At 38.3% G+C, this 144,179-nt stretch overlaps 1 protein-coding gene and 2 long non-coding RNA genes across 6 annotated transcripts; 1 reads left to right on the top strand and 2 right to left on the bottom strand.

The window, feature by feature from the left end:
- Positions 1–13,446: 13,446 nt before the first annotated feature.
- On the top strand, positions 13,447–20,591 carry LOC135290423 (uncharacterized). Its single transcript, XR_010353193.1, has 2 exons — positions 13,447–14,891; positions 16,980–20,591. It is a non-coding gene; the product is annotated as an uncharacterized LOC135290423 (long non-coding RNA).
- Positions 20,592–25,522: 4,931 nt separating this feature from the next.
- Positions 25,523–32,902, bottom strand: LOC135290424 (uncharacterized). Its single transcript, XR_010353194.1, has 3 exons — positions 32,086–32,902; positions 31,388–31,639; positions 25,523–25,651 (listed from the first exon to the last, which is right to left on the bottom strand). It is a non-coding gene; the product is annotated as an uncharacterized LOC135290424 (long non-coding RNA).
- Positions 32,903–43,875: 10,973 nt separating this feature from the next.
- Positions 43,876–116,285, bottom strand: LOC135289238 (transducin-like enhancer protein 1). Of its 4 annotated transcripts, none has more exons than XM_064402678.1 (20): positions 114,976–116,283; positions 114,290–114,390; positions 112,666–112,729; positions 112,527–112,571; positions 94,283–94,345; positions 93,362–93,466; positions 74,123–74,327; positions 73,363–73,379; positions 65,401–65,517; positions 62,253–62,306; positions 60,512–60,664; positions 59,544–59,688; positions 58,657–58,847; positions 57,142–57,218; positions 49,449–49,698; positions 47,546–47,793; positions 45,688–45,835; positions 45,146–45,296; positions 44,659–44,735; positions 43,876–44,499 (listed from the first exon to the last, which is right to left on the bottom strand). In XM_064402678.1, exons 1-20 carry the CDS (start codon positions 114,997–114,999, stop codon positions 44,392–44,394), a joined length of 2,343 nt encoding a protein of 780 aa, XP_064258748.1. In that variant the 5' UTR covers positions 115,000–116,283; the 3' UTR covers positions 43,876–44,391. The 4 variants fall into 4 exon arrangements, with proteins under 4 accessions (XP_064258748.1, XP_064258749.1, XP_064258750.1 ...); XM_064402679.1 differs by having other exon boundaries at positions 93,392–93,466; positions 114,976–116,282; XM_064402680.1 differs by lacking the exon at positions 62,253–62,306 and having other exon boundaries at positions 114,976–116,285.
- Between the last annotated feature and the right edge of the window lie 27,894 nt (positions 116,286–144,179).

The raw sequence follows: 144,179 nt of genomic DNA on the forward strand, positions 1-144,179 counted from the left end.
TGACAGAGGCTTGATGAAATACATTGCATTCATGGGACAGAGAAGAAAGAGAGAAACAAGGGTGTAGAAGTGATTTGAGTACGATTTATGAGCACAACAAGAAACATTATTTGGACCTAGCAGAGCTGGCAAAGAGCTCAAGTCTCGTGGCCTGAAAGAAGCTAAAAGTTAGATCCAGTGGAAAAGCTACTGAATTGGTTTCTCCAAATGCAACCAGTGTTTCAAAGGGATTAAGTATTTTAATTCTTCCACTGCTATACCCTAAACCATCAACATAAGCAACATTCCCCCCCCCCAAAAAAAATAAACAAAAAAAAACCAAAACAAAACAAAACAAAACAAAAAACAAAAAAAAAAAAACCAAAAAAAAAAAAAAAAACAAAGCAACTCAGCATAAAACCAGCCAGAAGGCTGCTGTATGTAGTCCTAAGTGGTTGGTGCATCTCGATTTCCAGTCCAGGCCTTATGTCTAGGCAATTACATCATTCCCAACAGGAGTGACAAGACTGAAATAAGGCCCACCATGACTGCTATTTTTTCCCCTGTGTCTTACTCTAAAAGAGAGTTGGCTACAACAACAGAGAGAGTGGCTGAAGCTTAGACAGGCTGAGTCTGCAGCTATAAAGACAATACATTTCCATCACACAATGAGTGACTTGCTGTGTTGGACATTTCTAAGAGGTTACATATGGGCACAATTGTTGTGCAATCTGGAATGTGACTTTGAATTAAGCAGGAATGTACTTTATTAGGCAAGTAAGAACTGCATACAGCTCATCATCTGTTTCAACTCCCTGAGCTGCAAGTCTGAGATCTCCACTCAGAGACAGACACTCGTGTACCTCTATCCAAAAGACATACAATATTGCACTTGCCTTTGCCTGCTTTTGCCATAACATATATTCAGGCATCTATCAGAGTTCTTCTTAATAGACTGATACAAGGCTACCATCTTTAAAAAATCCAGTAAAGAAGACTTAAACCAACAAGACATTTATCATAAGACAACAAATCCTGTTACTAAGAGGTTGGAGAATTACAGAGAAATCTACAGAGACAAATGGCAATGAGCAAAAAGAATATGTACAGTAAAAATTAGGTTGGAAAATGCTTATGTGAGGAGGGAATGTTATTACAAGAATCAGACTTGAAAGCAGCTTGCCTGCTGATATAGTCAATAAGTATGATAGGAATGACAGAGAAAACAAATACAATCAGTCTAGATTTAAGTGGTTAATAGTAACTCCTGTTAAAAAACAGGCTCCAGTTGGCCTCAGTTGGAGACAAGTAAAAGAAAATAAAGTTTTGGTATTCTAGAGGGATTTGAGCTTAACGGAATTCATTTTTGGCGTGGGAAGAAGTAATATCTATCCTAAACATCAGCCATGTTTTCCACTAATTTTTCTAATACAACTCAAACTCTCAGTGCCTTCCTGAGCTATAATTAAATCCATGCACTAATTTCTTTCTGTGAGAAAACTTTCTTTCTAATGCTTACATGCAAGCCTAGTGTCTCCTGTTGTTCTAATCCTCCAGATCATTCCTGTGCTATATTCCGTCTACCATGCCCTATGTCTGCTGGCTTCCTGAAAGATTTGCCAAGTTTAGTACACTCTGAGGAAGTTATGGCCTCTCCATCTCGCACTCACCAAATTCTTACTTTCCTCTCCTTTTTTCTACTGTTCCAACCTTGTCAAAAACCTATGCATTTTGGTTGGGGTTGTGGTGTTCTAATTTTTATTGTTTTGGTCATTTCAGAAAATACTCCAACATACTTATAAGTCATGCTGCACATTGCAAGCATGAAAATGAGATCTAGAGTGGTCTGAAACCCAACAGTTTGACTGATGGGGCTATTCCTGTTTTAGGTGATCTCAGAGTGTGAAGTCACGTTGATTTACAAACAGAAATCAAAATCAGACCTTGCTCTGCAGACAGGCATTAAACAAACTTCAGTAGGTGGATTTTTGTCAGTATTGTCAGTTTTCCTTAAGCATTTGCTTTTTGCTATTGCATGTCCTTGGCTCCTGCCTAGCAACACGTTACAATACCAGCATTCTATCATAGCCTATCTTTCATTTGGACTCAGGTCAGATTAAGAGCCAGGTCCACATGATCTAGTCTTCTAAGGTCAAATATCACATCACACAAACAAAAAAATAATTTTAAAAAAATTATTGAGATACAGTAGTTATCCTCTCTGTCAAAAACAAAAACCTTTTTCTCTTCACTGTTTCTCTTCCTGTCTTCTGGACCCAAAAGCTAAGAAACTTGGACAATTCAAGAACAAATTTTACAAGTAAGCACTCCTCTCTGTTTTTTGGTAGTTTTAAAAAAAAATTTGGGGGGGGTTTTTGGTTGTTTATTCTTTTTTACAATATCTCTGTTTTATAGAAAACGCTTACAGTCCAACTATGTATTCCAGGATACCAAAAGTACTCATTTTTGCCTTCCTTATATATATAAACCTTTCCTATATATGTAAACCAGCATTTAGACTAGGCATGTTGGCAAGCTTCAAAAAATAATGGAAAAATATTTGTCCATTTTCAATTTAACTAAGAAGAGCATCTCTTTCCTTGCAAGGCCTCATTCTGGTGAACATCAGGGACAGATGATACAGCGTGAATATCCAGAGACAAATTTCCTTAACAATTACATTTTCTTCCCTTGTACACCATCCCAGTGTTATTAAATGTTTGCAGACCATTCACTGCAGGAGACAATGGCACAGCCAATTCAGACTGAAGCCTGGAACAGGGATAAACACTGAAATTCTGGAACTCACCTAACAGCCCAGGCTCTGGAGCCAGGGCCAGAATACAAGCCAAGGCTGAAGCCAAAGACAGGAACCAAACATGCTGCCAAGAGGCAGGACCCAGAGCCAGGATATGATCCAAGGGTTGTGAGTCAGAGCCAAGATACAAGTCAGAGGTCATGAACACATGCCAAGGACTTGGATCAACAACAGGCTTCAACCATTTGACAGCTGAAGAGAAAATACAGACACCACTTTAATGCCCAGCAACTAACTACATGGGATGGCCACACATGTGACTGTGCTGCTGAAAAGCATCAGTCCTCTCTCACCCAACAATTTCTACCAGACTCCAGCTAGCGCTCAGCTCAGGCCAAAGCCAGTAGTCCAGACTTATATAAATTGCAAACTGTTGCACCACAGCTAAGTGATGAGATACAAGCTAATTTCTGAAAGTGGCATCACCGTTTACTTGCCCCCACAGCCCTGAATCAGCTTGATAACATAGCTCATTGCACATATCACATGCATGTGGTGCTGTATCCTTGTGTCTTTGTCAGGGTAAGTGAGAGCATCCATTACTGACTGGAAATGGGATGCCTAGATGACTGGAGATTGGAGCACAGAAAAGTTACAGGTACACAATTACTTTTGAGGATAATTTGATCAAAAAATTTCTTGCTATAAAAACAGATATTCCAATAAATCCAGATAGCAATCTAGTACCTTTTCCAATAATCAGACTGTCATACTCACTCAGACAAAATTTAGGAAAAAAGACAATGTGTAAATACATCCTTGAATGCAGATGTAGCCAAATAGCCACAGCATCATAATTAATTAGCTTTCTCCTATAAAGTCTGAAAAGTCTTAAATGAGAATTAGAAGTTTTAGAAATTGAAGTAGGAGAACAGTGTGAACCACCTTATCACAATCTTTGGTTAACTGGCGGAAAAAAAGGCCAGTAAGTGCAGGCAAGCTGGAGATGTTACAAGAATGGCTTATCTAACCGGTCAGAAAATAAGCCCAAGTGGTGGAGGAATGAACTAAGACAGATAATCAGAGCCCATTGCACTGATGCCTCCAAAGCTTATTCAATTACAATGAGAAGCATTGATATAATAGTGTTGTCTAATTTGCCATGATTAAATACCTGACATTTCCCCAGAATTCACCCTCTCTGTATCAAGTTTGAAGTAAGTTTTAATGAGATACATATATTCCTTTAAAGTAGCCTTCAATTTTTATTTTTCTAGATGCAAAATTTCAGGCTTTGTAGCAAGAAGCAAGTTGTATATTATCAGCATCCAAAACCATCAGGAGCCATGGTCTTCACATTCTTCCATGTTTGCATTAAACATCCTGCTGACCCAGGTGAGGTAAATGACTGCTTATGAAAACAAAGGATGATGTTTTTCACGCCATTTTCTTTACAAATAGTTTTTAAATGCATGAAAAGGTGAAATAAGTTTGTTTTAGAGATTATAATAGTTTCTATAGTAGCTCCGTAGGCAGGAGGATAAGAGGGTTGTGCAAAATATTATTCTTAAATAGGTAAGATAAGGGGAAAAAAATAGAATCATTCGTATTTTGAAATATGTTAGAAAGTAAAATTGACCAGGCTTATAAATCAAATAATGGCTGTTTCTCTTGTCTGCTAAAAAACCCCAAAACATACTTCTCAGATTTCAGAACATTTAAAGCTTTAGACTTTCATGTGGCTCTGCTCACTAGAAAATCAGCGCATACTCTAAGACAAGTTTCCTCAGTGAAAGAAGCTGTGCAAAGAGGTTTCCAGCTAAAATGTGGGGGGTGAGGGGCAGAAGGGAAAGATACATCCATTCTTTAATTTTTCTTCCTTTTTTTTGTGAGACTGTGCTGAGGAGATGGTTGTAATTGTTCTTGTCAAAAAAGCAATACTGCTCAGATACCATTACTGAAGCCCCTTTTCTTTCCTGTCCTTGAAGGTCTATATCTTTCCAGATAAATACTGAAAAATATCTACTCTCAGTAGATATTTTTCAGTATTCAATATTTTGGCAATACCAAAAATGATCAAGCATTTGTTGCTTAGGTATCAAGCATCTCCTGAAGAGTACTGTTAAAACTTTTTTTGCAGACTAAAGAAATATCTACGTGTTGATAGGGACAAGTCCTGTGGAGTGCTAATACACTTTAGAACAGCTAGAAAGGATTTTCCTAGGCCACCCATAAAGTGAAACAGGGTAAAAGTAGCTTTTATCTTGTCATTTAGCCTGAGGTCTAAAAATACTTCATGACAAGGTTATGACACATGTCCTACAAGCAGAAGCTCACTTCTCTACAGGGGAAGTACCTGGCTTTATTAAAGCTGGATGGATTGTTAAAAACACAGATGCCCCTGTAATTTCACAGCTGCCTGGAGGGTTCATGAGGTATCTCTTCATTTAAACATCAGCAAGTGCCTGGAGGCAAAACCATATGGGATGAAAAGGGCTCTCCCAGTAAAGTAATTTCTTACTTGTAAATCCTACTAATTTATGACCCTGTGCTAATTCCTCAAGCTCTTTGAAGAACTATTACATAAATCTTTTTAACTGCATTATCATCTCTTGCACACAAATCATAATTTATTCTAAGGACTTCAAAGGTCATCACTTATCCTGACTGCAGCTCCAGACTGACACAGCAATCCATTACAAACATAGACTTTTACCAACAAAGTTTTTCACTTTAAATTGCCAGATGACTGAAACTATTAAGAGGTCACTTTCAGACAAATAGTCATCATATTTTTATCATCTTTAAAATCCACTGTTAAATTCTGCAGTCTATTAAGACACCAGCCATCTTCCCCATGGCCTCTATTAGTCAAGAATTATTCAGCACCCTCATTATGATATGGAAATGTATATTTGACCTTGATGAGTTCCATCCTCAGTATTATCCCAAACAAACTCTTAGAATGGAGCACACATCAAAGAATAAGCTCCTGTGTTGTAAATATATTCAGAAGAAAGGCACCCTTTTTAATGTATTTCATGCAACATTTCTTTGGTGTTCAAAAAAGATCTTCCTGCTTCATATCTGTTTATATCCCTGGTTTGAATATGCTCTCTGTATCAAAAGGGCAAAATGTCTGTAAAAATATTTTGAGTGTTTATTGTGAAAAGTACAAAATACACCTCCAGAGGAACTGGAAAAATGTAACAATAAAAAAAACCCCAAACAACAACGACCACCAACCAGAAAAACCCAAAATGAAAAAAAATCCCACCCCCCCCAAAAAAAAGCTAAACAAAACAAACAAACAAAAAACCAAAAAAAACCCTTAAACAACAAAAAAACCCCAACAAATTAAAAAGGCTTGAAAGCAAATCAAACAAAGAGGGATTTACCAAATGGAAAAGGCAGCTGTAATGGCTGAACTATTTTTATCAGTATTCTAACAAATAACACCTCCTGTGCTTTAAATATTTAATGTGAAATCCATGGATTTATATAGCTTACAAAATGCCAGAGGCTTATTATCTTTACAGATTGCATGACAGGAATATTCATATAATTTGATTCCACTTTTTAAGACAACAGGAATTCCTCCAGGTGCTAATAGTAGATAACTTGTGTGCTGCTTCAATAATCTACTAATTATATAATCCCTCAGGTAGAACAATGTCATTAATCTGATTAAATTATTTATATTTCTGGAAAGCAAAATCTTATTAGGTCCTTGGCATTTGACTGTGTATATTATGCAGCTGTGTTTGCCGTTTATGGTGTGGAGGAAAAAGATCTATATTTTACCTAACCATCAACATAGTTGGAAAAGGACCAGAATCTCTTACATCCTAACTTACATTGCTGTTCATAAATTCCAGAGCATACCCTTCATTGCACAGGTTGTCCACTTAGAGCAGTATAACACTTCTGAGAATGAAGGTTAGTTGTAGGCATTTATTAACCACCTTGTCTTCTCAAGAGCAAAATAACAACAGGCATGGATGGATTCTCATCCACCCACTACATGGTAAGCACGCTAACACTAGTGAAATTATCAGACACGCTAAGGTAAGAGCAGGATCAACCAACTGCCAAAATTAAAGTGAGGGTTTTAGTTTTCTACTAAACATAGCAGGACCAACAAAAGCCACATATGTTTGCAGAAAGCACAGTCTGATCTCACTTCAGTAGATTTGATTTTAAAACAGGAAGGAGCATAGGGGATTGAGAGCTGGTATTAACTTGTAACTTAGCACATAATAATGATGCTGAAACTAGATTAATTTTGAGTTAGGGAAAACAGAAATTTTGATTAGCTCTTGCAGCAGATAAGATACTGTCTGCAGCAAGCATCATCACATCACATAGGATAGATAATGTGTTTTTTTATAGAGAAACAGAAATTTCCACTGTCATCTCTGTACACCATTGTGCAATATTTCTGACTTCTACTCTGCCATATGCCTCCATTTGAAACTTATCTTCTTAGATTTGCATGACAATTAGACAAGTGTAACCAACACAAATATGTTCCCATAGTAAAGCAATAAAAACAATAGTAGATTTTTGTAATTTAAATATTAATATATTTGGAGATTTTTAAGGATGTAGTTTGTTGTTGCACCTGCTTCAGCTGCTATATCAGGCAACTTACATGTACAATAATTTACTGAATAATATAAAGCCGTCTTAGTAGGTCATTATTCTGCTAACATTTATTTACAGTCAGCATAAATTCACATCCATTTACAGCTACAGACAAGCTTAAATGTTAGCAGTATCCCTTCAAGCAAAAGATTGCTGTGCTGCTTTTATGAAAAACATCAACTCTTGATCATTTGTCTTCTTCCCCTTCTAAACTTGTAGAATATTTAAGTAAAAAATAAACTGTATAGAAAAAGTTGAGAACAGCAGTGTCCCATTTGGTGTCTATTAAAATAAATGATCTAACAGTTCCTACTTGCTTTAAAAATATATGAACTTTTACATTTCAGATTTTGCCAAGAATTCTAGTTTTGATATTGGAAATAATTTATGCAGTACATACTGTATGTAGGCAGCCACTCTAAATATTGTAAAGCATTATTATAAAACATTGCAAGTCCTAACATTACCAAATAAAGTAGAAGGTTTTATTCCTTCATATGAATTACCAAGGATTTCTGCCAGTGCATTACTGTCCATCTATCAGATTTCTGAAAAGGGATTAGAGGAAGCATCTTCACATATTCAGCTGACTCTTCTAGCAAAAAATAGTTTCAGTTTGTGAGTCATCTCACTTTCTGGCAACGATAACCCAAAAAAAAGTGTGATAGCATATTTCACCTCTGTACTACGCAAATCTGGTCCTTCAAAATGTAGGATGTTCATCACAGCGAAAGTGAGAAAGAGTCCTCTTCACCCCTCTATAGCAACTCCTGTAATGTGTCACAGCAAAAAGTCCCATTGCATAAAACACAGTCTTTCTCTCAGTCCAAATTCACTCCTAGTTGATCTGGCACAGTACAACTGAGATTAAATAACCATCAACCATTTGTACCATAAGAAAGTTCAGTGCTCTTTTTATCAACAAGTTTCTGATGAGCGTCTTTTGAACAGACTTTCCCAAGGGAAGGCAGTTTGCATGGCCCAGATCTGAATGACAGCATGCTCTGTTGATTATCACCATGCTGGTAGACTTCCTTAAAATCTCTTAAGTGACATAAATGCCCATTTTTTCAGACACATCCACTTGAGTGATTGCCAGAGGAAATTTACAAGCCATCCTGAAAAATGCTAAAGTGACGAGTCTTCCATCTGCCTTAAATCAGAGGGGTACTGAGCACGTTCCCACAATCAGTTCACTGCTCAATTGGAAAACATTCTCAAGATTTGATGCTTTCTTATGCTTAAGAAAGTCCTCTGCAAAGAATGGGATACGTAGATGCAAGCAGTTTTTTTTGTGACCATCCTCACCATTCCTCAGGCCAAGTACGTCTGATTCATGTTTGCTAGATAGGGCATGCATCTGTTAAATAGCCAAGTTTATAGAGAACAGAAAAAGCATGCAATATCTCAGCTTCAAGTTTAAAGACCTCATTTCCTCCTTCTCTACAGCTACTGTGGTATCACAAGGCATTGTCCAGCATATATAATATTTCTGCAAAATCTACTACTGCATGGAGTGATAGAAATCCAAGTGGGTGGAAAAACAATATTATTCAATGCTGAATGAGCAGTAAAGGCCTGTTAAAAGCTCTCTGCTGAAGGATTTGAATATCTGCTGTAGAAGATACTCTTGTTTTCCTAGGTTCACTAGCCATCAAATCCCAAAGCAATGACTTTTTTCCACCTCTAAGATGTTATATCACACATCAGAAGACAAATGTAGATTCAGGAGGCACTAAAACCAGCATTGGTTCCTATATTTATTAGTGGGAAGGAGAAAATTATAAGAAATTACAGAATCACCTGTAGATAATGCTGCCACATTATTCATACTTCCCAGTGCAAAAAGGTTTTTGGCTTAAGCTATCATGCCTTCTTATCTAATGTGAATAGCTCTCTTTCAGTCTTTTGTAGCAAAGATAATGAACTTCACCAGGAAGATAAGTACAAGAATCCTGTTATTTCAAAAAAAAATTTCAAAGGTTTCACTTACAAAATTAAATTCTCTTTTGCCCTATACAAAGGACCATTTCTGCTTCTCCTCAAAAAAACCACAAACAAACAAACAAACAAAAACAAAAATAAAACTACGCAAAACCAAAAAAAGTAATAGAAATTTTAAAATATTTAATTTATACATAATATCCTTTTCCTTTCACTACAATTTAAATAGGTGTTAAGTTCTCATGCATATGTACTCCATTACTGAAAGTTAAACTGCAAAAAGCAGACCAACAGTTCTTGTCACCTAAATGTAAATAGAAATACTAACAAACCTCCTAATGCACAAAAAACCGAAGGAATACAAGACAGAATATCACAGGACAGGACTAACAGATAATCTCTTTTAACCTGCAGAAACTTCTCTGGGTCCAATACACTACAATGGCTTGCACAGCTGAGAGGTCTCCTGGGATGAGAGATGGGAAGGAGAGATGGGACAGAACGAGGCACCACAATGCCTTGTCAGAACTGGATTTCAGGTGTTAACCTTTAGTGAGAGTTCTTGGACCTTCTGGCTGTCCGTGATGTCAGTTCAGTGGTGCTGACTAGAAAAGTTAGCGTTCAAAAACATCTGCCAGGCCAGAAATACCAACAGTGTTAAATGTCTACTCACAATGGGTATTACAGTTGCATTGTGTGTAGGAGGATAAAGGTTACTATTTTGCTTTTTTTCTATATCACTATGTACTTGACTATGGTTTCATGGTTGCCATTATTTTTTGGCAGATTAAATAATTGTGTGTTTAAATGGAGTATATATAGAGTTGTGAATTTTTAAAAATAACTATTCTTGCAGCCTCAGCAACACATACAAAATTCTTGTTCCTCCTATTCATTAAAAATTACAACCTCAGCCTCAGGTACAAAATCATTCACATTTTAGTCACTGAAAAAAAATCTAAAATCTAATTCTCAGAGTTTAAATATGTTCAGGTAGGTATGGTACCTCCAGCACAATGACATCTGATGTCCTTCATAGGATTTAACAAAAAATATCAGCAAGTGTGAATGAATGTATTAGATGTCTGACTGTCCTTTTTGTCTCTATCATTCTTAAGGCTTGATTTCCATCCAGTAAAACAATGATATCAGCATCACTCAGATTCATTCTTGGCTTTGTGCAGGCTTTTTGATCCATAATGAATATTGTCCCTCTGTCTACTTCATTCTCCTGAATAAACTGGTATGAAATTCAGTAAAACAACAAGTACTGGTAGTCCTAACTAAAGAAAGCTGTCATCTCAGATACCTATAGCCCATCGACTAAGAATCCACTGGGTTATAAACTCAATGACCATTTACAATAAAAATCACTATATCACAGAACTACATAATTCATGTAATTCAGAGACAATGCATCACAATATAAATTTTAAGTGTACTTGTGTGTAATGGGTAAGATAGGGACACTTAATTTAGTTCTAAAAACTCATCTCAAATATATATTTTTATTACTTGGTTTAGTCCTGACATGCTAGCTGAATGCAATGTTTGTTAGGTTTTGGGAAAAGAGGGGCTAGTCAGCCATGTCTACCAAAAGAAAAAGAAAATTCTATAGCAGTAGAAATGTCGACTATGTACATTCTTATTAGTTTTTCTGTGTCTAGCTTTCATGGTTGTATGATCAATTATTTATAAATATTGTAATTTCTTAGAATTCGTTCAGCAACATGTAAATACAATTTCAATGTTACAATTCATTCTTGATGCTTCAGAAGATTCAGCAACACTCTAAGACCCAACCCTTCTTGTGTTGCTCAGAAATATCCACCAGTAAATGTATACAACATAGAATTATTCATGTTAGAAAAACCTTTAAGACTGTCATGTTCAACTATTATGCCAGCACTACCAAGTTCACCACCAAATCATGTTCCTAAGCACCATGTCTATAAGTCTTTTAAATACCTCCAGGGGTGGTGACTCAGCCACCTACCTGGGCGGCCTGTTCCAGGTAGGAACAGGGCTTGACAACCCTTTCTGTGAAGGAATATTTCCTGATATCCAATTTAAAACTTCCCTAGGGCAACTTGGATGCATTATCACTTATCTAGTTGCTTCCTACTTGAGAATAGAGCCTGCCCCCACCTCACTACACCCTCCTTTCAGGTAGTTTTAGAGAGCAATAAGATCTCATGTCAGTCTCATTTTCTCCAGACTCAACAATCCCAGCTCCCTCAGCCACTCCTCACAGGACTTGTGCTCCAGATCATTCGCCAGCTCAGTTGTTCTGCTCTGAACACACTTCACCACCTCAATGTCTTCCTTGTCATGAAAGGCTCTAAACTGGATTCAAGACGTGGTCTCACCACTGCTGGGTACAGAGTGACAAGCCCTTCCCTAGTCCTGCTAACCACATAATTTTTGATACAAACCAGGATGCTGCTGACCTTTTTGGCCACCTGGGCACACACTTAATCATGTTCAACTCTGTCAACAAGCACCCCCGGGTCCTTTTCCCCCAGGCAGCTTTTCAGCCACGCTGCCTGAAATCTGTAGGGCTGCCTGGGGCTGTTGTGACTCCTGCAGGACCCCACTCTTGCCATGTTGAACCTCATAGTCTTGTTCTCAGTCTCAGTCCATAGCCCTCTGCAGGGCCTTCCTACACCGCAGCAGGTCAACACTCCTACCCAACGTAATGTCATCTGCAAGCTGACTGAAGGGGCACTCATCCAGGTTGTTGATAAAGATATTAAACTGAACTGGTTCCAACACTGAACTCTCAGAAACCCCACTGGTAACTGGCCACCAACAGGATGCGGCACCATTCACCAACCTTCTCTGGGCCAGGGGGTTTTTAACTTAGTGAAGAGTGCATTGGTCTAAGCAATGAGCAGCCAGTTTCTCCAGGACAGTGCTGTGGGAAACTGTACCGATGACTTAAATGAAGTCCATGTAGACACATCCACATGAACATGGCTCAGTGAGTGCTCTCACCAGCTCCCTTAGTACCCTCAGGTGTATCTATTCTGGCCCCATAGATTTGGGAGTGTGGGCAAGCAGGTTGCTGACCATTTCCTCCTGGATTGTGGGGCCTTCATTTTACTCCCCATCCCTGTCTTCCAGCTTGGAGGGCTGGGTACCCTAACTGGGCAAAGTAAACATTAGCCTTAGCCTTTTTTGCCTCTTTAGTTGGTGACATGGTGTTGGCATGGTCTTCCTAAATGGCATCCTGTAAAAGCTGATCACCCTGTGCTACGACCAAATACAAAGGTTAGACCTCACCACATGAGTTATTTTCTAGTGCTTCAATTGAAGAGAAGAAGCATAAATAAGAATAGCAAACAAAGCTCAGATAAAAGTGAGGTTTAATTCCCTGACATTACTGTCCCCAGTTGTGCATTATTACCACTTAAAATAGGTGTCATTCATTCTAATTCTAATCCTGCTCAGAATGTGCATATTAGGGACAGGCCTAAATCTTTCTCTAAAAAAATGTAACATGCCATATATCTTTATGTCTAGTATTCATCACATTAATGTACATTATTTTTCAGGAGTATCTGCATTGTTTGGGATCATTTCTGAATGAAGACTGTATGGTAGGTCCAGTTCAGAAATTTCCTTATAAATTTTCTACTCCATAAACCACCAAAAGACATAAAAGTTTTCTTGCCACTTATTAAAACTGATGGCCATTTCTGAACACATCTCGATATCCACCCAAAGAACTAGAGAATGGAGCTCCTAGCCTTAAGCCTCACCCCCCCCTCCCCAAATTCTCACCGAATATACTGATCAAAACTTATTTCCCGGAATGGAAAAATATGACCCTTTTCCCTGCAAATTATTAAAACTTTGAAATTACAGGGTTTTCAGGCAAAGATATGGGAAAAGGAATACTAGTTCTTTGCGTGTCTGTGTAAGCAGACAGGCAATCAGCGCCGCTGCTGGCGCAGCGAGCGGGAGCAGCGATCCCAGGGAAGTCTCTCCCGCTCTTTCAGCGCTTCTGGAGCGGTTCCGGTCGCAGCCGGCAGGGGGCGCTGCTGGCTCCCGGGGGGCCGGGCGGGTGCGGTGATTCCCCCGCGCCGGCAGGGGGCGCTGTGCGCGGCGCGGCCCAGGCCCTCACGCGGCGATGGCAGCTGAGGCGACGGGAGATGAAACTCATGGGGAGCAGCCAGTCTCAGTGCCACTCTGAGACTGTAGCAGGAACCTTAGAGCAATGGGCTGGAACAGCAGAGACAAACAGATCCAAGGCCAGCAAATCAAAGTGTAGCAATAACCCTGCACAGCAACAGGAACAGCAGCCGGGTAGACCCGGGGTTGTGGGTGTGGAACTAAAGTGTAGCGGAAACCTCGGTGCAGCAGCAGGAAAATGTGGGGGCTAGACACGGAGAGAAGTCAAGCTAAGTGTACCAAACAACCCCAGACCAGTGGCAGGAAACAGCAGGGGCAGGGAGGTCCAGTTGGACAGCAATGGACCTTGGTGTCAGCCACTGGCAACTGGCAGCAATGGTGAAGGCGGGCAGGTCCAATTGAGCAGCAGCTGATGTCAGCAGCCGGCAAACAGAAAAAATAAATAGACAGAACCCAGGATCACATCACAGCTCAGCCCCATCAAGACAAGGACAAGCACCTGATCCCCACACCACATGTGGCTGCTCTCCTCTCCCCTCTGACTGTGGAGAGGAGAAAGCCCAGCCCCTGACCCCAGCCAAGTCTTGGTTAGACCCCTACATCTCATGATATTGCTGCACTTCCCAAGAGAAATCCCCCAGCCAGAAAGTTCACTCCCTAGCTAAGAGACTGCTGCAACCATACCCCTTCCTCCCCTCCTCCGCCAGCACCATCTCAGTGGAATTTGAAAATGCCCAGCCATGCTTTTGTCTCTTAATACTGTCCGTTCATCATCTCCAGAACAACAAATAGGAAGAAAAATTGCCTGAGAGAAAGTAAAAAAAGAAAAAGCCTAACACCCAACACAAAGATGATTACTTTTCCTTTCTGTAGGACAGTTTGGAATTTCTACTTCTTGTTTCAGAAAGCGAGAATTTTGACTTTTGGACCAGCTTTACCATCTTATGTCTGAAGCAGACAAATCATTATCATAAGAATATGAACACCACAGAAGAGCATTTTATGTGCACTTCACCTTCCTGTAGTCTCCTGTGGGTCCATGTGGTGTCCTCAACATTAGAATTTTAACATAGTGGTCAGACCACACCCTTGCCATATTCTGCCTTCTAAAGGCTGCCTGAATGGTGAAGCCAGCTAAAATGTGAGTAGGCACTTGATGGAAGGGGGAACTGGGACCTGTTGACCTGTCACCCCGAGTGCAAATGCAGTGGCAGGTTTTGCCCAGGCAAGTTGGCTCAAGCAAAGCCAGCAGCAGCTCAGGCAGCCAGCAATGAGTCTGCCAGCAGCACCATAGTGACCAGGGGGGACCTGCAGAAGATTTGCACAGCTCAGCTCTTGGAAGGAAGAAGAAGAAAATATCAAGCTCATCTGGCTACTGATTTCCCCTTGACAAAAAGAAAGCACCCTTCCTCAAGGCTTTCCACAGGTGCTCACAAAAATCTGATGAAGTCAGTACACTAACCTTGAGAAGGGGTGTTTTTGGCAGCAGTCTCCTCATGCATGGGGTCACCTCGCTGTGAGGCAGACACCCACTTACATACTCTGGTGCCAGTTTATTTTCTGCTGCTCCACTGCTGCTTGCCTATTGTGCATCCAAGAGGGGACAAGACAGCTGCCAACTGGCACTAAGCTGATTTACATCCAGAGGTGGACATGAGTGGGGAGATGAGAAGATTCAGGGCTAACTAGATTAAGTCATAAGATAATTTTGGTGTTTATGATCATATGTCTGTGATGGGCATTACTCAGAGGCACAAGCCATGCCAAAAGGAGAGAGATCAAGATTATTGCAAAGCCCCAAACAATAAAAATAAATCCATGTTTGAGAAGGGAGATGCACACATTTCATCCTTGCCTAGACATGACTCATCAGTACTCCTCACCCCATGTAGCCTGAGGAGCTATCCCAGAGCTTCTCTCCCTCTCCCTCATTTACAAACCATGTTGGCCATGGATTTACAGCTATATTACTTTCCCCGCACACAAACAGGCATATTGTGCATTGAAATTCAAGGACTACTGTTAAATAACTTTTTGTCAGCAAATAGGGATGCAATCGGATTAGCTTTCATTGCCTGACCTTACAGCCACACTACCCACTGCAGCGGCGACAGCTAGCCTCTAAGACTCTGACTTCCCGGCACGCTCCGGCCGCGCCGCCGGCAGTACTGAGGGGGGAAGGGCACTCTCCCCCTGGGAGACTTCCTAGAGAGAGTGCTTAAGGCTGAATGCCTTCAGAAGGGCGAGAACCCCCAGAGCCGTTGGAAGAGGAGCTGGGCTGCGACCCACAGGAGAAAGACCGGACCGCGCCGACAGGGAAAACGGGAGGGTTTATTGAAAGTGCGTCGGGCGCGGACAAAAATGCATGCCCAGCAGGGCCTTATAAACAGAATACACTGACCAACCTAAATTTTTGAGAGGAGGGAATAACGCGTAACAAACATCTCGGATCTCCAGTGGGAATAAACTGAGGGTTGAACCCTGACCTCTGGTCCAATCATTCCATGTCCAAGACAGAAGGTTCTGGATGGAAGGGCATGGACACTGAATAACAGACAGGCAGCCAGGGAGGGATTAGGAGAGATAAAAGTGTAACTGACGGGACAATCAAGAAGAGGGAGAGAGAGAGAGCCCGGGCAAAACCATAAACAGGAATGGGGGGTACAGGAATAAACCAACTTAAAACTAATGCACCCCTACAACCCACCACTTAGAAACATTGCTTCATTTTCATCATAACATCTATGAAATAAGGAATTATTATGACCATTTTATAGAGACACAGAGTTTGCTCACAGTCAGCAGCAGATTCCACAGCCAAAGTCAAAAAACTTAAAATCCCACAACTTAAAAAGTACAGAGTCATCTGTCATCTGTCTCCTTGATTACTCTAATTTTACATGAGAGAATTTCCATGGACAGTCATGTCCCACTGCTTTCTAAACTCAATGACCATTTCCCAGATTTGCAAATAATGGGATAAGAGAAGAAAGACATTATGGGATAGGTTTATCTTTAAGCTTAACAACATACAGATTAATTGCACAATAAAACCTCAAGGGATTATGCAAACAAGTACCACATTGTATACATTAAAGCAGAAAGGAAAACAGCCTAGTACAAAGAAAAAATACTTCAATACTACAGCTATGGTCAAAGAACTACAAATACATTTATTTAGAAGTTTCTACTGGAAACCTTAGTGAGAGATCTTAGTCACACTGGACAGAGCCTCCTAGGAGGAGTCTTCATGCTTCTCTAGCCTTTAAAAGCAACTGTATTACCATTGCTTCAAATTCCCCCACCTCTCACTTGTGCTCTTGACAGTACATGTAGTCCTATAAGACATTTCCCAGATCAGAAGAACAAGATGCCAACTCACTGTATGACTTCCCTCTTAAAAGAGCTAATTTAAGTACTAAGACATCTAGTTTCCAAACAGAATCGTAACCCTGAAGAAGGTATTTCCTAAAGAGAAAGGCGTAAAAATTAACCCAGAAACTTGCTTTTCCAGATATGCAAGACCTAACTTGAAGACTTCCGCTGTTATACCAAATCAAAGGAAAAAAACTTCCTCCTGTTCATTGACAATTAGAAACTGTGTGAAATGAGAAGAAGCTACACACGAGCTACACAATTTCAAAGTGTAAGGTAAGAAAAAGAGTTTCAATGCTCTTTTCCTGCCTTATACTGCATACAGATTTTTTAAGTCCAAATAATTTTCCTTTATTTTTAAGGGGCTAAACTTCTGCTTTGTTTCAATGTACCAAGTACTTTGGAATATTATTAAAAGTTTGCACCATTTTTAATTGTTGCATAGCTATATGACAGAAAAATAATCTTTGACCATTTATAAATTCTTCCTGACCCTGTACTCTACTCTGGTGAGATCCCACCTGAAGTGCTGCATCCAGCTCTGAGATCCCCAGCAAAGGAATGACATGTATCTGTAATGAGTCCAGAGTAGGCCACCATGATGATTAGAGGGATGGAGCATCTCTCCTATGAGAAAAGGCTGAGATATTTGAGATTGTTCAGCCTGGAGAAAAGAAGACTTTAGTGTGACTTAATTGTGGCCTTGCAGTGCCAAGGAAGCTGGACAGGGGCTTTTTGCAAGAGGACAGGATAAGGAGGAATGGCTCCACACTGAAAGTGAGTAGATTTGAATCGGATATTAGGAAAAAATTCTTTACTGTGGGTGGTGAGGCATTGGAACATGTTGTCCAAGAAGCTGGATGCCCAAAGAACTGGATGTCCGATCTAGTGGATGTCTCATCCTGGAAATATTTGAAGCCAGGCTTGATACAGCTTTGAACAACCTTGTCCGGTGGAAGGTGTCTGTACCCATGACAGTGGTGTTGGAACTAGATGACCTTTAAGGTCTCTTCCAAATGAAGATTTTCTGTGATAAAAATAAGTAAATTATTCTGATAGATCTCTCATTTCTACATACTTACTATTGTGCTTGGTTTGTATAATAAGGAGATATTTCATTTAAACTTTGGGTTACAGTGAATAGTGTTGGGTGAACTTAAATGCAGAGAGTTTAGCCTGGATGATCTCTAGTGATTCATGAAGATAAGCTCATTATAACTTCAATAAAGAAACCATATCTCACACAAAGGAACAAAAATCAAAGCAAGATGTAGCTGGAGTGTCAGGGAAAATTGCTGTAAGTATGCAGCATAACTGCATCACATGCTTCAGAGGAAAAAACAGCAAAGAAAAAATACTTTTTTCTATTAAAAAACCCCACTATTTTTAGGATATTTTCAGGGGTTAAGAATTGAAAAAAAAAAGAAAAAAAAAGAGAAAAAGATAGATAGAAAGAAAAGAGATAGAGATAAGTAATCTATTTCAAGCCTAAGTGAAAATTTGGTAAATAGGATAAAGATTAATTATCTCTCTCCCTTTCTCTCTAGCTATTCTTTATGCAGACAATTTTTAACTGTTGGTGATCTGGAACCCAGAAACCTTTTTCTGTGTCTAAATATCTACAGAGAACAGCAGTTTCTGGAAAAATACTTCACAATAGAATAACCTGGAAAGAACAGCAGAAAATATACCATAATCACTGTCCTTTTAGTGGAGCTTCTTATATTGTTCTTGCTGGGAGATGAAAAATATCAGTGTATGAGATTTATTACGGGAAAGGAATCCCTCTTTCTGCGCTTCTCCACTGTTCCAAATGAGCCCCACGTGGTGTAACATACACATCACCATTATAAGCTTCGTTCTTTTGCTGTATGAAAGAGCTTTCTCTGTACTCTTTTCCAGCAGTTATGCACAAACCATGTTTTAACCTCCAAACCCAGCACAGTATAGCTGAGACCTTGCCTTGTGGTTTGCAGACTGCTCACACACCTCTTGTCTCTTTTTTCCCACCATCCTGTCCTTGTTCTGCAGCTGCACGATATTACCACCACATCAAGCACCTTTTACTGTCTGACATGCATGGGCCTTTCACCTTCTTGGAGTCACTAATTCTAGCAAGGTACTTGTTTGTTCAGTGATTCCTCAGGACGTGGCTGACATCTTGCACTTTCTTCTAATTTGACATCAGGCTTTTCATTATTGTAATACCTTCCACATGGAAATCCCATTGATAAAAGTCATTTGAAGACAATGCAGTTTTGCTTTTTCTGTCTCTCTCATTTTTAAATGAAGATTTCCAAATCCCTGCAATTGTCATTTCTTTCACTGGATACTGATGGGGCCACCTTTCAGCACTATTGTGTACAGAACTTCCCACTCAAACCAAAAAAGGACATAATTCTAATAACATGTCATCTGAAGAACAGTTATCTCTTCCTCCCTCAGACTGGCTTCCTCTTCATATTAGGATCTTTTGTGTCCATGACACAGACTTGTCAGTAAAATCTCATTAAGAGGGATGCTCACAAATGAAGTTGTGCTAATACATAGGTCTTGGTCCTTGGGTATTTAGCTTATTTCTTTTCTCATGGGGCAATCCACCTATTCTTACCCTACAGTTTCCTTCTCTTTTTCTGGAGAATAAGAAATTTTTGCTGATTTCAAACATATGCATAGCATTTCTGCCCTAACCTCTTTTAAAACAAGCATTCATCATTTAATCTTGAATCATTAATGCAACATTTTAATTTTTCAGGTAAAAGCAGCCTGACATGCTCAGGTAAAAGTAGCAGACTGAGATGTTGTAACCATAGACCTCAGATGCCCCTAGGAAATTCAACGTGCTTTAGCTAAGCTGTTCTCAATTTCAGGGTTGTGGGTGTTTGGAATTAGCACTTGTCACATTTATCTTATGTTAGAGTTGTTACAAATGCATCACCATGACATTTTAACAAGCTGCCACTATAGATTAGCGCTACCTAGCTTTTACATGGCATTTTAGATGTGAATCTCAAGCACAATACAGAAGATGGTAAGCAATGTTTCTGTCATTAAGCAGACAAATAAGAGTGAGAGACAGTGTGTTTAAGAAGCCTGCAAGAGGCTGCTCAGGAAAGCCATTCCTGACAACTTACATGGGGTCAGTAACATCCTGAGCCAGTATGATCTCTCCCTGCCTGCCAGCAAAACTTCAGAAACAACTTGGAGATATGGGTCCAAAGAGTAGGGTTTTCCATACCATGCTATGGATCTTGAACCCTTGATACTGCAAAAGAGTAAGGGCAAGACACAAGGCACCTTGCAAGACTCCACTTCCATGGGCTGGCCTTCTCCTAAAATGTATTCTCAGTTGCTTTTTCACCAGGTGTGCTTTTTCTGTTCTAGTATGTTCCAGTGCCATATTTTCAGACTCTATTCAGACCAGATCCTACTGCTGAAACCACCAGCAAAAACCTTCCCAATTTATATGTGAAAAGCAAAGAAAGACACTAATCAAAACATGCTTCCATATGAAAATGTCAGTAACCATCTAAAACTGCAATGTATTTCTTTAGCAGATGATTAAAAACAAGCTGGCTCTCAGCCAGCTACTCTACTCTGCTGTGCTGTACCGTACCGTATCTTCCTTCACTAAAGAACACTGAAGCTTTTTTTACTAATCTCTAACATTGATAAAAAGCAAGTTAAGCAGCAGACAGAGAAAAGAAAAAAAAAACATGTTCAAGCACCCTTTTGATAGAATAAAACAAAGGTAGTTTAGAAACCAGGTGGCAAAAATAGCAAACTTATAGTTTTTAAAAGCCAAAAGTTTTTTAAATGCTTATTTTAAAACACCCATGGAAGAAGTCATTGGAATAAAATTCCAACTACATGGCTCAAGAAAGAGAAATCTGTGAAGCAGAGCTAGATATCCAAAGCTGAATTTCTTGGTTACTTGCAGAAGGAAGCAGATGCATAACATGCAGAGGACCATGCTTAAGTGTCTCTGAATCTCTTTATGTCTGACATGTTTTAAGATTACTCAGAAGACATCTCAGAGAGAACTGCAGCATGAACACTGTTTACACCTGTGTGTGCCTCAGCACTACATCTTCTGTCTCAGTGACAACTAAACATTTGCCAATGTTGGCAAAGGAATCGGTGTGACACACCATAAGTTTTCTGCTGCTTATCCTCTCTTAGTGGATCTTTTTCAACACTTTGAAGAGAGGATTCATGCTACTTCAGCTATATGATATGGTTTAAAAGCAACTGGAATGAGAACAAATTGTAATTTGCATACCTTGAGTGCAACACTCAGAATGAAAAGCACTTTCAGACCCACTTTTGAATGTTTGGACTTGCATGGCAACTTCAGGCTTCAAAAGAGGACTTATGTTTGCCATTTAAAATTATTCAAAGTATTATAAAGAAAGGGGCAAGGTGGAGCTAAACTTTCAAGGGACAAAAACAAATTTTTAAAAATAAGTTTCAAAATCATATTTCATGGGGCTTCTAATTTGAAGATTTCATGTCCACACTCTTCTTGTAGATAAATCTGCCTAGTTAACCCATGTTTTCTTGTGACACTTTACTTGTATTCAGCGTGGTTGTATTTCCTCCAGAATCCCCATATTAAAACCTGGTCAGAAATTTTAAGCACTAGGAGAAAGAGGAACCTTAGGACACCAGAAGACTGCAGCATCTGACAACAGAAGGAGTTATATTTTTAACAACATAAATAGATTTTCTATGGAAAAGATAACACAATTCTTGAAAAGAAATCAGATTTTCAAATCTGATAGCAATGCCCTTTTTATTGGTAGAGGGGTAGCAGATAGTCTAACTGAATTTCTGTAGTTAATAATTACAAAAAATAAATTATCTAGTTAGATAGAGATATAGAAATAATACAAACTTCTAAAGGAATTACTTTTCAAATGAGCTAATTAATATTTTTCTTGTACTACAATTTTCAATTTGCTGGCCTCACAAATACTGCACACTGAGAGAAAATAATGAATTTTAATGTCCAAGCAATTCTGTCACAACCTTGATGTTTAGTGTATATACACACAAGGGCATGGATGAAAGGGAATCATTCACTAAATCACACTTATATTTGCAGACGGTATTCAGTGTGTTATATTAAGCAGTAGCTGTAAAAATAGTTAAGATACCTATTGATATTTCTATCTGTGCATTGGTAATTTTATGCATTTGTTCCTTGGTGAAGGGCTTTTTGTTTTGATTTAATAATGTAATTTATTTTTTTCAAAATGAAGAAACTGGCAATAATACCATAGTATTTGGTTAAGAAAGGAACTCTGTGTTGTTTAGAGGAAGAGCTGAAAATAAAAGATAAAGGCAAGAATGTGATATTCGAAACCTTTAATGGTACATAAGGGGGTACTCAAACCACCCCACTCAATTTTTTTTTTTTTTTAAAGGAAAGGAAAACACAACAAAAGTATTTACAAGGACAATGTAGGATTATTTATTTCAACAAACATGGGCATTCATACCCATCTTATTCCCTGAGCTAATATTTGGAAAACACTGTATTCTAGAAGCAGTTTCTAAAGCCCCCTACATCTTAGCAAGACAGAAGAGGGTAAGGGAATTTCAGTCAGTATTATGACCTATATAAAAGAAATACAGTAAGTAAAATTACTAAAATGATACCTCAGGGATTACTACACTGAATAGATGTTAGATGTTTTTGTCTTAGAGGATGATGGTTAAGAAAAAGTGGTTTCAAGCTCACAGTGTAGCATTCATGCTACTCTCTCAGTTACAAGCTTCATTTTGTTTCTGTGCTCTAAATCTTGTCCTATAGATATGCTCAATTTTTCATTCCTAGTTTCTTCTTTGTAATGTCAAGGCTGATTTCCTCCTTCTCAATCTTTTTTTTTACTTATCAGGTTCTTCAGATCTTATTAGAGATCATCAGAAAGACATTCTTTTTCTGCTGAACTGAAAGTTAGAAACATTATTGCATAGAGAAATGACAAATTTACTCTTCAACACAAAATAAAACAAATGAAATTAAAACATAATTATAAGAACTTTGTTTGTCAAAAATAGCTTTTTTTCCCTGTGCTTTCTTTTTTTTAAAAAGCAGTGCTTTCCATTGAAGTCTAGTTTTTCAAAAAATCAAAAATTTTCCATCAATCCTAAAAATTCTCAATGCACAAGAGACTAAAAAAGTTTCAATGCACAAAAGACTAAAAAAATAGGATAACACAAATCCCATAAAAAACCCACATGAATCAAAACTTGCCATCATGAGAACGTAACCATCTAAAAGAGCAAAGTGGCCGGCATCACTCTCCTTTAGTTTCTCCCCACTGCCTGCATAAAGAAACCCAGTCCTCTGCCTAGTGTCTTTATTTTTCTCTGGCTGTCTTCCTATAGCCTTTCTTTTCCAAAGCCATTCAGTCAGTTCCACTTTAAACCTGTTTCACCAAAGCTTGGGGAAGGCTGCAGGGAGTCACATCTGGGGCTCAGTGCCTCCAGAAATGTAGACAGGATAAGCCAAGACTCTTTCATCTTCAAAATTATTTTAAAAACTGTAATTTTTAGATGGAAATGAGGATGGATGGCAACAGTAGGGGCGACCTTTTATTCATATTTTCTCCCTTTTTAAGCCCTTACCCAACCTTGCTTTGTGCCACATGCCTATACTCTCTGGGTAGGCAGTGGCTCAAAACCAATGCAATCACCAAAAGTGGAAGATGTATTTTGGCTTCCTGGCCTCTGGAAAGGTGTGCTCAGCAGGACTCTGGTAATTTCCATGTCCCCTGCTCCTTGGCTATTTTCAGGCAAGGAGTAGGGGGCATGGAAATGTCACATTTTCCTGTTTGCAGAAGAGCAGTTTCTACATCTGGGAACTTCCTCCTGTTCCTTCATCTCCCACTGTAGTGGTAGTCACATATTGAGTACATTAAAAACAATTTTCAGATTAGGAAGAGTCAGTTAATCAAAGTATTTACACAACTCCTGTTGATATGGCACTCTCCTAGCTGGCTTTCAGATGTTACTAAATACAACCTATCAGGTAATTTCTGCATTTATTGTACAAATGAATTTTTAATATGCATTTTCATTATTTTAAAAGCTTATGTATTTCTGGCATAATTTAGCCTCAGTTTTGTCAAATGCACCTAAAATAACATATACAATCCCTAGCACATCCTTGTTCCCCAATTATCACACATTTAATTCACGATAACTGTTCTTGCCTTTTGCTTATGTTATCTTCAAAGAGCAGTAGAGTTGCAATTAGCAAAATCTTGTGAAAGCAGAGCCATACCCATTCAGCTTTGGCAAAACAGAGCTAAAGTTGTACTGATGTGATTCAGCTTCCATTCTGGAAGCTGACAGCTGTGTAAGATGCCTTTCAGCACTGAGAACAAGTATTTCCCCTCCTCACTTGTACTGAGTAACCTGGAGATGTAATTTATGATGAATTCACACACAAAATGGTCAGTGGTTCAGTACAAACCAAACATAAGCAGACACATTTCTAAACCCATCCGTCATGCTGCTTACTCAATCTGTTGATCCATTGAACAAATATATGTTGAAAGATTAGGCGGGAGTTGACTGCCATTCAGTAAAATAAATGTGGACTAGACTAATTTTCTGCCTGACTTGACACTTAAGGATTTGTATTAAAGGAGAGGGGGAGGGAATTCCAGCCACCTCGATTTTTGGAATGAGATTACCCTTCCAAGAACCTCACATGGAGGTCCCTACCAGTGCTCTTTCACATACCGAATCATCTGTTTTTGGAATAAAATTGCTAGGCAAGCAATGAACTGGTACTAAAGGAGCACTAATTCTGCCTATTCAGGTTTTTTTCTTGGCAGAAGAGAAAAAAAGCAGAAGGATGAAGTTGCTTGGTGTACAGTTGTAAGTTAAAAGCACTAGCTGTGCCATCATGGTCTTTGTTATAGTGTTGTTTCACAACAGAATTGCAGAAAACTGAAGATCATTAACTGAGGAAAAGCACTCATGCTGCCTAGGGCCATCCCCTGGCATGCACTAAATCTAGTATTTACTCAGCTTTTCTTTGGTGATAGTCCCTCTAAAAGCAACAGCTTTCCTAGAGGAAGACTCATTGGGTTTTGTCAGAAAAATCCTTCACCAAAAGACATACTGGTTTTTGGAAACTGTGTCCAAAAACTGCTTTAAATAATGATTTGTTGAGATTAGAAGTAGTGCCTAGAGGGAAATAAGCTTGTTTTATAATTCAGATTTCACAGGAGACTTGAGAGATACTGGCATCCCCAGCAAAAAGGGCTACTGAAAGTTTAGGTGGGTGAGCTGACAAGAGCTCTAACAGGCATAAACCACCTCAGGTAATTCATCATCACAAAGCATTACTTTTTGTGAAAAACAAACAAACAACAAAAAAAAGAAATCCAACAAAAGAAGAAAGTTTCTCATATGTTTTCATACAACTCTGAATACAATTATAAATATTTCCAATAGGAATTCAACAGACCTCTGAAGAAATATTGAAAATAAAATAGAAACAGCTGTTTTGTCATGCAGACCGGGCTTTTAGAAACATGGCACAGAAAAATGTGATAAAATTCCAGATTACTGCAGTCAATGACAGCATTTCTACAAGTTTGAATGACTGTATGTTTTCAAAAACTTACCCCAAACCCCCTCCATCTTTCTATTTTGAGCCCAAGGTTTGAATCCCACATGCTTCTGGGAATGCGTCTTACTGTAATGATTCCAGAAACTTGTACCAGGTGTCAGTCTTGGGGTCCTAGGCCTCCTGGTAGCATCTCAGAACCTTCTATCCTGTGATACCTGAAATGCATTTGTAAAGATTTTGGAACAGGTAACAATTTTCTAAGCATCTTGATTCAACCTCTAACTCTTGCTGCATTCTCACACAAGACAAAATTTGCCAGGCTGGATATGAATATCATTACACAACCCCTTATTGTGCAATACTCTCTTGGACCAACACTGGCATGTTCCCTTGAATATTTTGCTACTTCACAAATAAAAATGCCTTGCAAGCATCAGCGCTTGTTTCTCTTGTGTTATAAAAAAGCTACCCCTTCCATTTATTTCTTTTTTTTCCAGTAAAAAAAACCCAAAACCTTACAATGCTTAACCTGGTCTACCACTCCACTTTTCTGTCAGTTTGTTTAATTTACTCTAAAGCAGATCCTATAGTCTTTAGCACGGGATGCCTTTTTGGTTTGCTTGTTTCAACAAGTGGCGCCTAATGAAATGCTGATTCCTACTGGACACTACTTCAATACAGAAAGGAGCATGTCACCAAAATAAGTAAGCCCATTATTCCAGGTACAGCAAACACTGTCCAAACATTACTATGGGTGATTGCATCTCACTGACTCATGTGCAAGCACTAGTCCACTAGTCTCTGAATATTAAAGTTCAAGTTCACTGCAGGGATAGAAGCATCTTAGAAAACAAAGAAGGCTTCACTTAATAATCACCTAATACATATGTAAAAAAACCCAGGCATACTCATTCATCAGTGCTAGTAGTTTGGTATTTTCTTCGGGTCTTTTATTAAGACTGAATTTTTTCCTCCATTAGTAGTAGCTATTAGAGTGTCTTTAAAAATTTAATTCTACCAGAATCAATTCACATAAAAACATTTTATTTAGTTTCTCAGAATTACTTCATCTTTAGCCTACTTTGATTAAACAAGATTAAATAAGATTAAATTTAAATTAAATTATTTAATAAGAACCTCTGTCCCAAATTTTGGGTAGTTCTGGCAAATCTTTGAAATAAGTTAAAAGAGAAATCCAAAACAACAAAAAGGTATAGGAAGATAGAGTCTGGAAGCATGGGCAAAGATATCTATCTTATTTAGGACCAATGATTCTTATTCAATAAACTGATCCAGCCATAGGTAGGAACAAGACAGCAGCATTGGCTGAATACATTAGAAATGAATCCATAATATTCAAATATCTAGATTAATCCCAGACAAAACACAGTGTATTAGCTATCTCTAGATACCCTAAGCCAATAATTCAGTCTTGTACACTGGTGTACTTAAAAAAAAAAAAAAAAGAAAAGGGAAAGAAAAACTAGATGCGAAAAAGAGGGGGGTAAAGAAAAAGATTAGTTGAATAGTTTAAACCCTTCAAAAATAAAATAATCGGGCACTTGAGATTAGTTTGGCAGACCAAGAGTTTTTAACCTAGCTGCTAAAATTATACTAGAAAAGAAAGCTACAATATGGTTCTAATGAATTCATTGGAGACAGTTTGCATTTTAAAGCAAACATAAACTTGACCATCTGGATTAAGTTATTGCAGATTGCTGAGTATTTGTCTTCCTCCAGTCCCACGTATATGACTAGCAACATCATATTTGGCACAGCAGTAATCTGTGATAGGATCCATGGCTATTTTGAATGCCTGCTGGTACCTGCTCCAAAACTGTGTAGTTGAATGGGAATCATCATGACAAATGACAAACAAGGAAAATATAATTTGGTAGCTTCCTTTCCTTCAGACAGCCACTATTATTGCTCTTTCTTTCATGATGTCATAACATATACTCAGCAAGTACCATCTACAGACACCCAAGTCAGTGTATGAGACCATTAGTGTCTAAAATGAGTGTTTTGCACACACATAAATACACACACACACACAAGATTAGCACCTGCCCATAAGATATATTTTATTCATGAGCTCCTAGGAGTGCAAAATATGCCTAGTTCAGAATAACTTCTTTGAATTTATTACTCTTTTTCCATTCTCCTCAAGATAGATGGATGTTCCACTTTTTCTCCCTACTCACCTGAAAGGAGGAACAGACAAGTTATACTTGTTATATTAGGGTTAGCAAACAACAAGGAAGAAACCAACAATTAAAAGTACACAGACAGCACATAAGAAATCCTGAACTAGGAGAAAGTGTTTAACATCTACTGAAGTAGCCCAGTTCTCTGTCAAGCACAAAGTACTTGCTCTTCACAAAGCACAACAAAATTATATACAGCTGATACCCGGGTCAGGCTCATCTCTAAAAACCTTTAAACTTTCTGCCCTGGAGATGAATTTGCCAGCTGCTAAACCGAAGAATTTTACAACCATTTTCTTAAACAAAGATTGAGGTTTCAAACACACTTAAATTAAAATTTGCAAGGATAACAAAATGAAATCCTCTTTGAAAGATGGGAAGTTGAGACTTGGGAGTTTTTTCTCAAAGAGAGAACTCCCACAGTGTATTAAAATACCTGACCCAGCAAAAGGTAAGCAGTGGCAAGAAGAACGTATTTAGTATGTCTTGAGAACACAGAACAGGTCACCCCTGATTTCTGATTGAACTGCAGTGAACCTTGAATCTCCTGAGCAATTTGTTCACCTGTGTGTGCAAGCCACATTATTCACTGTGTTTCATCTTGTAGGGCACATTTTGCATTAGCACCAATATCCTCACAGAGTTTTTGTTCTGTACTTATTACACTGGGAAAATAGTATTTCTGCATCACAGGAACTTCAAGGTACACTTGACAACTAGCAAACATAATCTGTACATCTCAGTGCCATTGTAGAGAGTACATGGTGTCTAACTGGACAAGAACACAATGGATTTTATAATAGCTGAAGCTACAAATAGCTGAATAAGGAGCAGAAAAGAAGGTCTCAGGATCTCCTCTGTTCCATCATGCTGTGTTCTGAACACATGTGCATATCTGACAGCACCTACAAGAGTGCTGAGTACTCCAAACTCTTCTCCATTAAGTATGCCCAGAGGAAGATGACCATGAAAAGAGTGCTATCCTTTTGAATCTACACATTACATTATTATCACTAGCCAAGCTCACTCCAGTGTTCCAAGTTCATTTCAATGTTCCTGTGGCTGCTCAAGTTATACAAAGACCTTTTAGGACAACTTGAGCACAATAAGAGCTTTCTAGTTCTTTTGCACTTCACCTGTAAAAGAATAAGTCCTTCTCCGTAAAGCCAATGCTGCATGCAAGTGCTGCATTTGAAGTTAAGGTAGAGTCATCTCAGCTGCTTCATGGGAGGGTGTGATTTAGATACAGAAAAGTTTTAACAGTTCTCAAGGATGGAAACCACAATGGCACTTTTAAGATAAGAATTCCTTTTTCTTATAACAAAAGGGGGAAAAACACAACATGATTTTACAGCCCACTCAAGACTGAGTCACAACAATGGAGGAGTTAAAATTACCATTTTTTTCCCCTACTCAAGAGAAAGAATGGTCCACAAATCATTTTTCCCATCAAGCTATTTCTGCCGGACAGGACAAGGCATATCTCTTCGGTCTGCACAGTAAATGGAAAAGAGTCAGCAGTCCTTACTCCAACAGCATTTTAAAAAAACAAAACAAAAAAAAAAAAAAGTAAAAAATCCTCCCCAAAAAGCAGAGAAGCCATAATGTGAATATCTAGGCATTGAAACATGTTTTCCATAAAACATTTGGTATGTCTATCCTCAGAGTTAAGCAAAATCTAACTGGACAAATGTTAAGCATCTCAGCTTTGATAAGGAGCTGGCAGGAGGTGAGAAGCCTTTAAGATAAACATCAGCATAAGGATTATGTTTCCTCCTTGGTTTTATTGAAGTAATGAATAGACACTAGGGAGCAAGAACAATATATGGAGATAGGGCCTTACACTAAATAAATGAGGTAGTTTTATGGGACAAATACAAGAGAATTGACTGAAAATTAACTAGATTTTAGCAAAGATAGGCATAGATGTATAATATAGGAGACCTACAGCGGCTGTGAAATGTGTCATCCTGCCCTTGGTGGAGCAAGTAGGTCTACAGAGAAAGGCTTTTTTTCCAGTCAGTTGTTTGGTTTGGTTGTGGTGGTTTTGTTGTGGTTTTTTCCCAACAAATTTCCCACTGGATGCCTGAATTGGTAGTTATGAGACGATCTCCCTCCACCCACAGCAGGAAATCAAGCACATATTGATTGCACAAATGACATTCATTTGTGCTAGCAGAAATGACAAAAAAGCTCCTTCTGCCAGTACAAGCAGATACTACCCACTGTGGCATCCTAAACTGCCAACACCCAGCAGATTGAGATTTAAAACCATTTTTAACTAGTTTCATCTAAAGAGGTTAGTCCTAATTTACCCATTCATGCAGAATAGTATAGCAACCAACACACTCACCACGGGGATTCCTCAGGACTGGATATTTTGCTTATGTGCAACCCCAAGACAAACAAACATCAAGGAGAAAAAAGAGCAGAAGAGTTACAGATGTTAGAGAGGTCCTTCAAATGCCCAATTTGAGACACTGGAAAAAGGAAACGCTTCCTTTTAAAAACTCAAAACTGAAGCAGAAAATAAATCAGTGAAAGTAAGATCAAATTAAATCTGTTCTTCTAGAAGGCAAAAGTTGATTGCTGTGGAATACTCAGACAATTGCTCAGAGCTGAAGCTGCTCTTATTGTTTAATTTCTGTTTTCTTTCATTTTGCTTTTGTAATATGAATTTCTTCACATTGGCAAACTACCTCCCAAGGAGCTGGACAGACAGTCAAATAGCTGGCAATGTTTTCCTTTTGATTTAATGTCTTGCTCAAGGCATATTTTCAGGCTTTGGATGAAAGCATGGGAAATTGCTATTATAAGTCTTTGACTTTTAAAAGCAGTGTAGTTGGGAAGACACTGCTATAGTACATATTGAGAAACGTTTCAAAGCAACATGGCAGAACACTATTCTGTCACTTCACATGAGCATAACAACTCACATAAATATAAAATCTACTTTCAAGGATTTCTATCGTAGCAGACCTAGAAAAGCTACAATGATTTTGAACAATACCAGTGTTTTTCTGTATTATTTGCAAGATTTCAAAAAAATTAAAGAGCAAAGAATTTTCAGTAAGATTACCAAAGGATATTTTTTTTTTATTTTAGGAGGTAAATGCCATACGATGTTCAGCACTTGAGTGACATGGGCCTCTATTACATCAAAAGAGGAGCCTGTAATGTCATACTATAATTATGTTATGCTAAAAAAGGCAGAGCCCTCATCTGGGCATTTGCCCTGATCTGTTTCTTGCTGTATATATCCAGGTTTCAAAGTCTGCAGCTTGACTGATCAAGAGTTAATAATCAACATAGTTGCACTGGGCATTTTCAGTTTTTTTCTGGGTGTTGTGTTCCTGAACAGGAAGGTGAAATTCCTTCAAAGTAAGATGCTTTCCCGGGAACAGAGAGGACCCCTGATGGTACTTACATACAGCTTGTTTTCATTAGAACAGTTGCAAGCAAGCTGTCTCAAGCAAGAATGCTGAAATCTCTGCCAAAAAGCACATTATAGTTTAACCCGGTTGGTAGCCATTGCCTGGTTGGATAAGACCATTTCTCAGGAACTTATCAAGCACACAGATAAACATTTGCTTGGTTATTTGCTCTTCCAGTGCCTTTTTTCCTGAGGGTATTAAGAAAAACTCAGAACAATCAACAGTGTGCTCCAGCTTTGCTGTATTTGGTTCAACACAAATGCGATATTCCACCCGAATGTCTTCAATAAAGTAAAAAGTCTTGGCTTACCTTTTTGATGTTGCACCTTCATTGCTGTTCAAGTGTGCTATTTCTAATGTATCTCCATTTATTCTGTAAATGGAAGTCTTCCCTGCTGGCTGAAAAACCATGTTCTTTTCCAATCCAATCCAATCCACAGTTACCTTCTTTTCCAGTAAACAAGCCCAGATAAAGTCCTTCATCCTGGCTGGAGAATTGCACAGAGCCAGGCTGTGCAATTCCTTCCCCTCAGGTGCTTTGAGTCCACTGCACAGCAGCTTGCTGCAGGGAGGTGAGGGAGATGAGAAGTTCACTATTAAATTAGTGGACACCCCCTACATGGAAGTGGCCATGACCAGCCAAGACTTGGTGTCACCCCACAAACCCCTTTACTCCTGTTTTTTTTTCCTTCACTTGTCCCTGGATTATCTTGGACAAGTCTAGACCCCCAAAAATAATTGATGATGGGGCTATAAATTATTTATTTAGAAATTTTGGGGCTTATCCTCATACACAGTCTTTTGATCCCAGTTTCCTATTGGTGAGACTCTCCTCCCCTGAATTTCTCCCAGCAGTCCTCAAACATTGGCCCCACTCCTGCAGCTCCCGATCCCTCAGCTTCTTGCCCAGCACTCCAACCCCAGTCCTATCTCTAGCAGCACTGGGGCTGCCTGGGCAAAACGGAGGCCAAACTACTGCTACCATTCTGTGTACACACGGTTGCTTACATTTCTCCATGCCCAACGTTACTAGGGGTCCACCAGAACATGGCACCTCTGCTCCTCCAAACCTTTGCTAGCCCTTATTGTGGTAGGGAGTAAAGTGCCTTGACTCCATGATTTCAGAAGGCTGAACAAATGCCTTATTAAGCTATACTATACTATACTATACTACACTAACTCTGTGCTATACTATACTAAAGAAAAAAAGCCGTGACCCTTACAGTCAGTCACAACACAGCTTTGACCTAATTGGTCAATCAATTAAAACACCCCTCACCAGTGTCCAATTAAGAAACGACCTTTTGGGAATCAATCTCCATAACATATTCCACATGTGCTAAACAACAGATGCAGCAAGTGAAGACAAGAATTGTTTTTCCTTGATCTTTCTCACAGCTTCTCAGGAAAATCCTGGGAAGAATTAAGACTCTCTCTGATCAAAGAATATGTGAATACCACTGGTCTCTCCCAGCTTATAGTCCCATTGGTTCAAAAGGGAGGCTTTGCTCTTCATCTTCACTCCCTCTACCCTATTTCAACCTACCCCCACACCATCCAGCATGAAAAGCCTTTAGAAGGGCTGCAGTTATGCTATATGCTTTTCTTTGTGCCTTTTTATAGCAGAAAATTGAATCTTTCACAGAATATAAAAGAAAAATGTTGGGAGAGTTCACAGATAAAAGCTTTTTTGTAAATGGACCAAGCAATTTTGGATTTTTTTTGTCATGGTGTTAGATTCTTCAGAGAAAATGGTGGCGACCTTGGTTTACTCTCAGCTAGAGTATCAGAAAGGTAGGGTGCAGGAGAAAGGATATTATCACAAAGTTCAGGAATACTCAGATACAATTTTTCCATAAAAATTAAACACCCAGTAAATGCTATTGATGAACTTGAAAAAAGTTGTGAATTGTTTCAATGGATAACCATGAATATGATGTTGGATGCAATGAAAATTTGAAAAAAAAAATAGGTAAAAATTTTTGCTGGGGCTAGAAAAAATGACAGTAGCAAAAAAAATAAATGTTCACCACCATATTTCAGTAAATTAGGACCATTTCATGATTCTGCATTTGGAATATTGGAAATTTGAACGGAGATGGTTAAGATGCATTTTCCTAGTGTGGCAAGTGAGAAGCGTTACCCAGGAAAAACATAATTAAAAAATAAAATCAGACTGATTAAAGAACTTGCATTTTGTTTTTCTGATGTGTTATTGGCTGTAATAATGCATTACGAAAAACATGGTCTGACCAAAGTTGGACTGACCAGAACTTACACTGACAACAAACTCCCTTTAAACTAATTAGAGAAAAAGGAAGCAAGCACAGTTTAGTGTGCTGTCTTTTGCTGGAGCTCATCAGCTGTTACAGGATAAAGGGTGCTATTAATGGTTTGCACATCTTTTCCAGTCATTAAGTGTTGGCTGAGAGCTGGTTTGTCAGGAGCTGTTTTTTTTCCCCCTGCCAGTCCTCTTTTAAACCAACCAACGGTCCAGAGCAGCTTTTGGTGCACTCCAAATTCCTCACAGCTCAGTCTGAATTTTAGTTCTTTCCATAGGAAAGCAAGAGCTTGCAGCTTTGAATTTATGGAAAGAAAGCTTCTGCCTTTTATACAGAATGATTAGTTATGTCGTTGCTCTGTGTAGAATAACAGGCTTGGCCTCAGAGTGTGCATGCAGGTAACAGTGCACATAATGCCATCAGCCAGAAGAAATGAAATTCTGAATACTGTATCACCCAATCTAGTCTGTCTGTTTGTTACAAGAGAAGGCAAATTCAGTGATTAGCCAGGGTAGATTTTCTGTGTCATCTAAATGTTCTTTGCTCATCCAATGTATGTATTGAACTATACAAAAAAACCCAGTTTGTTACTAAATTGCAAGATTTATTTTGAGAATGCAATTAATATTTAATACCTTGGAAGATGAACAGCTATTGTAAATACAGAATAAACGCTCAAGCACCACAGCTCTTCTGTTCCTGTATTTGTGTTTTACAAGAAAAGACACACAGCACTAAACTGCATAACTTCCATAAAAGGTGCTCTAACTAATTTAGAAAGTCAATGCCTCAACAAATTAGCATTTCAGACTGACACATGTGTGCATTCATGATCATAAGAATTCAAAACAGCAGTCCAGAGATGCCCACAACATGAAGTTCTCTTGATCCCCTTCAGCTGTGCTTTGAACTATGTGCAATACCTTTTTTACCCTGCTGCCTCTGCCTCAGCTCCATAAGGCAGGCCACTAATTTTTTCTAATCACTGGTGTGAGTGTTCATAAGCCCTGCTAGATCATTTACAACAGTGGACACTAATACAACAGGAAATGAACCTATTGGTTTCAGTTAGATCCCTGGGCAGCTGCCAGTTACCAAGAGATCTCGTCTGAGTTTGAAACAGCAATGGTCTTGATTGCAAAATGATTTTTCTCCCTGCTGCTGCCGCCCTCCTCACACTCACTTCTGATCAATACACCATTCTGATTCACAACCACATCTTCTTCAGGAGGCTTTGAATCAACTAAGTACAATTGCAAGCTCAAAGAAAATACTGGCATTTATTTTTATGTTGCAAAAAAACTAACTCTACATACCCCCCCTCTCTCAGAATTCAGAGGAAAGTTAAATCTTTTATTGAAAGGCCCTATAAAACTGAGGTAAAGTACAAAATTAGAAAGGTAGCTGTAGTAGAAATGACAGAGGGTGAAGCTCATTGTATATCACACCATAAAGAACACATGGGAATTGGTTTAAACATGACAGAAGTGAGCTTCCTAGCAGCAAGGAATTTAATGCTAAAATCTATAAGAAATGTGTATCCCATTACTTTTTACATTTCACAGTTACAGAACATATCAGTTCCTTTTCATTGTAACTGCTCCAAAAACAAAAGTAAAATACAAATAGAATTAAATAGCAAAAAGTTGTTCCTAGCCTGACCAAGACCTAACTGAGCAGAGATACCTATTAATATTTTTGCAATTAGCTTCATAAATTACCTTTCAGCTTTGTCACTAAACCTTTGAATTTGATATGAACTAACATCATTTAAGTACATAAAGGGGTTTTTTTCCCCATCTGTACAACGAAATTTGTGTATAAGGCTCCAAAATGTCCTCTCCCACCTTCCAATGTGATGAGCTGGGGGGCAGCAAAACCTGCTGCTCATACTCAAGCTTCCTGGAACGGGCTGACTACAAGCATAGCTAGAATAATAATTCCTTCCCTCCTTCAACCACACATAATACAGTCTTTATTCAGCAAAGTCGTTTCACGCCATGCCAAAGGTCAGCTTTTGCTGTATTAATAGCTGCTCTGGGAGGATCAGTGTTGTGCTATACTACATTTTTTCCCGGGTCTGGAGATGCAATTTCCTACAATCTGCAGGCAATTTCCCACCAATTTTCTTGGGGAGCTAATAGGCTGTGACAGGAGATGGAGCTAGCTAGCAGCAGGCGGCTTCAGAAAAGACAAATTGCATCTCTGCCACCTAACTGGGCAATCTAGAAAGACAGAGTTTATAGCTTTGTAGTGTTATTGGGCCCCATGCTAACAGTAAATCGTTCAAGCTGCTATCTGAATTTCATATTCTTTTCCTTCTCAATTGTTACCACCACATATCACTTTTTCAGCAAATGACAGTTAAGACATAGATCATGTGTGATTACTATTTTAACTGCCTTTTAACTAGACAAGCCCTGCTAAACGATATCCACATCAGAAACAGAGAAATATACAGTGTCTCTATCAAATAGTGATATTTTGATTATTTTCATACTTGTTAAGGTTCAAAGCAGACACCTATGGAAAGGGATTAATTTGTAAGCTAAATTCAAATGAAACAGACAGAGAAAACGATGGGAACATTAAAATTGAGAACACCTACTGCGGTAATAAAGTCCCACTGATATATAGTAAAAAATGAAAGCAATAAAAAAACCCCAAATATAACTAGTAATTTTTCCCTCTACTCTAGCAGGTTTTGAAACCTAAGAAGTTAACCTGAACAGTCAAATCAGTTCAAAACCATCCATGCAACCATTCACCTTGCAGATTTAAAATTAGTGAGATTAGTAAAGTTCTAAGAATGTATTATCATATCTACTTTGATAGAAATGAAACTGATTTAAAGCTGCTCACCTCACCTAAGATTACAAAAAAACTGAATTACTAAAGAAAATTATTCGAAGGCACATTGCACTAGCAACTATTGCAAGTGGTATCTGTCACTGTACTTCCCCTTATTGTTATAGCTAACCCAGGGGATAAATACTGTAAACACATTTTATTACAGAACCCTGTGTATCTGTATGTTTTCTTCAAAATATAGAAGAACAAATTTCTGAAGGCGTGGAGGTTATTAAAAACAATTAACAACAGCCATGAAATTATTATAATCAGCAAAATTTGCGAGGTTAATATTTCTCCCCTTCCCCCATGCCCAAGAATAAATTAGGTAGAGTAAAAACAATCCCATCTAAATTATTGCTGTCCACTGGGAGACAAAATTAGTACTGAGATGTATAAAATTTTACTATAATTCAACCCTAAGGATTTTTTTAATTACTTAAGTAATGAAAAAATGTAAAATTACAGTGAACAAAGTGTTGAAATATTCTAACATGCATTTTGAAGCTCTCACATTTAAACCACTTGTCATTAATATCCCCTTTTCATATTTGTGGTTTTTAATAAGTTACAGCTAGATAAAATACTGAAGAACCAGGAAGAATTATAAATAGAATACCAGGTCAATAACTTGTACTCAACAAAGAAGAGTATCTACATAAACAAATTTAAAAAGCAATGAAAACCATTCAAAATCCAGAAGTATTTCCTTTAACAGATTCACTGATAAAAATACAAGAGTATCAGGACTTGAAAAGCTTGAATTTGACAAATGAAAATCAATTATTTATCTATACAAGTATATAAACTCCTTGAAATATACATTCAAAAATTCAATTATATCATATATTTGGGAATATTCACTCAACTGCTTTCAGAAATACACATCTCACATATCTAAGTCAGAACAACAGAAAAATTAGAAGCATTATGTATGTATAACTCATTAAAACATCTCTAGAGAGTTAATGTATATCCAGGAGGAAACACAAAGGAGCACAGTAGTAAACTGATTTCTGTATGAAAAAGGAAACTTATTCCAGTTACTAAATTTAATGTGGACACAAAAATTGAATCACTCCGAAGTTTTGTTGCATTCATGGCATGCTATGCAAAAACCAGGCTGACATTAAGGACATTTACATACTTAACAGCAGTGTTTGGCTGATTCATCAAGAATTAGAAAATACTTTGAATTTGCAAAGCCATCAGATTGTATACTTATTTGAAATCTAATTTTAAAAAAATCATGTCCAACTCCAAAAAACCCCCCACAGATGACTATTTTTTAAGAATAAAGGGTATCTTTGTTGGTCAAAACTATGCTACAGCAAACCACAAAATAAGAGTTATTAGCTTATTATAATTGCAGACAGGTTTTAAAGTAAGGGGGTAGTCCACTGTGGATCACTGAAGGAAGTGTGACAAAGACTGTGAAATGAGCAGATGGATTTTATTTTAAACAAATTAGGCTCACTACCAGGAAAGTAACAAGGATTTCTCAGTTTCCAACTGCTGTGGGTTAACTTTCATTTATGACCCCTTCATTCTGCTTGTTAACTTCTTTAAACTGCCATTAAAATCAGTGCTCAAAGGAAAAACAGCATTTATTGTTTGCAGTTACAGGCTATCATCTCCATTTTCTGTGTTAATGACAGAGTATACAAAAGGGATAATGATAACAGTATGTTTGATTGCTTAGTCTCCAGACTATGTGTTATCTTCACCTCAAACTCATTTTTGGCAGAAAACAGGGTTTTGAAACAGGGTTTGAGAGATACCTTTGTGCTGTGAACATAGCAAAGGCAATCCTTGCCAAGCTGTACACAATAGAAATTACTTCCTTGCAGCATCTCTTCTATGAATCAACATAATGTTACAAAATATGGGCAAAACCACATGTGAAATTATAGGACAGGAAAAATCTCATAATTTTATGTTTTACCTCGGAAGCCACCACAGGATTTTTTCTAGGAAGAGTCAACTATGCCAAACCAGGAATTCTATAAACAATAAAAGTATGAATATAGAATAATGCAGTTATCTTATATCTGAGTACTTGCTTTAGTAAGGAAATCATTACAGTGGACCCTGCCCAATATAATTATGCAGCTATCCACTAAAATACTCAATCAGATTTTCCTGTATACTATATATCATTGACAGGCAACTAAATTCTTACTAATGCATAGTAAAACATAGAGCCAGAAAGAACATGGACTGTTGTTCAGGTTCTCAAAGTGAACTGCGAGACCCAGATCTAAGAAACATGAGGGCAAAAACCCCAAACCCCACAAAAACCCTGCTCAGATTTGAAAATGATAACTAACATTTGTACCCACAACAGACATTTTTTGGTATTCAGTTTTCTGAGCAGCACTTTTAGACTCAAGGAAATAGAAATCCAGCTCTCTCAAGAATTAATGTATCATAGAAGCAGTAGGTTCTTTGCATCTTCAACAACATTCTGCCCTCTGAAGACTATTATTCATTCTTCTGATTTCCCTTCATGTTTTCTTGTTGTATTCAATACATACTTTTTAAAGTAATGTCAGAAGAAAAAAGGAAATAAATCAACGGAAAATAGTGAAAAACCACAAACCAAACCAAACAAACCCCAAGCCCACCCATGTGCTTAAAATATGTTCAAAATACATTTTTGCTGATTTAGAAATGTTTCAGTGAGTGTTTGAGCTCTCCTATACAGTTGAGCAGAAATGCTGGGTAAATTTCTCAGAAATGTCAGTAAGATAGGCCCACAGGACAGATTTTTCAAGCACCCAGTTCTTACATGTCTGGTTTCCCTAGCAAAATCTACCACATACCACTAAGCACTTAAACTGCAGTGGGACATTTGGGAGCATGTTACTGAAAATGGGATTATTAAGTGCTTGGAAGCAGATCTTGAGCTACAGAAATAAAAGGTAATGATAAATGTTGAGAACTAGCTGTGAGTTAACTCCCTTTCCTCTTAGGATGAGATGACTAGATGTTTATGGATATCAAAGAAATGTCCACCTCCAGTTCAAACACATAACTTGAGTCTTTGAGTAACTATGTAGAAACATTTTGAACAACTTTAGAGAGAAACAGATGTCAGTGAACTCTCTGACTGAAATCTCATTCTAGGTGAATTGCATAGATTGCATGTCAGATTACACCTAAAATGTATGTGCTTCTATGTTCTCATTTCCCTTGTCCTTCAGTGTGACTAGGCATCCAAAGTGGCTAATGGTGTCTGGTTTGTGTCAGCAGTAGTGTGGCTAGCAGGACTAGGGCCAGGATTTTCCCTGTCCCTGTCACTAGAAAGGGACAGGGACACCTGAAATCCTGTGTTCTGTTTTAGGCCATTCACGACAAGGACATTGAGGTGCGTTCAGAGAAGGTCAAAGAACCCCGTGGAGGGTTTGGAGCACAAGTCTTTTAAGGAATGGCGGAGGAAGCTGGGATTTTTTATACTGGAGAAAAGGCTCGGGGAGACTTCATCACTCTACAAATCCCTGAAATGAGGTTGTAGGAATTGGGTGTCACTTGGCCTCTCCTCTCAGCCACAGGACAAGAGGACACAACTTCAAGCTCAACCAGGGGAACTTCAGGTTGGATCTCACGAAGAATTTTCTCATGGATAAAGCTGTCAAGCATTGGAGCAGGCTGCCCAGGGAGGTGGTAGAGTCATCCATCCCACAGGTGTTCAAGAAATGATTCGATGCAGCACATAATCCTGTGGTTTAGTTTACATGTAATGCTCAGTCAAAGGTTGGACTAGATTATCTTGGAGGACTTTTCTAACTGAAGTGATTCTGTCCATGAATATCCCTGCCATAACTCTCCTGCATTCTGGTGTTTGTCAGGTTCAACTCTGAGTTGCTTCACCTTCCCCATTATGTAATGAATTATGTCTGTCTGGCAGGGCAGAATTAATTGGCTGAAGTCTTACATAGACCTACAGTCTCAAATTCTTTCTGTGTGCTTGTGGTAGGAGAAAAAACCAAAATTCTTCAAAGAGACAGCAGAGTTGGAGTCAGTCCAGATTATCCACTGAAGGGATTTAAGGGGTAAACACTTTATCAGTAGTGCGAAATCAGAAGTCTGTACTCCTCAGTCCAAAAACTTAAAAATCCACCTTTCTTAATTAATAGAATGGTGGAATTTCCCCATCAACTCAAAATTGCACCAATATAATAGAATATATGAAACACTATTTTAACTAGACTACATAGAGCCCATGGGCTCCTAAGTGGGCCGGTCATTTCACAAAATTACAAACAAACAAACAAAAAACCCCATCAAGAATTAAAGACCAAAACCAAAAATCAGTTTGTCAATCTGAGTTAAAGCTACCCGAGTAACTTAGAAGCTTCTGAAACTCTACTTGTAAAAATGTGACCCAAAAATTATGGTCAGTCATTCATACATAGAAGTATGTATGAGACTAGATGACAGATTCTACATTGATGTTTATATTAAAAAATAACACTTGTTATAACAGTCTGTGAAAATGATGTTCAATTAGTGCTCTCTCTTTCCTTTAAAGGAACAAAAGCCTTTGAAATGCCAATTGAGTTAGAAAGAACTAATGTAGATGAAAATTCTCTCTCAAGATACTAGTGGCTCGTGGGCTAACATGGGGAACTCCTATTGCTTGGAATTATAATCAAAAAGAAATTCTGACACACTGACAAATACATTGCATGGAATGATATCATGATTTTCTGCACAACTGATTTATGAAGGGTTATACCAAGTGCACATATACAAAATATACATATTAAAGCTGACAAAGGATTTTGTTCAGTTGAATTGGTATTACCACAAATCCCCTCTTCATCAGTTATTGTTTGCACTGACATCCAAAATGTCTTTTTTAAGGACTGCCTGCTTCTATCCAGAACTTGCATTTGCCAGAGTGGCATTCAGACATCTCTGAATACTGAAGGCCACCCAGCAAACAAAGACTGTCCCAAAAGGGGCTTACCAAAGGAATCTTTTAGGACTTTTAGGATTTAGTATTTAAGTTGACCCTCCCACAAAAAAATTAATTACCTATACAATAGTTACTGCTGCACTTCTCTTCCCCACATAGTTTTCCTAGTGCCTTTTCTGTTACTGCTGGTCTCGGTTAGTCTGTTTCTTCATTCAATAAGTAATTATTTCCACCCGGTACTTTACACAGGGCTATAAGAACTTACAGACTTTTTAAGCTTCATGAGTTTTACATCTTTTAGGTGATTGTGTAGACAGACATGCTAGGAGTTCAGCAATCTATCTTTTCATTAAAAATTACACCTGCAAGTAGAATATGCTTTACTGTCTGACAAATGAAAAGACTCACAATTTTATAAACATTAAGTGAAATCTGAAACAACAAATGGAGAGAATTACTCATCCACAAGTATGGATGATGCATCCAGAAGCTTTCAGACATATTCACTAATTTTCAGACTCAAGGCTTAAAGATATGATGGCGAAAAAAAAAGGAATTAATTTCTTAATTACAATCAAGAAATACATGGTACAAATATGATTAAATTAATACACATAAATTTCTGATTCCATAACTGCTCTGATACACTGTACATTCTAGAAGCCAAGAAAACAAGGTATTTTATGATTTTCCTGACACTATGATTTTGAACCTCCTGACTGACAAGAGTGATCTTACTAGCAAGCCCTATGCCACAACATACAGCAGACCAATTACACTTATGGGATTTTTTTTAATTAATAGAGATGTGTAAGAACACTTGCGTTCTTGGTTTCTCTGATATTGACTTCAAAGAACAGCAAAGGGATACCTGTAAAGTAAAAGCCAAGATGATACCAGTTTGGCAAAAACCCAAAGGGTCCTAACTAAAGCAAATTTGCCAGTGCTGCTAAAGCCAATGCTTACTGCCAGAGCCAGATGTTCAGAGAAATTTCAATACGAAAAGCATAAAAATCAAGTAATCTTGTAAATACTCTTGTTTTAAAACTCTCCCTTTTAAAAATGGCATAGCACTTCCAGCATTTCAATGTAGCAAATATATTGAATTATTTGGAAAGACTGGTGATTCTGCTTTTTGCCCCGCTATGTCTGAAAGCCACATGACCTCCATCTAAACTGGTCTGTCATTTTTATACAGATACAAATTAATAACTAAGCCATCAACAAAGATATATATGGATACATATTGATACTAGCTAATTTTAAATGTCTAGAAGACCAGATTATCCTGAATGGGTAATATTTTACATTCTGAATGGAATGCTAATACATTAAGGCTATTACAGTTTTAGATGTTATAATTTGGTTGCAGTAGAATGGTCATGTAAATTGAAAAGAAAACGTGCGTCCCTTCAGACTAGAAACTTAGATAAAATTTGCCCCCAGATGAAAAATTCCTTATCCAATTAACGCATCTGTCAGTCAAGCTTGTTTCTTCCTAGCTACGTCTTTGAAAGAGCAGGGACATAGACCATCAAGTGCTAGCAAAATGAGAAAGCAGCTCTTCTTCTGTCTGCCAGTTTGTGTAATCTAAATTAATTGTTCAAAGATATCCTTCTGTTCATCTGTACTCTCCATTAGCAACAGAAATTATAACCAAATTACAGAATGTAGGAAATGTATGGCTCTCACCAATGCAACATCAAAGTTTGTTGTTTAGCACACAATGGTAGAACACACTGGACTGAAAAAATAATAGTTAAATAAGGTGAACACATTCTCTCCTCATCCATTGATCTTAAGGACACCAAGAAAACTTGAAGATGCATAGCTTTGGTAACTGGCTGCTTATCATGGCTCTTCACAGATGTCACAGTGATGCGACAATGGAAAGGACTCAAAGATTGCTCAGCATGAATACATAGAGCCTACAGGCCTGCATAACATGGGACACTCAGGAAAATTAATTCTAATTAATTTGTAGAGTGGATTAGCTAAAAATCAAAATATTCCTTTGTCAGTATTCTCACAAGAAATTAAGACGCGAGTTTAACTTAGTTTAGGTTAATTCACTTCACTTGCCACCCTGCAAGTATTTAACATCTTTAAGTAATCCCCTGTAAACTCACACTTTTGGTAATTTAGTTAAATTTACCTGAGTATCTAAGTATAGACAAGACTTTAAAAAAGAAATGGTTGTTAGCTACCACTTCTCTGTAAAACAGGAAGGATGCAATTTATCTAATCACAGACATCCTTATATAAGAAATAAAGGCTCTGATGTACTTAGTTGAAATGTAGTCTTACATGAATTCTGTTCAGCTGGGGAAAAAAAAGGACAGGGAAGTCACCTCCTCTTCTAGAGAAATGACCAAATGAATTATGGTCAGGCACATATTACTGTATCTGCCAAAGAACATATACATGGGACATCAGAATAAACTTAAACTGCACAGCTTTATGAAATGTTCAATTTTTATATTTACACTATAATTAGTACAAAACTGCCTTTAAGTTTTCTGTAGAACAAGACAATATCTACTGGACTTGATATCCTAGTATGTCAATTCAACTACTCTGAAGTATGATAAAGAAATCTAAGAACAGTTATAAAGAATAAGACACCATTTTCAAACTATACATAGTGTTTGCTTTTGCTTCTAAAAAGGTACTTATATCCCCAAAAGGTTTTTAATTTTAAATAAGCAGGGCAAGCAGGGAGGGGGCAAGGGGGAAGACTGGTTGTTGGTACTAAAGCCTTTACTGTAGTAAACTAAATATATTTACAGTTTATACAAATGTTTGACCTTCAACAAAAATACAAAAACATTTCACAAGATGCAAAACCAGGAAACAAGTTCATCTGAGACACTGCTGCTCTACCCAGGACAGAATGCAACTTGAACTGCAAGGAACAGAAAGGTATTTATCCCCCATATTCAGGCAATGAGAAAAAATTGCATGAGGTCACAAAAAGAAAAAATAAAAGGCTCCAACATTCTTCAGTAGACTTGGCTTTTAAAAATTATATCAAAAACCTAGGTTACATTTGTCCATCTTGCCTCTGTGTTCCGTCTGGTCCACGTAGCCATTACTTAGCTGCTGGATGTTGCCTTCTATTTTGAAAAATCGGAGTAGTTTCATGGCAAGGTCTGGAACCTCAACACTTTTGTTCCTTTCAAAAATTCAAAACCTTTCTACTTCTACAAACAATTTTGGCCCAGTTCAACCTCTAAAAGAATATCCCCATCGTATTTTTCAGTAGATAACTTCATAGACTGTAGCCTTTTTGTCTCCAGAGCCAGTGACTATGTACTTATCATCCACAGAGATGTCACAGCTAAGCACTGATGAAGATTCTTTGGACTAGAAGAAAAATAAAAATATATTACATCATTAAAAAAAAGTCTCTTTACCCTCATTTCATCATCTCACTTTAGGTAGATCACATATGTGAAGATATCTGAATCCACTCCTGGAACTCTGCATGTTTTATTTTTTCATTAAAAGCAACATCATCCTCACCTGGAAGATACTGGCTCCATAAGGAGTTCTCCATGCATTAAGAAGGTTATCTTTCCCAGTACTCACAAACCATTTACCTAGAATATAAACCAGAAGGATTACAGAAACATGAAAGAGATATCTGACAAATTTTGGGTTTTCAATTCACATCAATAAAATCTGTTAACTAATTTCCCTTATAAAAGCTCTTACTACGAATCAACATTTAAAATCAATGTGGATGCTCAGCACGTTTGCAGTGCGTTACATACTAGGAAATCCCTAAACTTCAAACAGAAATAGCTTTTTACACATGAATCAATCCTCACAGCAGCCTCTAGACAAACAGATGGCTGTTTGTAGATAAGTCCATTTGAATTCACAAAGCAGACATATTAATGCATTACTTAAGAAACTGAGATGTAATAACTAATGACTATGAAATAACTAATCAGCAAAACATGAATTAAGAGCTCTGACCTCCAGTTCTACGTTCAGGGCAACTTACCACAGTAAGCAAACTTGAGTGACAATACACAGCTCTCATGAAGGTGCAGTTGATACTTGTCTGGTTTATTTACATGTAGCACTTCGACATTGCTGCTCTCCATTCCCACAGCTAGCCATTCACCAGTAGGACAATAACCAAGGGAAAATATCTGAAAATTATACCATATTTACACCTTTTAATTTTTTTCCTATAGATAATTTTTTCTGCAGTTAAAGTTATTTAGGAAAGGGAGAGAGAGAGAGAGATAAGGGCAAATTTATATAGTTCAATAGCAAAACTGCAGTTCAAAATTCAAGTAACTAAAGAACCCCTGTTTTTACATATTAACTTAGAAAAATAATAGGAAAAGAGTAGTGTCAGGCTATAATTTTCTTCTGTAATCTAAGCACATAAAAAAGCTTCTAAATATTTTGTTGGGAGCTGCCAAAAGGAAGAGAGGGAACAATCTGCCAGTTCTGCTGGGCTCAGTCTTACCCTTGATCCTAAGGGTTTCCTTCCCACCCCACATATTGCCACAAGCTGTAGGAAAATCCAGTTACCTGTGATGTGAAGTCATGCTGTTGTAGCTGTCTCCCTTCTCTCAAGTCCCAGGATCTGACAGTGTTATCCAAACCTCCTGTCCAGAGCTTGGTACCATCATTAGAAATGTCAATACAGCTGGCTCCATCTGTGTGGCCCTGGAATTGCCTGATAAAACAAACCAGATTGAATAATGATTTCCTGCCAGAGCTCAAGGTAAACACTGTTGTGGTGTTAGTTTTGGACTCTGTACATGTGTCATCTGTTCTGTATCTGACGATGAGCAAGAATCAGCCCCTCCCTCTCACTGAACATTAAATACCAGTATTAAAAAAACATTTTCCAGGTGTTAGAGAAATGACCTGCATCATGATTAGCTGAATAAAGTCAAATATTTCCTATCAAGTTTTGAAAAAAGAAAACAAAACGACAAAACCCCAGAAACCTGTACCCACTTGTGAGAATATTAAAGCCCAGTAACTACAGTTAAAACCACTAAGGATAATGCAGATAAAATCAAAGTGATCAGAGATTAAAATCTCAAATTTCAGAAACAGCTTCTGTATTTTTCTTTGGCTGCAAGTAAAGAAGATAAATAACAAGCAGATATACTAATAGAAAGGGATCCAGATAGAGATTCAGATAGTTAAACATAAGTATTGCTGAGTCACAAAGTTGCATTCTCTGTGGCAAGAGATTAGAAAAATACAAATGGAGCAGTTTGTTTTATAGCCTTCTCATTAGCAACTCTCAGCTTTCAGCAACCAAAAGGTCTCCTCAAGTTTTTCTTAATCCTTTGGCAAAAGCATTCTGAAGCTCCTGCATTTTTCTTCAGCAATTAGCTTTAGCAAAGTCCTGTGCATCAGTGTGAAAGGTGGAGGGTGGGTGGGGAAAAGACAACTAGCTTGGGAAGGAAGGGTATGAATCACCAAGAGCTGTCACAGAAAGGTCACACGGCATGTTTTGTTTAGTAGCTCTGGTCTCAAAATTCCATATGCTATCAACCAGCAAGATCAGCGTGCAAGTGGTGGGAACACATACAGCAAACATTTAAAAAGCAAGACATTCACAGACGTGACAGATGTTGCAGAGTGCACCTTTACATGGACTAAGCATGCACATGACAAAGTGAAACCTTTATATAACGAAAATTGTATTTATTGACCTAAAGTTCAACAGAAAGTAAAATGTGCATGCACATTAACATGACTCTCTGCATGTAATTTATGTATATACAGAAAGTTTAATTGAAACACAGCAGACTAAGCATACTCTTTAGTTTTTGTGTTCACAACTTTCAAGGTATCATGGCCTTTCCAAAATTAGACTCACTGTTCTCAAAATATTGTAAGCTATCACTGCTTTGGTAAGCCTAAACAAAATTTGTCTTATAGTAAGCCCCTCTGCTTTCCTAAAGAACTGAGAGGATCCATCCTTTCAACCACGTTTGTAAGAATAATTTTACTACTTATCATCGCTAAATAAGGATTTTAAATACTCTTTTTACCTAACAAGGCTTAAGACAAAGGAAAAGAACAAACCTCAAAGCATTCCCTAAGAAGGCATGTTCAGTCTATACCAGTAACAAACCAGCAAGAACACTGCTTGTAAAAACCTGCAGACCAATCCCAAATAATAGAGACCTGCAGAAGCTTTTACACTAACTACAGCAGGTTATGGACAAACCCTGAGAGTACATCTTCCAAGACTAAGTTGAAGCTACCAAAACCAGTTTCTGCCTGACTTGGGTGTAAACCACTCCTCTGAATAAGAGACACTATTTACTTTGCTGTTATAAATCCTATTCAAGGAGGTAAATATTTATGTAGCTGTCCAAAGAGTAACTTCTATTAAAATTTTCTGTAAACAACGACTCACCTGACCAATGTCTGATTGTGCAGATCCCACACTGCAATGTTCCCATCACTGCAGCAGGAAAAGCACACCTTGGAGTCAGGGCTGATAGCCAGAGCATAGCAGGCAGGTGCTGAGGATGTCAGCTCTGCTTTTATACGAGGAGTTGGAGCTGCCAGGTCCCATATGGATAATGTGCTGGCTTCCCCGCCAACTATGAGGGTGCATCCATCGGGCAGCAATTTACAGGAGCGGATGTAGTTATCTCTGTTCTGTACAACACAAATCACCTCAGTTATGTGCCTGCCAGTAATGACCACTAATATAATTCTGACTGCATCAAAGTTTCAAGCAGTTTGGTACTTTTTCCATTACCAAAGTACTGAAGAGGAGCCAGCAGATCTTAAAAGGTTGGAAACACCTACTTCTCATCACTAATTAGAAACTGCAGCTGCAGAAATTAAAACTGCAGACTCCTGTTGTCACAGTCTACTCTGTTTCAAACGTGACAAATGGCAAGTTTTCTAACTCATTACACAAAAACAGAGCCAAAGCAAGCTTGCTTTTCTGCAAATGTACTCCATCAGTGAAGGTCACCAACAATAGAAATATTAAAGCAAATGACCTTTCATTTGGCATTTAACAGCACTATACGAAAATGTCGTTCTAGTCTCATGCACTTCAGATTTCTGAATTTTTCTTTCAAATACTATTTTGCATTCATAGTATTAAAGTTGAAAGATTAAGGATTCCTGTATTGGTCCTGTATTTATGTTGGTCTTTGTTGTTCAACATGATTCTTATTGTACATATTGATCTCTCATTCGTGATATTATTGTTGATTTGAGAGGTACTGTGGGGGAGTTAGAGACAGAAGACATTTCTACAGTTCCTTATTACAACCTTGCTTGACTGGCAACAGTTTTTTTACAAAATTCATGATTAAGATCTATAACTCAAGACAGAAAAAAACGCTGCAAGAATTAGTTAAAGGCATTCCTACTACAATATTTTTTTTAATTTCCAGCAAAGAAGCAGCAAGTAGGGCAGTGAAAATGTTAACTTAATCAGTCATTACTGCTCCCTGACTTAAATGAAGGCTCTTCATCCAGGCAGATATACCTGCCACAGAACAGAATACCTATTCAACTTCATTATTGCTACTCAGAAATTACAAAATGAGAGCAGTAAAGAAAGGATAAAGGGTACAAAACCCCACCACATTTAATTGGATCTATACTGAAGCTAGAATTTTCATTTATAATGTATATTGCTTTGCTTAGTCTTAGTTAACACTGCACAAACCTCTATGCTGCCTCTAGTGAGAAGCATCTCTTATTGAGCCATTACCTTTTTTGAGTTAACTTTTCAGCTACCTATACTATTGCAACCAGTCCCTTTTGTATCCTGCACACGTGAAAATAATTGGCCTATATGTATAACTAGTGGATCATGAACAAAAATCATAGCAGAACTTTAAGTGACCTTCGGTACCGTGTCACATTATTTCAAGTATGTGGCCACTACCATCTTACAGAAATGAGGTTTTCACTCCTCATTGAGTGAAAAACCTAGGAAGGTTCTCTGCAGCCCTGCATAAGACAAGCTGCATTCCTTTTAAAGTCACGCACAAAAATCATCAGTATAACTAGAAAGGGAAAAAGTATTACATTGTATACAAAACATGCTATACACATTCTATTCAGAAATATGATCTAATCTGTTACCTGACCCTTAGTGATACTTATCACTAAACAAACCAGCACTGTTCTCTGTAACACTGCTATATGTTGGAAAAAAAAAAAAAAGGACACCAGGAAACAGATCTGCCTGCTATTTCCTTCTAATATGAACAAAATCCAAACAAGGACTTTTTTTGAGTCTCTAAGGAGAAGCTACCCTTGTGCATAAATTCCTGTTTACCTACCAGGCAGTCCAGCTGAGAGACAGGGCTCTTGTTGCCAGGCTGACTGATGTCCCAAACCTTGACACACCCCTTCCCACCCGTGTACACATGTCTCGTGGGGTTGCTGATGGTGACTGCACACACAACTTCCCCGTGGTTCAGGGTGTTGATCTGACGGGCATGGCGAGGGATTCCCGGACCGATGAGGGCATCAGGAGGGAAAGGAACTGGCTGCATCTGACCATCTGCAGTAACATGAAAGGAGTAGGCTCTTTTGGGGGAAAAAAAAAAAAATTAAAAAATCAGCCATTACAGAACTACAATGCAATAAAAACACAGTATTTTTAATTTTAGTTCTTTGCCAGTTATCTCACAAAAATCAGAGCTACAGTGTCAAGTAATATAGGCAGATAAAATCTCAGAGGGAGACAAAGATTCACAATAGAAATTTTCAGCTTGACTCAGCTGAAGTATTTGTGTAATGGGGAAGCAGGTTAAATTCCACCCGTAACTCTACACGCCAAGGTCATGGCTGCTATCCCTCAGCCACTTAGATAATCAAAAGACCTTTCAGCCCCCAGTTTCTAGCTAGCAGTTGCAAGTCTCATCACCACAAGTCCTACAGCAGCAGTCCCTCACCAGGCACTACTCTCATCCTTCCATGAGACTTGCACCTGTTGCCTTGCAGTACCAAAAGCCAAAGTTTTGCTTGATTCCTGCACCTCATCTGTAACATCACCACTGCCTGTGCTCATATACCTCTCTTACCAGATGGCAAGTAGTGCTTTAAACAGAAAATAAAAACACAGAATGGTTGCACATAGATTTCATCAGAAAGCTGATATCATCTTCTCATAATTATATTTTCTTGAATACATGCATTGAAAAACCTGAAAGGCTCAGTTTTCCAGGTACTTTTGGCACTTCAGAAATACCTTTTATTTGTATTCATTGCATGATTTCCAGTTTGTGGAAACTGAGGGTTGAGGAAGTGACATTCTAGCACTGAATAAAAACACTCCTCAGGGAAAGTACACGAAATTATTTTTTCATGATCACTGAAAAGTAAGTCAGCTCTGCTCAAGGACAAGGGCACAAATACCAACTAATAAAGGTTTCAGGTGCAGGGGGGGGTCTCTTTTTGCTTCTTTTAACTACTAATGAAAATGCTACTGTAAAAGGCTGATTTTTGCTATACTAGCAAGCTCCTTTTCTATTACTTCAGTTGTAAGAGCTCATGCTCTTGATGCTTTTGTTACATGAACAACATCCTTCATGAAGCCAAAGTGGATAAAAAACAGTGAGAGATTAATATTCTTTTTTTTTCTTTTCACTAATAAGATGCCATCTCTCTACTGAAACATTTATTTTTCTAATATATTCTTTTGTTCAGAACTTCCCTTTCTTTTCCAAATCTACTTTCTTCCTCAGAAATCTTCAGTCACTGTAGTTCAACTATCAGTATCCCATCCATCTTCCAAGAACCCAACAATAGATATTTCTATTAAATCTTCTGTCCTGAATAATAAGCTAGTATTTTCAAGGTATTTTATTACATGTTCCCAAGTACCACACAGTTTGAAATGAAGGAACAAGGAAGATGCTTGATTCTGGAACAGACATCACAAAGCAACTGAATCTGCTCTGTTCCTGGGCATAAGATATTCCTTTGAAAAACCATGAGGAGAGATGAAAGAACTCCACAGCTCTCTCATACAGAAACTAAGACTGCAAACAGTCAATTCATGCAGTATCACAGTTTTTTCTTAAGTGAAGGGTAAGAACTGGTTAACAGTAACTGCTCTTAAACTGAGGAGAAATGAATAGTGCACATGTATGCAATTCCTGTACTCATTCATGTTTCCTGGTTGGGTATATAAGCAGAAAGCTTACTCAGAGAGTACACTGAAATAGAGAACAGGCAAGTGCAAAGAAGACATCTTTTTTGGCATAGAAATGTTAGAAAATGGAAATGTAAGGCCAGAAAGAAAGTGCAGTGTTCACTCCCTTACATGTACACAAGACACACGGTATTTTTGTCCCAGGGGATCCTTTCTGGCTTTTTGTATGAAGAATTACAGTAATGATAAAGGTTTAATTAGAAACTCATCCCTTTTGTGAAGAAGAAGAGAGACAAGATTGTAGGTAGGTCCTACAAATCCCTCCTTTGAATCCCCAGGTGGGTATTCACTAAACAGATCAGACACAGGACAGGAGAGGAAGCAGAACAGGAGTGGCAACAAGACTGCTTGAGGCTGAACTGCTCGGGTTCACCTACAGAATCCAACAAAAGAGTCATAGCATTAAGACACTGAAAAGCTTTGCCCCATCCTGGGCTCCAGATCAAAGTCAGCTGCAGAGTATTTGTCAGCAGCAAGAGTACACAGAACTGCACAACTTTGAAGTTCCAGCCCGCCCTTCCTTTTATCATGGACTGAAGCAAAACAATTAAGCACATATTAGGCAATTTTTTCCAGCATGTCCAAGATTAATAATCTACTTGTCCATGACTTTTTTTTAATTTGAAGGTTAGATCTTAAATGTTCTGTTCAATTCAAAATGCCGAAATCATTACTGTTTTGAAATGCTTAGGTGCCTACACCGAGCTCCTCAGTTCTTGCTGAGATAGGGTGTGAGGAAAACACTAGAAACATTTTCCAAGTCCTTCCTGTTTACTGTAGAACTATAATGACTCTTATGCTTTGAAACATCAGAGGCCTACCCAGTGTATTTTTTAATCATGAAGAATTTTACCACCATGTCTATGTTCAAAGTGGGGCTATACTAATCATAGTAAAGAGCAAATGCTCTTTTTCAGCATTTGCTGCTAAGACTGGTTGATCAGGAAACAGGCTGACTGAGTTTATGGTCTAACAGATAGACCAGCAATAGTTTCTTACAAGCCAAGACAGCTTTTTCTACAGTGCAACTTATCTGCAGTCCACTGTAGAAAGAAATGGCTACACTTTGCTAAATCCCTCTGCCAAGACATGCACACAAAACAGTAAATCTTCCTGTTTGCTTGAAGATATGTCGCATGTAATGCCAACATCACCACTGCCAGCATACTTATGGTATGGTAGTCTAGTGACTCCTCTCTGCTAGGTATTACGGTATAACTTCTGTTACACCATACTTTTTAACCTTGAAAAGGCTTGCATGTTTTGCCAGACTGACACTCCAGACACTCCCTGTACAAGGAAAAAGTGTCCATCTCCAGAAGAACACAGGACTGGAGACATCAGCAGTGCAAATGACCATCTGCAGCTCAAACGCTGCAGCCCTTGGCTTCCTCATCATCATGAGAGAGATCCTGCTGCTTCTGGGAAGGACTGTACTTACAGTTCCACACCTACAGAAGATTCAATTTTTAGTGCACTAGACATATTCACAGGCCTCAATTCTCAAAAATGACAAGAATTTTCATTATCTAACCTCAAAGAGTCAACAACTAGCAAAATCTGGCAAATTCTTGAGTTTCCTAAAGCTCAGGATTTCTTAAGAGGCACCACTTGACCACCCATTTTTCTTTTAGAACTGACCATGTATGCCAGAAACTACTGTTTAGTCTCATGACTAGCACAGTTTTCTGTCTCACTCAGAGCATTCTGTCTATATGAAAGATGGCTATCCTATCATGGATTCCATGATTATCCCTCTTTGGTCAAAGGAGAGTCCTTCCTTGTTTTGGGCTGACAACAAACAAAGGAAATTATCTTATAAAAATGCCATTAAAATTTAATATAAAATAATGTAAGTACATATCAAGTAATACATATTAACAGAATACCACAACAAGAACAATTACAAGACAAACTTCTGTGCCTTCTGCTTAGAAGGATTCTGAGAAATAGCATATTATTTCTGAATAATGGAAACAGTCTTCTGAATTGCTGCATCCAGAGACTCCTCTCACATGTGTCAAAGCAGTACTGAGAACCTTCAGAGTTCCTATTCACAGCAACATGGTTAAGTGATACTAATACAAACCAGTTTCTCAGCTTAATTCTCCAATTTCCAAATAAGTATATAGCAAGTATCATCTGACATGCTGAGGAGAGTTCAGGATAATTAATTCACTACCCAAGAATATAGCAAATTAACTAGACTACCTGCCAGCTACTCTAAATATTCAGATTGATGTACAAATGCACACAATTCCTGCCTACCAAAGTAATGTCTTAAAAAAAAATGCTCAAAACCTTCCACTTCATCCCTTCAATTCAAGCAGACTTCTTCAACTAGCAGAACAATACACCTGACAGCAAAACACAAAAGCAAAAAGTTCCTACCATTCACAACTGCATTTTGCTTTCAGCTTTTCTTTGCACTCCAGCTCATTTTTAATTGTAGTTATCACAAGAAACAGTGAACATCTGAGTGTGTTGTTTCATCACAAAGAACAAAATGCCAAGAAATAAGGATAGACATATTTGTACAGAAATGACTGAATTTTTGTCTTCATACATGTCACCAAATCTTGCTATTCAGAGATAAATGGCAGGGATGCACATAGCCTCTAATCTCCTATAATACTAGGAGAAGGCTAGTAAAAGGAAGACTAGTAAAATTAGCCTTCCTTTACAATATCTCTCATTGTACATTCATGGTAAAAGTATAAAGATCTGAAAAACAGAACAGAACTGAAATCAAGCAATTCCAAAAGAGTATAGTATACCTCTCCACAAACACAGCGAAAAGCCAACTCACAAGTAGAAGGAGGAAGATTTAACAATTACGACGTAAAGTTTCCCTTTCCTACTAAAGTAAGAAACATATATTTTCAGCTCTTTCCACTGTCCAGGAAAATATGCTGAGAAATATACTTGTCCTCAATACTACCACTAATTCAGAATTTTAGACACCAGAGAAGCAGTACTATGCATATAAATCTTACTACGAATCTTGAAACTCTGTATTTAGTCCAAAATCCAGCTATTAGAAGGCATGGTTCACATAAACCAGAAATCCAAAAGAATGTTATTTCAGCAGCTACAGAACACTAAAAGCTAAGTACTTGTTATAAAGACTATGCAAAGCAAAAAAAAAAATTTATTAGAGAGCAATACACCAAAAACTTACAGTCCAGGGCATATTTAAATGCATCAGAACAAAAGTGTTCAGGCCTCAGACACAACATGTTCATGTCCAAGTGGGTTTTTAAACAGGCTACACATTTTTCTAACATGCAGGTCATTAAAAGACCTCAGAACACACAAGACTTAAGAAAACCTGGGTGCTATCAGAAGTATGTGTCCTTTAGAAAAAAGAGAACATAATTTTATCTTGGGTGAAAAAACAGTATAACTGTTGATAAAAAATGTGCAGCCTAAAGCATACACATATGCGTGGGGATTCAATAGCTCAATTCAAAAATTCTCTGTCCCACTTGCAACAAGACACACTAAAACTTCTCATCTAATAAAACAAATTCAATGTGTCACCACATTGACAATCATGAAAAAGGCTGACTTTGAAAATAAACAAGGCGTACTCCACCAGTTTGCACGATTATATCCACTCTACAGAAACTACAGAAGAAAAACTTGAAATAGGTGAGATACTCGTAAATGCTGCAGGTAGCAGACAGCATCTAGCCAATCAAGACTAAAGCATGAGTTTGTTTTATAGGTGTCAATGGAAAGACAATTCTATGAGCTTATGGAACTTGAGGCTTGCTTCACTAAGATAAGCAAAGAAGTAATTTTAGAAGAAATGTACAAGTAACATGACCACAAAAACCCCAAAAATTGCAGAACACATTAAATGAAGTGACAACTAGGGAGTATGTATCAAAGTAGGCAGTATATGAAGCAGCGTGAATAAAGTGGTAAAAACTTCATAAAAACCCAAGCAACCCCCACACAGTTTCGCCCAATGCCTCCTCAGTAAGTTAGCTAAATTATGAGGATACAAATTAGAGCAGTATACATATGCTGTCCTTGAATAGTGTAACAACTAGAACTCAGCCACAGAAAATTTCTGAACAAAATTTCTGAACAAAAATAGGTTTTGCTAGATTAGAATATAAAATATTGCAAGGCAATTAAATATGCTGTTGAAAGCTTATGAATACACTTGTTTAGAAGTAAAAACTTAGAGCCACTCAATTATGCGATTTTCAAATAATTTTATTTAAGTGTGCCAAATTCTATGAAAGGCAACAAGACTGTGTCTGAGTTTCAAGTACAAAACCTGATCCTTACTGCACTAAATTTAAATACACCACATTTGATACACAACACCAACTCACTGAGCCCTCACTTCACTAATCTTGTCAACACACCACCAACTTTAAGTGCAACCAAGATTTAACAGGTTTCTCACACTGTCAACAGATAGCTAAGCCTGTTCCCAGAAGCATGGTGGATAACCACAAAAACACATTCAGGATGGCTTTCCAAATTAAGTCTGCTGCTTTCCTATTGTTACCGGAAAAGGTCAGAAGAAAATATTTTTTTTTTGGCCTATAATCTGGTATCCTTTCAAGGATGTTTGCAAGATTAACATCATATACTCATGCAGAAATGCGTGAGTATATAATTTTTACCAGAGCCTGTCTGACAACTTAGCATTCTTGAAGCAATAGTTTCTAAATGTTTCCTGAAAATGCGAAAGTAAAAATTAAATGTAGATTGATAAATAGACATTATGTAACATGAATATCCTGCACAGAAAGTTCAACATGATAAATAAGTTTCAAAATTATGTAAGCACCTATGTAGAGAAAAACGACTCTAATTGCAAGTTCCTGTCGAAAGAGAAGTCAGGACTGAGTGCCAAGTGTGAACAAAGAACAGGTTCTAACAGAGTGTTGAAAAAACTGTTAGGAGTTTTCTCTGCCTCATTCTCTCCAGAAAAACAGCTGAGGTAAATTATCTCTGTTAGTACCTGCACAGACTACTTGTCCAGAAATACCTAAACATTAATTGTGTATTTTCAGAGGTCATACATGCTCATGAGTCTACTGGCTAAGTACAGGGTCAATGGTCTACCAAAGCTAAATTACTGAAACATTTCATGTATGCTGCTGAACTTATTTTAGTGAAACATCAGTAAGTCACAGCATCACAGAACCATTTTATTTAGTAACTGCTTCACCAGTAACCAAAACTTTTAAATAAAAATAACTTATTGTGGAAACTCTTCTGCATCTATGCACCACCTGCTCCACAACTGCTTCATCATCCTTTTGCTCTCCAGCTGCACTCAGAAAAAAGTTCTAAATAGCTTGCTCCATTATGCAAAGTGTGTGTAATCTGTTGCTAAAGTAACTGCTCCAGATACCTACTGTCATCAGTTGCAGACTCCTATGCCTGATAAAACAAGTACCAGACAAGGAGTCTGCAAGTTTGCAATACACATTTATCCTGTTGTAGTGCAAATTTTAGTTTCAACATATTTTTATCTAACACACTTTACTACTATTTACCATTTAGTTTGTTGTCCTCTTAACTTCCCCCAGAAAGAATGAAATAAAAACACCCTTAAAGTATACCTTCAACAACTTGTAAATAGGTATATACACATCTGTTTTGGGATATAACAACTACCATTTGAGAACTTCTATGCTGCAGGTTTTACCTAGAGAAGTCTAAAACACCTTCTTAAAAACAACCAGATACTATCCCCTTTGAAATCCCTGTTCACTGACAAATGTAACTTCATTCTCTCTAAATATAGCAAATGTACCAAAATGTTGAAAGTTACTTACGGTTTTCCCCCAGGAATCCCTGCTAGATTTGGAGGGATTCCAGGTACTCTCATGTGAGGAGGAGGATCAAACCCAACCTGACAACAAAAAGTGAATTAATCTCACACTTGGAATTTCTCATCCATTTCTCAGCAAGTCTCTTTTTTCCACTCCCAAGAAACTATGGATTTAGCCAAAAAGTGGCTTTAACCACAGTATCAGATAACTGCATGACGCTCCAATGGGGAGCAAAACCCAGACATTTTTCCTGAGCATTCTTTTGATAGAAGTACTCATACAAAAGCAGAAAATAATTTATCATGCATTCAGACTGAGCATTACCCAGCAGTCCCGGTTAGCAGGGAGAGTTCTGTGTTAGCCCTGGAATCAGAGTCCGTGTCAGCACCAAGCTATGCCAGTGCTTTTCACTCCTGAGAGAGCTAGCACGTACTCAGGCTGGCACAGTGTGGTACTGGAAAGTAGCTCTGGGCCCCAGCTAGGGTCTCAATGCCTTCACAGCATTCTGTGTGGGCACAGCAGCTGTGAGATCTCTCAGACACATTGTGAGGTGCAAACAAGCTCATCCACAGCTTAAAAAAACAATAATTCTCTTTACATACTGCAATTCCACTGAATTTTTATATCTTGAGTATGTTTATCAAACAATCCAAGGAGAAATTCTGGACCAAAATTACTTCATTTTTCTTCTGAACATTATACTAGAATAAACATTGTTATTGCTTTAATATGAGGGTGTAGGCTGTTTAAAATTTGCACATTTTCACACAAAAGCCCTGTTTACCAGTTTGAAAAAAGTGGTCATAGAAATAATAATGAGAAGTTGAAAGCATAAAAATTCAACTTTGCAAATATACAAGCAGGTATGTTTGTCTATGCAGAAAGCTGCCATCAAGCTCATGTTTACAGAATCCGGCCCCTAGGTTATTCTGTGTGACAGCCACCGTAACTACCAGGTTCCATTTACTTACTACACACACAACAGCAACTATTCTTAACACACCTGATCTCAGAGCTCCAAAATAGGTACTGACCAACTTCTCAGGTTGATTTCCACAAAAAAGCCCAAAAAAAAAATACAGGGACAGAGACCCAGATAAAAAGATTTTACATGCTTCATGATTAATTTGTTATGTCTATATGGAATACAAATGTGGTTCAGCAACAAAATAGCAGATGTCCACAGCTACAGTGAAATACTTTGTGTGTATGAAAATTACTTTTTCATTTATAGCAGAACAAAATAATTTTTTGTTATTTATTCATCAGTTAAAGCCCCAATGAAGGTGAAGGACAAAGAAAACCTACATTAATACACTGAAATTCTTTGTTTTCAAGGTGCAAATTTGTTTCTTCAGCCACACAGCAAAGTGAAGCATGCAGTGAAGCACGCAGTGAAGCTGTCAAGCCTCTGGCACTGTTATGAGTTGGGAATTCTGCAGTGCTAAATGAAGCATGCAGCTTTTCTCAGTGAACCACAACTCACAGGACTGAGATTGCATGCAACGTATGGCCTACCATAGGAGATCTTCCATAGGCAACCACGGCAGCTGCAGCAGCAGCAGCACTCATCTGGGGTGACATATTGTGCAGACTGGCATAGGCTGCCCCTGGACTGGTTAACTCTCCATTCATGCCAGCATGAGGTACCATTCCAAATGGAGCAGGGTATGGTCCTGGTACTGCCAAAGGTGTCCGCAAACCTGCAGCTACAGAATAGCAAAATTAAGTGGGTTTATTTATGTATTCCTGCATACAGGAAAAAAGCCCCTTTTTTTCTCCCCTAAAACACCTTACCTTCCCCTCTCACATGCTGTCAAGAAACATTGCCATAATCCGTCAGTACCTCCAGCTCTTTTCAGTGTAAATAAGATCTACCGAAGTCTGAACTTGCTGACTACTTCTAGCAATCTCTTCCAGCATTACCTATTTCCATTTCTGTAATATTCCCCTGTTTACATTAATCTCTTCTTTGCCAAATTAAGCAGTAAAGCTGACAGACATGGTTTACACAGCTCATGTCTGAAGCAACTGTGTGTACCAGCCTGAATAGCAAAAGTAAACTTCCCCCAGCATTTGTCAAGCTGTGCACTGCAGCAAATATTAGTAGACTCAGACAAAGACTGTAGAAGAGATTGCATACAGAATAAGTACCAGAAACTTCTGAGAAGTCTTTTTATATTACATTCAGTCTCTGGATTATTTGCAAAAAAAGATAAAGACAAAAGTAAACAAAGAAGACTAAGAGACAGAAAGATATTCAAACTCCTGATAATCCAAACATCTGCTTCTCATCAAGTCCTCTCTTGATATCAAGAACAAAGCATTATATTTAGTTAGCAGTCACATGTGTAAAAAAAAGATTAATTTTGGAACCATAAAAAACCATGAGGTAATGCATTTACCAGCTTGGTTAACCAGAGGGTCCATTGTTGGAGGTTTGCCAAGGCCTGGACGGAGTCCTGGAGTTGCACTAGTGCCTGGAGTTGGCACATCACCTCGAGGAGTTGGTGTGCTGGATTTCAGAATAGGCGTGCTGGCTTTTTCATGCTGGTATCATTAAACAAATTAAATGAGTATTATTTTTAATCCAGGCCATATTATACAATTTATCACAACAGCAGCTGGGATGCTGGGCACCTACTACCTAGTCCCTCAGCCAATTTTCATAAATCCACACAATGCTGACAACATTAACTCGTGAGAGAGAAATGTTGACCTTTTTGATTGCTGCCAAAATTAAAATAAGAAACGTAGAAAGTTATTTTCCCTCTTCTACTGACATATAAAAAGGAATGCCTGAGCTCATTTTTTTTCTTCAGGAAAATACAGTATACATTACTTTAGTTTGAAATCATTAATATCTCAATTATTTTGTGACACAGAAATTCTAACTGCAAAACCAAAATACCACCATAGTTGATAGTATCAAAAAAAAAAAAAAAACCAATGACATGGAATCAAAAAAAATTGTTAGGGATACAAGAAAAAGTCTCCAAGGAATAACATCCTATTTAGAAGAATTTAACAAAAAATCCTGAAGAACTTCTTAGTGACTATATACAGGCCATATTAAACCGTAAGTTATTGCCTCCAAAAAAACCACCAAACCGACACTTAAGCAACTCTTGTTCCTTGTAATAAATTTGCAACTCATTTGACAGAAATGTAGGAAATACAAGAGATCAAAACAAGGCAGACAATACTGACGAGGAAGAAAGCTCAATAATACTTTAAAGATCTGGAAAAACAGTAGGCAATTTCAGCCTCGAATGTTTAATGAGAGGTAATTTGTGCCACAAGTAGTTGCAGAAGAGTGGAGAGTCAGATTTTATAAGAAAGAAGACTAACTGGACCACTGACTGCTACCTACCAGACCCATTTCCTTAGATTTGAGTGAAGTGGAACTTCCTGAAGAGGCTGTAGATGCTGGACTGCTGGAGGCATCCTTCTTCAGTAGGCGGGCTTTATCGATACCGTTTTCACGTGGTGAATGAGTGGGACTTGCCCTTGGGGAAGAAGGATCCTAAAACAATGGGAAGGGAAGAACAGCGTAGAACTGTGTCATGAACTGGTATACAAACACCACTAAGGAGTCTATGGGAGAAAAAACCAAAAAAACCCAAAATAGAAGAATTTAAACAGTAAGTGCAAATGACAAGACGTTTTGTTATCTTTGTAGAAAAAAAAGCTGAAATCCCTTCATCAGCCTAGAGAAGTACATAAAGTCATATGAAAAGCAATCTGTTTTTATTTTACGCTACCTGTAATCATAAATTGTTTTCAAGCACAGAGCTTGCAAAGCATACCTAAGTACAAACTAAAGCAAGTGCGGTAAATGTGGTAAGAGCAAGGAAGACCAACAGAAACTGCAGTAACTTGACAGTTTTTATCATGTAAGTTCTCCACGCTCTGCTAGTTGCAATAAACATTTCAATAACCTCTTATAGGTGATAAAGACCTTGCTTATCTCTGCCTTCAGAAGAGGCAGACTCATGTCTTCACAGATTTCACAGAGCATTTTGAGTTGGAAGAGACCCACAAGGATCATTGAGTCCAGCTCTTAAGTGGAATGGCCCATACAGGGATCTTTATATGCCATAATAGCTGTCACATTTTTGCTAAACACCATCTGTAATCGCCTTGCCACTTATATCTACAGAAAAACTGAAATCACCTCGGGTGATTATTTTGCTCTGTTCCAGAGGCACTCTCTGCATTTACATTAACTTGAAATAGCCAGCCCCATGAGTTACAATGCTATCAGAGCTCTGCAGGTTCTCCACGCTCCTCTGGCTCATAAGAATAGCACCAGAGAGAAATCACACCTCACAAAAGGGCAATAAGTCTACGGACTGATTATTAAGCAGTTTCATTGTAAGCCAACCTTCTGAAAGGATTACTAAAATCACTAGTTGGACACCCATTTTTCTACTTTGCTGACATCGTTTGGGCACCTCAGGCGACTGAGAGCACCTTTCTCTCTACCAGTTTCTCTCTGTGTACTTTTCACAGACCTGAAGAACCTCACCACCATATTCAGGCTTCCTAAATCTGTGTGTTATATGAAATAAAAGATGAAGGGAGCACCCATCCCTTTACCTCAATGCCATTACCAAATCTCAGCCCTTGAGAAAAAATGTGTCTACAATCTCTGGAAAATCTTGTAAACTAACTTCATTCTGAAAAAATAGCATTTCTGGAAAATGTCTTTAATGTAGGAGGTTAAAGTACAAGCAATTTTTAAGGTAATTTTTTAAATAACAATCCTACTATGAAATATAACATTAGATAACGTCTTCCTTTTTCATTCAAGATAGGAGTTTGAAAACCTCAGCCTTCCACATGCAGTTCACCACAACCCTATACACTACAGAGCAGCTGTGAAGTGTCAGAATGTTAACTGCGGAGAGAACAGACCTGGACAAAGCAGCAGAAGGAAAAACTGAGAAGGCAACCAGATAAAGCTCAGAGGTAGATAAAGTACTAATAAAAAGGAGAAGTTGTGAATATTTTAACATATCCACAGACGATTATTTTTCTTCTAACAACTAAATGTACTTTTCCTTTCACCTTTGGGCAAACGTCAAGACTACAAAAATGAAAAAAGTTACCTCATTGGATACATCTACAACCAAGTTATCGTCACTCTTGTCCCCATCACTGTCCTATTAAAAATAAATAAATATAGTGTTCATTTCAATTAGTACAATAAGAGCCCAGACAGAAAGACTACGCATCTACTCAGACATTTTTTGTTTTTCCTAAACAAAAAACAAACAGCCTTTCATTAAGTTATTAGCAGTAGGGAGAATAATTAAAAAAGAAACACAACACCTTATTTCTGCTATAATAGTAAAACCTAAATAAGGTAGAACTAGTTGAAAAATGGGGATCTCAGCATCCATGCAAGATGGTCCAAAACCCCTCCTTTATGATCATCATAAACAGTGTTATCACTTCTCCTAAAAGAGAAAGGTACTCTGTTCATACACTAATCTTGTGTTAATTTAGAGAAAGTACTGTTTGTGCATACCTGGAAAAACACCAAAAAACAGATCTCAGGAAAATAGAGCTTTTTGGCATGTTTAATGAATCATCTTCCTTAAAGTGATAGTACCATTTCCCCCCTTTTTTTCAGAAAGGCAAGTTTTGAAATCAAAAGTTCTGGGAAGAACAAACTTCAGAAATGCCAAGGAATTTCAACATTTCTGTCCAAGAAAAGCAAAATACTTGGACATTCCTAAACAGAAATGTTCTACTGCAGCTTGTCCAAACTGCATTTTGACTATTTCACTTAGATTAATGTTCACCTGAGCTGGTCTACTAATGATTGGTGTTACTGTAGTGCCTCCTGGTCCCTCTCTCCAACAGAGGCCAGGATGCCCCAGTAGACACATTCTGATACAGAGGTTCAGTGATTTCCACAGCACCCCAGAGTGTTTCAATCAGAAGGCAAGTCTTGATTCACAATCAAAGAAATGAATGTCAAAACTTTAAATTTTTGTGGGAAGAAGTTTGACATTTCCAATAAAAGTACTACTTTTAGTTAAAAAGCTTGTACGCAAACAAACCAGACATACAAGATTGCTCAACTGTCCTCCATCTCTTCCTTTCAAAGTGTCTGAGCTTTCACACATAAAACTAATACTTTCTCTCACTTCAGGCCACAATGCTTTAAAAACAAAACAAAACCAAGCCCCCCAAAAGCAACGAAACAAAAAACCCCAAACCAACCAGCCAACCAACCAAAAAAAACCCCCAAAAATCCAACTGAAAAATACTCCCTAACAAACAGGTAGTTTCAACCCTTCCCTTCTGTTAACAGCTGAATCTTGCTCCAAGAAATAACACAAACATAATAGGGATCCAAGAGCACCGCTGGACACACAATGGTCACTCTATTTGCTACTCAGGAAGCTATCCAATCAACAGGTGAAAACAAATTACATGGAAGCTTTAGCTCCGTTTTTCTGCCACCTCTTGAGAAGCATGAAGCACTCAGCTAGAACAGGTGGGAGAATGTGGGAGAAAGGACACTTGTTTGCCAGAAACGCCCCTCTAGAGGAGGACAAAATTAGTTGAAAACAATGTTTAAGTGAACCCTAGCAACTCTGTCATCTTAATAAATAGAAACTTGCTGAGACTATCAAAGGCATGATCAGGACCTTCTACTAATATCAGAAGAGTCTCTGCACTAATAAATCCATGCAGTGAAACTACATAGGTATTAATATGAAAATTAGTCAAAAGTTAAAAAGAGGGAAAAAATTAACTTTTTATTCTTATTCCAAAAGCTACACGTCCTACAACTCATTTATGTCCCTTTTGACAAAAACAGTATTTCCTTGCCCCTACAAGGGATTAATTTAAAATAAGTTCAAAATCAGCAGATCTGTATTTGCTAAGTTATTGGACCTCAAAAAAAATTATCTTCAAGATTGGAATAAATCTGGAACTTTTCAATATCTTGGCTTTGTTCCATTTTTTAACTTGATGCTGCCTTTAGCTGTAAAATCCATTTCAAACAAACGGAAGGCAGAAACATACTTAAAATGTGGATTAAAAAATGCTTCTACTGTGCAATAGCATCCTTTACATTTCTTTATAATAGAAACACAAGAAAAACAAACAAGTTAAGCTTTTTCTTTCTTTCTTTTCTTTCTTTTTATATCAAGCACAGTTTAAGAATGCTCCAAATAATCTCCAAATATTTAAAATTAAAAATGCCAATAGAGTATCAAACCCTTAAAGTTGAGGGAGTAACATGGGGAAGTCTGCCAAATCCTTCTGTAATCAAAACATTATTATTAGAAAGTGGCGGAAATACAACTTATAAAACCATTAACAGCATTAAAATAGCTAATAGCTGCTCAAAGATATTATCGAAGTGGAGAGAAATAAAAATTGCCCTACCAAATACTGAGAAAATAAAATGGCACCTAATTTTCTCTTGGGTTTCAGTAAGCAAGAACTAATTAGTGATCTGAATCACATAAACCAGACAATTTGCCACATTATTGCTGTATCAAAGTACAGTATGTTCTAATAGATTTGAATTTTGCTTTTCGGTACTCTCTCACACAGGTCCTAGTCTCTTAGGCCTGTTTAAGTACCATCCTGTGTTTTGGCTGAGCATTCAGACTCAAAGTCAAAAGCCTATGTGAACCTTCTGATGTTCACATACATTGATGCACTGAAGCACCTCTTTAAAACCAAGCAACAAGCAAGCTAGTTAAAAATGCAGAACACAAAACTCTGAACTCTCAATATTTCAATTTGCTTTCTGCCGAAATTGCCTTATCAGCCAGAAGTAAAATTCAGTAAGTTGGTACAGCTTGATAGCATATGCAATTTATAATGGTAATTATAACTCAGCATGGTAATAGCTACTTATCATTAAAATTTGCCTCTTATCATTAAAATTTACCTAACTCCTCTCAATAACAAAATCCTCTATTTCAAACAAACCTGCAGTTTCTAGAGGAGTCCAGAAAAATGTCACTCAACCTCTAAAAAAATGCCCCAGAGCACACTGAATCCCAAACAGCTACTCCTGTTGAGGACTATTCCTTCACAATATCCCAAACTACTGAGGCACTACTCTTCCCAGAATTTGAATTTTGTGCCTCTCTCGCACATATATTCATGTACTATTTCAGCTATAGGAAAATTGCCTTGGTCTTCACAGCTCTTTCATTCCTCATACAAGTACAGTATGTGCAAATAAATTAATCATTTCCTTGACACAGATTTGCTTACATAGTGGCTGGAATCCTTATCATCCACCTTTCTCTTTTTGATGTCATTGGCATATTCAGGGCCATTCCTGCGTTTATCTGTGCTTCGTAGACTGTCGGGGACCAACAGAGAATTACTCTGTAAAGACAAAAAACAAGGCCAATCAAAAATTTCTTTTAGGATTCCTCCATATATTCCTAACAACTCAAATTGATATGATAGCTCTTTTAGAAATATGATACATACTTAGTCTTTTAATTCAATTTAATTCTAAACAAAGTCCTCCAGGCAAACATGTACAGTTTCACACATTCTAAGAAGCTTGGATTTTCATGGCTTATCAAAAGTTTAGTTCACTTGTCAGTCACCATCTATTTGACTAATTAATTTAACTCAATTTATTGTTTAGGAGAAGAAGCAGGCTTGCAGTTTATGCATGAGCAAGTAACAACGATTTTATTATTTTTTAATGTTAAGATTACATATAAGAAATTGACTACACAATCTGATTGATCAGTCACCTTTAGAACATCATAAAGAGATGAGGCTTTGGTATGTACACCTGCAGGTATGGACAGATAAACAGCAGCATGCCTTTAATGCCTAAAATAACAAGTATGTGCCGAATACGGTTATATTGTCAGCTGGTGTAAACTCCAATTGGATTCCTTCAACAAATGTATTGCAAACAAAGATCAAATATTTTTACTTCCAGCATAACATTCACTACTAGTGTGAAATTAAGGCTAAAGTGTTGCTTAATCAGACTTGATCTGAAAAAGTGAGGCCAACACAGGCACACAAAAGACAAAAGCAAAGACTAATCTTTTCCTCAAACTACACGGACTGCTTTCATTCATGCTAAGTTATGCTAAGTACAAACTGTTGACCCAAAGAGCATTTTAGACATTTTTCAGTCACATGACAATTTGATATGCCTGTGATTCCCGATTCCCATCTCCATCTCAGTTCCAACTAAAGCATTAAAATGTGTTACAATGAGTTCTTTTAAGTGCAGGATTAGCATATGCAAGAGGGCAATTTGTTCACTGATGTGTTAATGCTGTGAACAATACTGAATGGGTTGAGAAAAAAATCTCCTTTCACAAAGACCTGGTAAGCCTAGATCCTAAAATCCAAGTACATGCTTAGACAAATAAATATAGTCTCACATAAATATATACGTAAACACGCGTTTACATCCATACATGTATCTTTCTCAAGAGAGAAGTCTAATACCAACAGGAACTTCAGTGTAAGCCCCCAAAGGACATATTTAGATCTACGCAAGAGACAGAGATATTTACTTGTAATATATAATAAACTTATACACTCAAATCGCCAGTGAACTGTGCACTGAATTGTTTCCCTTTCAAAACCTGAAGACATCAAGATAGTTTTGCTCAGACACAAATGTTTAGCCCCTAGGAGAAGGACAAGGAAACAGGGTACATAAGGCAATCTGAATCCTCTTTTTCCTAATTCAGAAGCTGCACTTTAAAGCCAACTCTAAGCTCTTTTATTCATGACTATTCAAGCTAAACAAATGCCAAAGGGCTTACATAAAGCATATAGGAGGGTCTATTGAAATTCAGCATAAAGAAGCTCAAAATAATGTCTTTACCGAAATGTTTTGTGGCTAAAAGGTGGGCTTGTTGGATCATTGAACTAATTGCCTTGACAAATACATTTGGAATTTAACCCCTTATCCCCTCCCAGATGCACACAAATTCAGGGATTCACTACTCTGAAAACCATTAAAATTAATTTTCAACATTTTAATGTTAAATCCATCATGCTTGTAGCAGTAGAAACATCTTAAGAAGCAGTAGAAACACCTTAAGAACCAAGATGTCAATTAAAACTTGACCAGAGGTGTCTTCTTCTTAAGGAAGAAAGTCTTTTGTTTGAGATACTTTCCTTAATAAAAATAACTAGGTATCTATTTTTCTATTGAAGAATTTAGATTAAAACAATTAAAGCAAATGCAGTAAAGAGAATAAAGTCAGCTCCTCACTTTAATTTCCAAAAACAAAAAAGTGAATAGCAGAAATGTGGCAAAGCAGCAACATCTGAAAAAAAAAATTTAGCAAACCTGCTATTTGGAGTTACAGCTTGCAAAATTTGACAACCTATAGGCATAACTACAATAGCTAATTTTTTTTTCTGTTTAAATTTAGTCTACCTAGACAATGCTGGCAATATTTCATGTGTTTGTTTTGTAGAATTTCAAAACTATGAAATATAACATAGGAAATCCCAGCTCCCACTGTGTCCTAAACACCAAACAAAGATTATTAGATTTGTTTTTTCTCTAAAAGACTGATGGTTTCTCACACAAACATGTAATTATATCGTAAGCTTATTCTGCAAAACATATCCCCTGTGGTCATATTTACACCACTTTTCTATAACTTACCACATTAATTTAAACCACTGTTCTCCGTGATCAGAGCATCCATGCTAGGAAGCTGTTGTAGAGAAGCTTCCCAACAGCTACATCAGAAATTGCAAGTAAGATTGTGCTGTTTCTATGGCAAAATCTATGAGTAAACTCAAACATTAAAAAGTTCCTGCTTTGTTTCCCACAGAAGTTCAAGAAAGTTCTAACAACTGTGACTAAAACCAGATAAAGAAAAAACAGCTTGCTACTGTAAGCTAATACCATAATTCAAACTACCAAATATTTAAGATTTCATTTAACTATGTAAAAATATGAATATTTTAAAATCGTGCAAATAGGAAATCCAGAACACTGAAGAACAAATAAATGAAAATACAAGAACTTGTAAAGAGATAATCATATAAGTCTTGGGCTATTAATGTCTTTCACCCTTGTAATGTTAAGGTTCAGAGAACATTGAGAACAGCATACTAAAAGCCACTTTTCCTCATTTTAGCTCTGGTAGACTTTGTACTTGCTATATGTCCACTATCAAACAGGACCATCCAGAATCAGCAGCAACAGCTTGACAACATTAAAGTTTCCTTATCTTCTCCTTAGGAGAGTAATCTGGTTAGTTCCCCTAACTAGGTCTACTAACAACTGATTTATTTTCAAAAGTGGGACAAGAATTTTTAATTTAGCTGTAATTTTTTAAAATAACTCTACAGAAGTTTTCAGATGGATAGATCTTCAATAATGATTCAGCTTATGTAAAAAGGGCAAAAACATATATACATATATATATATACAGGCACAGTTTATATCCTAAAGAGAAATGTACAGCCCCAATTTTTATTTTGTCTTAATTTCAACAGATTAGATACATGACTGAGGATACTCCTTTCATACTTAAGAGTTCAGTTTATTAAGGATTACCAATGCAACACTTACAAATCATGAAGCTCAGATCAGAGGAAGTGGTCAAAATCAGTTTCATGTGTTTTCCTGTCAGAACTACCAGACTGCATAAATGCTGTACAATAGGCAACTTGTGATCCTAAAGCAACTCTGCTGCCAGCAAAAGTTAAATACTCAAACCACCAGAAGGCAAATGTGAAACAAAAACCTAGTCCTGATGCACAGAAAGAATGTAGGTTCCCCACTAGGAATATAATGTGCATTATTCAAATGCACCTCTTCGACTGCCACACTGCTCCCCACAGGAACCACTTCCAAACCTCAACTATGTGTGCCAGAGGTGCAGGCTGAGAGTAGCTCATTTATCCCATTATCCCACTTATAATACAGCGTAGACATTTCATACAGAATATACATACAGAACTGACAACTGACTTTATGCTGATCATTGCATCAATTAAATAACAGTATTTACATTACATCTGTGCACATGGTTCAACTGCACCTGGTCCCAAATAAGATGTTCTCTGGTGCTGGGTTCCTTAGTCCTCTCACTCCCCTTTTCCCCAAAGATGTGCATACACATAGGCTTGCTCTGTGCTTGGCCATTCCCTGACTTGCTGTACATACATGCCAAGGACAGCCACCAGCCATCACAGCCAGTTACCACAGCTAACAACTTGGGCTTGCCTGCTGTGCTCAGTAGAGCCTCTGTGTCTATTTTATTTAGCCCTCTGCCCTGCCGCTGCACCACACACAAGTGCTATCTACACATATGCACAAATCTGACAGGAACAGGTGCTGTTCCTCCTTCCTGAGTAGGAAAACAACTCTAACAACAACAAAACATTAGTTGCTCTTTGTTAGGACTCACTGACAGAAATAGAGTAGATGCTGGAAGATGGACTTTAATATCCCCCAGATAGGCAAAAGAAGATTGCACTCAAAGCTATTCCACTCCAGAATCATTAACTTCAATTTGCTCAATATGCTTATTGCAAATATGCATGCCAAAAACCCAAAAGCTGACTTATGAAGTCAGTAGGTTTTGTGTCAAATTACTCCTGATGGAAAGATGCTTGAACCTTTTATTCAAGCACCATTTTAATTTATATTGATTTTACAATCAGAAGATATTAACAAGGAATAAGTTGATTTCAGTATTTTTGAGCTACTGTTTTTCAAAATCAAAATATCCATAAAAATTTTTACCAGACCACCTCAGCCCCATTGCCTTTTGCCATCAACCTTATGCTGCCTTCTATCAGCTACAACTCAGAGCTCTTACATATGAGCAACCTCTGGAGCCATTCTTCTTCCAAGTCCAAGAAACATACTTGTGGTATGCTGATCAGTACCCTAAACTTAGATAAAACAACTTTTATGAATTTCTTCCCCCCATTAAAAGAATTAAAACACAAAACAAAACCAGTTTGCACATAGTATCTTCAAAAAAGTATCACTCAGTTGTTCATGCCCACCTTCTCCAAGACTGGGATGTAAAGAATAGGATAGAGAGCTCAGGGCACAGAACATTTTTCTACTGTAGGAAAAGAGCATTCCCTTTACAAAACAATAGCAATATTTACACTTAACAATGAAGGCAAAAAAATGTCTGGGAAAATTTATGAATACTTCCTAGGCCTTAGAAAATAAGCTCAGTATTTTTCATTAGGACAAAAGACAAATACCAACTAATGTAAATCCTAAAGCACATAATGAAGTAGGATTGCACTGTCTGAAAATTCTTACTGTTACAACATAGTGCATCAAAACATTTGCACTTCTGGGCTGTCCAAACAGGATACTAGAACAGTGGGAAGACAAGTGATAAATTAACACCCACAATGAGTTTGAAAACTGCTGCAAGCATTTTCCTAAAGAAAAAAATGTGGACGTCTAAGTTCTTTTATATTGATATCTCTCAAAGCTTTCAGTTTCAGTTGCAGAAGTCCTTTGCCTGGCTTCTCCACCTGCAGCCAGAATTTGCCACATTAGTAGGGATGCCTGCATTTGCACAATAACACGACCCAATCTCGGATGGTAAAGAGATAAATCTGCCAAAACCCACCAGCCATTACCCAAGTAGGCACGCAATTTACATCTGACAACATGGTTTTAGCACTCTTGTAGGTATCATACTATTACTAACTTATATGCATTTACCAAAAAACTTTTCTTCATTTTACTTTTTGGAACTTGAGCTAATATATAAAAGAAAAATTTAGCCCTTGCTATTTAGATATAACAGAAGTAGTTAAACTGGTCAAAATAAAAAATAATTAAACCATGTCTGTATATTAATTTATAAATACAAGAATTTCACTAATTTTGGTGCATTTCTACACATACAATACATAAAAGCTCGTTACTGCTTATCTAAGGAGACTTTTAAAAAAATAAATCCACATCTAATTTAAAGATGAATATGCTCCAATCTGTCACAGCACGCTTTAACCCAAAGTTATATCACAAAAACTCAATTTAATACCCCATAGACAGGTGCTAAATTTTAACTTTTCAAACTGACATTTTGAGCTGTTAGCTTCTACTGATGGTGCTTGAAGGTCATGCTAGACATATTTGATGGAAATCATACTGTAGAACTGCACAGTAATACCAAAACATCATGGTGAATTTAGGTAACTTACAAACAGCCTAGGGTTGGTGTCTTGGATGATGAAAGCATGCCTGTCAGGATTTTTAGCAGCACCATTACTTGTAAAATGTTATTCTGAAAATCAAACTGATTTTATCTTCATGACCCAGATGTTATAAAGTAATTTCAACCACACATAACAACCAAACAGACCTGCTGCTATCCCTTGTGTACTTGGGACCCATTTCCTGTTACCCTTAAAAATGTATTTTACATTAAGAGAAAATTCCATTAAAAATACAAAAGAATTAGAGAAGTTTGAAGAGTCCATAATTCTCGGCTGATCATTTTAGCCACAGAGTTGAACTTACTTGAGTTATTCTTTCATTGAAGGTGTCCTTTACTGTTAAGATTTTGATGTAACAATGTATTTAAGCAATTTTAAGTCCAAGTTCACCTGTACTCAGCTATTAAAGTTTAAGTTAGCTATGCAATATTATCCTGCACTGAGACCAAAAGGAAATTAGAATGATCATAATGTAGTATCCAAAACTCAATATATCTATATGGCAAAATTCCTTTATGATATAAAGCCTCAGATTATTTAAAAGTTAATTACTGTTAAAACCAGCATAAAAACAGTCTGCTTCAGGTAATAAGCAAGCAATCATCAGTTAGACATATGGATACAGAAGCAACTGCAGCAACAATTTTACATAGTTTAAGTAAAATTTACATCTATAGTAAACTAAACAAGTGATCCTGCAACTCTCCCACAACCCAAAAGTGACGTTTAATTTTTCATAGTTTTCCTTCTATAGGCAAGAACTATTCTCAGCTAAAAGATTAATTCAGAGTCCAAATTTCACAATGCTAAGCACTTGATTTTAAATTCAAACCCTCAACCAAAATTACTTAAATTAAAATTAGTTTAACCAAATTACATGATGGAAAGGGCAGGGAAAGCTGGGACCAACCAGGGCAAGGACAGGAAACATAATAATCAAATCAAAACACAAAGCCATCACTAGCTAGGGATTCCTGCAATCAACTAACAGAACTCAAAGAAGTATGTCCCACACAGAGCAAAAAGCCCTTAATAAGTCAGAGACTTCATAAAAAGCCAGCTTAAAATTATTTCTGCAGATACACTGTCATCAATAACATTAAGCAAGCTGAGATGAATGCTTCTTGCTTAGTAATCTAAAAATAACAAAATGCTGCAAAAGATATGCAGATACTTTCCAGTAAATAACTGTCAAGCAAGTCTTGTATGTGTATGAAAGAAGCACCAATAAAAGTCAGAAGTTTAGTACTGTACAGCTATTTGTCAAATAACTTTTCCTAGTTCTTGTCTTTTGTAATTGAGAAAAGGAACAAAATAGAGCCCAAATTAATCTGTGCCACAAACACACACAATCAGCTTTGTTACTTGAATTAAGTTGCACATGACCATCTATAACAGATTAATACAGCAATATCACTCAAAACAAAACAGCATGAAAAGCAGCATGTAGTTCTTCAGAGAACTTTTCAGACAAGGCCAATTCTATTACAGCTTATGTCTACAAGGAAAAAAGCATCGCTGTAGGAGTTACACGTGAAGCACAAATTAAGTAGTAATGACATTAGTATGGCTTAAACAGATGCAGCTAAAAAAAGCCTCCTAGGGCCAAACACTATCATGACACATTTAAAATTCTCGCATTTAAATTCCTCACCTGTTATCCAACTCTAATTCCTGAAAATCCTAGAAACTAAAAATCTTAACTCTGGACTAAAAATGCGGTATTTCAAAAATCCTTTTTGATTTGCAGTTTCGTTCCCCTTTTCTGCCTTCAACAAACAAACTAAAGTTCAAGTTTACCTAAAAGCATTCTGTTCAGAAACAAGACTCCTCCATACAGTCCATCAAACAGATGATCTCATGTTCTGCATAAACCAAGACATATCTTAACAGAAAACACATATGCCTTGTATCATGAAAATAACTAAAAGGAAGACAAAACAGACAAACAGCACATCATCTGATTATTACATTATTGGAAATGGAAACATTAGCAGGAATGTTGGTACTTACTGTGCCTGGCTCTCTGTCTGCTCCCGCAGTAACCAAGAAATGGACAGACATGCCCGTTCAGACACAGAGGCAAGAACAGAAATAAAAAAGGGGGGAAAAAATTAGAACACAAGCCACAAACAGTTTTAAAATGGCTTTTATTTATATAAGTCATTGCACATTCCTAATACAGTGATTTCCTGAAAATTACAGTATTTTGTAAACATGATTTACAGTTTAACCATACACAAAGCCTAGTTTTATTTCAAGACAGAATAAATTATTTTCTTTTCAAAAATTAGTCAAGTGCAATTTTGCCCAATATTTAACTGAGTACTAGAATTTAAGCTTATGAAACTAAAGTAACAGATGCAATTATCGAAATATTTTGTTTGAACACATTCACTTCAAAATTTAGCTTCTTGTTCCCCCTACCTTCCCACCCGCCCATTTAACAACATTACTTTCTCTGAAAAAAATCACCATTATGCAGTTTAACAATTTTCCACAATATGGTGCAGGCCACTGCTATTACAACTAAGCATATACCAGGATGTCAAAAGGCCCTGCAAAGCACAGAGCAGGTGACACCTAGTGATCCCCTTTAAAATACTGAAAAATTCCAAGCTGAATTTTTCTTCAGTGGTTTATATGCAGACATTTTAAAGTTTGCCAACAGTTTTTTTTCGTTCTATATAACTTGAATTCTTTAGAGATGCATATAATTTGCAGCAATGCGCAAATTTGACAATGTCCTAATCAGGCCTGCCATGCCTCTCACCTCTGTGGTGGTCTGCATCGTGATGCTTCTTGTCATCTTTTATTGCCAAGTGAGACTGCCCACCCAAAGCACTGGAGAGGGCAAGAAGGCCAGCACTGCTTCCAAGTGGAGGGATTCCTGGAGGCTGAAGTCCTGATGGATGAGGTGTTAGAGGCACTGGAGGTCCATGGCCATGGGAGAGATGCTGAGCCTGCAACTGCTGCTGCTGTTCCCAGCAGTATCATCATCCCCAGAAGAGCAATGCACAGCACATAGTTTGGGAAGAATAAGACAGAAGTTTGGTTAATTATTGAGAATCTATAGTGCATTTTGACATTAATTTGTCTCCTCTTAATCTAGTCCCTCCCCTTTAACCCACCACACTATATACACTGTATTGTATCATGCTGTCTGAGGACAACTCTGCTCACATCCCAGAAAAGCTAGCTGGATACTTATTTTTCATCCTGATGCATAAGTTCAGCAATTATAGGTTGTTTTGGGCAGCTACTGCCCGCCACAGCATCTCTGGCAACAAAGAACAGCAGCAGAAGAATCAAACACCTTTCCGCTTCTAGAGAAAGCCATATCACCGCTCTGAAAAAAAGAAGTTCCAGCAGCAAGATTGATTTAAGCTCACCTCCCTCTCTTCCCCCAGTTTGGAAGCAGCAAGTACCTTTCTATCCTGAATATTAAAGAATGTAAAAGATATGATGAATTTCATATTTAGTAAAATTTAATTTGCATTTTATTCTAGCCAAGGTTTTTAAGGGAAAGATGGGAAATTATTCATGACTTAACACTTTAGGAGCCAGCTTTGAGCTGAAAATCCAGCTATTTTAGATAGCATAGAATTCTCAACAAGAAACATGGTATCAATGAATACCTGCACCTGTTTTAAAAGGAGCTTGCAAAATCAAAATCATAATGAGTCGACATACAACCCTGTAACCAATCTGCTAAAATAATCTTTAAGCAATTTTAGAAACAGTTTTTTCATTACAATGTCTTCCCCCTAGTTTAAATATTAAGGTATTTTCTAGTTAAAGCTTCCATGTTTTTATTAATGTTTACCAAGTTCAGCTATCCATTTAATTTGCCTAAAATGCTTTGCACAGGTTTTTTTTGTTTTGTTTTAGTTTTGGGGTTTTTTTGGGTGTTTTTGGTTTTGGTTTTTTTCTTTTTCTTTTTTTTTTTTTTTTTTTTGTTTTGGGGGGTTTTTGTTTGTTTTTTTTTTTGGGTTTTTGTTGTTTGTTTGGTTTTGGTTGGGTTTTTTTTGTTTGTTTTTTTTTAAGAAAATGAAGCTTCAAAAGTACCTTTATCTTAGTCATAGCTCCCATAAGCTGCTGCAGGTTAACAGATATTCTGCCTGCTTCCTTGTGTCTAGGCATGTGACTAGAAGACAGAACAATCCTCTCCAACTTGGCCACTTTCCATTATCCCTCTGCTCCAGACAGATACCAGGAAAAAGCTAGAGTGCCATCCAATTCATGGGATCGAAAAGGAGACAGACATATGTCTGAATAGGATGAACTCAAGTTTGATGAGGTGAATGCTAGTGGTCCTGTAATAGCATGTAACATTTTTACAGTACTGCTGGCAGCTACTGAAATCATACCTGGACTGCAGCTTACAATATTTCATGCATCGCACCAAAAAAACCCAACTCAAAATAATGCAGAAATATTTAATCTGTTTCTTTAGGTGTGAAGTCTTTCCAAGACATCCTGTCAACAATACCTGAATAACATCTACCGGCATATGAATGAATTTATTTATTACTGTTTATATGTATTACTACTGAACTCCTACACTTTTACTTCTCATAACCCCATCCCAAGACATGCCTTGAGCTGTTTATAAAATTATGTAGACACAGGAGCTGACATTCAAGAACTCTGCACTGCACTTGCAAATTTTTCAGTTTTCTGCTGTCCCAACTGTCATGCACCAATCATTTACTTATTTTAAATTACAAGACAATCTTTAAGTTTACCACAATCTATTCAGTCAATTCTATAAAGTCACATGTTTACCAAATTTTTCTCACACCACGTATCAGGAATTTATTTTTGAATGCTGCATAAAAAGCCATGCTAGTCTACACTTCAAAACATACATCTGATCATCATGCTTTCCAGTATGTTTAGAAAACAAGGTAAAAGAGAACTTATTATTTTTCTAATTTAATGTGTTTACAAAAGGCAACATTTTGAAGGAAGTATTAGGAATCATTTTGATTTTAAAGTAGTTAACATAGTAGACCACTTTCTACAATGTCAACCAGTTTTTGGTAGCGAAGCTTCACTTAACAGTAAGGAGCACTGTAACGTCTGACAGGTTTGCAGAGGTTTGGCTTGAGGGTTTTGCTTGTTTTTGAATCCCACCTCTAAAGAACAATACGACATCCCTCTTCACACAGACTTGAACAAGACTTCAGTAGTTTCCAGCACAATTCCTCAAAATGTGATAACTGATATTTTGGCAGCCTCTCCTCAGAGATAGCAGTTTAGTCACCTATTTCCTCATTGACCCCTTCAGCCAGGTTAGTCATCTGCACTCTAGCTCTGAGGCAACTTCAATCAGCAGTACTGTGCAGCATTATTGGCATCAGTTGTACTTGTCCCCAGCTGCACTATCACCCCACATTACCTAGTTTTGTGTGCAACTGCCTAAGAATAAAAAGTGATTTTTTCTTTCCAAACTCGTTTCATGGAGAAAAGCCTCCTCCCTTCTCCAACAATAAGCTCAAACTAGTTTATTTTGTAGAGTGACCACGGGAAGGTTGAAACAGGGAACAGGAGTTAAATTGTTTCCATTCCTGTCCTACCATTTGGGAAGGGTATGAAGACAACACTTATTCATCTCTCTCCTGCTTGGTTTAATTAGCAAACAAGTTAACCCACTTGATTTCAGGAAGCACAGGTTAAAGTTTTAAGAAATGTCAGGGGCACCTTACCTGCCATTTCCCTGGCTCTGGTTTGTAGCCTACATACCACACATTATGACAGTCTGAGAAATGAGGAACACGTTAATGCTCTATAATAGATTCTGAAGCTGGGAGTGGAAGGGTTGTGTCCTGTGCTCACTGGTGGTATTGCACACAGAGAGCGGGGAGCAATGGGAAAGGTGTGCTGTGAGAGCCACAAGTGCATTGCAAAGCTGCTCTGAACATTTTTGTAGCTTTGTACATGGTTACTTACAGGCATGGTACACAAAGATCTGTAAATATGGCACTACATGAAACTGACTTAAAATGAAATCCTGATCACAGTCTTTTAAGCCACCAAAGTCATGTCATGATTTCGTGTTTATTATCTGATGTTCATTGCTATTCAGGGTTTTAATATAGTCATTTATTGTTTATGTGTTATTTATTCATAACAGGTTGGAAGTTCTCCCTAAGAGATGAGGGATCATCCACGAAGATGATCCTTTCCAGAAGCTGATATTATTTTTATTTAAAAAACTTTAATTTTTAAAAGCATATTGCATTATCTTTGTAGAAGGGATTAAAGGAATATGTGCTGCACAAAAAAGAAGAAAATGAAGACCAGGGAGAGGGACAACAGCAACGTTCACCAGATGCATTTAGTAACTAAACATTTGCCATAGTAGATCCTACAAACAATTATATTATGCATATAATCACTTTCCCATCACTTCAAAGACACTAATGCCTGCTCTGTAACCTTTTAAGAGCTTAGCAGCAGTGAGATATAAAACGGAGTAGGCTGGCAGCAGTATCATGGTCTACTAGGCATGTTCATTAGCAGTTAATTAAAAACTAGACATCTGCCATAAGAAATGTGCTCAAAAAAGGATGAGTAACAGGTCTGTCTTAGTACCAATTATTATCATTACTTGCAGAGCAAAGGCTGTGTCCACTTTCAGAGCAAAGTGGGAAGGTAGAGAAGAGTGCAATGATGCATACTTAAGTGACTGCACTTAAGATAATTAGCCCCAGCAGTGATTTGAAAAATATCTGTAGTTCACCCACCATTTTGTTGCAAACCCAGAAGCTCTTCATATTTGCAAAGGGAGAAAAAGAATTACAAACTCATATTACTGTACTGTTTAGATGCAGGTTTTATTGCCTCAAATTTTATATTTCCCAGTGTCTCCATAACTAAATTGTAAAGACCCGAAACGTGGCATATAAAAAACAGCATTACTGTCTCTGAGCAAGGACCTCCTAACAATTTTAAAGGTAGTACAGCTTTTTATCTCCCACATTTTAGGCAAAACCCAGCTATGAAGAGATCTTTAATTAAGACTTAAAATGTGGAATTACTTTTTCAATCTCTGACAGACTTCCAGAGACAGAGTGAAACAGTGTCTTTGTGAAACAGAGCTCCTATAAGTAAACAGTGATAGGTCTCCCCTGGGCTCCTTGCTCATAAAGACGGAGAACAAGCTCTTTTGTAATCCCACCCCTCACCTTAAAGCAGTTCTGATGAGGTCTCAAAGATCTGATTTTACTTTGACACATTTTTAACTTAACTATACAGTTTTTAATCCTTATCATTAAGCACTTAGAGCATTCTTCTGTTTTTAAACAGATGCATGGTGTACTCTTCCGTGTCTCTTGAAAAGCACTGAATTAAAAATTCAGATGTGGTTGTAAATGAACAGTGGAAAAAAGGTTATGCTTTGTCCCAGACTACAAAAGCTGTCTTCTCTTGTGCTTTCCTAAATAAACACTTGAAAAATAAACACAGAAATTTTTTTTCCAAAATCTTATCAGCACTAGCATCAGTATTACTATCAACAGTTGCCTCCAAGTTCCAGAGAGGTGTTCTGAAAAAATATCTGGAAAACACAAGTCATTTAGAGACATAATATAAACATATGTAAAAAAACTGTAAACATCATGTAAACAAATGTAAAGGATGCTATTTCATGCCAACTTTTACAAAACAGAAGAAATGTGATTTTGTTCAACTCAAGCAGACAGAAAGACATGAGAGAAAAACACATATTACTGTGTTCAATCTCATTATCATATCCACTTCCTTTCCAAAGGAACATCTTTCAGTCTTTTATTTCCTTCCTTGAATTTCTTAAGGAAATGAGAGCCTGCATCAAATATCTGCAGCCAACACACACAAGAGGGATGTTGTCCGAGCACATACAGGTAGTTGATCAAGGAATAACCTTTTCCCTCACTGCTTAAAAATATTCTTAAAACTTGTATTGCAAATATAACCTTTTAAAAAAAGGAAGTAACTCAAGACTATGCTCCTTTCACATCCCATTTTTTTCCCCCATCCTAAAAAAACCAAAAGCCCTGTATGTACAATCCACAGTACCAGCAGCCAAATTTGGCAGGAGGAAACTCAGTAGACACTCTACACCATTAATTAATACTTACATTTAAATTTCTGTAAGTACTTTCCAAAGAGTATTTCAGCTATAGGGAAGAACATATTTCAGGACAACAAACAATCACTTGGAAGAACATATTTACATTCTTCTACAAAAGTGACTATATGCATGGACATGGAAAGAGTAAAAGATCCCATCTACTTAAGGCTTCTGGCCTGTCTTTGATATGGCCTCTCACAAAATTCTTGCCATTTAAAGAAATAGTGCACTGAGGGATGGATTATTACATGGATGAGGAACTGGATGGATGACTGCATCTGAAGAGTCAACGAAACTTAACCCAAAGAGTCAATGCCTTCACACCTCTGTGGAAACAGTAACGAGCAGTTTCCCTCAGGAGTGCTAAATGTGACCAACACTACTCAACACCTTCAACAATAACACAGGAAATGGGACTGAAAAAACTGTGCCTTCTGCAAGTTTGCAGGTGACACCAAGCTGTGCAGTGCAATTGATTCACTTAAGGAAAGGGGTGACATCGAGATGGCTTTGACAGGCCCAAGAAGTGGGACCATCTTATGAGGTTCTCAAGAGGTTCCACAAGGCCAAATGCCATGTCTGGCACCTGAGCTGTCTAGGCACAATTCCTAGACTGGGGGGCTGAAGGTCTTGGGAATGACCTTGCTGAAAAGGACTGGCGGGCTAGAAGAAAAATCATTGGATGGATTACTGCATCTGCAGCCTGGAAAGACAACTGTATCCTGGCTGCACCAAAAGAATTTGGCCAGCAGGTCAAAGGAAGTGGTTCTGTTCCTCTTCCCTCTACATCATGAGATGCTTACTGGAGTACCATGCCCTGCTCTGGGGTCTACAGTGCAAGAAAGACATTAACCTGCTACAGCAGGTTCAAAGAAGGCCCACAAAAATGATCTGAGAGGGCTGGAACACATTTCTTAAGAAAAAAAAAAAAAAGTTGGGGTTGTTCAGCCTGAAGGCTCCAGGAACACCTTACTGTAATCTTTATATACAAAGTGGGTCTGTAAGAAGATGGAAGGAGACTTTTTACCAGCATCTGTAGCTACAGAACAAGAGGCTGTGGTTTTACACTGAAAGGTGGTAAGTTTACATTGTACATAATGACAAAACTTTTATGTTGTAGGCAGTGAGACGCTGGATGCCCCACCCCTGGAAGCGCTCAAAGTCAAGTTTGGACGGAATTCTGAGCAACCTATCTCATGGAAGGTGTTTTTTTTCCCCATGGCAGAGGGTTTTGGTTTGATCTTTGAACATTTCTTCCAACCAAACCGTTCCATCATAGGTAAACAGATTCATTTATGAAATACCAACTATGCACCACTTACTGCTCCATCTCCCAGTTTTGCTTTGGCAGCAGCTGTCATGTTTCCTTCTTGATGCTTCTACATGTTTATGTACATATTTTTCCTTGATAATATCACCACACAAAGTGTGCTAATAGTCCCCACAAGACACTTCCTTCTGACCTATTTCAGCCCTAATCTTCTGTACCACTGCAGCAATTTACAAAGCTAAGGTCTGAGTTTGCTTTCTTTTGCTGACTGTACACAACTGTGAAAAGTGGCTGATACACCAGATAGCTGAGATAACATTCACAGACAACTCAACAGGCTGGAAAAATGGACTCACAGCAATCACATGATGTTCAACAAGGGCAAGTGCAATAACCTACACCAGGAGGAACAACACCATAAACTCACGTATGTTGGGATCCACACAGCTAGAAAGCAGCTTTGCAGAAAAGGTCCTTCCATACCAAACTGTGCATGAGCCAGCATCAATGTTCCCTTGTGGGAAACCAGGTGAATAGCATCTTGGGCTGCATTAGACAAAGTATTGCAGCAGGTCTGGGGAGGGGATCCTTCTCTACTTATCACTGCAGGAACTACAGCTGGATTACTATGTCCTGTTCTGGGCTTCTCCTTACAAGAGACATGAACAAAAGAGAGCATCCAACAATATGTCTAGAGATGGCTAAATAGTCCCAGCTCTCTCAACCCCTCCTCATATGACACAGTCTAGTCCCTTACCTTTATAGTCCATCACCATATGGCCCAATGAAAGACAAGAGGCAATGGTACACACTAACACATAGAAGCTCTTCTTAAACATCAGAACACACTCATTTTTGACCAAGCCCTTGCACAGGCTACCCAGGGAGCTTTGGAGTTTCCATCTTTGAACATACTCAAAAGCTGTATGGATATGGTCCTGCATAAGTGGCCCTACATGGTCCTGTTTGAGCAGGTGCAAGTAGATCAGATTGTCTCCAGTGGTCTCTTCCAACCTTACCAATTTTATGATGTGCAGACTGCAGAATCACAGAACGCCTGAGGCTCCAAGGGACCACAAAGGGACATCTGGTCCAACCTCCCTACTCAAACGAGGTCATCTCAGAGCATGTGGCACAGGATTGTGTCCACATAGTTCTTGAATATCTCCAATGAGGGAGACTCCAAAACCTCTCTGGACAACCTGCTCCAGCACTAGGTCACCCACAAAGTAAGGAAGTTCTTCCTTATACTCAAATGGAACTTCCTCTGCATCTGTTTGTGACAGTGGCCTCTTATCCTATTGCTCAGCACCACTGAGCAGAGCTTGGATCCATCCACTGGCACCCTCCCTTCAGACACTGATAAACAACGATGAGGACATCATTGTCATCTCAGTCATCTCTTCTCAAGGCTGAACAGGCCCAAGTGTGTAAGCCTTTCTTCATAAGGGAGATGGTCCAGTTCCTTAATCAAGTTTGTAGCCCTCTGCTAATGACAGGCCTACCACTAGACCACGTGCAAATTCTCGCCGCTTACTGTTGTCTCCCTGTTTAAACAAGTTTTAGAAAAGTGAGTCAGATACTACTACAATTTCTTAATTTTCTAACTACTTCCTATGAAATATTTGTTTATTTTGGTCAATTTAGTTTCCTTCCTTCCTCATCTTCTAAACCCTTTATTCTGACAGGAAGAAAGCCACACTCTATAACAGTAAACAAACTCTAAAGTGCCCACCACTGCATGTTCAGCTAATGAGCCAAGAATGTGGGTTTGTCGTTTGAAAACTATCCTTATGTGTGCAAGCCACAGTGCCTAATGTGGAAAGAGAATGTCCCTTCAGAAACAAAGAATAGTGTCTTCAGCAAGTCTTCCATCTATAAACCACATGAAATGTCATTGTACTACAGCAATTTAAGTCCCTAAAAGGACATTGGCAAAAATTATTCAAAGCTGTATATTTCACACATACAGAATTTGTGTGGCAGTGGCATGATTATTTAAAGGCCCAACTGTCTCATGGGTAAAATCCTGTTCCTTTTTCATGCTTTATTAAAGGACATGTATCTGGTAGTGTCTTGGGTTCTTCATACTGATTTTTCACTCCCCAAAAAAAGCAAATGAAATCCTGCAACTTCACTGGGAAGAGAATTTATGTCAGAAAGCAAATATCCAGGTCAGAAAGAAGATGTAAGTTAACTAAAGTCTGTTAAATTTCTGAACAGTTTTTCCATTTCCTGTTTTCGCTTGTTCAGACAACGCAAACCACACTAATAAGTACCAATTGCACAACAACATTTTTAAACAGTAAAGGGTTGCATAAATTGCCTCTCGTAAAACAGAAAACTGATGCTATACTAGGATAAAGGCATTTTGCCACACACATTCCCCAAACAGTTCTTTTTTCACAAATTATTTTCAGCTCTAAGGTAACTGAAATAAGACAGAGAAGCTGTACTTCAATGCTCCACTGTAAGTACAGTAAGCTCTTGTGTCACTTTAACTATTAAGATAAAAAAATAAGACACAGAAGGTCCAGCAACATGCTCAAAGTAATCCATGAACATACCTAAAAACAACAAAGCCTAACTGGAAGCCTGTACCCCAAGGTTCAAAATGACCCCACTATTGTTTAACTTGCTTATCAGTGACTCGGACAAAGGAAAGACACCTCCTCAGCAGGTCACTGAAGACCTGTCACAGAGCTGGAGCAGTGGCCATACTCCAGAGAGCAGCCTTTCAGAAGGGCCTCAAAAGGGTGGAGAGATGAGCAGAGAGGAACATGCTAAAATTCAACAAAGGCAAATGCAGAGTTCTGCACTGGGGAGGAAGAACCCCAGGCAGCAGCACAGCTGGGGCTGACCTGCTGGAAAGCAGCTCTGAGGAGAAGGACCTGGGGTTCCTGGTGGACAGCAAGCTCTCCATGAGCCAGCGGTGTGTCCTGGTGGCCAAGAAGGCCAATGGTGTCCTGGGGTGCATTAGGAACAGCATTGCCAGCAGGACAAGGGAAGTGATCCAGCCCCTCTACTCAGCCCTAGTGAAGCCTTCACCTGGTGAAGTTATTAAGGTGATTAGGGAATGGAACACCCCTTGTATGAGGAAAGGCTGAGAGGGCTGGACCTGTTCGGCCTCAAGAAGAGATGACAGTGTCTGTGCTCAACAGTGTCTGTCAGTATCGGATGGGAGGGTGTCAGAGGATGGAGCCAGGCTCTGCTCAGGGGTGCTGAGCAACAGGAAAGAGGCAATGGGCACGAAGTGATGCACATAAAACTCCACTTGAACACAAGGAAGAACTTTACTGTGCAAGTGACCGAGCACTGGCACAGGCTGCCAAGAAAGGTTTTGGAGTCTCCCTCAAGGGAGATATTCAAGAACCATCTGGACACAGTACTGTGCCATGTGCTCTGAGATGACCTGGCTTGAGTAGAGAGGTTGGACCAGATATCCCTCTGTGGTCCCTTCCAACCTTACCCATTCATTGATTCTGATTCTTTACTTATGTATGCATTCTGAAATATTTTCTACTTTCATGAGAAATTTTGAATGTTTTCAACACAGAGAAAGAAAAATTTTTCAACACCAGAAAGGCTTGGGCTGCTTTAATTACAAGACCAGTACCAGTACATAGACAGTACTTTTGCTGAATCACAGGATCACATTCTTAAATTTTAATACTGTAGTTAGTTTTACAGTTTCAGAACTAATAAACAGGTCTTCAATGCTTCCCAATGTAATTCAAAAAGCATTTAAAAATTAATATTCAAGGGTAATTTATTAATCATGGATTAGTTTCCACATTACCACTACATATTGCAAGGAAGAAAGGATTCTTTCCCTTAGTATAAATCTGAGCAGCAACTCTTATCTTCTCTGGGCTTTCCTGTCTTACTGTAAACAGCTAGGTTTCACTGCTCTTCATCTTGGCATCTTTGAGGCAAGACTAGGGCAAGCCTAGGCACCAGAATTAGAAAGATAAGAGATAATACACTTCAGGTCACTTTTGTAAACAGTAAATGACAGATTGGGTGGCCCCACCCAAATGATTCGCCACCACACCCAGTAAATAAGTCCAACTGTTTTTCTCCTCAAGTGACCAGCAACTAACTATTTAACAAATTTTTAGCCATAATTCTTAAATGGCAGGATTTCCTATTATCATACAGGGAGTAATCATATAGCACTGCCAGCAGGACTGGCATTTTCACTGGAGAAGGTCTGCAGCAGCAGTCTCTCTAGCTGTGGAGCCTCTGTGGATCACCCCACCGCACGCAGGCAGAGTCCTGCATCAAGGATGCAGGGCATTGCCAGCAGATGGAATTCTTCCAGTTCAGTGACATCTTCTCCCCAAGGTGCATTTACACTCTCCTACCACAGTTGCACCCACACAAAGGCTTTTGCAGACAGAAAAGGGTTTTCTTCCTTCCCCTGTGCTTTTAGGCAATGCAAGTCAACCTAAAACTCTGTAGGCTGTACCACGTGCAGACCCACTGAAGCATGAGGGGAGCACCACGAAAAGCAGCCCACAAACTAAAGAAGCCCTTTTGCTTGTCTAACCTTTTATGTATGTACAAACACACCGTATTTTATATGACATATAGACAATATTTTACATCTTAATATATTGCTAGCATATCATTACATACAACTTTTGCTATATATTACATGTAGTATGTGTATGTGACATATATTGAACATTTATACTTCTATGTAAAAATGTAGCTCTTTGGTGTGTTTGTACATACAAAAAATGTGCATTCTAGGGCTCATGTAAGAACAATTTCTGCCTCAAACACTTCATAGCAAAAAAAAAAAAACCCCAAAAAACTAAATAGAACTGAATCAGAAGACCACGTTTTTAAGGGTCCTTGTATTAATTATGTTATTCACCTTGTTTTTAACTTAGATAAAATCTTGTTGTTGGTTCTTTTCCTTTCTTAGGCGAAAGTCTGAAGAAAATAGTCTGAAGGACTGCCATAATGGAAGAGCCAGACAAGCATTTGTAAAAAACAGTTGTCACAGGACAGGAAGGGTAGAGTCACAGTCACCACAGAAAAAATGATCCTTGCTTGGGAAAACATGTCTCCACCAAAGACTTCCCAGACTCTAAAAGAAAGTAACAAATTCAGAACCACAGTCTAAAAGTGGCAGAAGCTGACCTTCAAATCTCCTGGTCCAGACAAGACAAAGGCTGGTTTTCTGAAACTATTCATGTTCCTCTATCACTGTCAGTGTAAGTCAGCTCAAGAACAAAGCTTTTCTTTAATTTTAGACAAGTACGTGTTGCCTTGTCTGAAGGCTCCGATGCAAGCCTGAAGTCTCTAGAATGAAGCTGTCAGCACACACTGCTTCTGCTCTGCAGAAACTGCCAGCACATTTCATTTCTGCGGCAATCATAAATTCCTGCTATTACTCACCTTCTAACCTCAAATCTAGTATTTGCCTTTTTAGCTACTGTTAGCATACCACCACCATCCGACAACACTTCAAAAGCATGCTCCTACTGCACAGTTGCCAAAAACAACTAGTTCAAGCATGCACCAATTTGGAAATGACTTACAGATATTACTCTAGAGGATTTTAGTACTGACGTATGATTATCTTAAAAAGTATTTATTTTCCTTCCAGGCTCTTTTAGTCTCCAGAAATTTAACTCTTGCTGAACATGACAGACATTATTAAGTAGCAAGGTTTTTTGTAAATTAAAATCCAGAAATTAAATAGAGGATTTGAAGTTATACTCACTATCTTTTTGTCCCAGCTACTACTAACTACAAAAGCATTTCAGAGACACCAACAAATGAAAAATATGACAGTCATAAAAAAAGCAGCACACCAATCTTTATTTGGTATTCTAAGCCAGGACCAGAGGCTTGTATGTTTTCTCTACATTCCATAACAACTTCAACACATCAAACAATTACTTCTGAACATGCATTTAAGCACTTTTTCTAATTATTGCTTTTAGTTCCTCACTACTGTTGCTTGTAAGTACTCAATCTGAAAAGCCAGTTAGCCAGCACCTTTATAAATAGTACGAGATACTGTTTCAGGCAGTTGTGTATGAATTTCAGGCAATTAACTGTTATACAAGATGGTGATCTTGGCAGTTCAGCAAGTACTCTGAAAAATTCAAAAATAATGCAGTTACTAGATACCAAAAATTCTGCAATTGAAACAATTGAAACGTCTTTGTCATGCCTTTACTACTTCCTGAAGTTATCTTAACTGCCTACGCTAGCCTCTCCCTATTCAAGAGTAAGGAAAGCAAGCTTCTTGTCCAGTCCTCCCACACAGACCCTATCCCAAGTCTGTCTTGCTCTTCTTCCATGAAAAACACAGCAAGCAGGTTGCTGTTTTCTTGTACAATTCTAATGTTTAATATTTACAGTACTTGTGTCCTCCCATTCTTCTCCATCTGCATCTTCTCTGCACCTTCCTACTCTCAAGTGACCCCATTGTTGACACTGGCACCTAGTTAGAAGCATATTTTGCCTGTGCAGTCCACATCACTCCCATCCATGCAGTGGCAATTAGTTCACCTCAGTTTATCAGTGTTTCCCTTCTCAAAATCTCTATGGTTCATTCTTTGCACCACTTATACTGCAAAGTAGGCCAGCCTGCAGCTCTACATCATTCAACATACTAACTCCCAACAACTTTCTCTACTCCTACTCACATTGGGATGGGACAGCTTGATGAACATAACCATCCTTCATCCTTACTCAACTAACTTCTTTACATTTCATTTCTCCTCATACACAGTCCATATACAGTTTTCTTTTGTCTGCACCAACCAATTCAGCTCTCCCACTCAACTCCTTCCTCCTCCCAACATACAATATTTCCAACTACTTTCCAGACAAGTACTGAAGGTTACATCACATTTTATTTCAGCCTACTGACTCTTTATCTACTCCAATTCCCCTACATATCTCACTATGGAAGCAAAGCAGACATTTGTAAGAGAGAAAAATTATGTACATCTCTTTATTTTGTCTTCTTTTACCTAAAAGCTTCATTTTTATGACTATTATCCACTTTAACACTATGTTCAAAGCAGGTAAGCTATTCTCCTTATACACTTGAATCAAGAGTTAAATCACTTTCTAGAGGAAGCAATACATCCCTCTAGGATTAAATAACTTACCCTGTACTAATTACATATATGAATACATACATGTACTGCTCCAACCACATTCTGCAAATTCTTGCTTTCAACTGCACTACTCCAGCACTTGTATCCAACTTCAGTCCCTTATATTTCACAAAAAACATTCTTTCTAAACAAGTCTAAACTGAACCATTTGGAAGCAAGTACACAAAATGTATCAATCAATTCTTCAATATCAAATCCTTCTATCTAACCCTTCTCGAAACCACGTGTTCCAATCAGACTTTCTTTTTTTCACCATTACCACACATACATTTTACCACTAAACTTACTTCATTTCTGCTGAAAAACAGACCAGTTTTGCAAGTGTACACACTATCTCCCCAACACCCACTCAATAAAAAGGAATCTAGCAAGAGGTACCAACTCACATTTGGTACCTCACATGTTCTCATAAGAATCTGCCTTCTCTCTGCATCCACATTTGCAGCTGCATATCTTCAGGTTTTCGCACTAGTTAACAATATTTTTATTCAACGGTCATCATACTTTCACTCCTTTCCTGAAAGCTCTTACGCTTCACAAATTTGCACTGTATACTTGGTCTCACCATTGACTTGTAGTTTGGATACCAGATCTTGATGAGAGCCACCTGAAGTTCTTTTGTTTTTCTTTTTGGGCAAGATCCAAGGTGAAGCTTTTTCCATCCAAGCCACATGAAGCCTTGCAAGACAAGGGAGGTCTGGCCTGCAACTCAATTCCATTTGACTTTTGGATGCGGTGTTGCCCTCTCCAGAATGACTGAGAATACCTTCTTCTGCAGAAAATTGTCTTGTTTGGACACTACCTTCCTTGTTTAGATACTACCTTCCTCTGTATCACTGCTCCAAGATTCTTCATTTCCCATCAGTCCACAGAGAGAGTGAGTGTGTGGAGGTGAGGTGTCAAGAGGAAACCAAATTAATTAATGCCATTCTTTCATATTTTATACACCTTCTCCCAGATTTTCTCTTTTGAGTAGGTCAAGCTACTAATACCTATCAATACCACTCCATATTTTTCCTCCAAGCTTAGTGACACTAACAGCAAAAATCTGACCATTGTCTGGGGACTGGTATTTTGAGAACACCCCTATCATGCTGGCAAGTATCTTCCTCCCCTGCTATCTACTTTAAACTGGTAAACTAAGTTGGAGGCTTTATATTCTAAAAGTAACTGCCATGAATCCTAGGATAAAACTAAGGTTTCTATGAGTTCTAAAATATGAAGAATAACCCAGCATGTTGCTATACAATAGAGCTCCTATTGCCAGAGTTCAGTAATTTAAACTTGTGGTTATGGAGTTTATGTTAAAAGTGAGGAGAGTGCCTTGTGCTCACTAGATCTCATTTTATTTAATTTAAAAGAACTAGGCAATTTCCCCTCCCTCAGCACATAATGCAGATCATGCCTGAGAAGGATCTAAAGTAATGCTACAGCTGCTTAGCTCTTCCCTTGCACTAAATTCTGCATTCATTTCTGCTCTAGTCTGTATTTCTATTTTATAATGAAACATACAGCCTAGTTATTTATAGGCTTTCTAAGGATTAACTACACACTCATAAGAATAAACCCTCAAGAGGTTAACCTCATCCTCTTAAGCTTCACACACTACAATCCCAGAGATAGCTGGCAACCACAGCCAAGAGAGAAAAAAATAATCCCACATCTTGCTAATCCTTTAGCCAATCACCTCATGCAACAGTGGAGAGGCCTCACGGAGGCCAACAACTCAATCTGTCTCAGGAGAACTGTCAGTCCAAAAGATACATATTTCACTAAGTCATTAGCAACCCACCTCAACAGGAAAAATAAGACATACCTGGCTTCTTAGTAGTATGCTGAAATCATGCATGAAAAATACCGTGCTGAAGAAAGTTTCCTGTTTGCTGCTTGTATTTCTCATTCACATATTTGCATATTTGATTCATAAAACTAGATTATTGATTGGAAAGTAAATCTAATCTTCCATGGTTCACACCTAGACATACCAATTTAACTGTCACTTATATTACCTAACATGAACTTGTTATTTTCTAGACACATATATCAAGAAAACAACCCTGCAAAAAACCAAGCAAAAAGTGAAAAACAAAAAACCCCAAAACACCCATAAAAAAGCCAAAACAAGCCTTCAAGTTACACCATAATAGTCTACCTAATTCTTTCACACAATGATCTAGTCTTCCTCAACTGCAGAAGTGGACACTGCCTGCAGCTGCAGCAAGGCCGAGGAGTTAATGGGGGCACTTATCCTTTTAGTTAGGGTTTCTCCTTTGTTCATTATTTATCTAGCAAAATTGCTACTTCATTCTACTCTAATATAATAAATATTAAATGGTGCTATTAAAAAAAAAAAATAAAGGAGATTGTTTAGCCACACTGCTAACCCCTGGCTGACAGTAAAAGCCTTCAAGAACATGTAGGGTAACTGTAAGGTCAGGAGTATGACTGTTAATAACCAAACATCATCCAGGGTTTTTTCCTGAAGAAAGACTTTTTAATCAACACAGAGGATTAGCACTGCTTGCAAGCTCACCGAGTCCAACTGTATTACTTTCTTTAAAAAATGTGTCAATTTATTCATTCTGTTTTGTACGTGCTTAATATATACCTATTCCAAACCCTGGCTTTTGATTTTGTAGTCAAATTCTCTGAAAAATCCTGGTCCTGTGAGACTATAATTTTCTATCCTCATAGTTTGTCCTCTAATAGGCTTCCCACTTTTCAACTGGAAATAAAATTTATAAAATATAGTTCAAAATTATTTTGTATTTCAAAATACTTTTCCCAGTAATTCCAAAGTCTTTGTTCCCTTCTAGAATTCACACATTGCACAGGAGTAACATGAATTTGTCTAACTGAAGGAAACCTATTGGGAAACGCTTGAATCATCGGGTGTCAGGAAAGAATGGCCCTTAAGGACAGAAAGAAAGAGGGAAAAAAAAGTCAAATCCTGGCAAAAATGAAGGATTTTATTTAGTCAAGAGAGACCAGGCAAGTTAGTACCAGCTAGCAAAATAAAACTTCCCTCCCCATCCTCAAGAATTATTATATGCATGTATTTTAGGTAGTGTGACACCAGAAGTCCCTCAATTGCATCTTCTGCTGTTACAGATTGGTCCAGCCTATTTGCACCCTGAAAAGAAGTCTGATGATCTTTCATGCCCATAATAGGTGTCTAAACCGTTAAATTACTATATCTTTTCTTATCTTGAAAGACACTGCACTTTAGCAGCATGGCCCTTCCATTGTTCTTTACACTAAGTCGGGCCCCTGAACAATACTGACAGCTGCTATCAAACTGTGCCGTGCTCACCCTCGGTGCAGCTGCCGCTTGTAGGAACAGACAGGCTTTTGATGTGTCCTCCCCTCTGGGGAAAGGGCTTGACACCCTGAGTGCTCAGCGAGGGGGAGCAAAGGTCCACTAAATTGTCAGTCTGATTTTATGCTATTCAGATTTTTCAGGACATACACCGTCCCTTTCAAACAAAACCAAGCATATGTCAGAGCATGAAACTTATTGTGCGGCACAAGGTAACTATTGATTAATAAGACTGTAAAAGATCACTGGGACATACATCTAATTTTGGCATTATGTAAATGCGGGCACCTACGTGGTCAAATTTTGTGCCCAGCATGTTAATTTCCTCACTCGCAGTTTTGGATTTGTATGGCATCATTCAGGAGTCTTTCAAAAGACACAGAAAGTATTTCTTCAGGTAAATCTTAGATGATTATAAAACAAAAATGTTAGAGCCTACTATTCCTGCTTCCAAAGAGCTTCCCTCCCTGCTCCCCAAAACTCCTAAAGTTCTTAATTGTATGTGGTACTTGTAGATCCTATGGCTTTTAAGACTGTATTGTGTGGACATTAAAAAGAAGCAGATGACATGCTCGAGATAGCAAAAATTGGTTTGTCTAAGTAGCACTATTTTAAGGCAAGAAAGAATCTTTACAAATATGTTTTAATATGTTTCCTTTTCCTGCATAAGTTCTTCTTTGAAACTAGTTCATAATGAAGGGTTTTCCATTCCATTTTCGTCCTTAAGAAGCAACTTGTTTTAAAAAATGCAAGAAAGTACAGTTCTCTAATCTTTGCTAATCGAATACCACAAATGTACATGAGGCATATTTCAAAGATCAAATCAGGTATTCATAAACTAATTCATTACACAAGCAAAGCACAGAGGAGATTCTGACAAATACAGATGTAATTGTGTGGGTTTCTAAGATGTGATTAGCAAATCAACTAAGTAACAGTCAAAATCTGATACGAAGGAAAAACAGCACAGATTTGAAGGGGGGGTATGTTTATGCAAAGCTAATCTGTCAAGTGTAATAAAGCAGCTTGAATAAAATTTAAGCTGAAAATCCACTGAAGCTCCCCATTTCAGGGAGGAAAAGCTATTAAAAGGAAATGAAGGTCACCCTCCCAGTTTATTTCACCTAATTGACTGCCAATAGCTTACCACAGGCAAACCGACTGCAGATCTGCAATTGAGAAACTGATGAAAGGAGCATTTTCAAGCTGAGGCTCATTCTTTTAATCCTCCCTCTCTCCCTATTTTTTTTTTCCATCTCCAGTTGGGATGTAATTTTAAGCACAGATGGATTAACTGGTTCCATTGTCTGTAGACGTCATTGGACTATGGCACTGTTAATCCGTACAGCAGCATGTCTAATTATCATTACAAAGCGTCTGAGGGAACTATAAAGACCAGCAGGGCATCTTCTCACAAGCAATTAACATAAATTGATAAATGAGTAATTTGAATCTGCTCAAGGCACTCACATATGAATAAAATCAGAAAGGACAGGTTCTTGTTTCGGCTACTTCTTTTACTTAGTCAGAAGGGCAGAAAACATGAGAAATATTCCAGACTTAGTGGCAAGGGAAATGAACTCATACAGTGGAAGGAATGCATGGTTCAAAAAGTTCATTAATACAAAGCAAATGACTTGTGATTGACAACCAGTCACAAGCAAGTAGTATTAACTTTTTTAGCATATTTAAAAGCACATTCTTGGTGAAAGGCTATTAGAACACTGTGTCAGACAATTAATACTACTTCAAAAGCAAGTGAAGTTTCTATTCAGTAGCTTGCTAATTTAAAATTCATGAAAGATTCACAAGAAAGGGAAAGAAAGAAGAATGAATAGTTGTATAAGCTCCAAGAACTCAAGTGTCACAAAAAGCATGAGGAAAAAGTATCTAGCTCAACTGACATACAATACCCATAAATAAACAAGCAACTCTCCTAAAACTCTATTTCTTGCAGGAGAAGTTTTGTTACATGCAGCACTGCTGGCCAAAATTATGTTCTGACAAGCTACTACCCTTATCTCCGCTAAATCTGTGTGAAGCAAAAACACTTCAGCAATACTGGGCATCAAAACAATGTTAGAAATCAAAACATTAGGTTTGTTTTAAAAATAGCAAAGCAGTAAGATATGAAAGCAAGTTATACACACTGTAGGAGGTAGACCTGGAAGGCCACGTACCCCAATGATGGCATTCAATTCAGCCATGGTCACTTGTTTGGCACGTTCTACAGCTTGGGCCACTTGTTGCTGATGCTGTTGAAAGAAGAAGGGGTATAAGGAGGAATTTGTGTTAAGGTATTACTACACCATATCAAACCAGGATCACACACACTTGAATAACCAGTTTGTCAGCAGAAGCCCATGCTACCCAGTGCAAGACATCTCATGCAGGTAAAAGGTAATAATGCCCTATTTTTACCTGCTCAAAAGGAAAGAAGAGACCTGAAGGCAGCCAACTTATCTCTTCCCCTAAGTCCCTTCATTATTAGTTGTCTGGCAAATGAATAATCATTTTTAATTGAGCTGACAGGTTTTCTTTACATTAGTTTCAATTTTAACATTTATAGACTCTGTGCCCACGTAGCAAAGCCAACTGAAATTTCAAACAAGAAAAAGCTGCCCACAACATGCTAAAATCACAGTCATTCAGATTAAATGTAGGTCTACAACTTAAATAGTGTTTTGCATAGGAGCAAAACACTCACCTTTGATATAAATTATGTAGAGAACATAAGCATGCGTATTTTACTAGATCTACACTTGACAACTCAATATCTAATAAACAATCACCATGATTAGAAAAAAAAGCATTTTCTTGTATTGCTACTATTTTACAGACTCCCACTCTCCTCAGGAAATGAATGAGGCTGAGCCACTGTCACCAGTTTGAACTCAGATTTGTTAGATCAAATTAGCAGGGGGTTTGCACACTTCAGCTATAACAGATGTTCCTTACATTACACAATACACACATTGTGTATTGTGATAATATTAACATCTTAAAACTAGCTAATTTGCAAACAGAAAAACAACATAATCACACTGTAATAGTTGAACAGTTTTACTTACTTCCTGAGACAAAAATGGGATGACTTGTGCACAAATTGTATTCAATCTCTTCGCGATTTCTGTCTACAGAGTAAAAGTATTTCCATTAAAAACTGCATTTTAGGGGGTTTGACATATTAACTAGTCTAAAGGATTATATTATTTCAGACAATAATGAAAGTAACAAAATATTATGCATTTTTCATACTACTGCAAATATAAATACTTAATATACAAGGCCAGACATGGAAAGAGATTTTGTTAGCTACTCTAGGACATCTGCCATGTCTAAAACATCTAATCTGTACACACATTTAGGCACAAATCTGGTTCTTATATAGTTCATTAATAAGCAGAGCATTTTTGAAATCCATTAACTCCAAGATAAAGCCTTTTAAAAGATAGATTTATTACTACTCAAATTATCAAGCAGCATAACATGAAGGCAGGAAGAATAAAAGAAAAATGCTTCTTTCATGATCAATTTTATCTGCCTATTAGAAGGTAAAATGACAAATGTACCATTGGGAATACAAAAGAAATACTAAAACAGAGTAAGAATGGAAACAAAAAGTACAGACTTCTAAAATCCATATTGAAAGAGAATTAAAATAATGCAAACAAGGAAAAAAACAGATCAGAAAATGGGATCTTATGAACAGCAAATTTGTGAAACCATGAACACCAGGAGAAAAAGGTTAGGAATAAGAGAACAGAACAATCCTTCAGGGAAATCAAGAGAGATTACAGCGGGACAGAGTTTGAGTTCCACTTTTCAATAGCTTCATATATCTTACTTCTGTATCTCCCATTTTGTCATGTCAACCTAAACCCTGGAATCCTGGTGAGGTAAATGGATCTTTTTCTCTCATTACTCAGTGTTATCTGTGTTTACAGCCTTTCAGACCCATACATCTGCCCATAATTCAGGACCACTATTATAATTAACCCTCAAACTACCTATACAATTTCCTCAGTCTTCCTTTAAAACCGTAATTTCAGTCACTGTAGCACAGTTGCACAAAACCAAAATCAGCACCTAGACAAGAACACAGTTTATGTAAGAGACACTGAACAGCTCCTGTCCATCTCTGTTGTACAATTAACCCATAAAGATATTTCTTGGTTAGTTAAGGGTTTTTTTTATGTTTCAATACAGAAGAAACAAGCAGTCACTACTATGAATCATTAGGTCTTCTATGAAATCACGAGTATTAAAGCTGAACAAAGATAAACTCACTTAAATCAGACTAAAACTGTTAACTCTCTGCCAAGCCTTTTCCTGAACCTTCCCATAATTCTGAGGTTTTTTAAGAAGACACTGTGCTATGTTGATCTTTATACATCAGTCACATAATAATTGGGATACAAAAATCAACCCTCTAGTTTTATGTCTCAGGAGACAGGTGATTTGGGATCTAAGCATAATTACCAATCTTTAACACCTCCTTGCAAATCTCTGACAGACAGAGGGAAGATACAGGATGGCATCTAGACCTGTAAAACACCTCATCTCTCTTGACATGAAGCACTCCACCCAACCAAAGCCTGATATTTGACACACCCAAAACTATATAGTTTTTCAGAAGCTTCCAAAGAAGTTCTGGGATGGTTTCTTCTGAGGATTAAAAAGTTTGCCTTAACTAAGGGCAATGAAGTGACAGTTGCTTTACAGGAAATCTTTGCCCCCTTCAACAGTGTGAAGATATCTCTAATCTCAACTAAAACACCTATCGTTTCACTGAGTACCACAGTGGTCTTCTCCATTCTGTCTGGGCCACAACCATAAAACATCCATAATTCCACGTTTAGCATTCAGTACTACATACATAATAGCAAAGTCAACACTTTGAAGTTACCAGCTTATCTATTACTGGTTATCAGACTTAACTATTACCAAATCTGTTGGCATTTCTCTGTTAAAAGAAAAATAAATCCAAACACATGTACTAATGGGCATTTTTCCACATACCTAGTATATCTCGCCAGAAAGCAGGGTATCCATCAGCTGGTATTCCATCAGCCGTGGAAATGTTGTCTGTTGCATAGCAATCTGTTTGGATGATGTTTAGCTAAGATGTTTAGGATCCAAGGACTTAATTGCCCTAGACCAATGGGATTAACTTTGTTTTTCAGACAAGAACAAGTATGAATCATAGCAGGTGACAAGAGGGGATCAAGAAAGAATAAAGTAAGAAACTCATTGTCTACTGCAAAGTTCTTTGGCCTGTATGGGTCACATAAAAGTCTCCCTATTCTGAGGTGACTTTCCTTATTGTTTTTATAAGGAAACAAAATGCAATCCTATTTTTAGTAGAGTCTGTAAAACATGCAAGCTGTCCATATTATTGGAGTTTTCTACCTCAAATCCCAAATATCTGAGCTACACTAATAACATAGCATACATGACATCAAAGAGTAAGATAAAAATGCAGTATCATGTACATCTGGTTATAATTGTCCTCCAATGAAAGTCAGTTAGATATTTAATTTATTTTCTAAAAATTAAGACATAATCAACTTTCCCCCTTTCCACACCAATCTTCTGTTAAAGTTATTTTCTCAGTATTATCACACCTGATTTAGTGTCAGAACAGAAAAAAAAAAGTGTATTCTTCGTAGTTTGAATTTACCAAAGCAGGGCATCATTGACGACCATATATGAACAGCAACCTTAATTCAACTACATTGCTAGATAAACTTAAATGTACATGACATAAGTTTTTTTTGAGATTTCTTGCTGTTGTTACAAGTGCCAGTTAAGAGACATCTACACTGAAAACGGAAATGACTATTCTATTAATAATAAAAAAGTCTGCTTGCATTTAAAAGGCAGTTTGTTTAAGAGAGTTTTCACACGTTTTAAGTACTTAACATTATTTATACAATTTAATGCACCTCCTGTTTGCTGCTCTCTAATATTAAGTAAAAAAAATTCATTCACAAACATGTTAAAAATATTTTTGTTTTCTAGCAATTTGTCAAAGTTAAATTTCAATGTACAATTTATGTAATTTTGCTGATCAAGAATTGTAGGAGATTGTTTTCAGAACTGAGAAAAAAGGAGTTACTTTAAATGTAAATGCAACAGTTCAATAGACAATGCACAATTTTTAAGGTGAAATACCCTTGAGTATGCATGCGCGTGTGCCTGTGAGTGTGTACACATTCATTCCGGAAAGCAAAACCCCTTTCTGAAAGAGTCAAGGAGAGTTTTATTAATCAAGACTAGACATCAGTAACTAGTGTCATTAGAGGAAGCCTCCAGACCTGGGGCTCATGAATTTGAAAGTCTTAAAATAAAGGTACTTATCTCCTGTTTCTAGAGGCCTTCAGATATAACATAACTACTACCTAACTGCTAATCTTGAGACATATAAAGAAGTCCTAAGGGTGAATAAACAAAGGAAACTTTGCAGAAAGCTGCTCAAACACAGGCAAACATGACTAATTGCTCGTGTTCTGTGGCTCCTTAAAGGAGGCTACAGAAGCCTGCATCTCTTATGGAAGTCCTCTGAGCTCTACGGCAGCTCTTAGCAAAGCATCTGAAGTGCCCTTAATTGTTTGTGTTCTTAATGCAGAGCCTCTTGAATACATTCATTTTTAATAGAGAACTTGAGTGTGAGGCCCATCAAAGAATAACAAAACTACATCATTCACTGGTTCTTGCTGCTGTAATGATTGTCTTTTGATTTATTTGCAAATGACTAGCTTGTCAGACCCCTGACTGAAGTGCTACCCTCCTTTCTGAAGTATCATTAAAAATTAACACGAAGGAATTCAGCTGCATTTTGTAAAATTAAGTTGAGCTGATGGATTTTTTTTGTCTTCACTTGCGTAAATTTTTTGCCTCTGTTCCATTTAGTTAAGGACTTAAATGTTTTGACCTAACCATTGCCAAACTCAAGTGTTTGTACTTAAGTTTGTCTTGCACACTTGTTAAAGTGAATTCTTAACATAATGACAAAGAACAAAGCAGCCAGACTAGCTACTAAATACAACACACTTAAATAAGGCTTTTTACTGTGGACTTAAGCTTGTTTGTAGAATTTAATTCTGTTTTCCTTCTACATTGTTAGAAAAACGTATTGACCTGTTTTCCTTTACAGCAGTCTGTTCCAGATAATTTTGCCCATTGGTAGCCTGTACTTTCCAAAGCTCCAAGTCACCACAATTTCTTGAAAAGAACAGATTTTTTACAACGAAATTAAAAGGAAGTAGAATACAAATATTCAAGTTCTGTTGTTCTGTTTCACAGCATAACAAACACCCACGTGTATTTTAGCTCTGATGTAAGAAGCCCTAGCTTGCAGGAACCAGCAGTTTAACTTCTGAGTGAAGAACACAGTCTTCCTCTGAGGAGAATTAGTTAATCCCCTTTCAGCTTCAGAATTTCAACAGGAGTAATTTTGGGTTAGCTCCAACCAGTGTCTACCAATACATATCCCAGGACTAACTTCAGCTATAGGATCCATGGTGATTTAAGACAAAAATTAAACCTTAGAACACATTAGTTATAGCAATCACTTGCGCTGCAACAGCTGCTCCATTATTATCGCTGAGACGCATCAAAGCCTTCCAGATTCTATTTTACAAAGCAATGGTTAGCTAAAAATGTCCATTTTAAGTCAGAAGCTTGTTATTCTTTCCTGCACTGAACTTCCAGCATCACTAAGTTAGATCAGATCTGAAAGCACTGTTCTATCACCAGATCTGAAGGATGGGTTTATGTATTCTTATTTACTACATTTTCATTTATGCTATTATTTTGATCCAATTTTGAAAATCAAATTTGTAATAAATTCAGAAAAATACAGCTTAAGAACAACATGATTAAAAGCAAAGCAAAAAACACCAATGTTCTGATAATACCAAAGAAGCATGTCCTAATTCATTCCCTTCAAGCAAAAGAATCAGAGAATCAGCCTTTAATGCATGGAAAGGAATATGCTGCTAAAACACATTCACAAACGCTTTAGAAGGTAATTCTTAAGCACTCTGCCTCTGCTTACACCTTCAAGACTTAGAAAGCCAAGTATAACACTGAACTCCTCCTGGAAGGACAAAATGGACTTCCTGCCATTTACAGCATGTAACACAGTAATCCACTGGGGAGGAAAGGTCAATGTTGCACTTTTGGTCATTACTGAATCATTTGAGATTATCTGTGGTGGGGATGAGAAGAAAATCGAAGCCTATGAGAATGCTGCAAATGGCTTGACCTCAGCCCAGTTTTCATCTCCATCTGTCTATAAGGCATGTGAATAAAAGCCCTCTTTCTGGGATGTGCTTGCCCATTTTTTTTAATCCATGCTGCAAGCAAAAACTCATTCAAATACCCAAAGACTTGTGAAATGCAATAAGAAACTGTATTTTAGTCTTGTGCTGAAGTTTAATATCCATTTAGAATTTTAATTTTTCCAACAGAATCATTGAAACAAGCAGTGCACTCAAATGACAAAGCCATTATTCTTTTTGTGATCAAGACCTTCGAAAACAAGAGAAAGCAGACACATTCAGAGAGCAATTACAAAAAAAAAAAAAAAAAAAAAAAAAAACAAAACAAAAAACCATATTTCACTGAGCTTATCTTTCTGTATTTCACTGTACTTAGCTTTCTGCATGCTTTGTTAGTACTTGCCATAGCAAGACTCTAGCACCTCCAAAAATTAGTTGTTAAGAATTCAGGGGATGAGGGGATGTTGGAATTATAATTAAATCTCAAAACCTAAACATTCAAAAGCTTCAAATGATTAAGGCTAGCATTCTGTGAACTTTGCTATTCATGAGTTATTGAATCCAGGTTGAGCACAGAGATATGCATATATTATGCATGCCCTTTTATTTAAAATTAATACACTACATTCCATTTGGCCATGGCTGCAAAAGAAAAAAAAAAATAAAAATAAAGGCAACATGCCATTTAAAAGTTTAGGCCCCCACAGTATATCAATGTCAAACAACAGCGTGTCAAGCTAAGATTCAATTCAGGTAAGTGCCACTGCCAAATTTTCTTGTTCCCAGACGTGCTTTAAGATTATTTTATTGCTTAAAATTTAATTTGTTCCAACTTGCGTTTCCATGACAACGTTGGCTAACCCTGCAAATCATTTGGGTAATTGGATATCTTATCTTTCTATTGCTCTCAAATCCAATGATTCTGGAAGAACTGCAGCAGCCAATCAAATTTACAGGCCTCCTGAGTAATAGACTTGCACAAGTAGCCACATCCATCTCTCCTTTTACTGCCGTATTAACCAACCTGTGACAAACTGCGGAAGTCGGCCTTCCAACTGTATTTTAAATTATAAACATTGTCATCACTAATACTCTCACCAAGAAGAAGGAATGAGAAGGTTTATTCTCAACAGATACTTGATATTCAATCTGACAAGAAGCAATGGGTAGCATTCCTTTCAGCAACAGAAAAAAATCTCTGTATTTTGGGCATAAACTTCATTTTAGCATGACATGAAATTAATGAACATAAGTTTTCCTTCTGCCCCACATTAGTACTACTCATTTTAATTGTGAGATCAGTCACCCACAAAATTATATTAAAATCCCAGAAGACTGGGATGAAAAAACTTTAGCAATAAAAAAACCAAAAGACCACTGTATTGCAAGAGGGAGTGGGGAAAGGAAGAAGTAGCAGAAATATTAACAGAATAATAATTCAAAATTAAAAAGACACTGAATGATGCACAGTTTCCACAGTGAAATTAGAGAGGCTTTAATTCAGTACCTAAACTACTTTTATCTGAATCCTCTTAGATGCTCATTTAAATTACAGAAAGGTCACAATAATTTAAACATAAGCTACATATGATGCATAAGACAACAGCTACACTTGCCAAATACCTACTACAGATTTGGATGCCATTCAAGTGTAAAGTGACTGGATATATTTCAGATGTCTAATTTCAATGCTTTATAAAAATAGAGAGAGGCTGTGTGTAACTCTCAATGAACTACTGTACACAACTGCCCATCCCAGTTACGGCTCTAAGTCCTCTTGAAACAAAGCCAACGGCAACAAAGAATCTGTTGTCAGGATGTCGAAATGCTCCTTTCACATATCTTCACTATGTCAAGACTCTTCTAAAACTTGGCTAAAGAGGGCAGTCACCACATTTCTCTTTAATCTAACTTCAGCCCATCTTGCTTAAGGACTCGCAACTACACAGTATGTTTATCTAAATTTTAGTTCCATTGTTTAGTTTCCAAGCCTAAGCTAACCTTAAATACACACAGAAGTATTTAAATCTCTTAAGTGAGTGCACAGTTTGTTTTACTTTCAAGCTGTTTTCCAGGACACAGAGTTCCCACTTTTATTTAGATTCCAAGAGATGCTGAGAGAATCAGCAGCTGACTCTAATCCAGAAGAGGTCTTTGCCACCTTTTCCTCCAGGGACACAATTTCTTTGAACTATACTGCAGACATCTAGAGGACTGCCAAACATCTCAACAACCAATCAGACAGAAAACATTATACAAACTGGGAAAGGACCAGCTTGGTAGGCCACTACATCAGGTAGCTAAATAAACTCACAGGAGACACCCATCCAGTAGAACAGCCCAAAGTATCAGGACAACCAAGAGGTTTTTGGGAGAAACACAAGTATCAATGAGTTCCCCTCTTCTCATGTGACTACACTCTAACGAGTTGTTACGGTGCTCTGTAGGCAGCAAGGTCTCCAAAATTATACAGCACACTTTGCAGTATTATTTTTAAGGTCACTAAGAACTTGATTCACTCTGGACAACTGAGCAACACTGCACTACACAGTAACAAGGAGATGACAAAGAGCACAGAAAGAGAAAAGAACATAAAAAATATAAACCTAACTGCTACACTCCTACCAGGAAACAGCACCAGTGGCTCTTCATTTAGTTTAGGATACTATTTTAAAACTACTTCCTATTTTGCTCTTACTCCCCGTAAGCAACATTTGAATTTCTGCAATATCTTTTCAATACTTCTCACACTGAGCCACTCAATTGGGATGGCAGTAGAAAGTCAAAGCTCTTACACAGCTGGAGAAGTATCTGGAATAAGTTTCTAAAAAATCAGAGCATAAAGCTCCTCAAACCAAGCACACGCATTTACATTATGCAAGTCAATAACAAAGCTCCCAGTCAGGATTCTGTCCTTATCAACATTTAAGTAAGACTGTAGCAGCAAGACTAAAATGTATTTACTAGAACAATAAATATGCCATCCAACAAAAGGAAATATTAAAACAAGGGTCTGAATAATGGAGTGGGGGGGGGAAGAGAGAAATCTAATCATTATGCAACAATCAGACTTTACAAATAACTACCACAGCAAGCACACAAGCACACCAACTAAGTCACGTGTACTGCTCTAAATGTAATTTCACCATTTTAAAATACTTAGTATAGTCACACCTCAGTTTCAAAAATCTATCAAGTCAGAAAAACAGTTTAAACACTTATTCATATCAATGCTTCAGGTGCCATCAGGTGACTCACTAATGAATAACAAGTTAAGAGGATTGACAACTCCTTTGATAGTAACTAGTGGAACTACCCACCACATAGGATTTGCAGGGAAGGTGAACACAATGGATATCTTCACAGTGTAGGGAAAAAGGTTCACAAATCTTTCAGCAAAACTTTGGGAACATGACACTAAATTCCTTACCCATTTTATTATTTTTATATATATTCTGTGGCTTACAGAAGAGAAACAATAATAAAAAGACTATCTAAATTGCATTCTAATAGACAAGAGTGCCATAAAAAAAAACACAGCTCAGAAATATTTTTCAGCAAAAAATATCAGAACTATGCAACGTCCAAAAAGGTAATTACAGACAAGATAGAAAGATTATGTTAACTTCCTTGCTAAGAATCTAACAGTCATAAAATTATTGAGAACAACACTAGCAGCACAGCAAAAACTTCATGGGAACAAGGACAAAACTGCTCAGTTATTAAATTATCTACGGATAAAATCATTTGCGATTTTTTTGAAACTAAGAAGTCCTGCATTCATGATAGGTCCAGTATTTTTTAGTATTTCCCACTAACAAGCATAAAGATCTCTTCATTTACCCTAATCCTCAATTTCCAAAGAGTTTCAAGCTGAGAAAGACAGAATATGCTAGAGAATAGCTTCAGAACTCACTTTACAGTGAATGGAAAAATGGACTGAAAAGTAAAAAGGATAGGGATAAAGGCCCATAGCATGCTTAGACAGGAACATAAAAGAAAAGGAAATAATGGGCCTCAGGAATGAATCTCTTGGTCACAGAGGATCAGAAGTTGAACATAAGTCAATAGCAGGCTGTTGCAGAAAAGGCTGCCACCGCAGTAAGCCATTTTCTAAGTAAGCCTTCTATGCTACTCAGCACGGCATTTCCTCCCCTGGAGTACTGTACTTCAGCTGGGCAACACCATTCAGAGAATGAACACTCAGCTTTAGAGGTATGCAGCACAGTTCTGGAAGGTAGAGGAATGATTTGCTCTCCTTTTCCAGGGTGAAGAAAATGCATAGTAAAGAGCTGAAGCTACAACAGAAAAGACTGAAGCTGTAACTGAAGAAGCACTTCAACGGCAAGGACATAAAAGCAACCTGTTATCTGAAGAGTTTGAGGGTTGCCACTACTGTTGGAAGTCTTTGCTAACAGACAAAACAAGCATCCTATCAGCAATGACACTGGTATAGCTGATCCTGCTAGGACGACACAGGGAGGCACTAGGTCCCTGCTAGTGACGTGATTCTAGAGTTCATATTTCAGTTTGAATAAACAACCTAAAAGCTTTCCACAGGTCTTGTTGAAAATTTTGCTTTTGTTTAACTGACAATTTATAATCACCATTTGAGGCCACAGACAGCTAGCCTAGCTTACTGTCTGAAAAGTAATGGCTGGAAATCATATTTTACAAGATTTACAGCCATTTTACAAGAGAAATTTTACAACAATATTTTACAACAATAGAAATTCAGAATTACCTTACACCCTCGCACCTTAAAGAAAGATGGATGTTTAACCTTTTTTTTAATGAAACAAAAAGCTTTGTTGTGAATAGGAACTGTTGGAGCAAAAGTACGAAAAAATGATCTAAGTCATTTTTCCCAAGAAAGTGTAGGGTTTTCATCTCTTCTCCACAGCTTAATTCAAATTTCTGCACTTGAAGTTGAGATCATCATGTCTTGAAGCAAAGAGCATGGCATTTCAAGGGGTTTAGAACACTTAAAAAACAAATTCATGAATAGGCAGATTTCCACATATCATAAAAACCACAGTTTCAGATGTCCTTTCTTTTTCTTCAGCTAACAAAAACAAATTCTCATAGACTTAATCTTATCAAGATGCAGCTCATCAACTATACCCACTCCTGCTCCCATTCTCCAAAATGAAAGCTATCTTTTGTTTTTGCTTGTTAATCCATAGAAGCCTTTAAAATGGCACAAAGAGATGGCAGCATTTTGTTCTCTAAATCAATTTTATCCTCAGCCATCAACTAGATCTTCCAGCACACAGAAAGATCAGTCCTTCCCTTCTAATTCAAAAATCCATACTACCATTGCCCTTGCAAACTGCTAAACAAGCAGTATCGGCAATGCACTTGTGTTCTGTAATATATTTACTGCAAATCCCAACGGCTTGCTTCCTAATGCAGTTTTCTATTGTGTCTGTTCTTGTGTCAATACTGTGACTGGTCACCTTACAAGTAAGTTGCTTTGACCAACGGTTTACACAAACATCAAAAAGCTTCAAAACAAAGAAAAAAAAGACCAAACAGAAAAAAGAGAACATCCATGTTGCTGAGAGGGGACAAAAAAAATCCAAAAACCCAAACTAAGACGTCTTAAACCAAAACACAATTTAACCTCAGTTTTTTTGTTTTCTTGTCACATAGCCAAAAAGCCTAGTTAGCTATTCAGATCATGTATGAAGTACAAAATACTTTCAGACAGGCAGCCCTGACACAAAGCTTACCTAACACCCCTCAAAGAACTTTAGTCTTTAATTTAATCATCAGTGCTAATTGGTTCACAAAGAACAAATGCTCTGAAGAACATAAAGAAAAGGTGGGAGCAACTTAGCCAATCCCCATTTAGTGACTAGACACTTCTAATACACTCTGCAATTTCTCATTAGACACAGAATATTATCATTATAAAAAAGTTCAGGGACATTCACCAAACACATCAACTTCCTGAACTGATTTCCCCATACTAGAAAGTGTATTTTTTAAATAGGCTTGCTAACAACTGAAATAAGAGAGCCAAAACAAAAGAAACCCGAACATCTCGCCTTGATGCTGTCAAGATTCATATAAACCTATGGAAACAATATTAAAATCTCTAACTTGAAAAATATAATCAAAATACTTTCAAGGGAAATTGGAATCCAAAAAGGCTTATAGCACTATTTCACAGGGTTGCAGTATTTTAAATTTTTGTTTTGTTGGAGGTTTTTGTTTGTTTGTGCAGCACTAAGGCTTCTTCCTTAAAAGAGACAACCTCAGGAAATAACTGATTTTTAAGTCTAACCTGATTTAACCAGAGTTTGGTTAAGATTAAACTCAATTTCAGCAAGCTCTAATCCACTTTTCAATCACCTCCAGCACTATGCCAGAAACAGTTCACCGCTGGAGTTTCACAGGGGCCTTTGCTGCAATCTGTTTTACTAATATGATCAGCAGCACAGCCTGGAAAAGACAGCAAGCAAGTAAGAAAACTTGCTCCATAAAAGAATTAGAAAGAAAGTAAATACAAAGGCTGCAAGGAAATATAAATACATTATTTTATCCATAAGAAAGTAAAAGCAATGGCTAAAGAATTGCAAAGAGACCTTACAAGAGTAAATGGGCAATGAAACAATGGTACATAAACAAGATTTACACACACTAGGAGCAGACATGCCTAGCCACGTAAAATGATGGTCCCTGAGCTTACAATTATCATTCATGAGCAAGAACTCAAATGTGAAAGGAGTCTCCAGCAGTTCAGCGTTTCATGGCAGTGAAAAGGAAAAACTTGGATATTTTACTGAAGAAGAAATAAAGAAATAAAATTTAAAAAAAAAACTCAAATGAAAAATAAAAAAGTGGTAAAGAAATGAAGGTAGTAATGGAAACAGTGGAAATGCAAAAGGTGGTAATGGATATGAAATAAAAAAAGGTAGTAATACAAATCTCTCATTCACCAGCATCCTGAGAGCTGTATATGGACTTTTGAAAAGGGGAACTAAGAACTAAGTTCAAAATTCAAAAAGGTTGAATGAAAAGAAAAGAAAGTGATCAAAGAAAGCTTCACAACTGTTTAAGTTGGGACTGCCCAACCTTAAAAGGAGTCAACACAGATGGGCTGAAAGAGGTACATTTGGACTCCATTGAAAACACAGCTCGGCATCAACAGCTTCTGTCCTGAGAAGCAGTGACCATCTAATAGAGTGGAAACCAGATTCAAAGCAAACAAAGTTGGGGGGGGGGGGGGTTGTCCTAAATCAGGCACAACTTTCTCCCCACAACAGTACAGCAATGGTGGAAACACACTAGAAAGTAGTTTTGCAGAGGAGGGCTCTGGAGAGCAAGTTGAATACGCATCAGCCCCACAGTCATGTGCTGGTGAAGGTTACACCTCATGTGAAGACACAGGAGAATGACTGTAACCAACTGGCTGATCGTATTAATTTCCCTTTCTGTTCCCCTTGTTTGGCAAGAAGGAAGATGCTGCTATACTGGAGTAAGTCTCTAAGTGTCACCAGCAAGATGATCAGGCAATCAGAGCACACATCATACCAGGGAGAAAATAGATTTGATCAGCTTCAGGAAGAAGGGGATTAATGGGCAGACAAGACCTCACTGCTGAAAATCAAGTGATTATGGAGAGGACTACGTCAGCTCCTTCTCAGAGGTGCACAATAGAAGAACAAAAGGCATACAATGGTTACCAGTGCGGAAAGGCAAACTCCCAGTTGGTGAAGGATAAAATTCTTCACAATAAGGGCAGGTCAAACACTAGAAAGTGTTGCCCTGACATGTCACGCAATATTACCTCCAGAAAACTGTTCTAAGTAGAAATTTTATACTTACAAGAACACAGATTGCAAATTCAGCTTGACTATGGGATCAACCTGGAAGAACTTTAAAAGCCATAGCCTCCAAGTAATCATAAGGCCTAATCTGTTAAACTAGCTGTTTTGACAATTAAGTGCGGACAAAACTATGAATTCTCCCTGCCTTTTTCCCCTGAGAGGAACTATGTAAGCAACTATTGTTCAAATACCTACACTTAAGAATCCAACTAAGAAGCACGATGCAGAAAGTGACAATACTAGTGTTTGACATAATTGCCATTAGATGTCCCTAAATCTAAACCCAAACTGAAAAGTAATTTCATTAGTTCCATTCAAAGCTGTTATCATTTTAAAGCAGGTACTGTGCAGTCTTCTGATAAGTGCCAGTTGATCTAAAATTGTTTTTAAAGGCTTTTACTGCATGCCAGTGGTGATCTATCAAGTCTAAAGGATCCTAATTTTGCATAGGAGACATTGCAATTTTAGCACTTTGCTGCAAACACTCAAGTAGAGAGGGACAAAAGGCAATTCAGATGCTCAGCTTGATTTTGAATAACAACCAGCAGAAGAAGGAAAACCATTAAGCTTTCCCCACAGAATCTGTTGTGACAAAAGGATATTGCACACACAGAAAGCATCCCCCCTTCTCTTTCCCCTACCCCAAAAGTTACCAGCACTTTTCCTCATTCCCTCTAACTGAACAGATACACAAAGTACATCAACAGACGTTGTGATGCAAGCTCCAGTAACGCAAGGGAAATATAACAATGTAGCTGGTAAGAATAGTGTTTCTCACCCTGGCTCTGTGAGGAACATGAAATCTGGTAGACTAAGTCTAAAATGAGAGATCATCTGGCCCTATTTAACATATGTACAGTGTTTACACTCTGACACGCTTTTGAATTAAGTTCTATATGGAGCTGACATAATAGATAGTATCTGACAACATGGTTATGTGAAAGCCACATGGAGATGTACTTCACAGTGCCCTGAATCTGTCAGATAACTCCTTCACAATAATGTTGGCCTCAAGCTTGAAACATGGTTCAAAAGTCACGAAAGTTGAAGTAATTGCTCTTAGTCTTTTCTCCTCTTTAAAATTGGCAACTCTATTTGTGGTTGAAATAGCTAGGCTGCTGACACAACTGTACTCATTTAAAAACCAAATATTTGTAGAATAAGTACAATTTTTTCAGAGAAAAATACTGTCACAATCAAGCCTACCATTTTCTCTTTTAAATAAAAACAGTTTTTTCATGTCTTTTGTGGCTGTGCCAGCTGTAAAACGTTCTTGAAACATTCACTGCACACCACCAAAACCTTAAGGAGTTTTTCATTCCAATAATTAAAATGTAGGAAAAAAGAAGAAAATTAATTTATCTTTAAATCCCTTTCAACAGCAAAGCCATCCTACTCAAGAGCTGCAGAGAGCTAACTAAGCTCCTTAATTCCCTCCTGTTTAACCCTCTCCTGAAGACTGATGTTCTAATGAGATATCATTAGAAGACTATGTCCTTTGCCACGAAGCCTTAGAAATTATTCCACAGAACAGTCCAGGATAAAAACAAGACACGTAACTCCTGTACAGCTGGTTAACACAATGCAGCTTGGGAGCTTGTATACTTTTCTACAACAGGCAAGATACTGAATGACAGGTCTGCCTCCAGGCAGGTCACAGAGATCAAAAAGACCCACCCAAAGAGAAGGAAACCTTGCTATAACTGTTGGGACAACAGAAACCCAGACACTGCAGTGGTTTATAAGTCTAGCACTTGGTTCAGCACTGCCGAATTATTTTTTTTCTCCTGTGGCTGCCTGCCAATGAACAAAAGATAATCTTGCACCTAACCAATACAGACATTAAATGCACAGGAAACCTTATCTTCTGACTTATGACAGAAGATGACAAGCAGAGCTGGCGAAAATAAAGACGCAGTGCCCTAGGAGCCAAGGGCAGCAACTCTAAGTGCAGCAGGATTTTTAACACCCAACCAACTATTCATCTTGGCACTAGCAGTTGATTCATCTGCTTTGCCAGCCACAGATGTCACATTGAGGAAAATCTCACTTGGACAGCATAACACAGAAAAGAAACTGAAGACCACACAATGTTCTTATTCATTCTGTCTTGACACATATGAAAACAAAATCTAAATCAACCCACATCCTACCGAAACAAATCCTCAGGTGGTTGTTTCTGTTTCAGATATGCAAAACTTGCTCAGTAACTATTCACCTTAAAATAATTTCTACACACACAGTGTAAGCATCTACATAAAACATGCTCTTAATAAAAAAATCTGTTATTCTTAAAGTTTAAAAACCTAACCTATGCAGAAAAAGAAGGAAACAAACAAAACCCTATCTAAACTAGACACAAATGTGTCAAAAAGATTATTTCCTGACCACTATTCAGCCAGCAGGTGAAACACAGCAGCACCTTGATTTAAGCACACATCACGCAGTTAAGCATTGCAAAGGGCCAAAGCTAGACTGGAGAGGGAATCCTTTCCATGGCCATTTCTAGTCTTAAATGCAACATATTCAAGTCAAAAGCTCTGCTGTTTGTGTATGCAAAGTTCACCTCAGTTAAGTCCATTTATAACAACATTCAAGTCTTGACTAACTTTATTTTAGTTAAATTATAACAGATTATTAAAACTAAATGAAGACAGAACTGCTGACACAAATCCATCAGTACAAGAACTCAAACTCATTTACATGCAGGCTAACTGCAAGTACTTCATTTTATCTAAGTGACTGTACCTTAACAGTGATGTACACACCACACTCCATGAATAAGCTCTGCTGCATTGTAATTTTGTTTTTCAAACAGCAGCCCAAGCAGTCTGAAGAGTTTCACACAGAGCAAGTACAGCATCCAAACAGGAGGAAGACGTTAAAAATGTTAAAGCTTGCTCACTGGAAAGTTTCCCCATCACTACATTTTCCAGTAACAAAGATGTTGTCAGAAATGACAATTTTTCGTGTCCCCTGATGATGCCTTGCTAGCATTTGGTTATAAGCCATAAAGCAGGAATAATTTCAGCCTGTCAGGAGTCTAGCTAATGCCCAGTTTCCCCCTAGAGAGAATTCCTGTCAAACGTAATGAGAGCTCCAAAGGCCCTTTCTACAACATAATGAGCACTTAGGCCATGCTGGTGATCAGCCAGCAAAAAGCATCAATTTGAGCCTGGCTACACCCTTGGGGGTAGACGTCACCAGTTAATAAGAATTATGATTACTATCTGTCAAAAGCCTCCTCAGAACTTATCGTTAGCAGTGGAAATTCAGAAAGAATGTCATTGTTAGGGTTTTGGGGTTTTTTTTTCCTTCCTGCAATCTAAGGCCACCTACATACTGAACTGCAACACCATTTGGCATCCTCACTGCAGGCATCTAAATCAGTAGCCTTTAACACGAAGGTGTTACTTTCACCAGAAATTAGAATTACTTAACATGTAAAAGCATAGTATATGAGACTCACAACGAGAGAAATGTATTTGTACCTTCAAAAGCCTATTATTTTCGCAACAGCACGCACAGGGCAAGTGTGCACGACTCTCCCCGGCTACAACTAACACAGATATAATGTTCTGTCATAAATCTTAAAAGCTTCCAAAGTATCACCGCCTACTGGGTACATAATTCTAATTGCCATACATACAGAACATTAAAACTTTATACATATGTTAAGGTCAAAGTGGGAACCTTAGTTCTCACCCACTTGAATCCTGTGGGTTTAATTGATTTTGCCTAAAGTTAATTCCTAGTACACTAACTGAAATCACACATTCTCTTCCAAGAGCTCCTGATAATAACATCCATTTTGCAGCAAATGATCTCCCTATACAGATACTGGCTTCCTCACAGGTTACAGTATGCCAAGAAGTTGTTGAAGAGAAAAAAATGCAAGAAAATCTTGAAATCACAAAGCTATGAAAAGCCACCTCACAGGAAAATGGACATTCTTCTAAAACACAAGCCACAAGAAAATTTGTTAAGCTACAGTATAGAACCAAGTCAATTACTAAGCTTGCTGTTCCATCTGGTTATTTGGTGCATTATTAAAAAAAAAAAAAGGTTGTCACAATACAACTTCTTTTAATGGCATTTTGAATTGCAACAAGCAAAAACCCTAAAGAATACCTACCCAGATTTGAAGATAGAAGGCTATCATGGAATTACAATGCCATCCTACCAAATACGACATTTTTAGGAAAAAACAAAACAAACAACAACAAAAAAAAATTCAAAGAGTTCAGAGCTACAAAAGCAAAACTCAACTCTGTAATTCACTTGCTTAATGAATGTCTTTGAATATACTGAAGATCTGAAGCCTGAACTAATCAATTTCTTCGCTGTGCCCTAGCCGGTCAGCCATGCTCTTTAATTTAATGAAACAAGAGTTTTAGATGAAATAGCATATACACATCAAGAAAGAATAGTATTGTTGCACTTTGAAATGTGTCCAACTGTGCAACTTCATCTAATGATAATTTTTTTAAGAGGCCATCGATTTCTGAAAGACTTATTGTACTAGCATCTTGATGAAAAAGTGAATGTCAGCATATCTACAGAATACTTACACCCTGCCATTAATGCTTTATTTGGCAGACAATGACTACTCAATTGAGGGTCCTCTGGGCTGTGCAATCATTTAGCTTTTCTTCTCTTATGAGGTCCTTAGTGTCTTGTTCCAGTTCAATACTCTTTTTATTCACCATTATAGTGGCCATAAGTGTGAATTTTATGGGAACTTGCAAACTCATAGTCATAACTAGAGCTTTCCAAGTCACTAATCTCTTCATACCTTTATAAGGCAGGGATTTGAGTAACTATGACTACATATGCTACACAGACACAGGATCAGTTCTACATGTCAGCGCCTCTACCAGTAACAAAACAAACAAACAAAAAAACCCAACCCAAAAGACCTCGAACTTGTAAAGTACTAAACTGCATTTTTCAAACCACAGACACAAGATCTTTCCTATTAATGCCAAAGTATTTCAGAACCAATACAAAAAAGGTATTGCTGCTTAACCTAATCTACACCTCATCTGACAGGAGGTAGGCAAAGGTCTACTAATCAGGCTATAAATCAGGCTATTGATTCAGACACGATGCAGTCATCTGAGCATAAACAGCACAGCTACATTTAAATGCACCAGACAGACTGCGGCTTAGAAAACAAAATGTCTTACCTGTTTGTGCATTTCAATGTTTAATCCATACGACATTTCATAGTACTGCAAATAAATGAGCATACATTATTTTCTTATGCTGACTTACATTTTATTAGGAGATATTTACTGAAATAAAGATAAAAACAAATACACTTACCATCACATAATGCCTCTGCATTTCCGTCTTTTCACTTGCCAGTTTCTCACATTCCAATTTAAGGCTACAAAATAGATCATGCTTTAATGTAACATGTCATTTTTTTGGCATCTACCCTCTCTACTTGTATTTTGACAGAAATTGCTAATTAAAAAAACTCAAACTGACTTGCAATATAGAAAGACTTAATCATACTTGAAATAAAAAGGCCAAAGAAGAAATGTAAAGAACATTTCATAGGTGCTGTATGAGGCCTGAACTGTCTACAGAACCTAAACATATCCACTCTTCATACTTTGACAAAGAGCTGTTATCAAGTGCTGCAACTTACAAGTTAGAATAGGATCTGAATTTCCTGTAAGTACTTCTCAGGAGTAAAAAAATAAAAATAGAGGCATTTCTTTCTACACAGCGTTTAGTAAATGACTGCCATGTAACACCACTCACATTTACAATTACAGCTTGAGTATAATCCTTACCTTAAATATATTCTAGCAAATGTTACCTTGCCCAGTGCTTGAAAAGTGGTAATTCTGACTATCATTTACTGGCTAGTTTATTTTCCATTTTTTGTTTTCATAAACAAAAGTAAGCTGCATTTGCATGTCTCATCACAAACCATTATATAATTCTGACTACTTTCACCGAGAGCATCAATGTCCCCTTTGTTTTCTATCAAACTGATTTTTTTAATGATACTTGTGAGCTTCCTATAGAACAGTTAGTGTGCAAGCACTATTTTCCACTCACACAAAGCCATATGTTTAGAGTTTACATTGTATTTCTTAAGCAATAAATGGCTTAAGCAAGTTAAGACTACAGTATCATAGGTAAAGGAAGAGGAAGAAGCATAACTAAAACCAAGCAATTTCTGACTGGGAAACTTGTAAAGCTTTTACTTCTCTCCAAATGTTCCAGGTGCACGTAAGTACAAAATCATTGAAGATTAATGCTCCTTAACACCAGATGACCAGGGTCAAAAAGAACCTGTACCCTAAATCTCTGACAGGACCTCAGCAGCAAGCACACACCCACAAAGAACTTCTGAAGGGCAGAGCAACAACGAGGAGTGCATCCCGCAACTTCCATGGATTCTGGTAAACTTTGTGTTACCACTCTGAGTACTTGTGTGTTTTAACTGTCCTCCCTGGCTCTCAACCACAGGACGCTGGCATTTTATTAATTTTTGCATTGACACCACACACAAATGAGCAAACATGAGAAGTAGCCTCCTTAACGCGCTGTGCCACGAACTGGTGCAGGTCTTCTCGTGATATACTGAAATGGCCCCTCCACATACGGCTTCCCAAGACACACTGTATTTTTTGAAATGCACAGAGGTGCCGGGCACTGCAGTTCCGACAGTTCAGCTCCCGCAGCTGCCCGGGGAGCAGGGGCCCGTTCGGGGCAGGGCTGTCTCCCGGCACGCTCCCCGTTCTCCCGGAAGCCCGGCCGCGGACCGGGGCTGCCCGCGCTCCCCTCTCGGCCCGCCGGGGTCCCTCGGCGGGGCTCCGCCGCGACGCCGCACGCCACCGCCTGGACGCGCCCGTCCGCTGCAGCCCCCCGCGCCCCGCCGGGGACCGGGCGGCACTCCCTGGTCTCGGGGCGGCCCGCCGGCGCTCACCTGTGGTACTGCGCCTGGAGGAACTGGAACTCTTCTTTGATGCGGTCCAGCGACTCCGGGATGGTGAATTTGAAAGGCTGGCCCGCAGCCTGGTGCGGGGTCTGGCGCGGTGGCGGCACGGGAGAAAGATGCACGTTCAGACACTGCGCGGCCGCCCCGCGGGGGAGAGGAGGCGGCGCTGTCCATCGCGGCCGGGCCGGAGGGATGGAGAGAGCGCCCGGCCCGGTCCGCCCCCGCCCCGCGGCGCTGCGCACTTGTTACCCACCTTCCCGTCCCTCATCTGCGGTGGGGCCGAGATTAACCGCGCTCCGGCTCCGACCCACCCGCTCCTGCCGCCGCCGTCTACACGAAAGCGGGAAGTGCCGGCTCCTCCCCGCCGACCCCCGCCGCGGAGGCACAGCCAGCCCCATTCCGGGCGCTGTGTTCGGCGGATGCTGCCTGCTCCGGCGGCGACCCCCCGCCGTCCTGCCCAAGGCAACTAAGTTGCCCACGCATCAAAAGTATTGGGGGCCGCTCCGGCAGGCAGGATGAGCCGCTCGACCCCGGAGAGAATGAACTTGTGAGGGCGCCTTCCTCTCCCTCCCCCACAGCTCCAGCCGAGCAAGCGAGCTGGAGGTGCGCTCCGGACCGCCCGGCCCTCGCCCCGCGCCCCGGACCCGCGGAGCGGCGGCCCAAGCCGTACTTACGGGGTGCCGGCTCTGGGGGAACATGGCTCCGGCCGCGGCGGGTCTCCCTCGCAGCGCGGCTCTCGCGGCGAGACTCCCCGCCCTACCCCGGCTTCACACCCGGTGCGCCAAGGGGACAGGAGCGGCGACGCCCGCCCACCGCCTTCCCTCCGCCGCCGCGGGCAGCAGCGGGGCAAGGCGCGGCTCACTGCCCCCGCCGCGGGGACATTCCCCAGCCGCGGCGTCCTTTGTTGCTGTTGTTCCAAGGAGGGCTGAAGGTGGCCGGGAAAGGCGGACGGGCCGCGCTTGGGACGGTCACCAGCGCTCCGCGCTCTTTCGGCTGCGCTTCGACCGGCGGGCGGCGCCCGCAGCGCCCGGGCGGCGGGACGGGACCCGACGGGGCGCAGGGGGAGGCAACAGCCGCCCCTCGGCGGGAGCGAATAATCCCCTCACGGACTCGCAAGTGGCCGATGCGATTGTAAGGCCGGAAACCCCAGGCGGAGGCGACTCCTTTCTCCTCTTCTGCCCCTTGTCAAAAGGGGAAAACCCAGCCGTAAGGAGCGGATCGCAGCGTCCGCGGCGGGACCGTCGCAAGCCGAGGGGGCCAAAGAAAGTCTCCAGGCAGGGACGTCGGCGCAGGGGCCAAACCACCGGCCAGACACAGAGCGATGAACAAGGGAGGAAGGCAGGAGGAGGAGGAAGGAGGCGGGCGGGGGCTCTTGCACAGCCGTCGCCGATCGGAGCAGCTCCAATAGCACATGCACGAAACGCTGGAGGGCAGGGGAAAGGGTACCACACACGCAGCAGACTCTTCGTTAGGTGCAGAGAAGTCCCCAAGACAAAAGAAAAGCAAACCCCTCACGATGCTCGTTGGCCTTAGCGTCCAGGCAACCAGCCCCGTTGAGAAAGATTAAAAAAAAAAAAGAAAAAAAAAAAAGAAAAAAAAAGAAAGCGTCCGTTTGAGGTTTAAATCAGACGGGAAGCTCCTTCGTGCAACAGCACCACTACAGCCTCTTACAGACGGGCGCGTATCTGGGAGCCGGGCGTCTCACCAGAGCCCCCCGAGCACGATACATCGCGGCGACATCAGCAGCATCATCCTCATCCTCGGTCTCCTCCGCGGCGGCTCGTCGCTCCTCGTCGACCCGGGATAAAGTTCCCCCCTCAGCTGAAAAATCCGAACCCGAGCGTCCGGGAACACCACCGGCTTCCTTTGCCCCGTCCCCTCCGCGCCGGCCAAGGGCAAGGGGAAGCCGAGGCGGCGGCCTGGCGGGCGGCGCTCGGCGGGACCCGAGCGCGGCTGCGGCCGAGCTGGACACGCCGGGCTCGCCCGCGCCGCTTACATTAGCACGCGGTTTCACACTCCGCCGGCTAACCAGCCGCGCGGCCCCGCCCACGCCGCCGCGCGGGGGGGCGGCCGCCCAATCGCCGGCCCCGCCGCCAACGTGGGCCCGTGACGCGCCGCGGCCCCGCGGCCCAATGGCGCGAGCCGGAGTCGCGCCGCCTCTCGGCTTTCGCTGGGAAGCGTCTCCGTGGCGGAGCGGCGGCAGCGCTCGGAGCCGGCCAATGGGAGGGCGCGGGGCGCGCGGCGCCGCGGGGGGGCGGGGAAGGTCGGCGGGAAGGAGAGCGGGGAGGCCGAGCTGTCCATCAAAGTAACGTGGGGCCCTCGCGGGCGGGCGGGCGGGGCTGCGGCAGCGGGCGCGAGGCGCCTGCGCGCGGCGCCTCAGCCTCGGCCGGAGCCGCCGGGCGGCCTCGTCCCGTGAGGGCAGCGCCTTCGTACCGCACACGGCCCGCTCCGCACACTGTCCGCACCGCACACAGCCCGCACTGTCCGCACCGCACACAGCCCGCTCCCCACGCTGCCCGCACCGCGCACTGCCCGCCCCTCACAGCTCTCACCGCGCACTGCCCGTCCCGCACACAGCCCGCACCGCACACAGCCCGCACTGTCCGCACCGCACGCTGCCCGTCCCGCACTCTGCCCACACCGCTCTGCCCGCACCTCGCTGCCCGGGGGGCTGGTCGGGCGCACGGACCCGCCTCGCTCGCCAGACGACGGCGGCGGGACCGTGGCACCTGCTAACAATGCGCCACGGAAAGCGCCGAGGCCTTGGAAGGATGAGCCGTCCCGCGGGCTTGCGCGGCTCAGGGCACGCCAACTGCTGCGTTGGTTGGAGTGACCCTCTGATCAGACGGAAGTTGTCCTTTGGGGAAAATTGGCTTCTTTTTAAGAGGGGCCTGATAGAGGAAAGCTGTCAATGGCTTTGGTTTATAGGCCCACTTGAGATAGATGAGGGTCAAACAAATTCCACAGGCTGTGTGTGCTTGCTGAGGAGATGACAAATGGTGACATACCTTGCAGTGGGAAGTACACTTCAAAACATATCCTCTATTAGCAAGCACCTTATTCATAGCAGAATTCCACAATGAAGTGTGAAATACCTTTGGACTTAAAACAGTGCCTTAATACACACTTTTGTTGTTGGTATATACTTGTGTGCTGCCTAAAAAGAGGTCTTAGAATGTTGAACAGCATCATTTAAACATGGTAGGGGTAATGTTACTATCTGCATTTTTTTTTAATAATTCCCCACTAGCCTTTACTAAATGCAAATTACTTCCTTAGAATTGCATTGTGCTTCATCTTGTATCCTAAAGAGCAGTCTTTGTTTAATATTTGATAGGAAATTTAATGTTTTGCAATATCAAAGTAAAGCTTTACTCATTCAGAGTAATAATTTCCCATTATTATTCCCAGAATATTCTGTATTTCCAGTTTTACTTAAAAACATCCAACTCAAAAGGGAGTGAAATTGTCTCAGTCTTCTGCAGTGAAAAGTTTGGACTCCATTCCAGGACTGCGGAGTTTTGTCAGTGAGCACTGATACGTCTGTGTCTCCGTGCATGTCTGTATGCTTGTATATGTCTGCATGTAATGGGGTCTGCACCTATAGGTGTACATATATATGTGTGTTTATGTATATGGTGCATATGGGTATGCATCCTGGGGAACACATAAATAAACGTGTGGGCTTTTAATGGTTCCTAAGAGATGAGACAAAATACCCTTGACAGTGAGCTTTGATAGATTGTGGTTCCCAGGACGGGAGTGCAAGCTTGTCTGGTGTTCCACCTGCATAAGCAAAGCTTAAAATCTTGCACTCTGTTCCCAGCTCTTCCATTGTTGTCTTGGACTTGCCAACTTGCTGCTCTGTTCATGGCAATGGAAAGCTTAATTACTTAATGCTTATTAAAGTACTTAGATCTTCAGATGAAAGGTGCCATAAAAATGCAAGCCATGATTATATACTTTGTGTGTGTACCTAGTAGCTATGGAGTCTATAATAATGTAACACTTACCTAACTTTTGTTGTACTTTGCTTAACCTGCTGGCACAAGTTGTTAATGAGATATTGACAGATATGGCATTAAAACAACACTGTGTTTTGGAACATAAACAAAAGGACTTTGGTTTTTTCTAGATTGCTCACCTACATGAAAGTTGAAATGTTTTGTTACCTGTATTTGTCAACATTAAAACGTCCAAGGCATGTTTTAACAGAGAGAGAAAAGCTCTGTTTTCCTGGTTCTTAGCAAGTGCTTTCAAACTACTTTGGTTCTGGAATCAGACACTTAAGGGCATTTTGTATCTTATCCATTATATTTGAGATAGAAGAGCTGTACAAGCAGAAGTAGAATCAAATGTGCTGTTTTTGTTTTGTTTTGTTTTGTTTTTTTCAAATGAGAGCTACTGACATCACATAGCAGGAATAATAACCAACATGATCTGATATTTAACTAATTTATAATGCATCATCACTGGGTCATTAAAGCATAAAAAATTATTTTTGTTGGATGGGTATAGATCTGGATGAATTCCAGGAAACTGAACATTCTCATTCCGTGGCAATATTCACTATTTACACCATAGAAAGACAGCAAAATATGGCTAAGCATGTTGTATTCAAGTAGGTAGCATTTCCTACCAGATCATTCTGCCACAATGCTGTATATACTCTACACAATTCTCCAACTGGATTAAAAGTACTTTTTAAATGTCTGTTTCATGTTTCAAAAATAAAAATATTTCCTTCAGTATCAACCCCCCAACCATTCTGTCCAGTCATCCATTTTACTTTGTTGCTTGAAATCATATATTTTTTACTGTTATAATTTTAGTGTCGTCTTCCTACCTCATAAAGCAAAGGGCCTAATCCTAAACTGGCTACTGAAAATTCACACTGGAAGCACTTGGAGCTTTGGGTGAAAAAAAAAAAAGCACACTTGGGTCAAAAATGTAGGTTAAAGGTACTGAAAGGGTTTCAGATGCAGCATCCATTCTTAAGTGAAACAATAGTGTTCTGTTTAATGCATTATTATTTTTTTCTTCACTGTTCACAGTACTTTTTATGAGCAATATTTTTTAACTTTGTGCAAACTGGCACATAAAACAAAGATGTTGATAATGTTAATCACTAGGTGTTAGCTGCAGGTGGGGAGTAAACAATTTAGAGTGATTTGTCCCACTCTTCTACTCTCTATATAGTGAGAGCAAGTCAATTGAGGAAGCAATTCTAGAATTCAATAGAGTTTATGCTTTCAAAGTTTTAGATAGATCACTGGATTTTCAACTGAAAGAGAAACATGCATGTGTTAATGGGTATGGGGTTTGTTCTATTTGGTTTGTTTGTTTTGGGGTTTGGTTTGTTTGTTTTTAATGCCAGTGTGGTGCAGGTGAAATAGAAAAAAAAACCCTCTGAATCATACAGTACATGTGGTATAGTAGTGACTGTCTATACAGTTGAAAGAATAGTAATTATTATACGGACAAGAAAAACAATACCATTTTTAAAATATTCATTTCTTTGTGAAGTGCAAATTATGTGAACAGTGTAAAGCAATTGCATTTCTAATCATTTGCTGTCTTTTGGCTAATAGCCATTGCATACCCTCTTAATAGTTTGATTTCTTTTTAATTAGTAACTTTCCTTGTACGCAAGAATGTTCAGAAAGTTGCACTAGGTCTTTTTACCATTATGACTGTATTCACTTCCCCCATTCCTTCACCCTTAAAAAAAATCTCTGAGCTGAATTTAAAAAAAAAAAAAAACAAAACAAGTCAGTAGCAAATCATGCAGCAGTAAAACCTCAAATAGAATCAGATCCAAAAAATCCCTTTTGGCTTCACACAATATGGTAAAATTAGAGATTGCAGGAAACCAAAAAAATTAAACTGGGAATGTTTGAAAAGAAATGACTGGGCTTTATGAAAATGACACATTGACTAGCCAGTGTGTTTTTTTTATCGACAGTTTCTTTGTTGAGGCATAGATCAAAGAAACCTGCATATGTTTTCATTTTGTTCTAAGTCTAACTAGAAAATTACATCCAGATGTTTAATAGGCATTCTGTTGGTTTTCTGCATTGATTAGATATGTTGGTACTGTTTGCTTACAAGTGTAGCCGGATCATTAGCTAATGCAAAGAAATGTTTGTAGCGAGTTGCTAATTAGGTCTTTTGGAAACTCTCCATACTAAGGAACAATTTGTACAGTGGCCAGAAAAACTTGCGGTACTTGAGAAGTCGCTTTCCCTTCTGTGTCTGGGAAAAAACAGTCAGTCGCTTTCCCTAATCTTCTTTTGCCTACAGGGATTGCAGCTTGATCCCAGTGGGTTGAAGTGCAAATAAATTAGGAAAAGACCACACACACACACACACACACACACACACACACACACACACACGCACACGCACACTCCCCACACACACTCCCCCCTCTGCTGCCCCCAATCTGCTCCTTTAGTCAAAAGTCAGTTGTACAATCTTACAAAAAGCTAGCCAAAATGGAGTGCTTAAGACTGTTAAATTCTCAACATTCATGTTATCAAATACACAGCATTTTTGAGCATACTTTAGAGACAGATGGGGAAGCCCTTTATGATAAATGAGTGTACTTGAATTCATTAGTGTGGTACTTATAATTAAAGTAGCTCTTTCTCAACTTCACTACTTCTGCAGGGTACTTCAAGACAAAGCTTGGGGAAAGTGTATACATGGATGACAGAAGGGTGAAAGAGGAGAACTTTAATCATCTGTGTTTTGTTAAATACGAAAAGAGGTCAGATGTATTACCTGTTTACAATATTGACAGAGAAATTGTTGTAGACTTCATGGCTCTGGCCTGATAACCTTCTAGGTGCAATGTCACCTTTCAAAGGCTGCTTGACAGTGTCAATGACCTTTCTAATAAAGACCACTTGCCAGTCTATCACACTTCAGCCCATAGCAGAATGAGGCCTCTATTGCAGGAGGTGACAACTAAAGGAGCAGTTTGTGTCTATTTTGTACAGTAAATGAGAGTGCATGATCATGCCAGCTCCCTGATCCTGTCATCACACCCATGACAAAGTTTTACTCCTGGAGACAGTGCCTTTGAAGTCCATGACAATACGTGCTTGAAAAAAGATGTCTTCGTGTCAGACTTCACCAGATCAGGGCCATGCATACAGAATAGTAGGTTGTGTGTGACATACATATGTAAAACACGTGTTTTTACCAGTGACGCCATGCAAGTGTAGAAGTTTAATCGCCCTTTTCAGGAGCTACCTAAAAGAGAAGGTTGCCACAAAAGTGCAGTTAATCATTGCACTTCAGTGGACTAGTTATGGTATACTATTTTTGCTTGCCCAGCAAAATACTAAAACTTTTCCATCCTGTTTTGGTTCCATATATATAGTCTTTTGACAGGATTAATAGGAGGTTTTTTTCCCCTAAGCTGTCAATAACATTAGAGTCTATAGATCACCAAAGACTCTTAGACTTAATACCACAGGGGAAATAGCATTGAGGTAAATGGTTTTGTGGAAATGATGCTTTCAAAACATTTGTGGAAATGGATGATGGAAGTTTCATTGTATGAAGAAAGGGATTGTCTGAGAGGGAGAGGTGGCTCCAAGTGCACTGGCATTTCAGAATTAGGAACAGCAACTAGCTTGCTGCTGCTAAGGCACATGAAGGTACTGTCCTTTACCCTAGTATCTGTTCTCCATGTATGAAAGCAGCAGCCTTTAGGAATCTGTAAAGAACAGATATGGTACAGAAATATTGTGTGGAACCATGGGTCTCTGTTAGCCAATAGGAAGCAGATTCAGCTGAAAGCTGGCTAGAGTTTGGCAGCTGTTTCCTATTGTACCTCTGCCTCTCAGTCCTTCAGAAGAGGTTCTTGCCTACTGAGGTAATAAATGCTGTATGAACTACTCTTGTACCAACCTTCTACTCCAGACCTCAGAATTCAGTCTGGCAGAGTCTAGATGAGAGCAGATTGTCCTGTCCTGCTGTCTCTTCATAATTCAGATGCTATAATGGGCTGGTGTGCTGCAGCCAACATCTGTGGAGATGCTCTTCCAGTACTGGTGGCAAAAAGGCATTAAGTCTGTTTCCAGCTTCCCCCATCTCCCAAAAGCTCTGGGTTTCCATATTCTTGTGGAAATGGAATTAACAAAAATATTTTTTAGAGCACAATGAAAAGTGGAGAAATTATGTGAAAGAAGCATCCTCACTACTCAATGATTGTGATGGTAGTGATAGGGAGGAGAACCGTGGAGAGGAATTAAACTGGGAGGGAACATATCAGTACCACTGTGATGCAGTTCTTCACAAATGTGGAAATTTCCTTAGTAAGACCCCATTGAACTTCAGACAAAATTGTAATCAGTTGCTCACAGTATAAAAAGGAAATAATTAAGTGTCTGAGTCATCCAGCACTGTCCACCTCTGTTTTTCTACTTACACTGCCCTTCCACTACATTCAATGCAGGAGTCTCAGTTTATATCCTGGGCTAACAAGTAATGACAACTGTGATTATTAATAGAGTATATCCATTTTCCAAAATTCGAAATAATAAATTCCACCATTTGACATACACATATTATTGTCACTAATATCTATAATCTACCCAGTCATCAAGTGAATGTCTACTTGAAGCATCCAATCAAAAAGGCATGTCTTGAAACTATGCATCTATTCTGATACACTGGTATGCTCATAATCATTGGCATCACCCAATAAAATGTGGGTATAAAGGTATGGAAAAAGAGATCCATCCCATTCAGTTCCACTTACATATTACTGCCTCTAAAATACTGATATGCCTTCTGTTGCAGAAAACTACATCATGATTACACAGACAGTAGAATAATCATAGTTAGCAGTACAAATATATGAATATTTAGCAGTAAGAAAGCATGATGAAGAGTTAATACTCCTTGTTGAGGAGAGAGCAGCCAAAGTCACTGAAAGGATACTTTTTGAAAACAAGAGAGCTAATGAGTACAGTATAGGTAAGGTGTTGAACATTGCTTGGGTGTGGAGGGAGTGATAGGGGCAGGGAGGGGTTGTGTTCCATTGTTTCAGGTCTCTGTTTTTTGGGGGTTTTTTTTGTTGGTTGGGTTTGTGTGTGTGTCTTTTGAAAAAGAAGGATTTTCCATCTAGCCGCCTGAGTTCAAAAGCAATGAAAAGTATGCACATATTAATAATTTGCTATTATAAATTCAGTAGTTGGTAGTAAGACACTTTCTACACAGCCTCTCACATTTTCGCTGTAGTTTTACTGTCTGTTAATGTGCTTATGCATGCTCAGGTGCTCAGCTGTCTGAGTTAAGTAGCATCCATGAAGAAGAAAATCTCAATGCAACATGACTGTAGAGCCTAACTCAGGAGAATGTCTATGCCCTAGAACTGGCGGTAGAATGTACTTTGGGAACAGACTGAATCTCATAAGTGAAACCATTATATCTTCATTAATTTTGCGATAAAATAGTTTGCAAACCTCACCCATGTAAACCCCAAAAAGTAGAGAGCAAGTAGCACAAGGCATACAGGAATATTTTGGTTTTGAATAAGGTGTTTCACTTGATACCTTATCAGTCCTCTGTAGGTGGGACAATACAGGAGAACTTTTATCAATTCTTTTCACATCGGCAATTAAATCTCTCCTCTCCTCTCCTCTCCTCTCCTCTCCTCTCCTCTCCTCTCCTCTCCTCTCCTCTCCTCTCCTCTCCTCTCCTCTCCTCTCCTCTCCTCTCCTCTCCTCTCCTCTCCTCTCCTCTCCTCTCCTCTCCTCTCCTCTCCTCTCCTCTCCTCTCCTCTCCTCTCCTCTCCTCTCCTCTCCTCTCCTCTCCTCTCCTCTCCTCTCCTCTCCTCTCCTCTCCTCTCCTCTCCTCTCCTCTCCTCTCCTCTCCTCTCCTCTCCTCTCCTCTCCTTTCTTTCCTTAAACTATCAATTTCACTGGGAGGAAAAAGAAAGCAAATAAATGTAAGGAGGAAAAAAAATCACAGATTGAACTTTAGGTCAGTCTTAGTCTGAGATCTAATGGGAAATTAAGAGACTGTGTTCTAAAGGATTTTTCTTTAAGTGTTTCACATAGGACTCCTGCTGAACTGGTCAAATGGTGCAGACAAGGTCCCACATGTCTTTAAATAAGTTTTGAGTATTGGTTGTTTCTCTTTGAATGAGCCAGCCAAACCACAAGACGACTTCTGAACTCTCAATTGAGTGAAACTCCCCACAAGGAAATTGCTCAACAAAGTCTGGTGTATTTTGCCCCTGTGTTTGAAAACAATAGGGGCTAGAGAGAAGCATGTTTTCTTCTGTCCCAATTTACTTCTATCCCAAGTTGTTGGACACGTCACAAGAAAGCCCTAGGAGTGCAACAGATCATTTATGGAGCATTGCAGCAGGATGGTTGTCTTCTAATGGTTTCCCTTGAATGTGGGCTGCCAGCTGCAGCACAGCCATAAACCTCATCACCTTAAACCTAACCCTAACCCTAACCTCTGCCTCACACATTATCCTTCCTTGTTTAATAGCATAAGTCAAGCTGATGTGTGTCCCCATCCCCTGAGTCATAAATCATGAAAGACTTTCAATGAATGAGGTACAGGGCTCACTATGGGGCTCTATGCATTCAACAGGTCCCAGTCACTTCAGATGAGGTAGGATTTCATCCTAGGTATCTCACATGTTTAGTAAAATACACTGAATGCCCTAAGATATACGGAGAATTTTCCTTTCAGAGAGAAAAGCAACTGTCCAAAATTACCTAAGTTGACGTAATTGTCAAGCACAGCTTTCTTTTCAAGGAACCTGGGCAACTGCAGAAATATTGCTGGGTGTAGAATTTTACTGTGGGAAATACTTGTCCCTCTTTGTCCACTCTTTCTTATCTTAAGGTCTTTCATAATTTTGCTGCTCTGCATTAATACCTTCTTCTTTTGTCTAAGAACATCTGGGGCTGGTTTACTTACTTGCACAAAGAAGTACTACAATATCTGCAATTTATCTGCAATACAGTATTAAAAATATTTTAAAGCATTTTTTATTTTTATAAGCATATTGAAAATATTTATATTTATAAGCTCTTGACTTCACAAAAAATCAGTTCTTTCCCAAGGTGTCCTTCTGTCACTTGCTTTTGTTTGGGTGGGGTTTTTTTGGATTTTTTTGGGTTTTGGTTGGTTGGTTTTGGGAGGGGTTTGGGGGGGTGGTTTTGGCTTTTTTGTTTGGTTTGGTTTGGTTTCTCATTAATTTGTTCGGATTTTTTATTTAACAGAGTTTTCTAATGGGAATGTAACAAAAATTTAAAAATAGAAATCTTCAAATCATCAGCTGATTATATTGATAGTGCCCTGAACTGTCTTATGTCATTGCAAGACATCTACAGTAAGTCTCCAGTAAAAATGAAGAAAACATCTATTGGGGTAGTAAGTATTTGAAAAGCATGAGAGAGCGAAAAATAGAGTTTAATTTAGGTGCTGCTTTAGATATTTGCTTTGTTGAATATTTTTCCATTGAATACATTTGATAAACCATCTCATGATGTCTTGGGTCTAGTAAGATATTTTCTTACTGAGTGAGAGATTATTGCAGAAAACTGGGCTACTGGCATCTGGCCCTATCCAGGAAGATTTTTCCTCTATACAAGGCAGAATGTACTTCCTTAAGCTCCTATTTGAACTCCATCTTCTATCTGGTATGTGACTATTAGTTGTCCACACAGGAATAAGATATATCACTTGAATGAAAAAGCGAATATTAATGCTTTTCCAAATTTTCTGGAAATGTATATTTTATAAATGTCCTGAACATATGAAATAATAATAAAAAATATTTAAATCTATTCCCAGCTTTATCTTGCATTAGCTGAGCAAAAAGGTTGACTCACAGGTACTGTTTAGGGCACTAAGTGTGGTATATACAAAATTAAGGATAAGACATAAAATATTATATGATACAGGGTATAATTTTGTTTCTTAACTATTTTGAAAAAACAATTTACTGTTCTGCAGTAAATAAGAAAGTTGTTTATCCAAATATGTGTGTGTATATATATATATATATATGTATATATATATACACATGTAACTACATCCAGTGACATGTACATCAGATAAGAAACATGGAGATAAGAACTTCTGATTACTGATCTGTTTAATTCCCAGGCAGGGCATTTAATGAACCTGAAGGGTTGGGAAGAAAACCTGATCCAGAGGTGTTAAACTTTTAGTTTATGCCATTGAAGACAAACCAAAGTAACCTCATTTTTTTTTCCTTGCTTTTCCAATTCCAAATGGTTATTCAAAATGCATGTTAACAGTCTGGTTAAAAACATTCCTTTTAAGAGCATCAGATGCTAGGAAATGCTGTTGTCTTCTGTTTTCAGCATTTTAGATCTTCTGTTCTTTAGTATAAATGGCAAACTGAACTGGCACCTGAAAAATAGTGTTAAAACGCACTGAAAGTATTGGCATGACAAACAGCCTGCTGGAAGGCATATCACCTTCATTTAGATCATCTGTTTGAAAATATGTGTATCTGGGCAAACAGATATATTAATGTAGCTTTTACCACAAAACAAATACACGGACAATAATTTAAATTAAATAATAAATATCTGTTGATATCTTGAGAGGAAAAAAGCTCCTGGAGATAGTTCAATAATTAAGAGTCTAAAAGACCTTAATTTGTGATTCATATGATAAGGAAATGGTGGAATATTCTTGCAGATTGAATTCCTTTTTTTTTTCCAAAGTTTTATACAAAAATATGGCAACATATATCTTTTCCTTTTATTAAACAATTTGCTTTTATTAAGTGCAAAATCAGTGGTAAAAGTGACACCATATTAAGTGATTCAAAGTTGTGCTTTAGACATTTTGTGGATTTTTTTTCTTACAAGTCACTCTGTCCATTTCTGGGACTATATAATTCAGTCAGGTGGGTATTGACACCCACGTTTTTAAATATGACACAGTTGTTCCACTTTTTCTCTTCCTCTGTATACACAAGTCACATGCATTCACACAAACAAATACATCACAAATGAAAAGATGCTTAATGAGTATGGAGATGCAAAGCCATCGGACTTTGTGATAAATTTATGCAGAATAGAAGAAATTACAAAAGTATTTTGGTTGTGTTTTGGTGAAAAGGATTTTCTAGTTCATAGATATACTTGGTCCTTTAGTTTATTAGATGGGCGGCTGACATGATGTCTTACATTTATAGATAGGAAGCAAACAAGCTGTGAACTTACCTTCATCCTTGAGTCTTGTTAAAGGAGAGTATGACAATAAATTGTTCCTTTGTCTAGGTACAAAGGGCAAACTGTGAGACCATGTAGATATCTTATGTGTGGTTCACACTGGGTCTGGTCACCAAGAAAAAAGCTATACTCAGTACCAGACTAAGATTTTTGTACTGTGAAGATTTTGTATATGGCAGACTAAGATTTTTGTATAGTGTTGGAGCTCATATAGAATTGTGATATGTCTGTATTTTGTATTTTAATTTAAAGCTCTCCATTAGTGTTTTTAGAATATATGATATTCTTTTACACACATCATTCTCTCTTTTCCCATTTGAATTACCCCTGCTGCCTACTTACTGGTGAGAGAGGGAAAAGATGTGTCATTCAAGGATGCAGAAATTCCTGGCAGGACATACACAGAAGTTACATCTTGCTCTTCACCTAATGCACAGCAAACTGAAAGAGTCAGTGGTTCACTAGGGGAATCCAAAAACTTCTGCTGTGATGTTGTCCTCAGGTTTTATGAAAGAAGACTGGAGTCAATAAATTCAGACATTCCTATACCACTTCACGTGTATAGTGGTGTTGGTTTGGTCCCACGATATAATCACTGGTTGGCTTTATTTTTCAACATACCAAGTAACGCCCTCAGGTTTCAGGGTAAAAACAACCACAAATACGAAACCCTGTTTCATCCAGTCTTGTAATTCCAGATTGGAAAATAATAGCTTGGCTTGATGTCTCTCCCATTTACTTTAAAGGAAAGTGAGAACGCTTCTGTAAAGCAAAGAATAAATTAGTCAAATAACATTTTTTGTTATATTAAAAATATTCTAATTCAAAATTTTGTTTTAATCAGTCTAGATCAAAGTGTCTGTTGTTTTGTTACCACTTAAAGCTAATCTTTTACATAAATTGGCTGAATAGTCATGTGTTAGAGGTACTTCAAGAAAAAGAGTTTAGTCAAGTGTAGTTATTATTTTGTTGCAAGTAGGATGGGCTCAGACATTTCTCTGCTAAAAAAAAACCCCAAACTTTTATCCATGTGTATCTGAAGGACATGGGAGGGGGTTCTGTCACTGAGGATAGGGCTGGTTATGTGTCTAGCGATTCTTTCCAGTTCACATAACCTAGTAAGAACTTAAAGATCCAGCTACCATTTCCTGCTAAAAGACCTCTCCTTTTAGTTCAAAAATAAGCCTGTAAGTTGTAAATTAAGTATCAGGGTTCCATAGGTGTTGAAGGTTATTAGAGGGAAGCAGTCACAATAACAAGATCAGGGTTTATCCGTTTTGCTTTTTTTTCCCCTAAAAGGAACCTCATAGAATTTTATTCTAGGACTGTATCTCTTTCAACTAGAATACAATAAATATTATGGCTAAAAAACCCTGAGTACTTCTTTTAAAGTACTTTTTAAATAATTGCTTTGGAGTAGTTTGCTAAGTGTCTAGGTTTTGGCTTCAATTATCTGATTGTTGTGTGATCTTTGTAGGAACATTTTTTTTTTTTTTATGTCATCAAAAATGTGCTTTCAAGGGGAAGAAACAAAGATTCACATGACCAAAGTGTTCTCCACAATTTACGATTCTTCTTCAAAATATGTGGGTCTATGCTCACATATTGGTTGTGGAAAAGATTTGAGATGGAACTGGAAGCATGCCAAAATACAGCAAAGATACATAAACCTGCTTTTCAATTAGTGGTCACAGCTAGGTCACTTCCAGTGTCCATGCTATCTCGTTTAGAGCTTGTTATCAACCATGTGCTGGGTGTTTTGGTGGAAACTGGTCCTTGAAGCACTTCTGCAAGGAAAAAATATTCTGTAATTGCTTGTAGTTTTAAGTACACTGACTTCCCTTCTGGAGTAAGGGTGAAGTAGTTCAACCCATTGCAATGGGGAACTTGCTGTAATAACCACAAAACAGCCTTGAAGAACTGAAGAAATATAATTGGGTGCTAATGATATATTAATATAACTTTCAAAGAGCACACTCAGACCTCCACTGGAAAAAAAGCAACTGTCAAAACATTGAATTTTTCATGTAGTCAAATTTTTCATTTGGCATTTACAAGTGCTGAAATACAGAAATAGCAACCATGCTTTATTGATCAGTGCAAACTGCTGAAATGGCACTAGCACAACGAGATAAAGTGCCAACATGAGAGAGGGCCAACACCAGCCATTGGGAACACTGTCTTAGCTTTCCACAAAATATAGGGATAGGAAATATGTACACCAAGAGGAGAAGCTTGCTTTTTCAGAAGAGAGTGGTGTTAACACATAAAGGAACATTGCCAGTGGTTCCCTTCTCCTTGTGTCAAGGGGGATGCTATTATCAGATACTTTCACCCGGTAACTGCATAACAGTGCTTTTGATGTGGAACAGTTTGGTGCAGGTTCCTCTGTGCTGCCCAAATTTCATCTTCTTCATGAAAAGTTTGGGGTGTGTAGTCAGATGTAACCACAAAGATACCTTTTGGTTATTTGTTTTTGTCAAATATTAATATTTTAGTTAGAAATTCATGACAGAAAAGAGGTACAACTGAAAAAAAATAGTAAGAGGCATCTGGTGTACCCAAAGATTTAGCAACTAAGCCAATATGAGAAGAAAGAACTCCAAGCAACATAAATCACAGTTTAATGTTCTTAAACATCTAGATCTAACAGAGCTGCAGTAACTCTACAGTGAAGGAGCCACATCCGCAGACAGAAGGATTTCATGCTAGCCACCACATGCAAGATTGATAATGTGTGGTCATAAGCCATGTCTTCTTTCTGGTGGAGTTTCTCCTAACCTTTTGCCAAAAACAACTTTAATACAATCTTTTGATGGAAGTCAGAGTAGTTTGTGGAATATAAGCAGGCATTTCTATACAGAATGCATGGTTTGGTTTATGTACTACTAAAAAGCTCTGTTTTATCTATACTTAAATGATAACAACTATGGAAAGTATGAAAAAATCAATCAACTTACATTTTAAATCAAATGTATGTTGAGCTTTCTCATAAGCAGAAAGTCAGGCATTTCTACATTTTTATATGTATGTTTGAAATAATAAAACTATGTGCTAATGTGCTTCTCTTTATGCTGTAGTTCAGGCCCTACATTATTTACAAAAATAACTTATGTATTCTTTTTTCATATTAGACATTTTATAAATCTTGACACAGTTTTCTTAGACCTGTGACGTATCTTAGTGAGAATTAATAAGCTTTTCTTAAATAAGAACAAAATCCAGTGAGTTGCTGTTATGTGGTAGAAGTCACTGAAATTATCTTTCACTTCAACAATATCTACCAGAACACTCTTTTGAACCTCTACCAGGTGTCCTTCTTCATCTAGCTTCTAAGATCTGAAATGTAGTATACTGAGAAGAAGGAAATACCTAGTCTGCTCCTAAGAAAGTCTGATTCTTTTTGGTGGGCAAAAAAAACCCCCCTCTGTTAATAATATATGACATTTCCTTAGGTCTGAGACTTTTTAAAGTAGTCTCAGACCTAAGGAAATCTACTAGAATTAGTAGACTGGTCAACAAATGGTCACAGCTAGGTGATTGTGTTTCCTGCTATGGTCAACAAATGGTCACAGCTAGGTGATTGTGTTTCCTGCTATATTATTGCTACTACCTTAAATTTACTTCCTTGTCTTTCAGAAGTCAACTACTTTCACAGTCTTTATTATAAAACAGAAAAAAAAACCCAAACAAAAAACCAAACAAAACCCCAACCAGTCAATCAAACAGAAAACAAACCTAAAACCCCACCAAAATCCAACACAGAGGCTTGTTAAAGAAGTACAAGTGCATCCAAATAGAAAAGTGACATTGAAGTTCTGCGCCTTTGTAATGTCATTGCTTCTTTATAACCTACCCCATGATACCTACCAGCAGATATTCACATCATGAAGTTAAAAACACTTAGAATTGAAAAATTGTTTTAAAAAAAACTCTTTTCATAAAGGACAATGATTTTTATATTAAAGTGGTCTGGTAAAATTCTTTGTAATTTTTATATTCCCTTGAGTTATCATTGCATGTGAGAACCGTTGATGCACATTGATATGAGGAAATACCTGGGAATGACTTAGTAGCACAGAAAAGTTGCAATGTCTGCTATGCAGTCGCCCATGAAGAACATTAACTTTTGAAAGATCTACAGCATTTCATGGGCTAAATCTTCTGGAAATAAATACTGTGATTGGAAACACAGGTTACTTCTATGTCTTCCATACATTCTTGAAGATTTTTTTTCTATTGTTAAAGGTTTCCAGTTGAAAAGATTCACTTGCTGTAAACTTGAAAAAAAAGGTCTCTCTCTCTCTTTTTATTTTCTTCTTATTATGAGAAGAAGTAAGTATTAAAAAGCAACAAAAGAGCAAAGTAAGGTATTTCTGAGAAAGCACACCATGCTTTTTTTATAGCATGCTATATTCCTGCCTAGTAATGAGAGAAAGGCTGTGGGTGTGGTCTATCTGGAGCTCAGTAAAGCCTTTGATTCTGTGACCCACAGTATTCTCCTGGAGAACAGGCAGCCCATGTCTTGGATGAGTGCCCTCTTTGCTGGATAAAAACTGACTGGATGGCCCACACTGGGCTCAGAGTGTTGGTTAGTGGAGTTACATCCAGCTGACAGCCAGTCACTAGCGAGGCTCCCCAGGGCTCTGTGTTGAAGCCAGTTCTGTTTAATATACTTATTAATGACCTGAACAAGAGGATCAAGGGCGCCCTCAGTCAGTTTGCAGATGACACCAAATGGGAGAAGAGTGTTGATCTACCAGAGGGTCAGAAGGCTCTGCAGAGCGTCTGCACAGGCTGGATCAATGGGCCAAGGCCATCCAACAAAGCAAAGTACCCAGTTCTTCACTTTGGCCACAAGCATGCCTCCCAGTCCCAGTCCCCTGGGGAACAGATCTCTGTGAAAATTTCAAAGCAGCAGCTGTCAAGAAAGAAGGCCATAAAAATATGGCCTTATAAGAATAAAAAGCATTCCCAAAATCCACAGATAGTTGGTGGCTGAATAGGCAAGGTGAGGCATGTGCCTGTAGGCCTCACCTGTTATGTGGAAATATCTCTACAGAAGGCTTCGAAGGGTTTATGCAGAGAGGACACGTAAGTCCTAAAGAGAAACTGGAGACTGTGTAGTCAGGTCTCAAAAAGTAGAATACAACAGGAAAATGTCAGGCTCATCATCTAAATAAAAAATAACTCATACATTTCTCCTAGTGCTGGAGAATATTTAGGAGCAGTATATAACTCAGACACATGGCTGGCAGAGAAACAGCCTTGGTTTCTTGTGCTGGATCTGTTGGATTGCAGCTACTGACCAAGGTGATGAAGTGGCCTCTCATTCAGTTTGCAGCTGACTCCAAGTCAGGCAGGAGTGTTGATCTGCTGGAGAAAAGAAAGCTCTAGGCCTGAATAGATCCATGAGCTGAGGCCAATGATATGAGGTTCCTAACTTGCATCAGGACTAGGTGAGGGCTCATCCCCCTGTATGTGGCACTGGTGAGGCACACCTTGAGTCCTGTGCTCAGTTCTGGGCCCCTCATGACAAGAGATATTGAGGAGATGGAGCATGTCCAAGAAAGGGCAATGGAGCTCGTGAAGGGTCTGGAGAGCAAGCGTTATGACTTGGCAAAATTGCTTATTTGGAGGTTATGTATCTGAAAATTCTGGCCCAAACTTTTTGGTTTGTTAGTGCAAGGGAAATAATTATATCTCAATTAAAAGAGAAATGTCCACAAGTAGGCAAAGAGGCAAATGATTGCTACTGCAAAACCTGGAGGATGGACTGCATTCCTTTTTAACCAGTAGTGTACCTATAAGAATATGGTTTATTATCTAGATTGTCAGCTTTTATCCTTTGTTTGTGGAACGTGTGATTTGGTGTTTAAATAGAGTATTTTCTTTCAGATTTTCAGATGGTGATAACTAGGGTATAATTTATCTTATTAATCCTTTCAGGTTGCCTTGTTTACATGACTAAAGTTCCTGCATCATGCGTATCTGATGTCAACTCATGGCTCTGTTGTCTGTCTTCTCAACTAAGCTTAAAATCAACAAAAAGCTTTTCTCTTTTTTCAGTCTTGCCTTCCACCTCACATGTCGTTCAGATTTTAGAGGGTGTGTCAAACTCCTTTGGAAACAAAGTAGTAATTCATGTTTACCACTGAGAGAAACAATTACCTGTCTCTCATTTCCAGTAATCCTCTTCTATGAGTAAACAGTTTTTTTAAAATGCTGCCTTCATACAAAAAGAATTAACTTCCTTACTGCTCAAAGCTCTTTATTAGTAATACTGTTTCTCTGTTTCTATTTGTTGTAATATACATCCCAGAGGACAAGAGGAAGGGAGGGGAGGAGAGGAGAGGGGAGGGGAGGGGAGGGGAGGGGAGGGGAGGGGAGGGGAGGGGAGGGGAGGGGAGGGGAGGGGAGGGGAGGGGAGGGGAGGGGAGGGGAGGAGAGGAGAGGAGAGGAGAGGAGAGGAGAGGAGAGGAGAGGAGAGGAGAGGAGAGGAGAGGAGAGGAGAGGAGAGGAGAGGAGAGGAGAGGAGAGGAGAGGAGAGGAGAGGAGAGGAGAGGAGAGGAGAGGAGAGGAGAGGAGAGGAGAGGAGAGGAGAGGAGAGGAGAGGAGAGGAGAGGAGAGGAGAGGAGAGGAGAGGAGAGGAGCAGGAATAAGAAACTTTGGTAGTGCGCAGGGACACGAGAAAAGATTATACATGAGCGTGGCAGAAAAGGACTGCCTGGATCACTGAGTCAGTCCCCTGCTTCCATTTGTGCCACACAGTGAAAAAAAAAATCACATGAATAATAAGATTAAATTGTCTGTCTTGAGAATTCCATATTTAAAAACTGCCCATGTGCACCTTTAAATTCTGTTACTCTTACAGTCTGTCACTGTTACAGCATAGGACTTCATTATTTTATATTACAGTAGAGTTTTGATTGATACTTAAAATAAGTTCAATTTACTTAAAGAAAAAGAAAGTCTTTGAGACTGGGTGATATTCAATTTGTAACAAAAATTTAATAGATAAAAGTTTCCTTATGAACCTTGTGTTTACCTAAGATATTTTTCCTAATCATATTTTGAAAAATATTTTCTTTTAAATGTTACAACTCAGTTTTTCATTCCATGTGGAAATAATTACTAAAGCATTTTGTTTGCCTATTTCAATTTCATGGAACCCATTTTTCACAAGTTTGAGATTACTTATATTAATTTATATTTTCATATTTTAATTAATGAAGTTGTGACAATTTTGCAGGCATTACAACATTCTTCACCATTGGTTTCTCTTGTTTTGTAAAAATAGAATTTTTTAATGCTGTAAAAATAATACATTCTTGCACGGATGATTGCCATTTTATACTGCAAAATCTATGCTCACGTGATTGTGCTTCTATGTGTCTTTCACAGAAAGTCATTAATGTCTCCTTTTGTACTGAACTGAGGTGAGGTTTGGGATCCCTTTGTGATAAACACACCACAAAAAAAAAAAAAATCAAGACTCACAGAGACTCACAATCTGAAATTAGACTTTACATTCATCCTTCTTGGAACATTTTTTCTCTTTTAACAAATAAATAAAATCTGATCAGAGTTAAAGATGCAATGTAGAGGAAGAAAATGGAGCAGTAGGCTTGCCCTAAATGTCTTTTGATGAACTGCACAAACCAAATGCATGCTAAAATTCCACATCCTGCTGTCATGAACAATTCAGCAATACACATAATGAAGAAATGCTGGATAAGCTCTACTTGAATTGACAACACTGTTGACATCCAGATCAACCCTTATTGTGAAATCCAGTGGCAAAACATAAAGTGTGTGGTTACAGTGTAATTATAAGGTTATCTTTATCAGACTTTATGGAAGACTGCAATTAATTTAAAATGGGAAAGAAGTAGGAGAGGAAGAAAAATTCTGAGTTATTCTTATGTCTATTCTGACTTTGTCTTTTGATGGTTTTACATTAGTTGGTCAGCAACTGCATGAAGCCTAAAGCTCTGCTGATCTAAAGGTCATTGCTTTTTTACACCAACTTTTACTGCAGCAGATACTGTATTGGAAATTAAAGGTCTAGCAGTCAAACATCTGATAAATAGTATACTCTCTGATGAATAATCTAATACATTGCTCTTTCTAGAATTACTTTTTATCTGCATACATATGCTTTTGCACTGTTTGGCCTACAAGAACTAGTTTAAGAATGTTAAGGAAATTTTCCTCTTGTGTAATTTGGATTTGCCACACTGCAGAGAAGGAAAGCAGTTTCCTACTTTTCATCCTGTTTAAAGCAACTTTTGAAAGTCACTTTATTTTAGAGAAAATGAAGGTACTCTCACATATAGAGCAAACCTTTTTGTTTCCTTCCCATAGTAAACACCCAGTCTGCGTAGTGTCATTATAAGGGCATTCTGGCAATGAGCAGGAGACTGAATATCATAATTTTCATTTCTGTTTATATGTCAGCCTATCAGGGTCATGTCAGCAACAGTGCTTTTCCTACTGTATGACTTGTTCAGAAGGGGAGTGGCAAATGGAAATACTGCTCTGAATCAGAAAGCTGACACCTGGGAATGAATTTCTGGCAGATACTAGAAAAAATATAGATTTTAAAATAATTTTCTGCAGGCAATGAGTCTTTTGAATAGAGGGACAAAATTTAAATGTCATTGCACACACCCCTTCAATTTTGTCACCACCCACTTTCTCATGGAGAAATGTCATTGATCCTCCTAGGGAAAATGACAACAATTAAAGTTACTTTTAAGCACAGTAACGGTATTAGATATGAGACTAGTTGTCCATAGTTAAAATGCACAGTTTCTTTTCTGAGTAGAACACTGTTACACTGTACCAGGACTGCCAGATGGTTATTTTTCACTATGGCAAGGCTAATCTTGGCTCTGTGCAATGTAATGCTCGGTGCTGAGATGAAGGCCACAGTTACGGGGATTTTGAAGAATGTAGGAAGGAGGATGATTTAAAGGCCTTCTGATTTTAAAAATTGTTCCAATATTTTTCAGTTACATTTTCCACCATTTCAAGTGAAATTGAATCCTTACTCATACTGCAGTGTGATGCCTTTGTGAATTGCTTAGGGATATGGCCAGACCCTGAGCTGAGGCCACAGTTCATATGGGGGTTTGGGACTTTTACAACCCTTGGGCTTATACCATAAACTTGGTGAATATACAGATTTGTGTTATGCATTCCAGCTACTGGTACAACACAAGTGAAGGGTGATGCCTATGGACAGCCCTAGAAAGAAAGCAGAGCTGCCTGAGCCTGGATACAGGGACATTTTAGCACAGTTTGATGTATCTAAGTCCACTGCTTAGCTTTTGGATTGAGAGGCTATATTTCTTGCAAGGAGCACGTACATCCACAGCTAAGGACATTAGCCTTTCTTTAGACAGCTGGGAAAGCCAGAGTCTCTTAAGTGCATTAGAGGAATAGAGGGGAGCGGGAAAGAGTAGAACTCTATTCCCTGTTTTTCCAGCATAGCACTGTTTCAGTTGAGCACCAGTCATCAGAATTTCAAATCTATTCTCAGATTCTCTCTAATACTTTATTTTTTCCTTCTTCACTTCAGCACATGCAAAAGGTCTGTATGACACAATGTTCATAGGTTATAGGGCAGGAAGGAATCCCTTTTTTTTCCTTGTCAATCATTAAGTTATGAGACTTCACTCAGTGTGTATATTAGGCAATTATAAATAATTAAAATCATGTACTTCAGAAGTAATGAGGGTCACCATCATGCTTTCAGTGAGAAGCTTGGCTTGGAGCTTCTTTACTTTTTTGGGCAAACAGAATTTCCACTCTATTGTTGCTATAATGTTGCTTTCAACTATAATTCTTATACATAATAATTTATTTCATTCTACCTTGTCATTCTTGGGGTGTATTTAAAGAGATGCTAGTTACATTTGAACTTCTACAAGTATTTCTGCATCTTCTGATGAAATAATATTTCATAACCACAGCAGCATTCCTCTGAAGATGCATCTTGCCCTTCCACAAATAAGAATATATTTCACAAGACTTTGCTTGTTCACATGGGGTCTGGCCAACAAATGAACTGTTGTATCAGCTGATGAGCTGTACCTGTCTAACATATTATTAGCAAACTTTTGAGAATGCATTTTGTTATAAGCCTACTCATAAAACTTTGATGAGGAATCCTGTCTAATGTCCCCATTTTCTGGGTAGAAACTGGCGCTTTAGATCTTCCAGGATTTCACTAACAGTAAATGTGGAGGTCCAGTAACAAAGGTAATGATGAAAATACTCTCCTCCAAAAAAACCTTGTTCAACTTTCTTAATGTGCTTGTTTATATTTTTCATGACTGCAGTATGAACCAAGAAGTTGTTAAAAAAAGGAAGTACATACTGAAATCAAATTTCTATGGGGCTGTACAAGGGCTGCATTTACCCTGAGTATGCAAACTTCATGTAAATCACTCAGGTACTGAAGGATGTGGATGTAGGACTCTGTCCTACAATCTGCATTTAAGTAACAGCTTTTCAATCAGTCAAAAATACTTTCTCCTTTTTCCCCTTGAAAGCATATTGCCAGCATTATAAAACTTAATTTTGTGAGCTTTTACATACTCTAAGTATTTTATAATATTTTCTTAGAACAAGAAGCTGAAATGCCATCTGGTTCCACCAGGCTCAGTTAAATACTAATGATTAAGAGGTTTTGTGACATTTCTTTATAAATTATATTCTGATAAAACACTTCCAACAAGAGTGATCATGCAGGACTTCTGATCCCATGACTGTCTTTTTCCACACTTCAGCTTTAGATTGGCTGAGTATTTGTTCTATTACAACAGCCCTGAACTATGCAATCCCTTGCAACTGATACACCTTATTTGTCTCAGTAGTGGTTTATGAATGTTGTTCCTACAACTCTCGCCCCCTTAATCTTTCTCCCCTTCATTCTCTCCCCCTCCCCTTCCCCCCTTCTTCCTGTGGCATGCTGAAGAGGAAAATTGGTGACAAAAAAGGTAAAGATCAGGGCTTGAGATAAGACAAATTTAATGGAAACAGCAATGAGATAAGAAAGGGAGCAGCAACAGCAACACAATTAATAGTGAAATCTACAGGACGGTGGAATGATTTGGAAATGATTGCTTGGAAGTGGGGACCTCCTGTGCTCCCTTTGCCACATTTACTTAACCAGAGGGACCCTTCTCCCTGGAAGAGATTCCCTTTTCCCCATTCCTGGCAATAACACGAGCTGGTATAGAATAACCTCCTGGTCCTGATTCCTCCAGGGGAAGAGGAGCTATGAAAGCTGCCTACCAACAAGTGATCTATCATTCTTTATCTGCAGGGTGAGGAAGGGAATGGTGTAGAGTCCCCTCAGTAATATTAGAGATGGAATCAGTGCTGAGAACACTAATTCAGAATGAAAATTTTGTCCTGGAAACTTCCATTTGCAAGGCAACCTCTCAGAAGCCTGTAAGTTCGGTTTGCATGCTACTTATGCCAAAGAGGTGCCAAGACTGGTGTGGCTCTTTTTTCTATTGTTGGTTTGCAAGTACAGTCCTGAAAACAAGAATTCAAAGAAGTAATAAAGAGAAAGAGCTTTGTTTCCAGCAAAATTCTAGGTAATTCCATGACAGAATAAAGATTTTTATTCAGAGGCGGTTAAAGTTAAACTGCCAATGAGCTCCTAGCTAAAATACAGACAGAAATACTGTCAGCATCAACCCTGGATCAGAAGATTAACTTTAATGGCAAACTATTGTTCTGAATTTGTGCTTTTACTGGCCAACCCTATTAAAAAGCATTATATTGCAAAGTCCATGTTTGCTTAGACCAGCATCTTTTATTTTGTGGGATTTGCCTATTTTTTCTCTTAGATAAATTTCATGGCAAATCTTTTTAACTATTGTTAATGTCTGTGCTTGTATAGAGTCCTTGACTATACATTTCTAATTGTATCCTGCTTTACAAGTTACTTAATGCTAAATTTCTGTGTCTTTTGAAATGGAGATGCTCTTTCTTTGGTTATCACTGTAAAGTCTAGGGCATACATAACTGCGTTAGGATACAAAGAAGGAATTTTAGTAAGTTATTTAAATGATATTATTTTTAAATAATACTATTATACTTTCAGTACCTCTGTTGTTTCACATGCAAGATTTTGCTGAAATAATCTAATATTATGATAGTTTCATCCCACCTCACATCTCTTTAGGTCATAACATGCTGAAAGAAGAACCAGGCCCACTTTCAAAGAAATAAGAGTGGTGCGGACATCTGAAAAACATTTTTAGTGTTCCAAGTCTGAACTGAACAAGTTCTTTTAAATGCTTCATTATAGTTATTCTCACAATCATTCACCAAAATACCATATGTTGCCAATAAATAAGCCTTCACCAGATAGTCATAGCCCTCAACAACAGACATAAGCACTTGTTAATTAAACCTAATTAAGCCAATAGCATAGATAGTAGAAACACATGCTGACTAATTTGCTAGCCAAAGTCAGCTTGGGCAAGTCTTCAGCTTTTGGCAGATAGCTGACATCTCAAAGCCATGTGCATTAAGGAGAAGAAAAAATGTCAGGCTATTTGGGAAGAAAGAAGTGAAAAAGGTTTGTGTACACAGACACACAGCCCTTATGTCTGTACAGATGTAAGTCTAATTTTTATTATGGCCTGAGAGCCAGCAACAGATCTGATTGAGAGAATTCAGTTGTAGAAAGTGTCTCATAGAAAAGAAAAATCATTCTTCACCACTTTTTTGATTGCTATGGGGAAGAAACACCAATGGATATATGACCAGAAGTATTGTGCCATTGCAAAACTCACAGACAGCTGTGTTGCAGCTCCCAGTGAGGTATCAAAGGCTGGTTCAGTAGAAGTACCTACTCATCAAATGCTGTAACCCATTCAGAGAATACAGAGAGCTTTTATAAAACCATATGCTCTTAGTTCACAGGTGAGCTTTCAAGATCACTAGCAGGTCTCTTTATATATTTTTCATAATTACATAAATATTGTAGGATCTGTATCACCTGTCAACACATTAGCAGGCTACTTTGACATGCAAAACAACAGGGAAACATGCATAAAGCTATGCCACAGTTGTAATTTTGCTTTAGAGTTGATGTTATTGACAAAAATATGACTCCACTTTATACTCATTTTAGTTCCTCCACCCCATTCACCATTTCATCTGTCTGGTTAATGTCTGGTTCACCCAGGTATTTCAGCTAGTACTTATGCAGAAACTCTGGCTGAGCTCTGTCACCTGGGGCTGTCCATGTGGAGAAGACACCTGCAGTTATAACTGCCTCTGCACAGTGGTGGAAAGGCTGTATTAAGCAATAGGACACGTCTGTGCTTGGAGTCTAAGTGGCTTTTTCTGCTTATTGATAAAGCTGCCTGATGGTTCCCACGAAACAGTGTTTCCTCCTAAGCGCACAATATATAAAAGAGTGCAGTAGACTTACAGTTTCATGAGGTTATGTTCCTCTTTTTAAATAATTCTTATTTTGACTAGCAAATTTACTGGTCCTATGCCATACCTGCTGCCTTTTGAAAGCTGTGAGCAGCAATATACCATGAACAAGCTGAGAATATAATTTTGAATGCAAGAGATAGCTATGAAACAGAGACAAAATTAGAAACATTGACATGAAAAACATGATTCTGTTTTGCCACCACCAATCTTTGCAGTTTCTTACCCAGAGGCAAATTTTATGGTATAAATTGTTAATAAGACTGGAGAATAGCTAAATGATTATGTATCTTCTGATATTATAGTTGTCTTAATCTTTCTGTGTGAATTCACTCACTTTTCCAATGTCTAGTATGACATTTTAAGCCTAATTCAATAAAATAAAGGCTTTTTTTTTAAATTCAAAGCAAAATTTAATTCAGATGTCTCATATGCAGCCAAATATTTGTTTGAAATATCCTGGGTTTATGAATATTATATTAGGAACATTTATTAGTTGGAAATTTCAATTAGCCTATATTTACATATGCAATATTAAGCCACAAAATTGCATAAGTTTCCAATTACTGTAAAAGAACTAAAATTATTTACAATGTTTAAAGTAACAGCAGGGAAGTTATTGCACTGGAATAATGGGACAAAAGAACTTCTGCAATAACTATGGATTCCTTGGAGAGCTGATTTACACATAATTCCCTTCACTCAGGAATCAAAAAAACATTGCAGTCATTTAAAGTTTAGAATACGGTGCCAAGAGATGGTGAAGTTATAATCAGATGATGAATTTGATCACAATACCATCTCATACAGAATGATGGAAGTTTGCACAAAAATATGCAAGCAATTCTTCTACTGAAAGTAAATTTGAATTATTTTCCCTTCACATACAAAAGGGAGATTACAACAGATACAGGAGTTTCCACTGCTGTTCTACCTGTCTAGAAGTTTATGAGCCACTAAATGCATGAATATACTGCAGAAAAAGTTAATTACTAATATTTCTTGTGCCTCTTCTGATTTTTGCAAAGCAGCAAATGAAATAACTTTTCCAAACCACATTTTCCCCCTCTGGTACAATTTCAATAGATGCAAGGACAAGCTTAAGAAGACAGAATATGTATTTAGGGTTATAGGAAAGACATTAGTACTCTTGTTTCCAGATTTATTTTTTTTCTCAGAAGCGTAACTGCAAGATACATCCTTTGCTCTGTGTTCTGCAGATTATAGAAAATGTCAGCATTTGACATGGATAATCTAAAATAGACCCTTGTTTCTAGAATTAGTAGCTAGTTACAGAAGATTGTCGTTTGTTATGTTTTGGAACCAGGTGTTCAAGAAAGTTGTGCTCCTCAGTCTTTCTAATGAATCTTCCCTGAAACGTTCTCTCATTTACTTCATCACTTAACTGTACATCATATGCTTACACAAACAATTTTAAAATGAACTTTTTTAAAAATTGTTTTTAAAATGGGATGCATTATCTTGTGTAAAGGCTCTGTGTGTCTTGTGCAAACTATGTGTAGGACTAAGTTAATAAAAACAGAAACTCTGCTTGCAAAAGAACAGGTTTTGTTTTGGGGATTTGCAGGTACAAGATATGCTTAACACTATAAGAATTTTACTAACCTGTGAAAAATTTAAATAATATGTGCTCACACAAAATAATTTCTTGCAAGCAGGTGCAGGTTGAATATAGTGGCCTTTATTGTGCCATTAATGTAATGTCCATTGCAAACCTCTGATGGATAAAATTGGATTGGCATTAAAATAGAGGCTTCTTCCTCCTCACTGCATCATTTTCATTTTGAATCTGAAGATTTTTCATAGAAACTTCACCACAGATTTCATCAGAAATGTCCTTGTTTCAGCTCAAAATGACCATTCAATAGAAACCATTGTAAAGACAATACACATAGCATATGAATGGATAACCAGAGGAATAGAGCCTAATTTGAATATTTTGGCAGATCAGACCCTCATCTTTTTTTAATCCAGATTTTCAGTTCATAAATGTTTATATAATTTCTATTTTTTATTCCAAGATGAAGGTAAAAAGAAGTCAAACTTTAAAACTCTCGTGGGAATTATCTTCCCAGCACCACATGGAAATTTTATTATTCTACACAAGTATTTTCACTTTTCTTGAAAAATGATAGATATTCTAAGACTGGCTGTTACAAATTTTCTGGTTTTCATACTCAAGAATGCTATACCAGTCTTTTTCATAATAATCTACCTGAAGATGGTAAAAGGATCACTGCGATATGATTAAATTTAGTTTGAGTAAAACAGCTTGAGTTCCCTGCTTGTCAGCAGTTTCATCCTTAAAATAGGGTAGTGGTCTTTATTTAATAGATGCTTGTAAAAGTCTGTTTTGGTCACTAGCTCTTTGAAGATTTTTAAGAAATGCTTTTAGATCTTTGTACCATGCATATGAAAACTATTCAGCTAGTAAAGCCCAGTCCTCCAAATTCCTGCCGATGAAAACTTATTTAGTTCTCTAAGAATGGTCCTTTGAGAAGAAATTTAAATGGCCTGGTTATAGAATCAAGCACAATAATTTTTAAGTACAGTTAGTCTTTAATTATTTCTTTCCCAAGATGAAAATATAATCACCCACAAAGTCTGTGCTTTCTAAATTATTAAGTCAGTATACAAAAAGGCAAATTCTGTGTGTTAGGGTTTTGGAGGAAGACGGGGCTAGAGGCATGAATTATCCAATAAAATTAATTTTGCTTAACAAAACTGTTTTATCATCAGGTGTTTTTTTACCTGTGATGATGCATAAAATTATACAAGGATAATCAAGAACTTTATTTGACATGACAACCTTGATTACTGGGGCTAGAATAGCAAACAGCTTTCTGAAGATCATCTTAATTGTAGACTTTCTGTTACTAGTCACTTTCAACAAATCTGTTAACCATTTTAAAGTGTTCCTTAGGTAGGAAGTTCAACGTTCTGACTGCCAGGAATAGGAATTTTACAAGGAGATGAATAGTGAGATCAGTTTCCTTTCCAAATGAGGAATATGTCTGATTGTGCTCCTGAAGCTGACTAAGGAAAGACAGATATAGTGTTTAATGTAATACAGTCCTTTAATCATTACAGTTTGGGCACTGGCAGCAATCCTTGAACCAAACTGC

The sequence above is a fragment of the Passer domesticus genome, chromosome Z, assembly GCF_036417665.1.
Source record: "Passer domesticus isolate bPasDom1 chromosome Z, bPasDom1.hap1, whole genome shotgun sequence".
In the NCBI taxonomy this organism is placed as follows: Eukaryota; Metazoa; Chordata; class Aves; order Passeriformes; family Passeridae; genus Passer; species Passer domesticus.

Coding starts and splice junctions, on each gene's coding strand:
- LOC135289238 (XM_064402678.1), bottom strand. CDS start 114,999: ATGTTCCCCCAGAGCCGGCACCCC. Junction 93,467..94,282: donor TCCCATTTTTGTCTCAGGAA/GTAAGTAAAACT, acceptor TTCTTTCAACAG/CATCAGCAACAAGTGGCCCA. Junction 49,699..57,141: donor GGGATTCCTGGGGGAAAACC/GTAAGTAACTTT, acceptor TTCCCCCAAAAG/AGCCTACTCCTTTCATGTTA.